Source organism: Patagioenas fasciata, chromosome 2, assembly GCF_037038585.1.
Source record: "Patagioenas fasciata isolate bPatFas1 chromosome 2, bPatFas1.hap1, whole genome shotgun sequence".
In the NCBI taxonomy this organism is placed as follows: Eukaryota; Metazoa; Chordata; class Aves; order Columbiformes; family Columbidae; genus Patagioenas; species Patagioenas fasciata.
The window spans coordinates 47947180-48091358 of record NC_092521.1 but is presented as its reverse complement, the minus strand read 5'-3'; positions in this window follow the sequence as shown (position 1 = coordinate 48091358).

The window sequence follows — 144179 nt, the reverse complement described above, 5'->3', positions numbered from 1 at the left end:
TTGGATTCTTCAGTGTTATAGATGCTCTTAGACCCAGTGGTCTAAAAGCTTATTAGTAAACAGATAAGGTACCTTCCATAGACAATGCTAATTTGAACAGATAGTAGGAGTTCCAAAAGGGTGATATTACAATTAGATAATCTGTGCATAGATAAGGTAAAAGTATAAGATATTTCTACCATGGTAACCTAATTTAGCAACTGGTAAGGTTTTAAAAGAGATATTAAGATTAAGCTATAGATCTTTTGAATAGGTTAATATAAGTTTTAAGATATTAATTCAATAATTAGCATATGAATAGGTTAATATAAGTTTTAAGATATTAAGTCAATAATTAGCATATGCTGATGGTATTAAGTATGTTACTCTATAAACTGCGCAGTTGTAGATCTTTTAAGAATTTAAGAGAATATATTGTTTTAAGTTGTCTCACTATTCTAAAATAGTGCGTTGGTAAGGTTGTCATAAGTAGAATTAAGGTTTTATATATGATATGAAGGTTTGAGTATAAGCAGATAGTTGTTTCATCTTATTAAGTAAGGTTTAGCTACATTATATGTAATTGTAATTATGTTGTTAATCACGTGTCCTATGTTGCAGTGTATTTCAAAGACGATTCAGCATGCTGTTTAAGGGGCCTGACTAGTTCAAGAACAAAAAGGGGGAATTGTGAAGGGGTTTCGTTAGAAGGAGATATGTTGTTGAATTAGTCAGGCCCAAAGGAATCTCAAGGCCACTTCGAGAAACTGAGAACAGAATCTGCTGTGAGAAAGAGGGGTGTTTCTTCATTAACAGGGCCTCAGCACGGCGTGAGTCGTCGGACCTATCATCAGTGGGGCTCCAGCGTGTGGACTGCCCATGATACTCATTTAGCGAATCCGTGCTTGGAGCGTGGATTCGTGATTAGAGAATAGTTGCGTATATAAGGAGACATGTTTCTGTAATAAATGGCTTTTGCGTGATTCACATTGAATCGGAGTGCTGAGTCCTTTATCGTTCCAACAAGGCTGGACAGGGCTCTGAGCAACCTGATGCGGTTGAAGATGTTCCTGCTCATTGCCAGGGAGTTGGACTAGATGACCTTTGAAGGTCCCTTCCAACCCAAGCTGTTCTATAATTCTATTATTTTTTTTTCCTATAGCAGGAAATGTGTATTTTAGCTGGAGCATTCCTTTGTCCTATATTCTTAAAATAATATTTATATGAATCTGTGATTCTTTCTTTGGATCAAATCCAGAAAGATAAAAAATTAGCTTTGGCATTACACTGGTTGAAACTTTTAAAGTAAGTAATAATCTGGTTCTGCTACTGAGAAATGAGAAGAGGAAAGCCAGATAGTTTCTCATGATGATCCTTTCCCTCATGGGACCTTACTGTCCCTTGGAACTGAATGCAATGAACAGATAAAATTTCTACCACAGAAGATCCACCTGGGAAACATGTGCTTCGTGCCACTTCTCCAAAACAGAATTAACATCAGAGAGGAGTAACAATGGAGTCCACTGGGAGTTCAAATCTGAAAACATAGACAATCTAACAGAGGAGTACATGGAATGTGCTGAGAGTATAAGGAGATATCTCAGATATACAACCACCCTCAGAGAGGTTTGGTTTTAATGTATAATAAACTCTGGTTTTGAGTTTTAGGACACCAGCTTTGCAAAACTGTTCACTCAGGGAACAAAAGCATAAATAACAGAATGTTGCTTCTGTAAATAACTATTTTTTCATAGAGAACAAATTGCATACTGTCTGCTTGTTTCATAAATGTGCATCTACAGCCCACTTTAAGGTGCAACTATCACAAAAAATCTGAGAGTACACCCATAAAGTAGCCATAAACAAGACCATAATCAGAACTTCCAACCAAAGTGTATCTCCCAAAACTTTCAGTGTAAAGTGGACTTTTTAGTGAGACCATTTAGATCTGCATTTAAAAGGTCCCACATTGTCTTAGTAGTTAAATATATTTGAATTTTTTTAAGCCCTAACAATAAAAAATCCATCAGTAGGAAAATGGGCTAGATTAATTTCTATTTGCAAGAGTGAGAAATGCAAAGTAATGGAAATGAAAAAGATACATTTTTCATTCAGATTTGAACATTTTTAGTATTTCATTAATTTATACCTTATCCGCTGGCCCACACTCCTCATCTGATCTAAAATATCTTATGTATTGCTATAATTTTAAGTTTATTGTAAGAGAAAGCTTCTCTTATAAAATACACTATTTTACATGTATTTTTTATTGCTATTAAGTAACATATATTACATTAATCGTTTTTTAAGTCCTCTAGTCCTCACCAGCATGCATATTTATGAACCAGTCAAATCCCCAGAGCATATTACTAATTGTCAAGAAGAAAGTGAGAAAACTCGGCAAAGAGTACAAACTGCATATGAAGACTGGAATTTAAGCTGAATTTAAGTTTTCTTGCAAGTTTCATTTAGAGTATTTAAGATTATTCCAATTGCATGATGTACAGAAAGCAAGATAACTATGCAGAAAAAAAAATATCCAATGTAAGAAAATATGAAAAAATAATTATTTTTCCCTTTGGAAAAAAACAGATCTTTCTGGCTGAAAGGAAACCCCTACTTAGTTGTACCTTGTTCTTCTGTACACAACTGTCTCAGCACAAGAGTTATACCAAGGTTTCCATGTCAACATTTTTAAAGGCTGTTCTGAATGTTACTGTCACTGGCTCCTTCCTTGTGCAAAATTAGTAATAGCAAAATTACAGTGAAATTAGGAGAAACAGTCTGGATCTCAGAATAAAAAATCACTCAGGTATAGAATAATATTTATATTAAAACTACTTCTCAAAAGAAGACTTTTCCATAGTGCTTTTGATTCTGATCCAGTTTGGAACTGTACTTTCTCCAGGCTCAGATTTGTTTTCCAAGTAGTGTTAATAGTGATTCCGAAAAGAGATGTAATGTGTCACTGGAGGTGTTACCTTCTCTTCCCTTATTTATGATTTCATCATTGTATTGCGAACATATCTATGTAGTTATTATGCACTGAATTTTGCACTATATTATTCATTTGTCATGTTTGCTATTTATTTGCCCACTCAGCCGGGTACAGATTGTGTGTGGGCATATGTTCTCGAATTGTGACTGCACAGCTTGTTTGTGGAGGATTGTAGCTATCCCAGGACAAGCTCGTGGAATCACAGGTACACAAGAACTGGTATTGTGCAAAAGAGCCAGTTATAGCCCCAGCTCTGGGGAAGGTGTGGGACAGCATTCTGTCAGTGTGCCTACCTTGTTCTGCAGTTAGCTTATTTGAGAGAAGTAATGGAAATCTAGACCATCCTGTTGGGTGACATAGCTCTATTTTTCTGGCTTGTTCTGGAAAAAGAAAAAAAGTGTTCTGAAGCACAACACTTTTGTATCTGGAAGCTTGTATGTGCATCATGTGCCTCTTACAGAATAGAGTCCTTCATAGATTAGCCATGTAGGAAAATCACGATTTAAACCACACAGCGAATTCTGAATGAGTTTTGCTGAGGAAGCCACTTCAACTAGCTAAGGCGGAGTGTACAGACAGTATTTTTTGTTCGTGATGTGGCATTCTGTTTTTTCTATTTTTCTGTTTATTTATAAAGTGAAAGGAAAAACCAGACATGTTAACCAAGTGAAGAGATAAGATTTCTGCACCTTGTTATCTTAACTTTATTGAGTGGCCCTTTGAGATTGAAACCACATACCTGAGGGAAAAGCCTTGGTTAAGATAATGGGAAACTTCAACCACTGGTCATAAACCCCTGAAGAAGCAAGCTCCAAGAAACTTGTGGATTAAAACTTGTTGAAAAGAGCAAGACAGTAATGCAGATACACACTAAAACACTTGAGAGATTTTAGAAAACAACCTGGGGAGTTGTTTTGCTTCCTGACAGATGAAGTCTGCTAAGACTGCGCTCTGACTTGAGAACTTGCCTTGCTGTATCTCAAAGAAGAGTGACAAGCTTGGTATACTAGGGGATAGAAATTTAATCCCTCCTAATAGATGATAGAACTTAAATCTTCTGACCTTCCAGGATAAAAATGAGAACAAATCTTAGATATTTTTGAACAATTCTGGTCCCTTCATATAAGAAAAAAGATATTACAACAGGAAAAGTTACACTAAGGGCAACAAGGATGATCAAAGGTATGACATGGCTTCTGTATGAAGGATGATTAAACAGAGTAGTCTGGCCTGGAAGAGAAATGATGTAAGGTAGATATGGCAGAATGTCATGAGTGTCAGGGAGGAGGTAAATAGGGAAAGATTATTTACTGTCTCTTCTAATACAAGATGTAGGGGATATCAAACAAGGCAAATATGTGTCAAGTTCTAAACAAATAAAAGGAGATACTTCTTCAGGTATAGCTACCCATGCAATTCTCTGCCACAGGACATTAGAGACACTGAGTGCAAAAAACTGAATGTCACATGCATGCATGGAAAAACTCACTGACAGTTACACAAGAGTAGTACCTTTCTACATGGAGCTCCTGACTGCTATGGATTTGACATCTATTTTAAGGATTACCTTTGCAGTGTTCACTAGAGATCTGCAATTGGCTATGTCAGATACACAAAACTGAGATAATTGCTTCTTTGGTCTCATACAATGTGACTTAGATTATTCCTGTAAAGGTTTATTGTTACAGAAAATTATATTGCTTAACTATAATTCCTACCAGTGGCCACAATACTCATTCAGGCTTATGTCTCACTTGGAAATGGATTTCTCTGGTCACAGAGTTAAATAAGAAGTCAGTGACTTCAGAGTACTGAAGTAGCTAGAGAAGCTTGCTTTTACACAGACACTATACCAGGAACAAGAGGAACTGCAGAAAATGCTAGGGGTTCAGGACAAGAAAAAAGCAACAAACCAACCCTTCAGCATAGTCTATGATATCAAGCAAAATTGAATAACTTTGTATAGGTACATAGATTTAATAATGATGGTACTATTTCAAGTCCAGAACATGTAAATTTGTGTGAAACCTGCTCAGACCTTGCATGCATGTTTATATATGATGAATTAAATTACCTCTGCAGAAGTATAAAGGGACAACTGTTCCTAGTCACTTTTCAGTGAAATTGTCCTCAATAATTTATATTTGCAGCATGTGTCACAAAATGGAGACATTTTCTCAGATGGGTCTATATAGCCACAGAAGGTTTTCAAAACATATTGGAAAGGAAATGGGACTATTTCTTCTGAAAATATCTCTCATAACGTTCACCACAATATCTCTCTTTAAGAAACAACTAGAAATAACACTTTTGCTTTGATGCACACTGTAGTGATTTAAAATAGGGGTCTTTCAATTTTCTGAAAGATCAGGAACAGTTTTGTATAAGGATGCGGTACCTCTACTTTTTAACATTAAGAAAACTATCAGTCTCTGTTACTGAATACACCTTTCTGAACAATGTCTGTAGCTCTCCATCGATGAAAAGCCATTTTTGCAGAAGAATTGATGACAGAGTAACAAACTGTCCTTGTTTGCTCTTTTAGATAGTTAAAGTGTGGTGTTGCACAATAACACCTTTTGGTTGGTCAACTTTCAATGGTATTTTGGTTACTAGGGACAAAAATCCATTTATATACAAGTTACTTAGCCTCTCTGAGCTTGCCTATGATTTCAGTCCGTCAGCAATCCACAAGAGCACTGAATAAGGAGGAGGGGGTGAGCAGGTAGAGGGAACTGTCATTATTTACATTTAAGACCTTTTCAGAAAGAAAACCTGTCCAGTTACTGTCTTAAATTAAATAATATGTCTTAAATAATATGTCTTATAATATATAAATAATATGTCTTAAATTAAATAATATTTGGTACTTTCTTCTAATGAACAAACACTAGAATAAGGGAAAATTTCAGTTATGGTAATATTCAATTCACCAGACCAACACAAAGTAATTAACTTCTATTGATTTTGTAAACTGGGATCATATTAGACTCCTACATAAACAGGTTTGTCCTTTATACTTTGAAGGTGGCATTATTCCTGAAACATTTCAAGCTATTATTACAGAAAAATATGAGACAGTGACTAATAGCATGCATTCTGGTTGCATTTATGTCCAAACTTAGGAAAAATAACACAAAACTAGTGAATATCAGTATTACATCCATATGTACTCTTAATCTTATAAGCATGAAAAATGGACAAGAAGATGGAGCTTTAGGAGAGGGTGTAAAATGTCATTTGAAAAAAAAATTGTTGGGTCATAGCCATGGCAGTCCTAAATTCTCATTTTTACTCGTAAATATTCCTCCCTATTTCTGGCTTCCAAACAATGTTTTAATAAACAAGGTGCATTACTTTGTTGGTCATCCCTTGATTTCTACTTCATTTTCTGCATCCTGTGACAGTTACAGATATAGTCAATGAGCATTTAATCAGCTGTCAGTAATAAATTTGTTACCGTTTTCAGATAATTGCATTTAGAGTGATCCTGTCTGGAATGTGAAGCAGGTATTATTAATACTATCCTTTACTTCAAGTAGCTAAGGTTTCTCAATGGCAGTTGAACACATCTGCTATTCTCTTGACATACATACATAGCTTCCAGCTTCTAGAGCATCCTGTCAGCTCTCACTCTTCACACTTTAAATCAAGTCATTTTGCCCTCACCATTTACCAACGAACAGCAATTAATTTTATGGTATATTTGGGAACAATTGTATGTTGATTCATTAATGAGTCTGGTATTTGTATTTTTATGTTGTTTTAAACTTTATTGCAATTAACAGAGCACATACTTCTGAAAGAGTGGTTCTCTGTGATTTTTTTTGCACAACTACTTGTCTGTTCTTAACTATACCATGATCCTTTAAAGATGGATAAATAATCCTGTCAAGTGCAAATATACTGATTTAAGTCCATCAGGATCTTGTACACAGAGCACAGTGCTGGATGGAATAAATTACAACTATACTGAGCTAATACAGAAAATTTTCCATTACCTATTTAAATTTTTCTTACTGGAATCAGATGTATTTACTGCTGATATTGCTTATTCTCCCATTATTTATGTGTATATATCACGGTATCATGAAATAAAATCAAGAATGAAAGAAAAAAAGTAAAACATGTTCCTCAATAAGCAGAAGGATGACTGGTTGGACTCCATTTGCACACAGAAAAGCCATACACACCTATTCTGATGCATAGTTTGTTCACTTTAAAATGGAATTTTGGACTCAACAAACTTCAGTGATGTAGTGAAAATTTTCAACTGCAGTAAAATAGAATTGACACAAATTCTTAAGTATGTAAACATCTAATTTCATAGGTTTTTGAAAATAACATATCGAGAATTACTAGGTATAACTACACTGTATAGTGCACTGCAACAGCAATATCACAGATCTTACAGTGGAAGTTATATCCACACAGATCAATTAGCTTTGCAGAGCATTGTACTGATATGGTTGGACTTTCTCTGAAGACTCATTCAGAGGCCTTCCTGGCATAGAATTGTCCTTTCTTCAAAAACCCTAATTTGGTTAGAAATCTCACTTTATAATTAAAAAGGGTAAAATCAACCGAAATTAGCAATTTTATTGTTTTGAACGTTTTTCCCATGTGTACAATTCAGAGAAGAAAAGGATAACATAAATCTATATTAACCTAAAATAACATATTTGGTTCAGTTTTGTCCCTAAAATGGTGGTGAAAAAAAAAAAAAAACAAAACACCAGTGATGTAAGTACTAGTCACTCAGCACTAATGCAAGTATTTTTCAGGGTAATCCATCCTTGTTCTTCAAGTACCTTTCAGTCCAGAAACATGGAGATTTGACATTCAGACTGATACTGGGTGTTCAATCTGAGAATTAGCTACTTAACATGGCCTAATTCACGCACAAAGTAGGTGTTTCTGGTGGCAGAAACAGACCTGAAATGTAGGCTGAAAACTAAATTTCCTCACAGAACCTTGAAGCAAAGACAAAAAATTGTGAGATGATTTGCTGAAGAGCCAGTGGAGGGTTTCAAGGAGGGAGTAAGCATAATCTATCTAATGGCCAGCTAAGCTAATTTTTAATGGGCCAGAAAGAACAGCAATGCTCATCACAAGTACTTCATAGACCTAAGCTGCATTCATATTTACTGGATAAACCCAGTATTTCATAACCATTTCCTGAAGCTTCTTTTATTATTCCCTGAATCTTCTCCTACCTATTCTCTTTGCACAAAGGGGCTATTCCTTTCACGCTTAAAGTCTGACAGTAATGCAGTGGAACACATTGGCATGAAATATGGGGTTTGATTTTTATACATTCTTGATCATATTTTTAAAGCATAGATACTGAAACTACTTTAGAGCATAACTGAAGAGCCCTTTAAAAATGTCCCTGCTGGCCGTGTTGTGCTGATGAGCTTGATAGTGAAACTGGCCTTGCTGATATAATAGTATCTTTGCTAGGCTGTAAACAATGGCTTTAATCAAGATCCTAAATACTTTACAACGGAAATGTTCTTTCAGGGTTTCCTGATTTTATGGAGTCAGAATGAGTGTTTTGCTTTTGCTCCCATTGTGTAATTCTCCCCACCCTCAATGACTTCTTATCCTTAAAAATCTTGACATCTAAAGGCAATTGCTTAAACTATTTTTAATGCAGTGACAGCTGTTAATATTATGGACTACTGTATGTTGTAAGTAATATCTTTGTTATATCTTGGTGAAAAGGAAAGATGATGTGGTAAGAAATTCCTCTTGGGAACATTTCATTCTGTTTCTGAATCATGCACATGAGTTGAACCCTTTGGTTCTCAAAACACTCTCGCCTTCTAAAATGATGAGCATTAGCATATCTACACAGGGGAGTTCATGATTACTAAACAGTGAACCCATGTCTCTACTATGAAATTGAGTAATTTGGGACCATAAATGCATACTTGGCAAGCACAAATGGCTTGCACATGAGTAGTGAGCTGGTCTCAGCTGACAGCCAAGCACATCCCTGTCTCTTCCAGCAACACGAGAAGGGGAAGAATGAGAAAGGGAGAGAGAAGACAAGTCGGTTGAAAGGGAAATTCTAATTGTAGCTGCTTAGCAGTGGTAATTTGTGACCAAGGAATGATCTGGTATGGAAGGTGAGGAGGCCCAACTGCAAGAATGGGTTAAACTGTATGGAAGCAGGTCTGCCAGAGACAGAACAAACTCCTTGCAAGGGAGTGAAGTTTCCTTCAGTGTTGTCTTGCAGACCACAATGGAACAGTAACACTCAAAGACTCAAGCCCACTCAGTGGCCACCTTTGGGCAGCAGAGCTGGACTGAGTGATGGACCCAGGGCTGGACTGAGGTGCTCCATGCAACCACTCTTGGGAGTGGTGCTGCTGCCACTGTATACAGGAGATCTGCTTGTGACACATATTTGCAGACTCCATGTAGAGCCATATATTGTAGTAGGACTCTGCCCAATTCAGTGTTCGTTAAATTTTTCTTTTATATTTAAGCACAAACTTGTGCTTAATTTGCTTTGAGGGTACCATAAAAATTCCCCAACAGGGTAAAAAAAAAAAAGACAGGGATATCACCAATTACTGCTGTGAACAAAACAGACTTGGCTTTGAGGTACTTAATTTCATTTGTCATAAAGTACTGTAAATCTTTGAGTATTTATTATAATATTGGGGTGCAAAAGCAAACAAGAAAAGAAACAAGCTTTATGCATACAGGGAAAATACCTTTCCTCCTTCGTTCAGCTTGTATGAGCTTCATCAACTTCACTACCAGGCTCAACTTTACTCCTCCACTGCCAACACCTCTCCTCCTGTTTTGTTATCACTGAGGGTTACGCTCAGTTCCTTCAGTGAGGTGATGAGTGGCATGGGGAGCAAGGGGCACAGTGTTTTGCCTCTACTGACTGTTCCATATCACCTTTTGCTATGCTTCAGCATGAGTCCTCCACAGGTCACTGTCCTTTTAGGGGTGTGCCATGGAGCACCTCCTCCTACAACCTTGGTGTCCCCGCTGCTCTTTTCTTCCCTGTCTCTCTCCCTTCTTAGCATTTTCCACTAAAACACAGTTTCCCAGAGGTGTCACCAACTTGGGTGAGGGGCTGCAGTGGGGCTGCAGCCAGAATCAGCTGTGTCTGGCATGGGGCAGCCCCAGCCTCTCCGCATGGAGGCCACCCCTGCAGCCCACCACCGCCAGCACCTGGGCACTGACACCCAACACAATTTGCATGCAAATGTATGTTAATTGTAAGTGTGCATTGCAGGAGTTCTTTGACAACAGGGCCAAGGGAAAAAACATTCTTCTGATCAAGGAGAAATTTAGTTTGCTATTCCTGCCTGAGTATGAGAGTTTTAAGTATGCCACAATGAATCACTTTAACTATTTTGGGAAAGATTTTGATATTTCAAAGTATAGCTTCAATACTTACCAGTGAAAAAACAGAAAAGTCAAAAATTGACAATTCTTTTGTTAGATTTATTTTATTTTGAATAGTATGTATATTTTTTTTTTTTTTACTTTATAACATGCTACAACATGCAAAAGAAGCAGCGAAATAAAAAGTAATTTAAGCCAAATATTACACACCTCATTTACAAAATGTAGAAACAGAGCATGTTCTTTTCTTCTGGAAGGCAGTTCTTCATATTTGAAGTGTTTGGATAGATTATGACTCCATAGAGTTTTCTGAAGGATTTCCCTTTACACATTCCCCCTTGAAGTGCAGTCTATTCCCAGTGACATGTAGAAATTAGATCTGTAGCTTCATCAGCTCGTTTTTTGTTTGTACTGAAACACAAAATTGCTACCTGCACAGCACACCTGCAGCCTGGATTTGAGTAAATTTTATGTAAGGATCCTGCCTTTCCCACTCAGACAAGTCGAAAGGGAGGCCAGGAACTAGCTCAGGCATGCCAGTGTATCAGTAACCTACTAAACCTATAAAAGCAACCCCAAACTTATTGTGGCTGCCAGGCAGTTCTGCTTATTGGGTTAATATATTGTAGAAGAAGCAACTATAGCCTTCAGTATCTTGTTCACTGATACTTCCCAAGACAAAAATATTTTTACTATATTGTACCAAGGGTTAGCCAGAGTACTTAAATATTTTAAAGAAGCACCATCCTCTAAATGGCATAGAGGTTTGCCTATCTTATCCAGACCAGAAACAGCTGCTTAGGGAAACAAAATGAAATGTGGGCATAAAGCAAGCAGTCATTTTGAGATTCTCAGGCTTGGTGTACAAGTCTGTTCAGGCTACTTCTTACCTCTCCAAAATAAATTCCAACTTGAAGGAAGATGTGTGAAGCCCAGCAAAATATTTATACACGTATGCCTATCTTCATGTATAGCCATATCTTGTGCATTGTTCATTTCAATGCTATGGACAAGTAGTAGATGGAATTGTTTCTTTTTTAGCTAAAGGAAGTCAAATTGAATAATCTGTGATTTTTCATCACACTTAACGGTTGCTTATCAGTCATAATATATTGAATACATTATTTTAGAAGACACTAAGCAAAAAGAACCCCAAACCAAACAAAAAAAACCCACAAAGAACAAAACCCAAACTCACCATATATTGCTTCATATGGTAGAACAGATGGGATATGAATTCCAAACCAAAGCTTTTATGTATGTAAAATGCAAACTTACAGTGTTTTTACTGGCAGATGCATTTGTATTCAGAAAGAAAAATGTAGAAATATTTAAGGTTCAAGAATATGGAATAATATTTTTAGCAAACCCAAAGAGGTTAGTTTACTGATTTCCATATAGAATATATGCAGGCTATTTTCAAACTGAGATTAGACACAGTTTACCTTTTGCTGACAGTCACTGTTTCCCACGAGCTAGAATAGACAGGAATGCCATTCCTATGCTAATTGGACAAGAAGACTCATTGTCACAGCAGTATATCGTGGAATATTTGTATTTTATATTTTACTGTACATTTTTCCCCAGTTACTAAAAGGTGCATCTAATTATACTCATAAATGCATCCATTAGTCCTGATAACATATACATATGCCATAGACTAGGGAAAAGATAATAATAATATGAAAAAAGGAAAACTTTTAATGTAACAAAATGTTGATGGAGCATTTCTGTATTTTGCAAATGTTTTATGTATTTGCCCATAGGAATCAGTAAGGTGCCCAGAAAATGAATCTTACTCGACAGCCTTGTTTTTCTTTCTGTCCTTTTTTTTTTTATTTTTTTTTTTTTTTTATTCGTTTAATAGTAAATGTAAACTCATAGGTTAATACTCAAAAATAATCAGACTGGATGAATTATTAAGACAGTGATGAAGGCCCTAAAATAATCATACTGAGTCAGAGACAGTCTAATGAGATGTTGACAGATTGTAACAACCAGCATCTACAACAAACAAAGTAAATGTAAAAGAAACAAAAGAGGAAGCTGCATTACTGAGTCTCAAAGATATTTTGATCTATAGGATATCTGGCCACATGCATAATAAATGCCTTCACAAGAGCAAGGTAGCACAGCACCATTGGAGCTACACTCTTTTACTTCAGTTAAAGATACAGACACAGACTTTAACTTTATAATGCTTCTACTTTTTCTCCCTACAGGAATGTCCCAGATCTGTTTTCTGAACTTCAGCATTAAAGGTAACCAATGAGAAGATGCATGGGAGAAAAAACAGCAATCCTGTCTTATTAGATGGTTCTTGCCTTTGATTGCTTTTATTTTTTTTTTCTACCATATAAACTTCAGAATACACAAACAATATAAAATAATGTCAATCCGGTAGCTTGAGTCAGAAGGCTCAGAACTGAGGAGACAACTCCGTAAACTAAACAAACTCAAGACATTTATCTGTGTTAAACACTCAAAGAGACAATCTTAATGTAATGAATTCATTTTTATGAACAGGGTATATATGCTGATTAATGGATGTCTGTTGCTCTCCACCTATTGTAAGTTGTTGGTGGGAATTTGCCCTTTTCGGAACTGTAGCTTTCACTAGCTAATACAATGGAGTGGCTCAAAGAAGAACTTAAGTTGTGTGTGGCCAGCATGTCTCTGACAGGACATATTATAATGCTGATTAACTGAAAAATAATTTAAAAAAGAAGTTCCACTTTTTCCTGCTAATTTCCTGATTCAGATTTGGTTTCAAAGGATATTGGTTCATGAAGGCCTCAGTCTTGCTGAGTGCCATAAAAGCAGGGCAGAACTGGATACCATTTGTTTCTTGCTGATGCATGATTGCACACTCTCCCTGCAAACAATTTTACAAAGATATTAAGATGAGAGGTAAGTGACATTTTGCAGAACTCTTTAAGAGTAAGCTTTGAGTTCAGATGGGGAAAAAAGTCTGTGTTTTTAGGTAGGTATCTGACACCTCATTATTATTTCAGAACATGAGTAAAACAGGGTAGTATTATTATGCATTGTGGTGGTGTGGGTTTCTGTGGTGGTTGGTTTTTTCATTTATTTTGGTTTGGTTTGGTTTGATTTTTTTTTTTTGGTGTTTTTTGTTTGTTTGCTTGTTTTGTGTGTTTGTTTTTTACTCTTGCCCTGATAATAAAAAGAAAACAGAAATAACATGACTTTCCCCAAAACTGAAACTTAACATTTTGCTGGAATGTGGGAATGTATAATTTAGAATTTTGAATTTCATACACCAAAAAAAATGAAAAACAAGAGTGCTTCACTGTTCCTCTTCCTATTTCAACCTACTTTGTAGAAGATCAAATACTGAACAGACACTGGCAGCCTGAAAAATAAGTTAGACCACATTCACCACTTTATTTCCAAGTATCTCATTTAAACCTCTTAAAAATCACAGATGTACTTCATGAACCAAAGAATGTCTTCTAACATCAAGTTTTCATCTAGAGAAATTTGGTGCTTCTGTCCTACAGTTTTCAAAAGCTAAGCCTCTTGCTTTGTCAAACAGACACATCCTTGTATATATATGTTCAAATGGAAACAAATCAATAAATCGTGGGATTGTAATATTAATTATATTAAACTTAACCATCTATAAAACTTAGTCATGAAGTAACTTAAAATGTTTGCTAGGGAGTGCAGGAAAAGGTAGCAGTGTTTCTAATTCAGTTCTTACATTTTCCAGAAGCACATGTAAAGCATTTTTAAAAGAGAAAATTCCCAATCCAAGGCAGGCATGGTAGTTACAGTCACAATTGATGCTGGCTAATTCTGCAACCAGCCACAAAAAAAACAGTGATGATCTGGACTTCTCCAAGCGTTTCAAGGACTCATTTACCTGAGAACTCATCATCTCTGGAGTCAGCAGCTAAAAGAGGAAGTTGGGAAAAACCAAGTAAGTGTCTGTGTCTGAGACTGTAAACCAAGGTATGTCCCTCCCAGATCACATTTCAAACAGTAACCTTGCCAATAACTTGTTTTTCCTCTTACCACTGTCTGTTGGTACCTGGTCCTCTGCTGACCTATGATCACATAGCATTTTACTCCTGTTTCACACAAATATGAATGACCACATAGGCTTATGGTGAACCACAGTCATGGCATTTCACGGAAACAGAGTTCTGATGCTCCACAGCTTCCAGTCTTTTGCAAATTCAATGCTGTCTATGGAAGTACCAAGTAACATTAATTTATTTGTCTATAGGAAAGCAATGAAATATTTGCCTGTTTTGTTACTTTAACCAATAAGTGTGTTTTTCAGAGTTGGTGTGATGCATCTTATTATTCATATTTTTGATTGCCTTCTTCATATATTTTCATATCAACTCCAAACTGTTATAATCTCTCCCCTTTTTCTCTAAATACTGTAATAATTTCTGGGACAAGTGACCATCCTAAATTTGCATGCCTTTCCAAATACAACCATATCCTGCAATCAGATATATTATGGGTCACTCAAGGTGAATCAACAAATAGAATTTGCCATGAAGCTGTTTACATATGTATGTATACAAATGACAAATACAGAACACAATGTCAAAAAGCTAGAAAATGTAATCAAGAATTTATATAGTGTCATTACCATTCAAGTGGAAAAAAGCCTCTGCAAAACAATGAAGTCACCCTGGATATGTCAGTTAAAAGCAAATGCCAGTGTAAGTGATTACCTCTAACGTTACATGTAGAAAAGTAGCATCTATACAAGCAACAATTTATTTTTTAGAGTAGCTATTTGTTGGTATTAAAAAGAACAATACTTTCCTGTTACTTTGCCTTTCTCCTTGAAGGTGCTTTCTTTTTATGAGGAAGTGCAATGTGAATTGGAATAGATACAAGCACTGGGTGTGAATTAAATTATTTCCTGATTTTCCTTCTAGGGCGTGACCTGTAATCCCATAAAGCTGTGCATGCCTACAAATTTAAGTTTTTGACCATAGCAACCATGAGATCTACTTTAGGTTCCTAGTGCTCTTTGATCATTTTTATTCATGCACTTTACGTTGCTGAGTACCCCACTGGGCACCAGCTGCATCCCAGTGTTTTGCTGCCGTGAAAACACAGAATAAACAAACAAATTGCCTATGGTTCAACAAATTCCCAATATATTGTTTAAAATTCTAGGGTTAAATGGTAGGGAAAATATCAATGTAGAAGAGATGTAGATGAAAGCAAGATACAGTTTTCTGCAACTATTATAACTCACTTGTGGTCCTGCTTCTCCTGTGTCCTTTTCGCTGTGCACACACAGATATACACACAGCCAAGCACAGCACCACCGTGATGGTAGTTCAGTAATGTTCACTTCAAAAGCATGTAAAATGGACAGAGCAGCACTATCTGCAAAGACAGAGCTTCAGAGGGACAGGATTGGGACCAAGGTGCAAGGTTAATCAAAGAGGTGCTGTCCATCCATGGCTGTTGCTATGAATGTGTTTCCACTGCACAAGACAATGCAGCAGTGAGACAACAAAGCTGAAGGTCAGCTCCCTGCTTCTAATCCAACTGCAGCAGTTCAGAGCTTTAAATGCTCTAATTTATCTTGTTTTTAATAACAAGAAAACATTTTCCAGCTCTGAACCAGAAAGGAGTTTGAAGAACAGTCCCATTCTTCTCAGCTAACCATTTAGGTAATATTTCAGGGTCAGCTCCTGTGGTCGCCATCATTTGGCATACACTGGGCTGACTGAGAGCAAAACCAGTAGCTGTGATAACTTAACTGCACTTGGAATGCAGAATCTTCCACACCAAAGGTCAAATGACTAAAAAACCAAAAAACAGAAAACAAAACAAGATACCCCAACAAAAAGCGAGAAAAATAAGTACTAATGTTACACTGATCCACTGATCACCAGGTTTTGGAGGAGATATTTGAAAGAATTCATAATATCAGATAAATACTTTTATGGATCTTTAGAAAGGAACTAGCTCTCTTATTTTGGATCAAGCAAAGACTGATTTTTTTCTAAATTCACATTCCATTCTTTTTCTTAGAATTATTTTATTTTTTAGGAGAGTAATGTTTATTTGAGGACTGTTTCTAGTGAATTACAGGTCTTGTGTAAGTTAAACAGTGGAGCATGCCATAAAGTGAAAAGGTCTTTTGAATAGTTCTATCTAAATAAATATTCACAGTAGTAAATAACACTGACCTATAGCACATCTGCAAAATCCAGTGATGCTTCCTCTCTCTCAGACTGTGTTTAGGTGTGTGCACAAATGTTTGCTGAGAACAGAACTTATATCAACACACTCATCTGACCTCTTAATCTAAACTGACCAGACCCCAGTAGTTTGATCTTAGACGTGTTTGAACTAGTGGGCTTTACAACAGAGTTCAGGAACTTCAACAATTTAAATCTTCAGAAACATTCCACCAATGTTTTATGACCGTAAATAAAAGCAGTTTAAACTCTTGATAGTATTGACAGGATTTTCAAGTATATCTGAAGGGAGCTAGGCTCCCATATCCCATCGGCACTCACCTTGATCTCTGTTTCCTAAAATCCTGGCTATATTATTCTGTCCATAACGCTAACTCGTGTGGCTTAAAATTTGTGAATTTGCAGGACCTTGATGGATTTCAAGTGCAGAAGGATACAACCGCATCTGCTGGGAACTTTGGCGTGACCCATGCCGTAGAACTTCATCCATTTATTCCCCTCTATCAAATTACTTATATTTAACTATTGTATGGCTATCTACTATGTGATAGAAGATATCAGATGATGGAAAGACTGCACCTTTCCTAGGCAATGCTTATGTAATGTATTTTAATTGCTTTATCACTGTTGGTTTGAAAACAAAAAGTGTTTCATTTAAATTTAAATTAGACTAGCTTTTATTTCCAGAAGAACATACACTATATGTGTGTGTATATATATATATATATATATACATTGTGAATAATGTGCTCTTCTTTTTGATGAAAAAGACCATCCTCTCACTCAGAGACATTTATTTCTTCTATTTCTACATCACTTTTGATACTCTTCTAGGTTTTTTCATACCTTTTTTTTCAAACTGTAATCATCAAAGCTGAAGGAACCCTTCTGATATCACTCTTGACAATGTCACATATAGAGAAACACCTCTGTACTGAGTGATGATTCTCTATTAAAATCCAATAATTGAGTATGAAGCCTTTGCCCCTTTACTATGCAAAGGAAATGGAATTCAGCCTGTAAGAAACAGGGGTTTTGTTAGCCGGCGTAAGTGCCATGAATTATAAGAGATAATAAATACTATGACTCACCTTTAACCTAAAAGAGAACATTTAGCTTGTGTCTTCTGAACTAATAAACATTGTCCTGCTGGTCTGTAATGTGTGTAGATAACATAACAAAGTTCTTGTGACAGTGGGTGTCTGGTTTCTTGTATGATTAACTTACAGAAGCATGACAAACATGGTTATGCTGTCAATCCTGCTGTAATGAGTACTTATCAGTGCTTAGGTTACCCCCAAAATACAGGAAGCTACATGACCATATATGGCTTTTGTCTGTCTATATTATTAGACTATGTAAAAGACAAAATTTTTGAGGGGTGTTTCTTTGGAGCTTTTTCTCTAAGACAAGATCTATGACAACTGTCACTTATCATGTTGCCACCAAACCATGAACATGTGAAAAAAATTTACTGGTAGGTTTTGGTCTAATGAAAGAATTTCTTCAGAGTTTAGCAGTATGCGACAGTTGATTCACATCTTGTCTGTTTTCTGCTGTGCAAATGTTCAACACCCCAGTAATAACTTCAAATATCAAGTGACCACTCATAAGGACAAGTTTAATAAAGGAACAGGTGTATGGCAGGCCATGCCTCTACCTGGCAGTCAACACCAAGGATTTCATTAGCCTGATTTATCTCAACCTCCCACAGGTAGCTCGTGTTGAATTGTTTTAGTTCTGCTATGAAATCTAGACTTTTCTAAAATCATAGTTTTCTAAGATACAATTGTGAATGCTAGAGATAAAGCCTCTAGTTCAGAGTCACTGTGACCTTGTTTCTTTGAATGCATTAGGACCCATTTAATGACAGAGTCTGATGTAGTCAACAGTTTCAGCTGCTTGGAATGAACACCTAGTCACAATTATTTGGTAGTCTACAAATCTATACACCATTGAAAAGCAATGATTTGATACTTATTTCCAGACTACTGAGAGGAATATTGAACAAGGTCAGGTAATACTAATGACTGTAAAACAGTACCAGCAACATCCCTGTTCAGAGAAGGTTCCCTTTTGACAACTACTCTGAAAACAGTTAGTTATCCAGTGCTTAATCCATTTGACATGTGCTTTATTGATACTATGGAGAGCACACTTTTACATTGGAAAATCCATGATAAAAAGTCAATTTCCTTATAGAAGTCTGAAGTATCTTACATACTTACATCAAGGAGGAAAATGTCTGTGAACTACTAAAACTCCAATGCTTTGGAAAACCAAATACCTCAGAACTACCACTTTTCACCAAAAGACAGAGTCCCTGCTTAGAGCCAAAGCTGTAGAAATAAACAATCATGGCTGGTCTAGGTTTACTTGAATGTAGTTTTTGGTTTTATTTGTGACAGAATTCCATAAGGGATCACTGTGATTCAGTTATCATTTCCTTCCTTCAGTTTTATCAGACTTCTCAGTTTGAACAAAGGGTCTGCCAGTGAAAAAATCATCATAACTTTTCCCTGACTGCAAGTGCTAGTTATGTGTGAAAATAGAATTTAAAAAAAAAAAAAAAAAGAAATCAAGACATTAGAAATAAACCTGAGAAACCTAAATCTTGGAAATTGTTAGGGACTTTACAAGGAAAATCTGACTTTCCCAGTGAAATCAGCTTTTAAAATCTACCTCATTAGAGGTTTTGGGTTGGCTTTTTTTTTTTTTTTCCTTCCTTTTTCTTCTCCCCACTGGTGGAGGTCAACCAGGATTAAAGACATTTATTTAGGATTGCTGTTCATTTTCTCTAGCCTTTACAGTGTGGCAATTAAGCATTTTGTTGATCTTTAAGATACCAGGGAAAGAGAAATCCTAAAATGAATAATCTTCTGAATTTCTCTCGTTAACTTACGAGAGGCATGTAAGTGATTAAGTGTCACAGTCTGAGGAGGTGACTCCCATCTGCTAACATTCATTATTAGCAGGGCTCCTCAAAGTGCTCCAGAGAGTTGCTTTAAAGCAGAGTTGTGTATTATTATTTCATGTTATGTTACAAAGTACAGTCCCAGGAATAGCTGTCAGGTATAAGCCAGATGACAAAGTGGAATAAATAATGAACCTGAGATGTTGTCACGTACATCCTAAGAAAGAACTTATCCAATTTGATTAAAAGATCATTCCTGTCCACTCAGACATTCAGTGCAGAAGTAGAGTTACAATTCAGTGTGTCAGCCAAAGTATGCATAGATTTAATATAAAAGAAAAAAAAAAGTTTCTCAAGTAAACATTTTGCATCTACAATGAATATCAGGCATGCCACTGAATATTACCAGAGATTTATCCAGGTAAAACATGTGCATTTGCTGATAGGTAGCATGATAATGAGTTTTATTTTCAGAAAGACCGAAGATCAAAGGAAGCCAGGCTGGGTTAGTAAGCTTGGATGGTGGAACTGTCAGTTGAAAGACATTTTCTGTTCACATCTATTACCACAGAAAGGCTGTGTTATTACAACTGCTGGAAAAGAAAAGTGGAAAGTTCATGCATTTCTGCATCACTGCTTTTCCACCCAGAGTCTGTTTTACCATCCTTAGGACACTCACTGATCTGGTTCTGTCCATGGATTAGCACTTTAATTGAGCAAAAATGGAGAAATGCATTTCACTGTGCTTCAGATTCCACTGTGGGGGGGGAAGATGAGCATTTGAACTGGGAGAAAGTGAGTGACTGACTACAAGCATAAGTAATTCCTGTGTCAAGGCTTTGACAAGTCGTTTGTTGGAAAACCTATTTTACTGATTGCAGTCTACACTTAATAGATGTGCCATCCAGGAATGTGTCAGCTCCTTTGCAGCATACCAATTAATGGCAGTCACTGGTGGTGAAAGTAGCTCTTTTAATCTTATTAAAAAAATGGCATACAGTATAATTTCCTTTGTGGGAATGTCTGAATGTGTTTTATCCACTGAAAAAAAGAAAAACCCCATATCTGAACAAACCAGACAAAAACCTGCCAGCCTCTCATGTCTTTTGACTGGCTATCTTTAAAAATCTGATCAATGACAAAGCAGTTTGGGTACTAGTGTCCCTCCTATTCACACTAATTCTACTGGTGGCTTTAAGTTAAGTGAATTTTGCCTTAAAATTTTTACATGGAAGTCAGAGATCCTTAACTAGGATGTTTCAGCCTGTTAGACCAAGGTTTTTTCTTACTGTTCTTGATTTTTAATTACATGCATGAAAACCCAGTATTATGTGTTAGCTTTGATCTAAAATTTAAACATCTACTTGCACTTGCACAGTTGCTACAAAAAACTATGTTTCAGTCCTATCTAACCCTCTCAATATGACCCTCTTAGTATATGGAGTTGCTTATATCTTGATTCTTCTCAGTTCCTTGGAGACCCCATCTACAGTAAGAGTCTCAGAACAGAAATTCTCCAACTCAACTCCGCTATGACCTTTTACAGAAAAGACAGGCTATTGTGCCGTTACTTCCAGTCAAAACTTCAACTAGTAGATCACACTCTTGGTCTGGATTGCAAGTATTCATTTTTCTTCAAGCTAATGTTCAAGAGACTAGATATCTCTGTTATTGGAGCTGTTCAAGATGTGAGCGGATCAGGGTCTGAGCAACCTGATCTGATTCAAAATACTCTGAACAGAGGATTGAGCTAGATGGCCTGGAACCCAGATGAGTCTATAATTACTAAATGTTTTGGAGCACACTTTGACCACTAAAAATGAGCAGTCAAAGAAATGTGGTGATCAATATAATGTTTCTCTGAGGTTCTGGGTTCTTTTTCTTTGGTGAAATTACCCTTTTATTGAGGTCAATTGACTTTTTAACCTGATTTCACCAGGAGCAGACAATGAGAAAAGCTTTTTTGAAAATGCTTCCTGTAGAGCTGAAATGTTTCTTCCACTAATATGGCTCCTAGCAAGACAGATGTGCAATAAATTATTATATTCCCCTAACAAATTGTTCCCTTTTCTTGGTCTTTAAACACTTAACATTTATAGACTGGCATTATGTAACTTTCCCTCAAAGTCTGGACTTAATAAAAATTTAGCAAGTGCTAAGGTTTGTAACCTTTCCTGATCAATCTATCCCTTAAACCCAGCAGTAACTTTTATTTGGCCTTGGTCATGCACTCTACAATTTCTCCAAAATTCTCTTCCACAAAGAACAATCCAAGAACATAGTGTTCTAGATGCAGTTATCCACCACATAGTGCACAGTGGCGATAACCAAACTTTCTTCCATTTTAACCCCCTTTTCCTTTATCAACTAGTAATGTCAAACAAGCCCAAATACAAGTATTGATTAAGCCCACATAGTAGCAGCAAGTTCTTTATGGCTGGGGTGAATAGCTGGGTTACACATGTCCTGATCTTACTATCAGTAAAAGACAGAGCTGCAAAATGCTTGATAGTACACTGACAAAGTTAGTAGGCTTTTTAGCTCTGATTAAATGGCATCAGGAGAAAGTTTTACTATGCCCACTTGCAATATTTCTCTGACTATGTGACTGAAAAAATATTATTGACTGCTTCTTTTTATTGCAAGTTAAAATGAGATGCACACTATCTATTGAGGTTTCTGACGACATTACTGTTTCCGTTACCTTTTGAGAACATGTGCTATGGACTATTCTTTTATAGTATAATCTTTGAAAGGGCTGTACAGGATGAGACCTGTGATCCATGCAATCTGTCAGAATCATCATTTCCATAGGGTACTAACAGGTGCCTCAGGAAAAGGAAAAGAAACTGGTATTGAGCAGGTATGGTATAAATTGTCCAGTGGGAACATTTCTTTCCAAATCCTTGCTTGTATTTTTTCCAAGGTGAGTCAGAATTTGTTAAATCACTAGTTTTTCCTAATCTCTACACATCCATTGGTATTTAGCTTCTGTGCACTTTTGTGTACACAATAAGAGCTATGTGAATCCTTCTGATCCTGTTTTAAACAGCTTTCAGACTCTCCTGATGGTGCACCTTGCAAAGAATTCAAGTCAAGCTTCATAAGCAGTTGGTTTGTTCTCAAGTGAAAAAAGGCACCCATTTAAAGACTATTTATAGCTCCTTGGAAACTGTCAGATTGCATGTAACGGAATTTATAGGCTATATCTATATGTGTCTATAAAATAAAACAGGTCACATCCTATTCTCTGGATCCGAGAACAAATAGCTTGCTTTAACGTGGATATATTATTTCCCTCCTAAAACAGGGTGGACTAACGGAAATAATCTCAGATCAGTTCTACCCACCAAGCTGTCCTTGGCATTGTTAGCTAAAGTGGTATTTGGAATTTGTCAGGACTAAGGCAAGTATTAAGAGTAGTAGGAGCTAAACAGTATGGACTATGACAATCATTGTTTAGTTTACTAATAAACAAACAAACAAATAAATAAAAGCCATGGAATCTCGTTAGAGTTTTGTTCCTACTAGGTAAAAATACCATGTCCACTGGTATTGTGGTACAGCAGCCATGTTCGGCATATAACATGCACTGTTACAAACCTGCAAGTGTTGTTACAGACCATGAAATAGGCACAGTGCTGGCTTTCAACCACACAGAAATATCTGCTCAGCTTCTGTCACTTCCATAATGTTGGATCTGACATCTGATCTAAAGCTTCCCAAGTGTTTCAAAATAACAGTGGAAGAATGTAAACATGTACTTATCCTGAGAGATATTCTAAACTCAGAGTATTTCCAACTATTTTTTTCGAGGTTAAAAAGAAGTAAAAATCAGTGATTTTCATTTGTCTGTAAAGAGTTTTTGTAATAATGGATTAATTGTAATCTACAGTTAAAGAGACAGAATCCAGTGTTTAGCAAATGTCTATTGAGTTTAACCAATGCTTGACATCTTCTGTTTTACAAAGCAGGCATACTGTTTGTAGAGTTTGTTCCATAATGAAGGATCTGAATGTTGATTCTTGTAATGAGAGATCTGTTTTTAATATTAGTGTTTAAACAACTATTTTGTTCAGTGCTGAATCACCATGCAACCTTGGATAATTTGAGTTGTGAGCTCTTTTTCTCTGCCAAGTGATAGCAACAATGCTACTTCATGGGAGAGCAAATTTGATGTCTACTATTCAGTGAGAAAAGGTAGCAGGTTTCCAGTTGAAGGATATTTATATTCTATTAAGGAGTCATAGTTTCACTGAAAGAAGATTAAGATATTCATAAACAAGTGTGAGAACAAGGAATGAACTTTTTTTATAGCACCATCTTCTTTCTCAAGCAGCTTAGAAACCTCAGTCCAGGATGAGTAGAAGTGAATGGATCACCTCAGTGCTTTTCTGTAAGGGGTCTTAAGAGACAGAGCGTGGGCTGTTGGCTTGGCTTTCTGTTTAACAATTCTGCATCGCAGAAACACAGCTGAAAATATCTAGGTCTTGCTAGGATCACTGATCCTCTAAGTGAGGAGCAGTTCTTTCTGGGGAAGCAATAATGACAGTGGAAATGAGGCTCCCAAACTAGCTGAAGGATGCATGGGACTTTGACATAATCTACAAAGAGAAATTATCCTGCCTAGGGAGATCCAGAACACCTTTCTGCATTTTCTAATGTACAAAATTCGTTGCCATTATGTTGGAGTTATACACTACTGAGTTTTTGAAGATAATTATTACCTAGTTTTCTGTTTTGATTGTAGACTAGTTTGGTTTTTTTTACATCAGTTACCAATTAATTTCCAGACACAGACATTTTTATCTAGGTTCATACATGAAGATCTGTTTTGCTAAAAGAGAAGGGGGAAAAAAAATAATAAAATGTGGATCAGCTAAAGCTTTTCGACCATACTCATTATTTTTGGGTTTGCAAGAACACGTATGCATCTCCCAGAACATTTTCCACTATGTCAGTGTATAATGGAAGTGACAGCATTTTCTAGAGTGAGCTTTTCAAAATTGTGATTCTTTTTATAGGTTTGAAAAACGGAATAACTCATGTTTTCCTTACACTTACTAGAAGTGTAATAATGTCTCGATAAATTAAACAGAAAGTAGATATGTTGATAATGATAATAAGTTACATGAGTTGCTGGGTACATGTTCCCAGAGGGTGGCATTCTCTTAAAGAAAAAGATGGGTGGAGAGGGAAGATAATATTCTTCGCTTTATAATACAATACATACAATGTGTGTATATAATGGACATATACATATTTATAAACACAAGCAATATAGGCATATATGCTTATTTATGTTTATATACACATAGATATTATCTACTCATACACATACAGATCTCTATATAATGACATATTATAATGTATTATAACAATATGCTATATATAATATATTTTTATTATATATGATAAAATATATAACAGTAATATATAACATATTTTATACATATGTAACACATACAGACACATATATAAAAATTTTGGAAGTCTGCAATTTGTTTTTATGATCCCCCAAAACAGAGGATATCATAGAAGGAAATTGCAGGTAAACAAAATCCCCAGCGCTCAAGGTCTGTAAGCTACAACCTCCTCATGAAAATCTGTTATTTCAGAGGGCTTACTTCCATGTTGTGTAAAGTGAGTTCACACTGAAGAATGTACCACATGTGGAAATAAACTGGAGAGCATAGGACTACAAATTTTCTCTGAAGAGCAGTGGTGTTTCAATCACCTCAAAATATCTTGAGAATGTCTGTAAGTAACAAGAAAAAGCAAGCCAGTGACAGCAAGATACTGGAAACGTTCTTTGGGTTTTTTTTTTTTAGAGATAGTAAAGTTTTTAGAGGAAATTGGAAATGTAGAGACAAGATTGTTTCTACTTATTTTTAATTTGTTCTTTTTTTTTTTTTTTTAGCTGCACTTTTAGTGACCTTGAATATACCTTCTCTGAACACGTGCACAACAAACCGTTGCACAGAACTGAAACAATTCAACAGTGAATTCTGAATGTGATCCTTCTAGATGTTTAGGGCAGGTGTGATATCATAAAAATACGCTCCATGCTGGATGCATCCTCCTAACGGCAGCAGAAGACATCTGTCCACTTCCATGGAGAGCCACTACAGTCATTTTCAAACACTCCAAACACACATTTACCTCCAAATACATAGAGAATTACAGATTTGCTCAACTTTACATGCTGAGAACATCCCGATTGACTTTGGCGGAACTGTTTCCAGTGTGTAAAGTGTGGCATGTGCACGAAATCTTGGCAGGATTTGGGCTTAAGACATCAAGTTTTCAATTGTGCTCTGTAGAAGACTGACGGAGGAGCTAATTTGACTGATGCCAGCATCCTTTTTACTAAAAGTATGTACCCTAATGACTGCAAAATGTGACGTGACTATTCCAGAAATCATGGAAATACACTGGAGGAGTGAGAACAGCAGATTTCTCATTTACATACAGTATGTGTTCTGCAGTGGGTAGTTACTGATGGCTTTTTGCTGCTCTACTAGCCTTTTCAATATGTAAAATGTTGAGTGTCGGTGAGCTGGCATTTCCTACTTTAATTGGCACATGGATAGACTGTTTCTCTCTAGCAGTTCCAGAAGCTTGTTATGGGTCTGAGCTGAGTAAAATAGGTGCAGGTATTTCAGTAAATGCAGGAATTGCTAGCACCACCTATTGGTAAAAAATATAAAAAAATAAAGCTAATTTCACAAAATATGCATGTACTCCAATTAGAATCTGATTGAATAAATGAGTGCTCTTGTTTTAATTATTTTAAATGCCATTAAAATATATGTAAATATATCTTTTTATAACCAGACGTTTCGTCTAGGGTTTGCATCTTATTGAAGACATTTGTGACTTTAAAAACATTCACTGTTTTGTTTAAAGCCCTGGTGAGCCTCTGAAAACAACATTCTTTCTCTTTCCTGTGGAAGGCTAACCAAACTGCGAAACGGGTGGAATCTTGGTTGTAATACAGATTCAAAAAAGTTAAATCACAGTGTTATGCTACAGAGAGCCTATTGAACCTGTCTAATATTTATATTTTGTTATTCAAATGTTTTCCTTTTCTGCAACAAAGACAATGACAGATACCATTAAAGAGTTTCACTACCTATATGAACTGAAAAGTGGACTTTGGAGGAATATTTGGCTTTAAGTTAAAGATAGCACTGTCACAACATAAACTTCTAGCCCATACATGAACAAGTCTTACTGTTTTCACACGTTGACTCAGCTGCTGCAGCAATAAAACTAAGTGAAGGACTTGACAGGTTTGAAAGGTAAGACATGTTGATCTGCTGTTGATGGTATATTGACTCTGTGTGATCCTTGAGAAAGGCGGAGACACAAAGTGCAATGTGTTTTGAATGAGATTTCCAACAGCTAAGACAGACTTTTGGAAGAATATCTGTAGGTCTCTAAAACTGTCGTATGTCAGGGCATTTCTTCAGGTACTGCTTCCTCTGGTTCATGACCTCAGAATCTTTTATTTTTAAATTAACTTAGACTGCTATATGAATTTGGTATTATGAAAACTGAATAAAAATTACTGTGAATATGGTGGAATATCCACAGCTAGATTTGTTTTATGCTTACATTTTACACAATAGCATACAGAGTATATACCCAAGGTACTGTGTAGCTGTAATACTATGGGGGATTTGATGGCAGTGACTTTTATTCTTTCTGGTCTATCCCAGCATGAGCTGTTCTGTGTTCTCCTGTTTTGGCTAGTCTTAAATTCAGCCTGGTAAAGTCACTTTCAGAAAGTGATTCTTCCCTTGTGGGATTGCCAAAATAACTGGTAGGGCCCCGAGCTGAGGCTAAAGATAATATTTGAATTATTTTTATGAAGCACTTAATTATGTCTGAAATTCTGATTGAAGGTCAGGATGCATGGGAGCACATAGGTACTCAGGCTACATTTTTAATATATTCCCAGTTATAGTAATCACCAGGGAAGCTGAGGCAAGAAGATATTCTGATTCCAAGTATAACAATGAGTAGGATGCATTAATTTCTTCACCTTGAACCTAATGTAGCTCAGCAGTTCTTTATGAAAATAATTCTAAAGTCTCTAACTTAGGAAGTGTTTCAGGTTTTACAAGAGGTACATTCCTTCATGGAAGATATCCAAGGCGACTTAAAGAATGTGTTGAGTAAAGGAAGAAGGGAGGCTCTGGACACTGTCTCAGTTCCTGTGCTCTTCCATGGAGGCGGAGGTGCTGCAACAACTTCCCCTACTGCTGCATGAGGTACAGCCTTTGGGGACCAAGTAATCTCCTTGCATCCTCATTCACTGCCTCTCACACACTAGTTCCTCCTTTGGCAATGCTGTGGTGGGGATTATTGAAATGAAGTATCCTTAAAAAGATCTTAGCAGAAAAGGCATTGCTTTCATCCCACCACTATTTGTAGGGTGCACTGGCTTACAAGGTGATCCTGGAAACAGCTGTAACAAATTGGGTGAAGAGGAACACGATCACAGTCAAAGGAAAGCTATCCTTATGGTTTTTCCAATGAAGTCTGCATCTTGTGGAGTCACATGAATGCTTGTTTTAAAGACAGAGGACTGGGAGCGTTGTAACGTGTTTCCAACATCTAAGAAAGATAATAGCTGAACTATGTACTGGTCATTTACTTTAATCATACATTTTCTACGTTCTTAGTGAACTGAAACATCCTTAAATGGGTATGTTTGTGGATGAAATCCCACCTGTTCTCTTCACATCAGAAAAATGGGCTTTAGATTCAAACATGTAGTTTATCTGCTGAACAACAGTTTGTCTCTGCTGGGGTGAGAATAATCACGATGGACACAGCAACACATGTAAGAATTCCCAAGCTAACTCTGTGAGAATTAGTACTAGGACAAGGAGAGACTCCTTATCACAGCCAAATGCTTTGCGTGAATACTGTGCTAACAGAACTAGCACATTTATTAATGCATAACTTTACATTGTACATAGCCCATGAGACAACCAAACTGCCACATGCCACAGCCTTGACAGGGAAAACCAATGTTGAGTCTGTCTGGTGGAATTTGAGCCAGTGCAAGTGGAAGGAGGGAAGAAATTGGCAGTTCCTGTGTGATTTCTAACTGGTACTGACTTCAGAAGTCCTGTGTCAAGGCACTTATGCCAAAAAGTCCTGTGCCAGCTCACAGAGGAGGATAGGAAGTTTTGTGTCAGCTGTTATGTACTTTCCCCTAAGGTCAGGAAAGGAAACCTGAATATAATAAAGCCTAGCATATGATAGTTTATATTCATTATGGAAATATTTGTATCATGTTTCCTTGCAAAAAGTATTATTTTTAATTTTTTATCACTAAGCTGGCTTCAGACGTGAAGAAAGCTGTACCTAGTGGGGGTAGTCTTTAGAAGACATTTCAAAAAATCCTGAAACAAAAATAAAATACAGAAAATAATGAGGTTTTGATCCTGGATCTCAGGAAAATCTTGTGGGGAAACATTTTAGCAACACTGTAATCAAATAAGAATCTTGCTTTCCCTTCTGATAATCAATGTCTCCTTGTTTATCACCGGATAAGGCTCAGCAGTTGGTTACATTGCTTATTGACCTTTTTTTTGCTACATCATCTTTCCCCTCAAAAATCTGTGCAGCTGCATCATTTGCTAGCAGAATTGTCAACCAAATAAGTAAGTTAGAAAAGCTCTTTGTTGCCTCTCATGTCTTCTTGCTGTGCACAAGCACTGTCATTGCCCTGCTCTACTTCCCATGTTGCAGGCAAAACAGGCTTTGTAACAAATCTTTTCAATCCCAACTAGCTGCTTCCTACTGCTACTGGAAGATCCAATTCTGTTTTCTGTTTTATTTTTGGACAGTCAACAATGTAAGACACATTTCATAAAATAAAATAAGTTGCGACTTCTTTATCAGCTATATGCATCCCAAAATCCACCTATAGGCAAAATTCAAGAAGTTCCATGTGAGAAATCACATGGGACTGCTTTGACCCAGCTTGAGTAAAACTAAATGGTTAGGCTTAAAATAAGAATTAATCTAAATTTGAGTCACAAAACCACAATTACATATATAGCAATAGATTTATTATTATTATATTTTTAATGGGAAGTCATAATTTCTCAAAGGACATTAATGGATTGTGTAGAAAACAGTCTTTCAAATCCCATGTAGGTGCTTAAATATTCCCCCTCCCTACACACACACCCTCTGGTCTGTCGCAAAAACGTTGTTTGGTTTATTCTGATACGGAACAGGGAAAAAAAATTCTCTAGCTTTTACAAAAAAATAAATTAGTATTGCACCTAATTCCACTTTTTTTTTTTTCTTGCTGAATGTCAGTGTAATAACTAGATATTGCCTTCCCAGTACAACAGAAAAATGAAATTGAACCATTTCATGGTTGCAAAATAATTTCACAATCACTTTGCTAAAACACTAGAAAAGATGGAATCACATCAGTCTTGCACAGCAAGAGAAAAAAAATATTAATACAATGTATATACTAGATTAATGAGATGAGCCGTGGCAGTAAAGCTTTTTGGTGGGGACTTTGATATGGTTGAGGAAAAGTCTTTCATTCAAACACCTATTTTCCAGCTCTTATCCATTTGCAGAGTATTGCCTTGTGGAGTGAAATTCATTAGGCTGACCCTGCATCCAAAAGGTAGTCTATTTTGCATAAGGAAAGCTTTGCAATATTCTCTTTTATTGTTTCTAAGAAGACAGATATTTCTTCATGGTGCTCACATATTTCAGTCCTTCTCTCCTCATGTGTGTACTCTCTCCCCCTCCTTTTTTCCCTTGTTGATAGCTCAGAAATTATTTTGTTTTTAACAGAACAGAAAATATACTGATTTCCCAGAACACAGGTTGTGCTTGGCTATGTTACATACAAACAAAAAATAAAATGAGGAATAAAGGATGTAAAGTACATTACTTTTCAGACCGATATAAGAGGCTGATTTTGGAGTGACTCTGCATGCAGAATATTCATCAAGAGCAAAGCAATACAGAATGTCTATACAAATGTCCACCCTGTTGGAATAAATATAGCTGGCATATAAACCTGAACGGACTGTTGATCTGGCTGTCATTTCTAGATGACCTTGATCTTAAATCTGCTCCCTTCTGTGGCCACTACTGTGCCTGACATTTTCTATAATGACACTAGGTAAAGATCTATTGTTGAGCAAGTAGGCTTTGTCGACAACAAGGAATAGCTCCACTGGAGATGACTTTCAAATACAGGGTAAACACCAGTCGTACAGCTTGCTTTGCACACCAAGTCTCCACCAAACTGGCAGGGAGACAAGAAAGGCATTTCTCTGACAAGCTTTCACCTTTCTCCTGCCTATCTCTGGGGGAGCTGTTATGATGACCCAACTGCCCTGCTGTGGGAGTCTGCCCTAGCCTAGAGGCTACCATGTTTCTACAGAACTTCCTAGAAGGACCACTAGAAAAACATGAGTGCCCAGAGGACAACTGTAAAGAAAGGTGTCATGAAAGCTCTGGGAAATACCTTACAGAGAGAGGGTTTTTGACCACATCTTAGTGAAAAGAATACTGAGAAGTCTTTTAATAAAACTGCAATTTTATGGGAATAAACCAAAGGGTAATAAAAGTCTCTAAAATCCATTGGGAAGGTCACAATAAGCTGCAAGTGCTTGGACAGCACTCATATATGAATATATTTTCCATCTCTCAATGTCATCAAATCAAAATAGAACACAATTTGAAGAAGTATGCTTTAAGCAAAAATTAGTTAGTGATTCACTAGGGAGAGCCTGACAGACATCCCAGATTATGTGGTTATTCTCAGACAATAAAGTCTCTTTCTACAGCCAGGTGTGTGCAGTCCTCAAACCCCAAACTGCAGCTCTTTGGGACATAAGTTCAGCCCATGCTTGGTTACTGTGGTTCACTGGGGGTGGTAGGTGCTGCCTCAGTGTCCAGATCACCTTATACAGTGGTCAGTCCTAAAGTTTTTCGTTGGTTGTTCAGTCTTCTTATCAGACAAGCTGGTAGAAAAAAAGTGTAAGAGTTAAAAGCAAAACTGAGTATTTAGCTGAAAAATTTGGAACAGATTAAAAGTAAAAAAGATAAAATAACACAGCATATTTAAAAATCAAGTTCCTCATTAGCTACTGCAATGTCTCAGTTAGCTTGGCCTTTCTTAACTTTGCTCTGTGTTACCCCAGGGAGTTTCTTTTGTTCCTTTCTCTAGTATGGCTGCTCTCTCTTCCTGTGCTCATTCTCCACTGGGGCTGTGTGGAGCCTTTTTTCCTTTGTCCAGGTTGGAATGTTAAATTTTTTTAAATCTGCCCTTCAGGAGAACTTTTTCCTTATTTTTTCACTTAGAAATCTTGTCCATGACTGACACCAATTATCATATCTGTTCTCTCTCCTATTAAGCTCTGTCAAGGGATTTAAGGTATCATATGCGAATAGAAATATAACACTGCAGTTTTTGGAAGGTGAATTTCTCTTCCCTCCTCTCCAGTTTTCCTTTATTTCCATTCCCATTACAATTCTTAATTAATGTGTTCTTTCTACCTCAGGTTAACTCCTCCTCTTTATACCATTTTCAAAAATGTGATAAGAATATATGATTCATGTGTGGTAAGAAATTATTTTTGTATTAACAGCTTATTAGTGCCAGACTAGTTATCTTGCAGGACTGTATATAAATTAGATGAAAGAAAGAAACCACAGAAATAAACATCTACGAATCACTTGTTAGCTATTCAAAGTATCTTTCCACTTGCCACACATATTAGCAATTTCAGGTACGACTTTGTCATGTATTTATTTTATGGAAAGCCAAATTAAATTATTGGATAGCTTTAAACTGTCACAGAAACAGTTGTTGAAAGCTATGGTTACCTGATGCCATAGAGTACAGACAAAGCTTACATTCTGTGTGCATTTGCTATTAACCAGCTACTGTACCGCAACTCTTTGATAAATGACTTAATTCTTCTGCCTCCTGCTTCTTCTAGTTTTGTAGGGGGTTTGGTCTTGTTTTCCCTATAATGTTGTATCACAGACCCTTCTCCCAGTTCAAAATTTAGCATTGGCTTTAGAATTTCCCTGAATGTATTTGATAAGGTAAATCATAACACATCTTGCAGAGCTATGCATTTTTTCATCAGTATGACTTTTTTATTATTATTATTTTTTAATTAGAAGGGTTGTGTGGCCTCTAATACATTGATTTTGGACCGCCTGCATTCTAATCTCTTTGTAAATATTTCTCCTTGATTGACAGTGGTGTGTCTCAAGAGACACTGGGAGCTGTAGTCTCTTACTTAAGAGTTTTCCTCCCCTGTCATCTCAAATGTCATTTCTGAAACATTTATCACCAGAGACTGTCATTGGACAAATAAAGGGGCTGCATGATAGTAGCTCAGATATACACAGCCTCTCTGCTTCAGTGACAGGTCCTGCTGTTGGCTACTTGAGATAATAGAAGAGTTCAGATCTGTCGATAGATGCAGAGGGAAGGACACAGGACAGTATCCAAAATGGCACTGCACAGACTCAGTGGACACAAGAGAGCTCTCAACGTGGAGTAAATGCAGATTGCAGCAGAGATAGCACTCTTTGGGAAATGCTAATATTTGTGGCAAGGGCAAGAGAGGGATCTGCTCGCAGAACTTGCACATAGATGTGCACTAGTGCATCTGGTCCATGTATTATAACAACTGTGTACTTGTTTTCAAGAGTTGTCTGCTTCCTTTACAGGCGTTGTAAAGCTCTTTACAGCATTTCTTTCAGTTGCAGCTCTCTTTTTTTTTTATTTTTTTTAAAGTGAAATTTGCTTGTCAAAGTAACTTTGAACTTTAAAGGGAAAAAATATTTTCTGCTTCAGTATTGCTCTTGGTTTTATCCAGTAGACCTTTCCTAAAAGAGTGCCTAGCAGAGTAAAAGGGGGAGGGAGTGGATTTTCCTTCCAAAGTAACTAAGAGAGTGAGTCAGTTTAAGGAGTTTTTCAAAGACATTGTGAGGTGTAAATAATTCTCCCATGCCTGGTTCCCACAGAAGTTCCTACACCTGAAGGTTCTCTCTTGGTTTTCATTGAAATCTGAGCTCCAAAGTCACACAGTCAGTGTCAATTTTTACAGCATTTAGGATTCTAAGCATGTCACAATATAAACAAGGGGAGACACTGACCTACCCTAAAACAGTACACAGGCTGGTTTTTCCCATGATACAACAAACAGTGAAAACTGGTAAAACAGAGATTATAGCATCAGGATATACCACAATCCAGGAAGACAACACATTTAAGTTAATTTGAGATATGATTCTCATTGTGAAGTCCCCAGGTGTTACTTCTGTTTGATACAAGCTGTGTTTTCAGTTATCTCAAAGAACTATATTTTTCCCTCCTTGCACACAAACATGTATGCTACATTCACATACAGTTTATTAATGGAAGAAAAGAAAGAGAACATGAAACACTGAGAACGTAGGAAATCTGAAGTGAATAGAGGTGATAATTAGGACTAACTCAGTCTTTTTGCCTAATGCTTTCTTGGTGTTGTTTTGGATTTGTTTGAATAAATTCTTATGCCAAAAAAAGGCTACATGGACGAACTCTAAACAAATACCTATAAAATCAGAGTGCTCTTCCCTCCCCTGTAACGTTTACAGGCTGCTTGTCTGCAGCTACATTAGAAATTACTGTACTATCTGTGATATCAACTGCAATTTGGTTAAAAATTTCAGGTCCTGCAACATTATTTAAGTGATCAAATTTCAAAGAGCTAATGGAATATTTCTCACAGATCAGATAGCAGATTTTAGGAACTTTCACCTCTAATTAGTAGTTTGTAAGCTGTGCTGACCTCCTTAGATGAAAAAAATGCTATAGGATGTTTTTGTACTAACTATTTCTGTAATATACCAAGCTAGAACAGAAACTTTTTTTTTTTCTTTTTTTCCTGTAAGATATTTTTTACCATTCTGGTCTGTCAATATGTCTTTATTTCTAAGTTCCTTTGGAATATTTTTTCTTCCTCTCCTGTGTGCTTTCTATTAAATTAAGAGTTTAAACTCTGGGTATAATAGAGCCCTTGTAAGCTCTGTCTATACTCACTATTCATTATTTACCCAGTGGTCAGGTACAGTGGAAGCAGGCAACAAAACTAAATGCTATTGGGCTAACTTTGATGCAGACAGTTCATTGTCTGAGAAGAAAGCGTTTAAGCCTCAGTGTTCTCAGTTCCACAATTTTCAATACTCTCTCTTCCCCCCTCCTCCTTTCTCTTTTATTAACCGCTTTACTACAATGTCCTTTTGACTGTGGTAACTGGCAGTGTCTGCAAAATCCAGTACAATGATACTATTCATCCTAGCTGTGCCATTTACAGATTCCATAGCATGTTCCATCCCTATGGTAAAGATCATTCCGCCTTGCCACTTTCCTGCTTTTGAGGCAGTGATTGCTGAAGCAAAGGCCAATATTTGGAATCTGATTAGTACATCCAAGCTAGAGCCCTATTTTTAAAAAGCCAAAATCAAGAGAGAAGAATTGGGAACTCGTGTGGGCGCATGCAGGCAGGTATAATGAAGCACAAAGTGTCTTGCAATGCTGACATGGTCACGCTTCAGCAGAGAGAAAACCAGATGCACTGTTCATTAGTAGGCCCTGCCTGACCATCCACGGAGCAGCATCAGCATCCTCGGCAGGGGGGCTGCTCTCCTGCCTTCCAGCCAGTGAAGTACCAGAAAGCAGACTGGAGAGGTAGCAAGAGTACTCTAAGGAAAATACTGGTACTGAGAAAGTGAACTCTAATGTGAATGTGTTATTAGTTAATCTCTCAACCAAAAATTTCTAGTTTCTAGTGTTCCTATGTCATGCAGTTATGCCTCTTGCAAGTTCGAACATTTTATGAAGTTATTAGAGGCACAAAAAGTATGCTATTGAACAAGTGTTCTCAGTTTTCTTTCTAATTGCTGCTTTACTGTGTAAAAGACAGATTTTGTTCTGGGCTTTCTTATAAGTCTGTTTTGTTTGTTTGTTTATTTATATTTACAGAAGTTATTATAAAATTTCAATTTTCATAAGAAGACCAAAGATGCATATTGGGGAACAAATATTGGTGTTAGTATGTGTAATACCCTATCCTTCTATGTGAATCTGGACTTCTCCCAAGAACTATTTCTCCCAAGATGAGAAAAGGGAAAAGAAGGGAGGGAAGGAAAGGGAAGGGAGAAGTAGAGAGGAGGGGAGAGGGAGAGGGAGAGGGAGAGGGAGAGGGAGAGGGAGAGGGAGAGGAGAGGAGGGGAGAGGAGAGGAGAGGAGAGGAGAGGAGAGGAGGGGAGGGGAGGGGAGAGGAGGGGAGGGGAGGGGAGGGGAGAGGAGGGGAGGGGAGGGGAGGGGAGGGGAGGGGAGGGGAGGGGAGGGGAGGGGAGGGGAGGGGAGAGGAGGGGAGGGGAGGGGAGGGGAGGGGAGGGGAGGGGAGGGGAGGGGAGGGGAGGGGAGGGGAGGGGAGGGGAGGGGAGGGGAGAGGAGGGGAGGGGAGGGGAGGGGAGGGGTGGTATATATTTCTGACCTCTGCTTACTATATTTTATCTATTCTTTTACTCATTCAATTAAAGTTAGTCATTGACTAACCACCTGTGTCTTCTTCATAAAAAGTCTCAGGGGTCTTTTTATTAGAGAAGTAATTTTGGAATGTACAGAGGGTCAGATTATGGACTGCTACCCATAGTGCTACCTCATGGTATCACAGAATCGCAGAATGTTAGGGATTGGAAGGGACCTCAAAAGATTACCTAGATCAATCCTCCTGCCAGAGTAGGAACACCCAGATGAGGTTACACAGGAAGGTGTCCAGGCGGGTTTTGAATGTCTCCAGAGAAGGAGACTCCACAATCTCCCTGGACAGCCTGTTCCAGTGTTCTGTCACCCTCACGGTGAAGAAGTTTCCTCTCATATTTAAGAGGAACCTCTTGTATTCCAGCTTGTACCCATTGCCTCTTGTCCTATCATTGGTTGTCACTGAGAAGAGCCTGGTTCCATCCTCGTGACACTCTTCACATATATATAAACATCAATAATACATCACGAACAATTTTTACTACAAAACATTATTGTTTCCTCTCTCTCAAAGGCATTATCTGAATTTTAGATCATGGTTTTTGAAAAAAGGAGCTAGGTTTTTGTAAGTTACTTTCTAGTCAGTTAACAAACCATGGTTTAAGAGCCTTCATGGGCTTTCCAGCTTCTACATTTGTTTTAAAACTGTCTTCCTGGAGACTTACTAGTTTATTTTTTTTTCACTCAATAATAGGTAAAAAAGTCCTTAGAGTTTAACCCATCAAATTAATTAACCCCAATGAAACCAAATCAAACCTCCAATCCCCTCAAAAAGGTCAGTTTAAAAAAACTCCATGGAACAGCTCATTCTTCATGTCCTAAAAGTGTCAGACCAATTATATGAAACTCCCAGGTAGACATGTTGAAAGTCTGCTTGATAAATATGGTAAAAGCTCCAGTGCACTGCATGATTTCCAGTTAAAAATGCCTTTGTCCTCAGTCCATAATCCAACTTGAATTCTTCTACATTGCAAACACAGCAAAGAAAATGAGCATCTGACATTTCTGAGGAAGCTTAGCAGGGCAGCTCCAAACACAGGACTCAACAGAAATTCAGTTTAAGGTTTCAACGGATAGATGAGCTTGGCATGACATAAGGAGATGATCTCAGTGATTTACAATAACAACTCCTTGAAAACAGAGTGACAAATACTGTGACTCTAATGCTGTGTGTGTATAAAAAACAACCTGAGTATCAGAAAAGACCCTATATCTGTGGAATGAAGTAAAAAAAGATGAGTAGACTACCAGTGCAAGAGAATACAGCTAAGCAATATTATTTACACAGAGACTCAGGTGGCCTGCAATGATCTGGATCTGCGTTAAAATAAATATTAATTTCATATTTATTTGCTAAAAGGCATTTCAGCCTCACCTTAAGAAAAAAAAACAACAGACTATTATGCAACCATTTTGGCAGCTAGCTAAGTGTACTATAATATTTTGCTTTGACATTTGTGCACATGTAACACATTTATGAAATAGAAGGTAGTACTTTCTTTTTTCTGTGAATAGTAGAGAAATCCTTGAAATGAAAAGTATTAAATAATTTGCCCATGAAAGATTCAGAAGTTTCAAAAAGAAGACTCACATTTTGGTTTAATAAAGATATAACATGTATTCCTTTAAATCTTGCCCCTTTTACTCAAAAATGATATTATCAATCAGAACTCTTATCCTTAAAAAAATGTAAACTGTGTACTGAAGATCTACCAGTTCAATTCAACAAAGGATTTGAAATATGAAAATACATTAAGCATCAAATTTACTCTCTTACTGTAACTGGAACATATTTTATGAACTACTTACATCTCGTTTAGATCACTGGTAAATATAAAGTATAAGAAGTTTTGGCATCTGTGTGGTGATGAACAGGTTGTACATTTGAAAGCACAAGCAAATAGCCTGATTAATCCAGAGCTAAATTTGTCACTGTTGAGATGGAGTTAAACAGTGTTTGCATCACCAGCTTTTTTATCATGACAGTTTTATTTCCAGCACTTAACTCATTATGTCAACCCATGTCTTCTATTTCTATTTTGAGATCTGAAGAGGTAATAAAACTCTCATTGCTCTGTGAAGGAGTAATTTTCAACCAAAGTTTGGCCTAAGTCATGATGTTTGGTTCGACAGCTATGCTATTATAATCCTGTTTTATCCACAAAGATAACTCCTTCTGAAATGACTCCTTTTGAAATGCAGATTGTCAGATTGAAACTCTGATGTGCTCCTTATTGTTAACTCTCTCAAAAAAAAAAAAAAAAAAAAAAAAATTGAATGATTAAGGTTATAAGTTGTTCAAAACCTTGGCTAGTCCTTTATTTAACTCTTGCTTGACTGATGGTACAGGAGATGGCCAGTGTGAAATACACACCTTCATTGTTCTTTTCATGCAAAAGCACCTTTACAATAAAGGATGCTGAATAAAAACACTCTGAAAGGCCAACAGTTCCTGCTATTTAAAAGCAAAACATCAGCGTGTCTCTCAGTTGTGCTCAGCAAGCTTGCTACTCCATTTTCCGGTTTCTTTAGGTAGGAATACTATCTTGCAGCAGTGCTGTTCAGCAGACCCAGGGGAGGCAAATGTCAGTTTTCCAGATGGCAAACTCCCAGCCTGGAGATGCTGCACTGAAAGGCACTGAGGGAATTCACTTCATTGCAGAAGCAAAAGAACATCACTTCCTAACACACCTCGTGTACATGCTCCCTTCGCAGCAGCTGATGAAGTAGCCAAAAAAAGTTTCGGCAACCCTCCTCAAATGCTTGTTTAGATAGTGTCAGGTTTCTACATGGCTCTGGAAGCTGTTTACAGTTTTTGCTAATTCACATCCCTTTAATGAGAAACAGGCATTCAAATCTAACACGTACCCCTATCAAGCTGGCTTTTTATAGCTTAAACTGAGGTACCTTTGATTTCTGGAAATGCTACCTAAAGTTGTTAGGTCAGATGTCTTTCTAATATTGTTATGCACCTTCTTCCCTTAGAGAGCAAAAGCTACTGTACAAACATAAAATGTTGAGTGGAAAATGACTTTACTATGATTACTACTGTATTCTGGTATGGTATCTTTGTTAAGATGAGAAGTTATTAACAACCTCCCATTGTAGAGAACCTAGTCTGGAAAAAACAAAACAAAACAAAACAACAAAAACACAAAACACACACACACACAAACCACGAAAAACCCCAACGAAACAAAAAAAAAACCCACAAACAAAACAAAGCAAAAAAACAAACAACAAACAAAAAAAAACAACCAAACAAAAACAACAACAGAAAACAACAACCAGCAAACCAAAAAACCTACCACTTTATTAGCTATTCTAATGAAAGTTCAAAATGATGGGATTAATCTGATCTGAGATGTTATTTCAGGTGTCAAATACAAATGTCTTGCAATTTAACGTACTAACACATGTTGGATGACTTTCTGGTGTAAGCACACATTTGTTTTAGAAACATACAAAAAATTATTTTACTTTAAAAAAATATTGAATTTGATTTTGACAAATTGTTCAAGTATAACTCAACACCTTCTGTGGGAGGTCCTCATGTTTCCAGATCTGTATGTGCTGTGCTGAAGTCTTTTGTCACAAGAGGTAAAAAAGTGGCCTTGTTCTGCTGGAGGGGAGTCTGTCAGAGGCTAACATACTTTAACAGGTAAAAAGTTAACAGGGATGATATAGCTGTTTCCTGTACTAGTTACCTGCCCTTCCAATTCTAAGTGGATGAAGGAGTGATGTAAAACAGCCTGAAATGTCTTTACATCTATCTTGCACTGTAATAGTGTCTTGTCCAAGAAGGACAGGATTCAGAGGGCAGGCAAATCTCATGGCGGTCTTTACTTTCCCACAAACAGTAGATGTTGAGCATGGAGCTGATTTCAACACTGCGATCTTCAAGGTTGTTTTGAATATATTTAGAGAGGTACAATGTGTTTTGACTTTCAGAAAAAAAAAAAATCAGAGAAAGGATAGAAACAACACTTAAAGAGATAGTACAACCCATTGATGGGTGCAAATGGGTAGTGCCAGACTACTGACCTGCTGGAAGACAGACTCCCTGGCAAGTTCCTATCAGATCTCTCTTAAGGTGTGTGCAAAGAGCTCTATATAAGATTTCTTTTCATAACAAAAAGCATTGTTCTACATCATATTCTCTAAACATATCACTTACTATTTTATTATAATTCATGTACAATCCAAAATATATGAATATGAGCAGTGCCCCTTGTAAACAAGTTTTAATGAAAAGCAATATGTAAACTTTTTTGCAGTAAGTAAAGTTTGTAAAAGTACATTCCATATGAAATTCATGAATCGCTTCGAAACTAAGTTATCTGAAAAGATATAGTAAGTACTTTTTCACTTCAGCTTACTTAATTTATTGTTTCTTATATACTTTGGTTTTAAATCAAAACTCAAAACAACAATTTATTACCTAGAAAATACACTTTGAGGTGGACAATTCATGTGCCAGCAAAAAATCATATTACCGTATTCAGATGCTCTATATGATATTGTGCTAATGTCTATTTGCACATGACTGCAATTATTGGTTTGTATTCAGAAAAGATCATTTACACATACATTTGTGCATGTTTGTTCATGCATAAGGTTCATTGCAGCTGTTCCAGCTGTAATTACAAATTTAATCTTCCTTTGTCATGTAGGGCCTATTCAAAACAAAGCTTCATATTATTATGACCCAGTAATGGTGATTTGGAACTTCTTTTGGCATCCAGCCAACACGTTAAAAACATACCAGAATCTTATTATCTAAAAATCAACTTTAACAATGTTTCTGCTCTAATCAAGTAAAAAAAAATAATTAAAAAAAAAAAAAAATCTTGCGAGGAATCCATGTCAACCTGGCAGAACAGAGTTTTGAATGGTTTTGAAAAGTGGTAACATTCTAAGGATACTTAAAAAGCTCTATTTTTTTTTTCTTTTCCTTGTTGAGCAAACTCTATACAGGTAGAATTACACTTCTGTTGCTTTGTTCTATAGATAATCAACTAGATTATGAAATGATAAAATTAACTAATTTTTACAATCAAGTGGTTAATTATGTATTTGTAGCATGTATGTGACCAGCTGGTCAGCCAACTCATCACTTAAATTCTAGAAAAGCTCTCGTTATCTAATCAAGGAGGTACTAAAATACATATTTAACTTATCTAGTTTGCTAGCTTGTTAACTTACTGCAGAGGCTCTGCTGTTCTGAGCTGTTTCCTGAGACGCAGAGATTCTCCTTTATTTCATGAACTAAAGGAGCATTTATGTATCCTCTGTAGTTTGTTATGGCATGCTCATCATTGTAATATCAGAAAGTTCTGTTTACTACTTTGATCAAGGTGAGCAGCATCTATCACACACTTGTTCCCTCCATCCACTGGAGAAGTGTGGGCAGTTGAGTGTTTTGTTTTGGGTACAGATACAAATATACACATGCATGCACACAGTGCTTGAATGTTGTTTTTGAAAACTGTTCTGTAACTTGACTATGTGGTACAATTTTAATGTCAGTTGGAGACGGAATGTCACAGATATGACCTTCTTGTCATATGGAGGACACAGTGACAGTCAGTCAACTGAGAAAGGTGACTAAAATGATTTAAAACATGAGGGACAGATCATCTGTTAATGAAACATGGGAAATAGCCCTGCACTGGTACTAGAACCACTTTGCCCTGTGAAAAAACCACTTTTTTTAACCAGAACTGTAATAGAGGTACAAATATTTTTCATAATTTGAAAAAAATTTATTTTTCCCAAGACTTTTCAGCCAACTGCATGTAGGATTAAGTAATCGCATACAAGTATTTAATATTCACTTTGCTTTTTCTTGATGTTTTATATTCAAAGGGCAAAAGGTCAACAAACTCCAAAACACCAAGAGTTCAGCAGTCCTGGACTGCTGCCAGCTCATAGCTTCCTTTCTGTATTATATTTTTAATGGTGATTATGTCATTCTTGTAAGATCTCCTTTTCTGATCTAATCTGTTTTTCACTAGAGCTGGAAAGGGCCCAGTTCACCTGTGAATGCTGCCCCAGCTGCATAGAATATCCTATTCTCTGCAGTAATCACTTCATGGATATTAAAATTCAAGACAGAGTTCAATGGCTCCCAAGAGTATTATGTTCCTCAGCACTTGTAAAACCCCAGAAAACTGTATTCTCATTGGAATGTAGGTTAAAATGTCAAACACAACTTTTCAAAATAGTGCCAAAAATATAGGGATGTACTGCACTCTAGGATAATAACCCTGGGTTCAAAATTCTGGCAAAGTTAGTCCTCAGTATTTTTCAGGGTTTCTAGAAAAGTCTACCAAATCTGGCACAACTAATGTTTCTTGTAAGACTTGACTGCAAATCCTCCTGATAACAGAGTTTTCTTGGGACCTCTATTAGATTCTCTCCCCAATGCTGTTATACAATATTTGAAGCCTTGCCTAAGTCTTCACACACTGCTTGAGCAAGGAGTACTGTGGGGCATATAGCCTTGGGCTTTGCCTGCCCTCTTCAAACCCTGCCAAGGGAAGGACCAGGGAAGGAAACTCCTTTGCACTTATTTGTCTGCTTTCCTGTGAGCTTGACACCCTTTCACATGACCAAAAGGGATGACTTGTGATACAAGTCCCACCTTCCCAAAAGATGTCATCCCAATAAGGTAAATAGAAATTAAGTGTTGGGAATAAACAGAGCCTGGATTTTGCCCCCTGTCTGTCAAACAGCTACTTAAATGGGCCAGCACTGAGGGAAATGAAGTCTCCTAGGGCTGGTGGTGAATATTTCCTTTTGTTGGTATTGGCTCTGACTCCACTCCACGCTGCAGGGTGAGACACCTCTGGGATGTGGCAGTTGTCTTTCTGCCAATTCTCACTCCTCTTGCTCCCAAAGGTGTGAACTACGGAAGCTTCCCTCAGCTTCCCTGCTTTTAGGAACACCTTTTACAGACACAGCATGGAGGTACAAGGTTCCACAGTTCCTCTGCTGAACATCAATTATACTCACAGGCATACATGTGCATATGTGCTCTACACACGGACACCCTCTCTCGCTCCCTCCCCTCCTCCCCCTGCCAAGTGTATAAGAACACATTCACAAGGGCATAATATACAAAAAAATATGCAACTTTTGCTTTCATTTTCATTATCTCCTCTTCTTTAGATAGGATAAATTCTGACTTCAGTGGGACATGCTGACATTTTTTTAAGTCCAGTCTATTTTTCTCTGACTATTTTGGAATTTTGAGCTTTCTTTTTTCAAATGTGTGTGTTATCAGTTTTCTCAGTAGGATGACAGCTACCTCTTTTCTAGCTATCTTTTAGTGCAGAAGTGCAGGACAGAGAATCTTTCACTTTATCCTGGGGTATGACTGTGGATGTTGTGCATGTATAATAACCCAATACTCCCTTTCTACCAGCAGTCCCTCCTCCCTGTCTTACACACTGAATTTCTTCACAGCAGCTGGTCTTGATAACATTTAAAAAGTGATTATATCTGTTGTCAATTTGGGTAAATTATTAACATTAAAGCTAGCAGCAGGCTCCCTGACATTACATTTCAGGATTTCCACTAGCAAAGAAAAACAAGCTGGGGGAGAAAAGAGTGGGTGGAAGGGAATGGGTGGAGTAGTGCTTGTTAGGGGGAATTATGAGTATATGAAAAGAAAATTAATTGATCAGAAAATGACTTCAAATTTTAGTTTGTGTTACAGATGCTTTTCTGTTTTCTGTCATGTTTCCAATATATGGATTATCAGTACAGTGAGAGGCACTGAGCATGGAAAGACTCATATTCAAACTTGTGCAGAGGTAGAGGGGTTAGGAAAACTAATACCTTTTCAATCTCTTTTTTTAACTTGTGCCTTAGCTGTGACAGTGAGCTAATACAGTCACCTCTTGCTTAACAACAACTTGCTGTTATTAGGAGTTATTTAGCAAGGAGTTTCTGAGTGGTTTCATAGAAGAAGAATTTACTGAATTTTAAAAGAAGAACAATGAAGATAAATTGGGATATGTCTAAATAAAATTAAAAATTATTACTTATACAAAATTTAGAGTGTGGCTGGCTGTACCACCAAATTTGCAGTTAACACTGTTAGGAATTAAAGGTATGTAACTGATAAAGATGGATGTCTCACTTTCTTGGTTCCAACCTGTGTCGTTTAAAATAAATATTATAATAATTGATCTCTGTGAATGATGTGCGTGTGCTAAATGGCGCTTGATGTATGACACTGACTTCCTGCTTCTGACACTGATGGATGAGCTTAGTCTTCCTATAATGAAAAGATGGTCAAACTTTAAGTTACACGTATCGCACCTCCACAGACTAAGCATGATGAAAATAAATTTGATCTAAATTTGAGCTACCACCGACCTAACATTAGCACAGACAAAAAAAAAAAAAAAAAAAAAGGCTTAATCGAAACTCTGGGAGAGCAAAATGAGTACAATCTTATATTAACTCCTGAATATATTACTCTTTGGCATTAAATGTGAAATGCATACCTCTTTTTATTTCAGAGCATTTGTTACTTACCTCCTCTGGGATCAATCGCACCATAAGTGGGATTCATGCAGAGTCATAAAGCACCCTGGGGAAACCCACAGAAAAAAAAAAAATCCTACTTTAGGAAAGAAAAATTCCTTGTTTCCTCATGCACACCTTGAGGAACAGCAACATAATATCTACAGTACATCATTATGCAGTACAAGGAAACACTACTAGTCAGAGACTCAACTATGTGTATCACCACAGGTTACTAATTATTCATACATTTTCAGGGTAAGCTTAGAAGATGATGCCATGTTTGTAGCAGTGGAATTTTTCCACAGGAAAAAGTGTAGTTTATCGAGGATCTTTTTATGAGTCTATCCTTCTCTTCCCCTTCAGCAAGTGTTGCAGAACAGCAAATTCAAGAAACACAACTGAGACATGCAATTGAGTAAGAGTTTTTCCCAAAGTAATACCTACAGAAATCAGCTTCTGCAGGACACTTCATGGGTATTCCAGATGTTACCCTTTTATATCTGATGTAGTTGTGGGACCATGCATTATCTTTATAAATGCCTAATTCTTTGGGGGATTTTTACAGGAGTTGTTCAAGTTCGTTTGTGATGTGAATAATTTCTTTTATTTTATCAATGTCATGTAGACACGAAGACAGACTATCAAGGTGGCATAAGATGCTGTAACTAGATATCTAAATTTTCATTGCGGTCTGTTCAAAGGAGGTTGATCTTGTCTTGAGAGCTATTTTACTGAAAAATATAAGCAAACAGATAAAATGCAGGTATTCTAATTGCCATTGCCTATATTAAAAAAGATAAATTTCATTTGCCAATACACAACTGTTTACTGCCACCTGAAATGAGAGACGAGGAGTTTTTTCTGGAACAGCAGGGGACACAATGCTATGGTGCTCAATACCTCAGCTGAGCTTGCCTTGCACAAATGGATAAATTCAGTCTCAGTGCCTTAAACCAAACTGAATCCTCTTCTGCCCTCAACTCATAGAGAAGTCCATCACAGATGAATAACCACTTCTTCCATTGAAATTGAAATTTTTCTTGCACTTAAATGTTCATCACCAAGAATCACGAGCAGATGAGAAAAATAGCATACCTATTTATAATTAGTTCCAAAGTGAGGGACTTTTTCTAAATCTCGTCTTTTCCACAGCCTCTTTAAATTTCACATGGCAATATTTTCAAACCCTCCTAATGGAAAAGTGTTTCTGTACTTTTATTTATTCACAATGCTTCTTTGAAGTCTTCCTTCTGTGCCCTTGTTGAGGCAGGACTCCACTAATGAATAAAGAATTTAGAGAGACAACTTGTAATTGATTTTGAAATAAGATTACATTAATTTCAGTTATTTTCTGTCCTATTCCTGACACAGCTGTAGACCATTACCAGATGTCTTTTTTCCAGATCCAGCTGTGTATGCTACCTTTGGGTATTAGTACTTCCAGCTGCTTACCATAGCTCACCAGCTGATGAAGGTAATTTGAGCGGGCCCTTCTCAAATGATGTGTTTTAAGGAGTACTCTGTCCAGGCCTTTCACAGAGCTGGGCAGGAAACACTATCTAGCAGAATAGTGGTAGGAAGAAAGTGAGTATCACTAACCATCTCACATGGCACAGTTATTCAGTAATAAATCTCAGTTCATGGTGTATCATTTTTATCATTAGTGCTTTTTGGGCAGACATTTTCATCAAGATGCCCACAAGAATTTCCCCTGATCAGTAAAGATTAATATTAAACTCAGTCATGTAATGGATATGAGGAATAAGAAGTGTGAAGAGATTGTTTTATAGGACTAGTTTCCTAGTTTCCTCTTCACCCTCTTTTAATATGTGAAATACAAAGTGGATACATTTGTTTGAAGGATTTAAAACACTTCCATGGTCTGTATGGTGTAGCAATATCCCTTCTCATACTTTTCTTTCTCTATACTGAATTCCTAATCCGGCTCAGGGAAATTAATAAGACCCCTCTGGACTTTTACTGAAGTTTCTGTTTACACATATCAAGTGAAGGCCTCTTAACAACCTGTATTGAAGAGTCAGTTAATTTGTAATTGATGCAAATACCTCTATGATTTTTATGAGTATTAAATCATTCAAGTTTAATTTCTGTATTTGGTTACACCCATAATAGTAAAAAAAAAAAAATTGGATAACGCTCAGAAATCACATCTGCTTCCTAGAGAGGCATTAGAATTCTTCATACAGAGAGAAGTTACAGAATTTATTTTCAGACATTACTCACCAGATTCTATATCTGACTTCCCTTTAGAACATGTGTACCATTTCAGTCAAACTGGTCTTCAAAATTAATAATAATTAAATTCTGGAGGTATGAGGATAAATTTGACTTGGAATTGAGTATATCCTTTTCTCCACAGGACTGTTCCTTTCTGCTTAATTTAATATATTTTGTATTTTCAATGTGCTGCAAATATTCTACTTTAAAGAATTTGTTAGTAGCTGCATCTCTCAAAAGACAAAATTTCCCGTAAGTAAAAACATAACATTTATTTGAAATACCCACACCTTGGGAACACTGTGTGATGCATCCAAATGTTTTGTTCAGCCAGATAATGGCTATACAGTGTACACATTCATGCTATATTTAGTAAACCTGTACTTAGAAGAATTGGTAAACAATCTCAATCTGTTTAGTATTTTCAGATTATTTACCAGAAAAAATTAGTTTGTTGCAAATATATTTAACATGTTTTCAATTAAAGTTTTTAAAACTGACTAATATTGATCTTGGTATGTAATGAAAAAATAAAACTGCAACAGATGTTAATACCCATAAAACAAGATCATATTATAAAGGTTTAGAGCTAAGGTCCATAGAAGTGAAATTCATATCAGATCCTACATTTAAAAACACAAGTAAATATCTGGAACAATCTATTTTTACAAAGACTGTGAAATCTGTCTTATAGAATCAGTAATTTCAGTTTTATGGTATTTGACATTTCTATAAAAATTTGAACCTCTCTACTGTAAATGAAATGTAGTATATTCAAGAAAGAGACCTCCTAAAATGTATTTGAGACTTTCACGAAGAGTAATATCTAATGGCAATCAACTCAACAGTGATACAACTGTCAAAATGAGCTGAAGGATGCATAGAATTACTCCTGTTAAGCAAGCATTTATCACTTCAAGAATATTTTAGCAAAGATAAATTCCAATATGAATGCACATTCGACCTTTTAATATACTAAATCATTCCTCAATAGTGTTATATTCCAGTGTAGTCCTATAACCACAGTGCAGCAGTAAAAAGTAGCTCTCTGGAACTCTCGCGCTGAGAATGAAGAGGCTGAATATTAGAAAATGTATTTGGTGAGAAGGTGTTTATGCATACTATGCAAGAAGATGAAAAAACTCATGGTTTGGCTGTGTATTTCTATAACTGCAGGCCCAGATGATAGCAAGATGCTTTACTCTTAAACCATATGGGATTTGGGGAGCATTGATCAAAGTGACAACATGCAGGAAACAAAGAACGTAGTCCTCCTGTGATAAAGAATGAATAAAACCCCCAACAACAACCAACAATAAAGAGCCCTAGCATAATCCCTGTTTCTAAATCTGATAACAATGGGATACAACTGCCAAAAATACCCACTCTCTTAAGCCATAAAGGCTTCCTACATGTGGTTTGACATGTAGAACAACAGAGTTGTTCAGAGAAAAAAGAGAACTTTGGTGAATTAATTAGTGCCTACCATGCAACGAGTCTTCCTATAGAGGAGCTGTTTGTCTTTCCCCGTGCAGGTACACAGGGGACATGTGTAGCCAGGCTTTTCAGCTTTAGAGAGTGTTAGACATTGTACTGTGAAAGAAGCTGTCAGCAGCTGAAATGTAACTTATAGGAGTATATAATTTATACTTACATTTGTCAAATAATATTCTATTATTGGATACTTGTTTGAGATGTGGAAATGCTGTTTTCACAATTTTAGAGACAAAGACCTGAGATATGAAAGTTACGTCTGAAAAATACAAGCTTAAATGGCTTAAATGCAAAATCCTGCAAGGAATTTGAAATCACGTCTGAGTCTGGTGTTCAAAGTACAGGACTTTAACTACAGGACCTGCTTTATAATTAGTACTAGAAGTAGCTTCTGCCCTGGGAAGGTGCTGGATGGAGCCTGTTATTATGGGACAACCATAGCATAGTGTAGCATAGTGTAGCGTACCGTACCATACCATGCCATACCATACAATACCATTTCTTACTTTCTAAGCTTTCCTCACCCCAATAATTTTTTTTTTTTACTCTCAGTCTGTCATGCTGAGGGAAAGAATTACGCAGAGTTGTTTCTTCTTTTTCACTGCAAGTCAAAGAAGGGGGCACATTTTTGTTTCTAGTGAGATGGTGGCAAACAACACAATAAGATCAGGAAATGGACATTCTCACCATACTCAAAAATATATATATACAGTTAATATATTTTAAATAAAAGAAGCTCGGATAGATTTAAATATTTATTGTCAATCTTTTCAAATAATTTAGCTGAAATTTCAAATTGTGTTTACTAACATTCTCATTAGCTTTTAAAGTGCAATAGGACAGATGACAACAAATTTTAAAATTAGAGGCTTTTAAACTTGGCAAAGGTGAAAACAAGAAAGTTACAGCATTTTTTAATCTTTACCTTCACATTTTTTTCCAAGCATGATATTTGTCACATTTAATATTTTTTATACTCTTTTCCACAAATCTGTTACTTTTCAGAATTGATTTTTTTTAAAAGGTCCTTCAAATAATTAACAAGTTCAAGGTGTTTTGTTTGTTTGTTTGTTTTAATTACCTGTTATTTTTTTCCCAAATCTTTTTCGAAAGTATTTTAAAAAATGAGGCCCTTTCAGGCTTCTTGGATGCAAATACTATTTAGACCAGGATAGGCAGACAGAAGAAGCAACTTAATCTGAGACACAGAATCAAAACATTTCACTCAACATCTTAACACATAGAGTAGAAACTTTTCAACAACTTCCAATAAAATAAAGTTGAATATTTTCCCCTGAAATTATCTGAGGACCTAACAGCAACTCAAAAAAAAAAAAAACCACCAACAACAAAAACTTCAAGCAAGTCCTCACATGCAATTTTTTTTTTTTTAATTTCAGAAGAAAAGTGTCAGAATAAAAAAAACCAACCCACAATGTTTTTCTTGCTAGTGATTTTCTTCAGGAAAGAAAAAAAATACAAATGAACTGGACTTTTTCAAGTTTAAAAAAATATTAAATAATAAATAATACATTGATTTTAAAACAATAATAATAAACTATAAATGTTAAAATTAATTTTACACCCAGGTAAATAAAACAAACAGATGAAAGGGTTTATTAAAAACTATAATTGAGTTAATAACTTTCCTATCTACATAAATAACCAAAAGGAAGGGTTAAAGAGAATAACCAGGAAAATTTCTCTAGCAAGAAATGAATAGTGGAAATTAACTTTAAAAATTATTCAGTGCCATGTGGAAACACTTCATCTTGTTGACTTATATTTTATCTAAAGCCTTAAGTTTGGAGACAAAAAAACCCAAACCCTTAATTTAGACAAAACAGTCAGGGACCAGTTCTGATCTTGGTGTACTCAGATGCATTGAAATAAGATTTTTTTTTTCCCTTTCTTCCTCTCTTCTTTCCCCCGCAAAAAAAAAAGAAAGAAAAAAAAAAAAAAGAAAAAAGAAAAAGACAATAACAACAAAAAAAGTCCCAAACAAACAAACAAAAAAACCCCAACACACTAAACTCCACAATACTCTGTCAGAAGAGAGACAGGTCAAGTCTCCCTCTTAGTAGAGGGCAGAGGGACGTTTACATTATAGGAAGGCAAAGAGGGTCACTTTCTGATAGATGTTCTCCTCGGTCATTTGCAGGGAAGCTTTGAAAGAGATGCAATGCAGTGAGGAAAAGGTCATAAGATCAAAACAGCATGCAGTGGGCAAATATTCGTTATATCATCGTTGATCTCATGGGGCACATACTACCCTCCTACCAGTTGCTTATTTTGTAACAGAAGACTCTGTTGAGATTTGCCAAATCAATGAGCTGAACTGCTGACACCTGAAAGCCATGGCACACAGAACCTCGGTCTGTTGTAATTTATAGGGTCATCATAAATCTCGCAGACACAGAAAGTGAACACTTCCTTGGATTTAAAAATCATGAAATATACAGGGGAAACTTAGTTCTTAGAAGTAATCTTTTTCATGGGAGTGATATGTCCCAAGACCTAACTTATTTAGACCCAAATGCAAGCCCTGATCATCATTTTCTCTCTAGTACTCACTGTATCATTGACAGTGTTATCTATTTTGATCTCATAACTATTTTCTTCTTCAAAGATAACTAAATAACCATGATTAACTATAACCATGATTAACTATAGCTTTTGAGAAATGTGGACTCTTGCATAACCACTCTATGACAATTTTTCAAGCAGCAAATTATGAGCCAAATTAGTCATACAGTCCCATAATGAACTGCATAGAAAATTCTTTCATGCGATCATGAAAGACCTAAACCTTCTAAACCTCTGCTCTTTGCAAGAGGGTTTCAGAAGGGTGTTTCTACATACCAAAAGGGTCTTGACTATCTTGATTGAAAATCTGACAATATAGAATGGAAAAAAAGGAGATTTGCAGAGATCCATCACTTAGAAGTTTTTATAGCTTTGGATACACTGACACTGAATTATAATGCAGGGTAATCCTTTCAAAATGACAGAACGTCTCACTGCCAGGAAAGATTGACTCAATGAATATGAGAAGTCTAAGGTGGCAACAGCCTCCCTAATCACTCCATGCTACCAGGTGGCAAATGTGACTTTTTAAGAAAAGAAAGGATCAATGTATTTTCAGAAATTTTATTCTGCCCCAAAATAGACTGGGCATAAGACTATAATTAATATCTTTTTGGGGCAAAATGAGGTTAAGACCTTTAGAGCCTTAAGTAAGAGATGGAAGCCATAATTATACAGAGAAAAAGAAATCTTACTTGCTTGGTCTCTCTGCCATTAAATATTGCCTATCAAACATACACTAAAGAGGACAAAACCATTTAAGTTTTTTACTGTGACTAAAATGAAGATGGAGAAAATGTTGATGCATCAAATGTGCAAAAGGCATTCAACACTTGCTGTAGGTTATGGCTGTCTTATGTGGAGTGATAACATAGGCCCAGGAGGTAGCCAGATTGCATCCTGTGGTTGTGGTATAGTGGCTGTGTGGCAGTTGCACATCCCCCTGATATTTGGAGCCTTCAATGGGGCAGTTGATGGCTCTTTTAGCACCTTTTGTGCCTCACTGTGCCTGTCCTCAGGTACATGCCTAAGGTGGTACCAAGGTGTTGATAGTCACATCCTCCCCTACCCCAGGGGCAGGGTGACTTCACCTCCACCCCCTGGTGGGGCAGGAGGGGTGGGATCCTCGGTCAATTAATTGGATCCTTAACGGGACCTTGAGTCAATTGACAGGGTCGTTAACAGAGGAGGTGCCCAGAGTAGCTGCAGAGCTTCTGGACCATGTTGTAATACTCACAGCCAGATCTGACCAGACTATAAAATGGAGTTCCTGCCAAAGGCTCCCTTTGGAGTGGTTGCCTCAGAGCAGTAGGTCTGTAAACTGGAGCCCTCCCTGGGATTTCCTGGAGACTTCCTGGGGATTGAGAGTGCCTTACCTCCTCGTTTGAGTGAGTGGATATATCCTTGAATGAGTTCTTGCCTAGCCAGCTTAGCTCAGGCAAAGTGATTATTTCTTGTGGGTACCCTGGAGTCAGAAGGCTCTGGTTTGTTTCTTGCAAGTGTGTGCATGCATGCCATGGATCTTCATTATTCTTATATTGTTGTACTCCAATAATCTTCTCAACTAATATCTGAAACTATTTTATGTTGTCAGAGGGGTAACTAGTTGTACAAACCCTGTTTCTGGTCGGTTTATTGGCTGCACTTTTCTGGCCAGAATAAAGTCTGTTTTGGAACTTGTTGTCCACCTAAAACTGACTTTGGGGTGTCTCTGTGACAGGCTGAAACCATACTTACAGCATATAATCTTTTTAAAGGAGAAAAAAAAGAAAGTAGGCTAGTTGTTCAGGACCTATCATGTGTATGCAGCTTGTTTTTCAGATTCCCTCCTACTTCAATGGTGTCAGTTTGAACTCTGTTCTATCTTTGTTTGATCTGATGAATGTTTAATAAACCCCATTATTAAACTGCAAGTTTAAAATCCCTTTTTATAGTCTTTTCTACTTTCTCCACATTTATTTAAGAAAAATCCCAGAAAACATCTGATTGCTCTACACTAGCCCACCTATTAGTTTAGGGATATTTTCATGAAAGATCACTAGAGTATACAATCGGTAGGAAGAAATACAGAATTTTGTTAATTAGACTATATCCTGTTTTCTACTTGTTTGAGTCTTTCAATTCTATGTGACTGTGCTGACTGTTGAGTACTCATTTCCTTAACAGATTATTTTTCCCTTAGTGCAGCTAAGTATTTGGTTTGTCAGTTTGTTCAGATAAGCCACTGTTGTTAACTATGTCATCCACCTCCTTCTGAATGTGACTGTGTATCCTTGCCCTTACCTACAACCTTTGCCTGGGAAACCATTCAAAAGATGCCATCCCTCTCAGTAAAGCTACCACCAGGCATTTTTTGAGCTGTGTGGTAGAAAGTATTGAATTCCAGAAATGCCTGGTAGGGACATAATAGCTATTAATAAAAACATATGCAAGCTTGACAGGAGTACTTTTGTACATCTTCGGCAAATATTTGCAGAAAATGGTATCACTTTTTTGTACACTACTCCCAACTGTGCCATGAGAGAAGTTTTATCTGTCAATTTAACTTAAACAAGCTTATTACAAATCTTGTAATGAAAGGGCTAGTAAAACAAACCTAGTTTACCCTATACCTCATTAAACAGTTAATCAAAATATCAACTTTAAATATGAATCCATACTGATCCCTCTACTATTACTCAATATAGACATCATTTGGGGTCTTTGCAGACTATCAAGGCCTCCAAAACACACACCTGCATACTCTATGTGAATGCCAAATGATATTGCTTTTGGTCAGGAACCACTCCTAGGCGACATCTTTAAGGGAACTGACAGCTAAGGGTTGAGTCTTCAGTCCACACCACTACTAACATCACCCGGGAACAGTCGGAGTTTATTCTAGGTACATTTTGCTTACACATTAGTACGTTTATTGCATTGGTAGATTGATTGTGGTGCTTGTTTGAATCTCAAGCTGTTAGGTTCTGCAGGCTCCCTTAATTAGCAGAATACCTTTGAAAATAGCAGAATCATTTAGTCTCATCATCTTTGTCCATTTTTAGGGGAGACCTTAAATTTCAAAAGGTCTTTCTTAACAGAACTTCAGAGCTGATCTAATCAGATTATGACAACCAGAGATTTATTTCAGGAATAACTTAGAAAGATGTTGTGGTACTGATAGTCTTTCCTTCTTCTTCTTTAATTCTCAGAGGAATTAATATGTTATTTGCAAAATAATATAAGCTACCCAAGTTAAGTTAAAAGAGTTTATGCACTTGAAGGGAAAGTCTGATATTTTAAATGTAGTTAAAATGAGCCTGTGTTTGAATAAAGGTCAAGAACTCAACTCCGAGGCAAATTTATTGCTGACCTTGGGAACAGCTTGAACTTCCAGGATGTAATATTCTGCAGGTTTAGAGTGAAATCAGAAATTATTCAGTAACTAGCCAGCAAAATCAAGAACAACAGTAACTCCAATTTTTTTCAGAAAATAAATCCTCTCACATACTATCCCCCCACTCACAGCCCAGTCTCAAATGATGTATTCCTGATTCAATTTAAAGACTATTTACTTTCAAAAAGTCCCTGAAAGTAATTTGTAACTGCATCTCATATTCTCAGTTGTCCCTTCTGTGGTGCCAAACTAATCCTAACTCTGACCAAGCAATAAATAACATGATTATTTTGTTGAAATCTGTTCAGTGATGAGGTAAGGCTAAAAAGAATGTGAAGCTTAAATTTCCCGTTTACAGTAACTACTTGCTAAATTCAGCAACAGATACGCTGATGGCCAAAGGTCTTTTAATATGTTCACAAAGCTTGTTGTGAAGAATTATTTTAAAGTCTCCCAACTGTACCAAATTGTGCTGAGCTGGTTCCAACTTGTTGTCATAACTTTCTCTTAAAGGCAAAAAGGCTAACTCAGAGAGCTCCCAAATATGTCATAAGAATCAGGAATCCCACACTACTAGCTTGGAATTTTCTGCTGGAGGATCATCACTGCCAAATGTCAAGTTCGGACTGAATTTAGAGAGCTGCTTCTTTTTTTCTTTTTTTTTTTTTTGAGAATGGCCTGCAGAAAAGCTTGGTGAAAGATTCTCTGAGAGAAATATTCGGAAGTGGTGATCCTTCTTGGGCAGTTTGGTAATATATCTGTGATCCAAGAGCTATTTACCACTCATCAGCACAAGAGTAACCATGTTGGTGTACTCCCTGCTCTGGAGGTCCTCTGTTCTCACACATGATGTGTCGCATCAGAAAGAAACCTCAGTTATTAGGCTGACCACGCTACATAGAAAGCCTTTTCTCATCTACAGAAGAGTTTCACTGTGGGAAGATTATGTATATAGCCAAAGAGAGATCCGGAGCTGACCTCTGCTCCAAACAGTAGTACTACACCACTTTGGCTTTCAGATGCAACATGGCATCTCTGCTTCACCTTCTCCACTTCTTTCTGACCGAGCAGACATCAGTAGCTAAGCAACTATCCACATCAGAGCTTGGGTCAATGCTCTCCAAACTCAGCATATCTGAGATGGCATAAAAAGCACTGCTCAACAGCACATCATGAATGGACTGCCAGGTAGATATTCTTGAGCTTGGGAAAGGTCAGAGACAGTCCTATAGGAGTTTGTAACCTCAGTTTTAGGAAAATATCGTCATTTGGCATAGTCAGTGTAGGTTTCTCAGAGTATGCTACCTGCTGATATCTTAAATTGCCTCCAACTCAGTTCAAATTACTATCTTAAAAACCTTATAAATTGGCTAACCTTTAATGATTTTCCACAGGGATAACAAAATGTGCATGCCTTACCCCAAATCACCTTCAAATCTTGTTTTCAAAAAGCCGTAAGGGGACAAAAAAGTACCTATGTTTTAAGATAGGCAGAAGATTGAATTGACATTGTTAATCCCCCTTTCGAAGCAATTAAAGCATTCAAGGAAATTTTTCACCAAATAGGGAAAAATGCTCTCATCTTGTGAGAAATAAATTTTAACCCAAATAGGCAAAATTTGTAAAGTTATGAGCAACTGGATATAAGCCCTTCTATTATAATATACCCGGCAGCTCTAAATAATAAGTAGTGTTATCTGTCCTACCTGCAGTAATGTAGATTATATGCAAGTAAAAAAGATATATTTACATACTCCAGTGAAAGTGGGAATTTTTTAATACGTTCCATTACCATAACAAATTGTTTGCTCAAAACTGTCATTTCATTAAAGTAGTAGGAGACAACTTAAAGGTTACTGTAATAGCACTCACTGTAATATGCATACTGGAACCATACAATAGATTATACATTGTTAACATCTATTCTAACTCTGTCCATCTGGACAGGAGTTGTTCATGTTGCAAGCGTAGCATTCATGCAGAACTGGTAGGAAGACTCTAATACTGTAGGAGGCGACCCAAAAAAGGTGACAAGTCTATTAAGAATATCTTTCCTTCTGTTGTTATCATGGTCTGTACATTTTCCAGGTGCTTTTTTTTTTTTTTGGCTGTGGCTGTGTCAACAACATTACTTAATAAAAGATTGTCTCAGAGAAAACTTTTGAAGTGGTGTACCCTGCTGGCTGCTTACAGGAATTCATAAAGATCACCCTGAGTCCACTCCACACTGAAAATGCATTTTTTTATATGAGCTAGGATAAAGAGACATAACAAGACCAACTATGAGTAAGAATTAGGAGAAAAAGAGGCATAACAAATGCATCAGCTTCAGAAGATAAAAATAATTCAGAATATTCCGTTGGAGTTTGCAGTTTTGTGTCAAACTGTGGATGAGGTAGCCATGTCTTTATAAATTATGGGTATTGCATGCAAACAATGGCTTCATTTATTGGTCTGCTGTATATGTGCTTACAGTGCTTGTAATTGAGGATGATTATGGTTAATGATTCTGGTAATGTGTACTTTCAAACCAGCAGGACAGTGTAATTTGTATCAAACCTATTCAGTATCTCTTCAGGCATTTTGCCTAGTTTAATCTTAACCCAGTACTAGCTGTAGAGGAAGTCTCTGGAATCTTCACAGCTGGCTTGAATAGGAGATTTCATGGTACTTTCGCAGGGCACTCAAAAGAAATGAAAGCTTTCGCAGCCTGGGCAGCTCCTAGCCTGTCATACTTTAATATGACAAGGCCAAGATCCCTAGAACATGAAAAAAGTTGTATGTAGGACGCAGAAAGAAAAACATCTGTCTATGAACAGTTGACAACAGATTCACAAGAAAAATGAAGTGTTCCTGGAAAAGTGATTCACATTTCTAATGTTTTTGGAATAAGGAAACAAAACACATAACTGTATATTCTCTACAAGAGGTAGAACTAACTTGCCAGGGTACTTTATTGCAAATATTTAAGCAAAATAACGTCTTCATCTTAAATACAGGCACAGTATATGGGCAACTCTAGAAGATCTTAGCTCAGCTCTGGGTTACAGAGGAGGAACAGAGAAATTAGAGATGTGTCTAAGAACATAAAAACAAAGGAAGGCTGAAAAAGGATTTGAACTTAACTGAGGTCTTAACTTTCTTTCCAGATCTTTAAGTGTAGGATTATATTACTATTATTTCTGACTTCAGTGAGTGTCATTATTGTGTCTGTTTCCTGTTGTTTTTTTTTTTCTTTTAAATTGTCTCTATTTTTTTTTTTTAAATTATTTTTTTAAACTTGGTGATGGCAGCCAAATATCTTCATGTACAATTAAGACAATTAACACGTCTCTGTCATCTTGCCCAATCTGACCTGACACACTATCTATTTTTATACAGATATCTATTTATTGAAATGTTGGCTTTTATTCTGGAAGGTTATCTGAGTATTTTCCCAGACTTATCAAATTGCTTATTGATTTCATAATTACCCAGTGATTACTTTGGTTTTATTGTCCTCTGTGTTTTGTTATGCTTGGTCAATGCCACTTGTGGTCTTTTGTGTTAGGCCTTGGAGATCAGCACATGGCTCAAGCGGTAGGATTTTTTAGAGTTTTAGGTACGAAGAAGCAAACGTGTAAATATTTTTTAGCATATACCACTTTAATAAATTTTCCAGGGATTCTAGGCTGCTGGCATCTCTAGACTGTAGGGTAGAATAGTACATATTCACCTGATACTTTCTCTCTGTATAAGAACTGCAATTTCTAATCCTTTCTGGCTCCCACTGTGAGACTGTGAGGGTAGACTTCAGGGAATGACCCTCATTCTCATGTCAACTGTGCCTCACTTCTACCGCTGAAACTACAATTCACTGTTTGCAATTTTCCTGTCATCCCATCCCTAGGGGAAAAGGCAAACAGCCCCCAAAAGTCCATTGTTTGTATTTCAAATTTCAGTGAGTAGAATATACACAGGAACCTTTTCCTTCTACTGAAACTTCAAGATGACTGTAAAAGGAAACAAAAACCTAAACCTTGAAATAAAATGAGAAACCTATTACCATGGGAGAGCATAGCATAAACATAAGCATCTGATGTAGGTCTTTCACAAACAACTTGCTGTCTTGTCAAAGGGAGATGAATGAAATCTCACAAAGACTCTAAACTCCTCATGCATTTTCATAGTTGCAGCTGTAGCTTTCAAGGGTTCCATTTCACAAAGGAAACAAGTCAGAACCGCTTACATACAAAAACATACAATGATCCTATATCCCAGGAGGAGCTCTGATTTTGAGCAATGTTATTGTGTTTCAATCCAGTATCAGGAAATCCTTTTCATTCACTAGATACTAATGCAAATAGCTGCATTTCTTACCTGGGAAAGAAACAGCACTTCTAGTCCAAGTAAAAGGTTATGCTGTTATTGAAAAATATTAGGAGGGTTTGAGGAAAAAGATGAACATTTGCTTTTGCAGGTCAGAGGTCATGGGTGGTGGGGACTGTTAGCTGTAAACCATCAGACTGAAACTAGAGGTGGAGTAAATTAATATATTTTCACTGATTTCAGCAAATCTAGGAAATTTCAATAAAGTTACATTAATGCATTTTTGGTGTATTTTGGATGCTGATATTATAAAAGAAGGTATCTATTAACTTATAAGCCACTAACAAAATGTAACTCACACTCCTTTATATAAACTCATGTTACAACAAGCAAAATGCAGAAGACTGATCAAGCAATTAGATAGATGAACTCAGTAAAATTCCAGAAGGTTGAGCAAACCTCATGTTGCAAGATTAGAAAATAAATCTGACCATCCTGGAATTTCTTCAAGAACTGGAACACACATAGATGTAATACCATATGACTACAAATATCTATCACCACTAAATTCCAGAATGAAAATATAGTTGATATCTCTAGGTTTCTTCTTCTTGTAAAATATTGCATCAAAAGCATACAAATTTTCTAAACGACAATCTGTTTCATCTGATTAACGCTCTTTTCAGCAGCTGATGAACTCAAGGCTAGTCATTGTGGTTGCACTTTGCCTTCCATAATGTGCCAAAACTTGTACTTTGAAAAAGAAGTTATGACTCATGAAAACTACTGGACAATTTGCATCACAGAAATTTAAATCCAGCCAGAGAGACCAGTTCACAGGTCATTCCATAACTAAACTGCATATCTTTCAGAACTTTTCCAAGTACAATCAAAGTCAATATATTTCTGCTCTTAGATGAAGTTTAAAACACTTCATTTTGGGGAACTTGAACAAGAAAACCTGAAAAAAAACCTATATCACAACATATTACATGGAAAACCGACAAAAAGATAAATAATTGTAAATATTTCCATCAAAAACAGTGTTTGTGAAAAATTCTAACACAGTACTGACAAAAAAGGTAATGCATGAAAAACATCCTAAAATATCCTTTAATGATTGAAGCCGCTTTCTTTAACTAAGTTTTGAGGCCACAAGTAATTTCAATCATTTACTTTTATGACTGAGCAATTTCATAGAACAAGCATTTAAATCTGTCTTCAAGTTATGAAAAGTATCTACTCAGCAACTGTCAAATTTTAAAGCATTGACACACTGCTGGCAGTAGGTACATTTGCTGGCTTTTTGTTTTATAAATGTGACATGTAAGAATGTATAAACTTCTTTAAGAAGCAAAGGTTCTACCTACAACTTCTTACTATTTTTTGAATTTCAGAAAAAAAAATGAAGACTGAAAGTTACGTTATTGTTTTCATAATTTTCTATATGTCAACAGATGAGATGCAATACAAAAAGAGTGGAGCAATATTTTATGCTTCAACATAAACAACCTTTGATTTACCTCTGTATAGCAGCTTCTGTTACTGAAATCAGCTGTAATAAATTGTGGTTCACAAAGTAATTAATGCAAAACAAGCTTTATGCAGGTGTACAGATGAGCCCTTTTTAGCAAGAAAAATCGATGATTTATTAAGGTACGTGGGATATGCAGAACTTTAGGCAATGCCTTTTAGGAGTTATTGTTTATTAAGGTATGTATTGAGATAGATACTGTTTACTATCTAAAGTCTTCCTTTTCTGTTCATGACATTGCAGTTTGAAAGTTTATTGACTAGGTTTTATTCTTGCAAGGCAGTACTTACCTTCCCGTAGTGGCCTCCAAACTTCTCAACACACTGGCTTCACACACACTGGCTTCACTCTTGGAATTTAATTTAAATTTGCTTCTTTATGGGCCAGCCCTTTTCAATTTTGTGCAATGTTAGCAGAGTTAGCATTTTATAACTGCACGAACCAAACTGACTATATGAAAAGCAATTTCAGGCCATTAGAAAGGATAATGATTTCTGTAAAGGAACTAAGAGCAGGCTGAGCCTTTGGGTTTTGCAGCTTTAAAAATGCAAGATCATCCGCTTGTGGTTGTTTTGAATAGGATTTAATTTAGCAGTGTTTGAATTCCAAGGATATTCATCTAATGCACTTCAGCTGTTAGCCTTTAACTAGGGTTTATCATGGCCATGTGTACAGCACAAGTACATAAGGGATCTTGAAATAATTGAAGTAAGTCAGAAAACAGATCTAAGAATGAATTAAATAAAATTTCTGTGATTTAGAGAGGTTATCTCTAATTTCTACATATTTAAGAAACAAACAAACAAACAAGCTTGTTTCACATTTTTAACCATTTATTTGAAGCTATAAACCTTCAAAGCTTTGTTACTTGGGTTCCTTCTCTCTCATGTCAGGGTGGTGTTTCTACAGCACAATATAAAGCTAATCTCGCACCACAGCAGAATATCAAATTCTAATAACTTTTATCAGGATGACACTGAAACTTGTGTTATTGTTACAGAAGGTACATGGTGTTTTGTGGAGAGTCAGCATTTCTTCTTCCATGAAAATAAAAGCTCCTAAGAAGAAGTTATTCCTTAGATATTCTGCGTTCTTATGAGCCTGACATAGCAACCATATTACAATAATCTCATTAAATATAGAATAAGACTAAACAGCAGATACATTTCCCTATTAGCATATTATTCTCTTTTCTTCCAAAGCCAGCTGGTAACCTTTCATTGACTGACATCTACTACAGGGGCAAACTGTAGAGAGTTGCTCTCTAATTGACACTGAATCCTGAGCTCTGTGTATACTGTGTATTCTTTCAATAGGTCGGGATCAGAAGAGAAGACGCTTTACTGATACCACAAGCTGTTTTATGAAAGTGACTCTTAGTAGAGGTTCTGATTTTAATCTGTACTGAAGGCAGTCACATCATAAATGCAAATTACAATAATTTCTGCACTTTTTTTTTTTTTCCATTCTCATATCCATAACCCTTTCTCTCATCCTAAGAAGCACTCTTTGTGGTTGTTATATCAAATCTTTTGTGGGTTAGATGTTCTTTTTTTTTTTAAGAACTCCACTTAACTGGAATTGCAGATTAAATTTCTAGTTTACACAGGACTTGTCTCTGATGAAATGTGTAGCACACTATAAAATTATCTAAATGCATGTATATGCACGTGGTTGTGTGCATACATGTATTTGAAAGCACTACAGTTTCCTGGGCTACAGAGTATTTCAGGGGACTAGGTCTTCAGCATTATATAAACTTTTTTCCAAACATTTGCAAAACATACCATGAGTTGATACAATAATTAAAGCCATGAAGAAACTGACGTGGAAATAATTTGAAGTATTTATTGCTTCCATGCCTGGAATTTATTCTTTTTTTGTCATTTGTACCTATTCTTTGTTTGAGTAACAAAATTATCAGAATACTGGGAAAATTCCTTTTACATAGCAGAAACATAACAGAAACAATATAGTAACAGTTATTGTTTGGTATATATTGATACAGATTTCTTAAGCAGAAAATAACAGATGAATGATTGGGAGACGTTTGGTCTCTGCCAATTCACTATTGATGCAGAAGTCTTGTGATGTCACTTGATGATCCCCAGCTCCTCACAAATCCCAAGAGCAAAGATAACACAAGGCTGGGCACAGCAGGGCTGACCTTCAATCCACTGGTCTTTGCACTATACAAGTTATTAGATAATAAGCCTAAAAAAAACGCTTTACAAAAGCTAGCCTCTATTCTTCCATCTGTAAGGTGAGAATCAGGAGATGAAGACATAAGGCTTTTTATATCAGAGTATATCAGAATATCAGGGAGGAGGCAGCTTTGTTTTGTCGCTTCCTAAGGAGGATGGGACAAGGAAAGAAATAGAACCTCACGTCATTCTTTCATCTCTCAATTTCTGTACTGTCAGACGAAGGCCACACAGAGTCTGGGACAGTGTAACCACCAAACCAAAAGAGCCATCTGAGTTTGTAGAAGTATCCTACATCAGCCTTCCACATGTTGCTGGCCTCCTTATAGCTCTGAAATGGCACATGAAATAAGCACTGACAGAATGGGCTAGATGGTGTGACTTATCCACACTGATGGGGTTAGGGCTTCCATCAATCATTGCTTTCCATCTCCTGTACCCCAGCCAACACACCGATGTCCCTGGAATCACCTCAAGGCTACTTATTTTCTAAGGAGGCCAACACAAGTTGGACGTGTTGACCAGTCTTCTGATGCTGCCATTTGCATGTAGTAGGACATGCAAGTACAGTGCATCCATTGAGGTGGAATAGTGCTAAAGCTAATTTTCCTTTTTTTCCACCTATTAATAAAATATCATTTTTTGTGTTGTTGTCTTCCAAAAAAATAAAGGTCCTTTTAAGACTTTTTTTTCTTTGTAAAATAGTAGCTTCAGGGATGATTTTTCTTTTTAAGAACTACTTCTTGATTAAATATTATCAAATAATCACTGCACACATTTTTTTTTTTCCTGTAGGAACCCTGGATTTCACTAAATGACACTCTTTTCCTCAATAAAATAGTGTGAGTGACATCGGAGGGGGTAATTAAATTAATTTATTGGCTGAAAATATATCAGTTGCAAGACATTTGAAACAAAATCTAGTATTATTAATTATTTGTGAAAACTGAGTTTTCACTTTTAGGTTAATTCCACTAGTGTCTGATTTTGCAGGTGGCTTTGGTGAACATATGCAAGGGAGTGGGATGACATATTAAAAAACAATAAATAAATATATATATATATATATGTAGTCTCTTCTGCAGAAAAAAAAAAAATAAGTGATCAAGATGACAAAATTATCGCTACTTCTCAAAATAATTAGGGGGAAAACCTACAGATAAAAGTTATGAACTAGGTACAGGAATTAATAACCAGCATCACTTACTATGTAGAAATTCTGCAATTTTACTTACGGTGAAAAACAGTCAATATTCTTGCTCTTCAGTTGTCTGCAGACTTTTGTATACAATTGTTGTATAATTCTTTCATAATATATTTTTAATGAACAATTTTATCATTAGAAGATTTTATTTGTCCATTCATCTTTCGATGTCTCTATGATTCCTTGTTACTACCAGAAAGCATAATGGCAATGTAATCTATGCAAATTTATCTGCATGTAAAGAAGAGGAGACATACCTACAGTAATTTGATGGTCTGCTGTAATATGCTTTTATGAATCCCATATAATTCTTCCTTCTGTTTCACATTTAATCCTTTAATATTATGTATTATTGATGTTATCAGTTCCTTGAGATGAAGGCTGTATTTTGTTGTGTCTTTATACAGTGTTTAGCACAATACACTATTTGTCTAGACTCCTCGACACAATACTTGGGGTAAATAATAGTTGCCATTGTCAGCTGTTCCTTTGAAATATAAGAAAATTTATACATATGATTTTATTTTATGTGTTTCTTCCCAATGAAAACTTCAATACCATTGTAAGGTTATAGTAAATTCCATATGCCTGGTAAACAGCCAAAATTTACAATAGTATTAGTCATAACAACAAAATTATCAAGAGCATTTATGTCAATGATATTTAAAGATCATTTTTCAGAAGCAGTAATGTAGAATGAGATGCAACAGACTGTATGGGTTGCAAATGCTATTGTATATAAATGTTTAATATCATGCATAGACATAGTTATTTGATGAATGAATACCTGCCATTAAAACTGAAGTATATTTATTGACACTGATGTCAGCCTGGTTGTTATGTAGATTAGACATTCTGCCATCATTTTGGTAATAACTTGATACTTAATTGGTAGTTTTTTTTGTTTATGACTTTTCTTTTTATCAATATATTATTATAAGAATAGATATTCAAAATAAATGAGTTTCAAGCAAGTGGTGGTATTGGCTGTCAACAGTTCTTTCCAAAAGTGAAAAGTATAGCCTCAATAGTTTATGCAGAACTTAAAAACTATAATTTCTGATTAAAATTTTCTGATTTTTTAAAGAAAACCTGATATCCTCTGTTTTCTATATGACCATTATTTCAGTATAATCACTGACACATATGCAAATCTTTGCAAAAACTGTGTTTACATAAATATTATGGATTGATTTCACTTATAATTTAATGTCTAATTTTTAAAGCTATTTCATCAAGCATAGCCATTTGTACTTTATTGTGAAAACAACAAACTGCAGCCAGTACTTTCAGAAAACAAATTTCAAGTAGGAAACATGCACTTAAGAGATAAAAAATACAACATAAAAATGAAAATCATATGGCTGGATGTGTAGATCACATGAGTTGGGCAATCATAACAAATCAAGTTTTGATGCTTAATACCCTGTTTCCCTGAAAATAAGACAGAGTCTTATACTAATTTTTGCTCCAAAACTTATTACTTTTTTACATGTATAGCTGCCTGGACACTATTTAAGTTGACTTTTTTAATGAACTGTAACTAGGGCTTATCTTTGGAGTAGGGTTTATCTTTCAAGCATCCTCAAAAGTCCTGAAAAATCATGCTAGGGCTTATTTTCAGGGAAGGTCTTATTTTTTGGGAAACAGTGTATCACTCAACAGTTCATTAGTTTGCCAGACTTTCAGGTTGAATATGAATGGGCATTCTTAGGGCTATTCACCTTAAATTATTTTTCAGTATGTCTATTGTGCTTACCTTCATGTAAAAAAAATTTTGCTTTGCAGGTCTTTCTACCTCAAGCATTTTTTTGACAGGATGTCTTGAGATGCGTTTCCCAGAAGAATTTTTCCTCCAGCTGACTTTCTCTGAAGAGGTATTTCTCAAAAGGGCTTGCTTTCTCTTTTTTTTTTTTTTCCCTGTGATTCAGTGGTAAGTCGAACATCATCACAGGAATTTTTTCCCCCTGCTTCTACAATCCTGTAACAACCCCCTGTTGATAAATCCATTCTCATACTGACTCAGGGTCTTGTGATACAGCTAGTACTTGCTTAACTAATAGTAGCTGGAAGATAGATTGTGCACATGTTGCAAGTGGATTTAACCTTCAAGAAAACAACAATTCAGTTTTCACTTGGCAAAGATCTTGTTCCAGATCTTCCTTTACTTCATCCAAAAGTTAGTGCCAGAAACAAACTGCACTTTTGAGGTACAAACCAAATGGTTCATTGAAGCTGCACACTACGTTGCATCCAGAAGACTCTTAACAGTTTGAGCCTTTCTACATAGCTTTTGGGGACTATCATGTTCTTTCTGAGTTCTCTGCCATACAGTCCTAATATAGGGGCTTTATTTTCTTTGCAGGATATTTTTCATATGAATTTCTAGCATATGCTCATACATTGACAGATTTTTTTAGTTGATATTGATGTCAACCTTCACTGTACACAGACCCATTGTTTCCATTGAGAAACAGAAATATCCACTCATATTGACTCTGTAGTCTCTCTTCCAGGAATTTTTCCTCCACAAAAAATACATATGAACCAGGCAGGATGTGCTGCCTTCTGCTGAACACCTGCTGTCAGCTTGACACTACACACAGCAGCTCACCCACCAGCTCAGGACGGCCATCTTACCACAGCAACCACACCTTGGCGTCAGAGTCAAACGCTCATGGCTCCAACTGTGAAATCTCCGGTGTCTCCCTGTGAATTATGCTAGAGATCCTTGAAGGAATTGTGGTATCTACACATGAGATTGCAGCATCACGTGAAAGTTGTCACTCTGTCCCAAGAGCCAGACGGCTGCTGGTAGCAGGATATGGTGACTGAGAATCTTGCCGCCACAGGTTTGTGCCACACATCTGCTATATGGTAGAAAAAATAACTCTCTGTCTTTTTGCTCTTGACATATTATTACCTTCCCTCTCCCCATACTCAAAACTCCCTCTTTCATCATTCCCCAAACTTAGGGTGGATTCTTCTTTCTACATGGCTGCAAAGTGTATGACTGCATCTGAACTTTTTGTTCAACCTTTATTTTGTAGCTGGGGAGAAAAGCAGACATTTCTAGAGAAAAAATTGTTTTACCCAAAGGCTGGTGTCTAGAATGGGTCAGATGAACCATGTTTACAAGAACTTTTCTCTCTATTGATTATAAACATATTTAGACAGCACATGTTAAGCAAAGTTGTCTCCATTGTAGATAAATGTAAATTTCCACAAAATCAATTTGCTATATAACCCTAGTTTCCTTACTTAACTTTGAAACATGGATATTTCCTAATGTCTTGCTTTTTGTACTTCCCAGTCCCTACAAACACTCCTCAAATAGTAAGAATATGCTCATGCTCGCTTCATGAAGTATTGCATTCATAAAAACCTTTAAAAGTCATCTTTGAGAAGGAGATACATGATACTGAAAATACACAGTCCATTCTCACTGTGCACATAGAGCTTATGTTTAGTAGCAGTTATTTGTCACCTGTAGGAACAATAAATCTCAAAGACAGAAAACTGATAGCTTTGTTAAAATATTTGAATTTAGGAATAAGACCAGATTTCAACTTGATTTGAATAATCTGGTATCTGACATACTTTGTTTCCACATAAAGTATTTGTGTTGCAGAAGAAATATCTGTTTTACTAGGTAACACACTTAGTCACTGATTCTAGCAAGACTTGACTCATTAAATAACTTACATGTTCAGTTTCTAAATATTGTGTTTTCTGCTATCACTGCCTATTTATATTTGTATTTCTGCCTCTTCGAAAGTATTCTCAGTAGTGTAATGGGCACATATTTTTTACTTTCCAAAACAGAATGTCAGGGGAAATCACTATGGTTTGCATAATCTCAAATGAAACTTGGATTTTAATGAAATAAATTATAAATAAGACTCTTTGAATGAGTACCTAATTGTTTAGTGTTTCGTACCACCTGGTATGATGATCTGCCACTGTAGTGTTCATGAGAAATTTTCAGCCTTTGCTGGTGGAAGAAGTGTTAAAAACAGAAGTCAGTGGATGAATCAGCTACCAAAATATCAGTTTGACAGCCTTTCGAAACTTTTTAAAAAGTTGTTACTTCTCTAAGAAAAAAAGAAATCATGACACTTTCCTGATCTTTGCTTCCCATTATTTTGTTTTGCATATATATTCAGTTACTGAATTATTGTGTGTTACTTAAGTGAGAAGAATTAGAACAGACCCTAGGTTGTGTAAACAGAAAATATTAATTGCAGTGTTGGGGAAATAAATTTTTTTAGTCTTCTGTTAAAACAGCAGTACTGGAAACCATTTATCTGTTTGTATATTCTACATAAACAAATAATTCAGGAGTAGGATTTTCAAAAAACATGGGTATTGTAGAAAGCTAGTCTGAATTTGTGTCATTTTGAAGTTCCAGATTATGGGTATTCTCCTTGAAAAATGTCAATGCCATTTCAAAATAGATTGCAGATTCTTAGGCTCAGATTCTTAAGAGATAAATGATACTTCTGTAGGTAAATCTAGTACCAAGAAATTATCAAAATTTCTAATTAGCTTCCTTCTGTCTCCATAGGGCACTACATCTTTATGGGTCAGCATAAATAATATTGTGTAATGGCTCATACAGCCTGACAGGTAGCCAACTGTTCATACGAATAACATTCAAGTAAAATTTTTATTTCTTGCTTCTGGTGTCTTTTATTTGCACAAAAATCATTTGTGTTGCGCAAGAAATGTCCATTTTACTCCTTAATTCATTTTATTGCTATACCTGTTTATTGAGTGAGACCAGATATTGGTGAGGTGCTCTGAGTACAGCTCTGTCATGATTTGAGACATTCCAAGGCAATAGAGTATGTTTTGAAGGTAAAAAAAGGGGCTGAAATCTACATTTTGTGTCAAGAGCTGGAATCTGCCTAACATCCAGAGTCCCTAGCTTTTCACGTTTTTGGCAATCCTAGTTCTGAGATTTAATGTCTTCAAAACCATCATATATGACAGCATGAGGCCCACTGAATGAGAAATTTATGTTTCAGCAAGATCCACCTTGTAAAACTCCGAACAAAATAACATAAACTGGAAATAGTGTACTAATGATGCAGGGAGGTTAGCTTCTAGGAGAGACTAGTTTAATGACCTACCATGCTGCAAAGGTACATTACTACCTTTTCATCCTTCAGCAGAGGCTTTCTTGAAAATATGAGATTATACAGTGACAAATAAAACTATTACAATAAAGAATATATCTGTTGTTTCTAACTAGCTTTCCTTTTTAGAGGTTGAGTCTACTGATGTAAATTTAGCTTTTAAAAACATAATTACCAAAATTCACAGTCTTAACTTTTGATGAAAAGATGGATTTTTTTTTTTTCAATATGTTTTCCCTTTTTGAATGAATTTGCTTTACTTTTGCACTATACCCATTTCGTCATGCTGAAACAGTACCCTAGCTATAAGATGCCCTCTTACTTTTATAATTTCGTTTATTGGACTGCAAAGCTGTCTTCACTGCTTTTAATGCAAGACTTGCAGCTTTAATGAAGATTGAGCTTAGCAGGATGTCAATGCCAAGTCATTCATGAGGATTTTTCAGCTGTCCATACTTTACCTTACTATGAATTTTTTTGTTTAATTGAGTGCTCTAAGTATGAATATAAAAACAGCTAAATCATAAAATAGCTAAATCTGATTAAGTTCTATTTTTCTAATTATGTGATAATATGTTAAATACAAACTTAGTGTGGAAGAAAAAGCAGTAAAATACAGGAAAACCTTACTATGCTAGCAGAATCATCACATTATCAAGTGCACGAGCAAACAACAAATAATCAAGTTAAAGACTCACAGAAATGGTAAATGCTCATCCAAGTTTTTGAAAAGTCAAAGTACCTTTATAGTGCAAGACCTCATAACTACATTCCCTTTGAAGTGAAGATAATATAGATTTTAGATACTTTACTACCTATTGATAATGCACATGTTGCCACAGAATACCTTATCCATGGAAAAATATTAAGTGTATAAATCGCGTTAGCCTATTCCTTTCTGTCTCTTGGTTTCTCTGACAGCACTGGGCTCAAGCACTCTCTTTTGCCTGCTTGTTCTACTTTCTACCTTATTTTCTTCCTTTATTTTTTTATTCTGCTCTAGGAAACTTAAGCCAAATGTCAAGTTTCACGCAGCTTCCCACTGAGAAGGATCTGAATGTTTTTTCTTTATTTTTTTGTTTGTCTTTTATTCTGAACAACTTGTGTTTATTTTTTACTGGCAGTTTCAGTCTTTCAGGAGACTGCAGATGTGGTAGACAGTGTTGATTTAAAAGCATGAGAGTGTCTAAGTAAAACTTCTAATGATTTTTTTTGCCCTTTCCAAGGATAATCAAATTTTAAGTATGTGTCAGTATTCCATAAGAATTCTGTTCCAGAGCACCCAGACATGATGATGAATATATAATAAAATCATATTGCAGCAACCCTCCTTCTTAATATTCTCCCTCCTCTGGCATGAGAATGAAAGTTGCTACATTATGTCTGAGATTATAAAAGTTAAGAGCAACTGCCTAATTCACAAGAGCATCCATCATTCTAAGGAGAGTATAAGGGCTAAAGTTTTCAATTCATAGCACTTTTTTTGGTAGCAAGAAGCAGTTTTCCCACCTGTTATTGCATGGTTTTCAAGGAGATGAGCAATCAAAGTAGGATTGCAAGGCTACAGAAGTGTCAAGTGACATCTATGCTACCTGGACAGCAAAGGAAAAATAGATTGAGGTATCCTTACTAGAGTGTATGACTAGTATTTATCTTGAAATTCTTTTCAGTGATGAAAGAGCTAAGTCAAAGATTTCTGAAAAGCAGTGTTTCTTTTTTCTCTATTACTAGTTTGAACTAAGTTCTGCCTTCTAGTTTTTTGTAGTTTATGGAACGATTGCTGCAGATATGAATATTGAATAGGAAAATATTGGTATGTATTCACAGTTATTACCTCACATAATGATTTTTAGCACTACAAAACTTCCCATTCATCATATGAATTAGGATTTCACGTAGAATAAAAGAATATTATGAAAATTACTGTGTTTGTTTAACGTTCATTTTTCAAATGTGCTGTTTATCTCACAGAAAGGATTGTCAGAAACACTTAAATGAAGGCTGCATACCTAAATAATTAATAGAAGATTAACAGAAATTGCTTCCATTCCTTATGAATTATTGAACTTTATTTATTTTGAAATATTTAAAATACAGCTATCCAGAAATCCAGGCACATTCAAGGGTCATTTCAATGGCAAAATTTATGTACAGGATATCTTGCACCACTTCCTAAATCACCCTGGATGGAAACATTTCTGATTTCCCTCTTATGTCCAGATTAAATTCCTTTTTCCATTTCCTCCATTTCCATTTCCTTTCATTGGCGCTTCATTACATGGGAAGAAATCAGAAATCTGAATGAAAGGACACAAAAATCTGAACCTAGCAGAGCAAGTTCAAAGAGAAAACTGAAAATTATTTGCTTCATTTCTACATTTATGCTACACTTCAAAGACTCTTATCCCAAACGTTTTAGGTGGTATATATTGAGAGATAAAATACCCAACTTACAGAAGATACCTTTCCTGTAGAGCTATATACAGTACTGTATGATATATTACTGAAAGCATTACTTCTGCAGATGGTTTTATCTTTGGTGTTGGTGACCCTGAGTTTTCTATACCTTACTCCCCACTCTGCATTAACTACTGGAGAAGACATTCTTGCTGAAAGACGCAGATCTTTTTGTGTCCATGGAAGATACTCCATATAGGCTGCTCTATACACAGGGCACATGACACACTCTCGTGGATTATTATAGGAGTGGACAGACCATGAATCAACAGGAATTAACCTAGCAGGTATTTCTTAGACATGAACATGATTTGTACAAGCTGCTTGGAAACAGCTGAGAGACAAAGCCATGGAAACAAACAAAAATTCAGCATTTCTTCTTCTCCCAGTCTTCATTAAATTTTATTGTGTCCTTATCAGAAGAAGAGGTGATACAGTCAGTGTCCAGGTTCTGGCCTAGAATGTAGGACAGATGGGATTTATTTCCTCCTCTGTCCCTCTCTGATCTTGAGCAAGTTGATCTTTGGGTATGTGCCTTCATTTCCCCTTCTACTTTGTATAAGTTATGCTCATTTAGAGACAATATATTACCTTAGAGAAATACAGTGCCTAACACAAAGGAAAACATGAGTAATGATATATCTGTGGAATGATAAATTTCTAGCTTGTCTGACCTAGAATTAATAACAGGAGAAGACACTAAAAATCAAACAAAAATCACAGCAGTTTTAATCCATTCAGAAGGACATTGGATTGTGATAATATTTTAGGCATTAAAGGAATACAAGCAGCCTTATCGCATTTTTGTCCAGTTAAAACCTTTCTTTCCTACCCTCTTTTGCACACACACAAAAATTTGTACATGAAACCAAGATATAAAAACATCCAGTTTCTGTCTTTGATTGGGGGTGAAAGACACAAGCCAGATTTATTGGCTGTCTGGAGACCTTATGTTCGGTTTTCTCATGTCATATTCGCACCAATTAAATGTGAGAGTTTATATGTTGTCCTATCTGTAAAGATGACAGCCAGATCCTTGTCTGGCTCATTTAATTGTCTTTGTGGGATAAGTTCCCCCACCCTTGTACAGCAAACAGTATTTCATATACCTACTGTAAAACCCTTCTTGCCAGAATATTTTCAAGAAAAAAAGAATAAATCAGAAAAAGTGATACATAAGAGAAAATTGTATTCCTTTCTCTCAAGTTAGCACAAGTTTTTAATATGGGATTTAGAAACACGTTATTAGGTTGAAGGTGAAATGCCATATACAATACCTGCTGTACCTATAAAGACATATATCACAAACAATTGTTCAGGCCAGCTGTTGTTGCCAGCATGCACTGTTGCTACCAGGAATGCACAATCAGAAGCTGAAGGACTAGTGAAGTTATCATGCTCCAAACCAAAAGTGTAAAAAAGCAGACAAAATCTTCCAGATGAAGCAGCTGATCCACCCTCCTATGTTTTTTTTCCCAGTCTTTTCTGTTGCACCTTCTTTCACAGAATAATAGAATATTTTGGGTTGGAAGGGACCTTCAAAGGCCAGCTAGTCCAACCCCCCTGCAATGAGCAAGGACTTCTTCAGCTAGATCAGGTTGCTCAGAGCCCCATCCAGCCTGGCCTTGAATGTCTCCAGGGATGGGGCATCTACCACCTCTCCTGACAACGTGCTCCAGTGTTTCGCCACCCTCATTGTAAAAAAATTCTTCCTTATATCCACTCAAAATCTACCCTCTTTTAGTTTAAAACCATTATACATCTTGTCCTGTCACAACAGAGCCAACTAAAATATGTGTCCCCATCTTTCATATAAGGTTGCAATAAGGTGTCCCTGGAGTCTTCTCTTCTCCAGACTGAACAACTCCAACTCTCTCAGCCTTTAAATATCTCTTTTATTCTGTTCTAGGGTATTAGTAAACTACACCACAAAACTCAGTCAAGACTGGTACTTAATATATTTCCATATCCATGAAAGCCCACAGTGGCTTTTGCATCTTTTTAAACAGGATTTAGGCAATACTGGATAGCAGCTGATAAATTTGAAGCACGCACATTGCTGAGTAATTTGACAGATTTTTTGACCAACAAAATTGTTGAAGTTCAGCAACTGTTCTTTGTTGTAGAACTGGATTCACAGGAATCAAAGGAATCTGAGAACTAGAATATTCTCTCAAAGTTAGAGAGTAAATATAAAAATATTTGGCAAAATATATAAAACATGTAATCTTCACACAAAGTATTTCCTAAACAATCATACGATTTTACCTGTTTACAGAATGTCGCATCAGTAAAAAAAAATCATCTTTTCGTTATAGAGTACTCATGATTAAACTCAATGTTGAACTTCAAGTATTGTGTATTTCAATTTTTTCTAATGAGTCCATCTTTGTTGTTGATTTTTCTCCTTCATAATTGTATATCCACTCCTTTGATATTTTGTGACTTGTACTGTGAACAAAACTGACCTAACAGCCTGTTACTTGGTTACAAGCTACTATAAAATGGAAAGATTGAGATTTGATAGTATTCCAGATGGAGATTTTTAAAAACCACTCATACTACGTCCTAATGGTGTCAATGAAATGAGATTGTATTTCCAATATTATTGGACTCATATACACTACCTGTTGAAAATTATATATTTTTGCTAGGATGTGTGTTTTATGAGATACATGATGATGTCTTTACTTAGATTAACTAGTAGTATAATACATTCTATTATTGTTTCCACTAGCTTCATAAGTACTCTTGAAAACAAGTAAAGGTAGCAGAATCTATTTTAAAACTAAAGCATAACGTGGCTATTTTATTATTATCCTTTAAATGAGAAAATGTCTGCAGTTCATCTTTTTTGTTGTTGTTTCAATAGAAGATCAATGATATTCTGTGCTTTCAAATCACAAATTCTGTGTTTAAGAATTTTTTTTTTGCATTAACCAGCAATTTTTTGTTGCAAGTCATTCTTCTTAGCACTTCCTCTATATTAAAACTTTCCCCATTACTTCTGTTTACATGTCTGACACAGAGTAAGGTCTGCTTCTACTTTCTAAATCCTTTCTGCTTTACTGAAGCAGAGAAGGAAGATGTCATCTCCAACTGCTAAGAATCATCTTTTTGCCCATTGCAGCCAATTGAGATCTGCTTGAAGTTAAAATAGATCTGTTCTTTTTTCTGGCTATCACTCAGTATAGTTCAGTGAACTGTCATGCTGAAAAACAAATAGAGGGCTCCTGGAGCAATGCATTACATTTGCATCTTAGATTACTCTGAACATATTCATTTTAGCTCATGCTTTGAAGCAATTTTCCACCAAACCAGCAGTACTCCAGCAGACAACTTATACCTTCCTGGCACTTTACACTTGTCTTTCTAAAGTAAGTTTTCATTCAGATCACAAACCATTTTGGGAGGTAAATTTTACCTTACAGTTTTATCTCAAGTTTTATTAGCAGCTGTGATATAGCATAATGATACAATAAATATTATTTATAACTGGAAGCATCCTGTTACCAGCAACTTCTCCCACTTACAGGTGGAGTGAGTTGAGAGTAAACAGTATTCAATTTCTTGCTTTTTCAGTGGTCTCCCTAGATTATTGACATTTATCCTCAGGTTCTTTGGAGAACAATGGTTCCGTGTTAGGCTTCTGTGATTTCACTGATGGAAAAACAAAACAAAACAAAATAGTTCCTGCAACAAAGCCACAATGTTTTCTAATGGTCATTAACTGGTTACATATGCTTATTTAAAAGCCAAGTGACCCAAACACCACCTATAATCTTTGCCTTTAGGTCATGAAAAGCCTTCTCTGAGTTTTGTAGAGATTTTTTTTTTTTTTTTTCCTGCAGTAGGAATACACAGGACTCTACTAGCAAGACAAAATATATTGTGATAACTATCTTTGTTAGTGACTGTATTGTCAGAATCAAAGATGCATTCCTGATTTATTACCTTACTGCAGTGAATAGTCATCTCCCTCTTGAAATTGGTGACTACAGATGTACAAAACTTAATAAAACATAAAATTTAGGAGAAATTGATAAATTTTCAGTTTCTGGGACCAAAGTAAAACTGTCTCTTACTAAATGTAAAATACTTTGAAAGTGAAAGGTTTGTCATAATTACAGATGTCTTAGGTCAATATTCTAAATTGCACAAGGTAAAAAATTCAAATTCAGTCTTTCTCATCATGTTATTTTTGAAAGACAAAAATTGTTGTAGTCCCTAAAATAATTAATTAATCTAATGGCTCATAGTTTCATACATAATTTATACTGGTTAATATTAGTTAAAAAAATAAGGAGACCAGAAAACAATAGACAAAGTCAGACAGTCTAGAGTTTAGATTTTCTTGGTAAACAAAGTAATGTAGGAGATTTGGTGATTCTTTAAACCCTTTGATAGCTCTCAAGTTTGGCTGATGGGGAGGGAATTAATGCGCAGGAAGAGGTTTAGCTCTGCCAGCTACATGACAGTAACTTCCCGCTGTCCCCTCCCATCATCACAATGGTTATCCTCAAAAACCATAAGCCTCCTCCACCTCAATATTTAGAACTAAAATTAAAGGGAATCAAAGAATTGTGATACTTCTACTTGCCTTGGTTGTATCCTCAGTGTTACCCTGGACATCGTGTTTGAAATTATTACTTCATTCTTTTTCAGTATTTTTCTAATTTACACCCATTCTAATGTATCTTCTTTCCTTCTCCATTCAGTTGTTCCTTTCCTATCTGTTTCCTGCTTTCAGTTTGAAAACAGTCTGACTTTTTGTCAGCCAAGACAGAGATTTTGTAGTACTACTGTGAGCCTGTGACCAAAAAAGGAGTTGAAAGCAATGCCTTATATGCTGTGCTGCAGAGACAAGTTTGCCATATCTTAGAGTAGTTGACAAAACCACGTTATGCCTTTTTGTTTTTTGAGGTAAGAATCAAGAAACAAAGCTGAAGCTGTTTCTCTTTTTTTTTTTTTTCTTGTTATTTTATTTTTTTCTCTTTTGTCCTTGGTTTCTTTCTTTGTTTTCAGGAAACAGGATTGAATTCCAGCAATTGCTCAAGCCATTCTCAATAAATTCCTCTGTCTTTCCAAGAAAAGATAGTGATTACTGACATTCATAAGATCTATAAGAATGTCAAACAGGGTAAGGTTTTTTTTGATGAAAGTATATCAGTGAATAGAAAAAAGAACGGACTGAAATTTCTGCTCAATTCTTTACTTTTCAGTGTAAACACCTTGAATAATTTTTTGCTGTATTCTTTAGAAGTGGTTCAAACATTCATGTGTTCATTGTTTTTCATGGAGTGAAGCAGACAGGTTTCTGTGTAAAAGACATCAGAGTTAACTGCTTAATATTGTACAGCGATATTATCATACTATGAACCCTGTCTTTCCCAGATTACTTAGTCCAAGAGATTTCATATATTACAGTCCCAATTTAGAGAAGAAATTTTTCTGATTTTGTTTTGACTTTAATATTTTTAAGTTTGAGGCAGTGATGTGAAATTTGGGTGAACACCTGAGAAATGAAATAGCAGAGATGGCTCATTTGAACCTCTGTAAACCAAAAACATTGTTTTTCATTTTTTCGTTCTAGCTTCTCACCAAAAGTGTGAAAAAGCCCTGAAATTATATTATGTCATTTTTACATATGACTTTAAAGCTATCTAGATATGAATTCAACACAGGTCCTCAAATTAAACAGTAGTAAATGAAACTAAAAGGCTGGAAATCTATTCAGAATTCATATTAATATCTGGAAGCATTCAGAGTCAAGAACAGGTTTAGTTTTCTATGAAAGACAAGACTCCAATGCATCTGATGAATGCTTTATAAACATACATTCTTAGTCTGATGTCCAACCCAATGTACAGGTATGAATTCAATCAAAACCACAAAAATAATTCTATGTCATAAAATATTCTCTATAGAGATTTCTATTTCCTAGGCATATATCAAGTACTTATTTTCATAACAAAGAATGTTTTCAAATGTTTTTTTAGACATTAAACAGAAGTGGATACTAAACATTAATTTGAAAAAATATCTGAGTTGCTATTTTAGCGTATGAGAAAGTGGATTAGATTTTCAAATGTGATATCAGATTGTTGTTGAAATTCAGAGGTGGCTGGAGAAAAATCTAAAGATGACTGGTAAAAAGCTTTTTTCTGAATAAATTTTCTGGCACAAGATTTAGCATTCTGAAGGATATTAAAACTCACATTTTTTCAGGCATCAGGTTTGAGTGAGAAGAGAAGGATGTGCTACTCATAATTCCTTACTCAGGCCATACCTGGGCACTGTGTTTGAGAACACTGGCTGGCATGGACCAAAACTTTTTTGGGAGGTTTTTCTAATGCTTTACTGGTAATGATGATCACTTGCCACTGCTTGTACCTGTGGCATGGCCCTGTCTTTTCAATTCAGTATGAGTCTATCCAGACTGACAACAAAACAAAGTGGCTTGTAAAATGACCAAGCAAGAAACAAACCTAACTTTTTAATATCTTCAAACTGAATATAAATAATTATTTTAATCAGATATTAGAAAATAAAATTTACAATGTTAAGAAAAGCTAGAGAAAGTACTAAAAATGTTGATATTATAAGAAGCAATATATAAGTGTTGAGGGCAGAAGCAACCATCTGACAACCTGAGCACTGTGCAGCCACTGAACAAGGTTCCTCTTCTAAAGGAAAACTTGATAGAAAAGTCTGGGTCAAATAAGGATGTTGTCATGGATAGCAGCTAACAAAGAGCTATTATTCTTTCTTCTGTCTTAGACTATAAAAGTACCACTAGGATTACGCAGAGAATCTAACCTAGATGAATGAATTTGTTTTGTCCTGCAGACATTTTTCTGCTAATAATCCCATAATATTGCCAGCCAATCCACCATAACATTCAAATTTTTTTGAGGAGGATGGGTGAACATTTACAATATATGGCATTCCCTCGTGTATACGGCAATTTTTATTCTGTGGTTAGGTGAATATAACATTCTGTATCAACAAGGAAAAAAAAAAAAGATGGGTTTTGAAATTAATGGCCATAATCCTTACATAAAAAGCTGAAGCAGTCACATGAATAAAAAAATTGAATTTCTCGGATGCTTAATACAGGAAACAAAAAATAAACATAATAGATATAAAATGACATAGAATTAATGAAAAATATTAGCCTGGATTTAATATCTAATAATAGGACTTAAAGTAGGACTTTGTACATTTTTTAATAGGGCTTTCATGCCTAGTTTAACTACTTTTTTTTTTTTTTTTTAGCAGAAGCTGAATAAGTTCCATGTATTTTTGGCAATGTTCTTTTATAATGTTCTACCATAACAGGATTATTTTATAGATACGTATGCTTTAGTTCCCCATGTAATCCACTCACTCTTCTTAATTCTCAAATAAAGGTTCTAATCTGTTGTTCTGGGAACAATTATTGTGCTGCCAGTGGAATTTTCTAGTGACAACAATAAGGGGACTGATTAAGAAACTCTCTGAAAAAGCTGCAGTTTTTAGAAAATTATTTTTACATGGTGCATCATGTTTGATTTCAGTGTCTGGTAGCCTAAGAATAAAAGATATTTAATAAGCTTGATTATATGTTTATTGGCAGGTCCCTACTACATATAAACAGCCAATGACTTGTCCTTTATGAACTCTAGTGGGGATATTATTATTGTAATTGCAATTTGTATCGTAACAGTACTTCTGTTACTATAACTACATACTGTAGTAATATATATATAAATTTGCAAATCCTATTTTGTTCTAGTTGGTAGATAAAATACGTAACAAAGAGAAGGATGTCATATAATCAAAGCCACACAAAATACAGAGGAAAAGCAGGAAAAGAATCCTTTTCCTAGAGGCAGGGTACTGTAGGTAAAGAAAGTTCTCAGGTGCATGAGACAGTGTAAGTTTCATGCCTGTACAAATGTCAGCTGTGGATAAAGAAAGGATTATTTTATCAGACTCTGGAGTGTAACTTGGCTATAGCTTGACAGCAATTCTCTCAAAGTTTTGAGTGAGAGTTTACATTCTAAAACAGGAAAAACAAACCCAAACACTTCTCACATTTCACTTCTAAAAGCAAAGGAAACAAAACACTCAAAGAGAAACGCTTGGAATTGATAACAGACCAATGTCAGAATCAAAGCAGGCAGTAGTCTTGCATCTTCTACATTTCAGGTATTCCATAAGGATAAGCATTTGTTGAAATGCAGCAGTTGTGGTTGGAATTCAGAAATGCTCCTCAGATGTATAGGTGAGAGGCCAATCCTTGGTACGAATTTGAATATCATCAAACAACCTCAGAATCCAGCAGCTCACTCCAGCACAAAGGAAGGAAGAGAGCAGAAATTTTACCCTTAGCTCCCTTTTAGCATTTATGCTTTCTTTGCACATGTTGGGTAAGTGTTGTAAAAGTCATTTTAGCAATCAAATGTCTCTGAAGGAATCACCAAATGAATCAGGTAGGATCAAAAGGTCAAGTCCTTAGGAAATTCTTGGAATAAAGAGGTAAAGATTTTATTTTCTTTATCTTTCCCAAAGCTTCCCTGCTGTCTTTAGAGAAGTTTTAAAAGGGAAAGCAAATATGGAGAGGCCGTACCTATACAGAGTTTGTGGCTCCTGCACATGTCATGTCAAAGTTACTGCTGTAATTTATGATCCCACCACCTACTTTTAGTCTCCCCTCATCTCCCTTTTGAGTACTTATTCTCAAATTAGCAATATATCTCATAAAAACTTTATGAAGGCACATGCAATAAAATTCAGCAGAAAGCAAAAAAACCTCTTACAAGTTTCTTCCCAGATCACTGGGGGTATTTTTGGTGAGGACTACATCAGATAACCTTAACTCAAGGGCTACAAATGATCACTTCCAAATGACACAAGGAAGACAAATGCAATATCACTTCCTCACCTCAAGAGAGCTTTACAGCAGGAGGCCAGTACACAATAACCCGTTGTGTTTACCATCTAAAGGTGACCCAGGTAACTACATTGTCCCCTTGCACCACAGGCAGTACAAAGAAGAAAGTTGCCCCTCCTGAAGTTGTCATGAACCTGTCATGCAGGTTCTCTTGTTTAGGGCATCTTATGCCATGGCAAACACAGCTTGAGAGAGTTCCCTGTGCCAAAGTTGTTCTGAGGTTTATTTCCCTGGAGGTTATGGACATCCCAGGGACACACTGGAGTTCAAGTCAATACACCTGCAATTACTCCAGGACTATCAAAGCTCAGTCTATATATAATGTCAGGAGAAATTTAAAAGTATGTTGAATTCATGCATCAGACAGATGTTCATAAAATCAATCTACCACAAGAGCTTAAATCAGAATATCTGAGGGAAAGGATGCAGGAAAGCTCCCTAGAAGCACTTTATCGTCTATAATGCTAAATTGGCAATATGCAGCATGTTTTAAAGAGGACGTTTTAGTTTCCATGTTTAATTGAATAAAAGTAAATATAGTAATTTAGCACCTGTAGAAGAAAATAATACATAATTTAAATGATTTTGTATGGCTGTGCATGGTGCTTCCATTAGTTAAGCCCTGAAAGCTAGCGCAAAACAGGAACAAAACAGCCACTCAGACAATAGCACAGTAAGGCAAGGATTTGTGATATATGATTGAAATATGTGGTCCTATAGAAGTTAACAGCAAACTCATACTGGTTTCCAACAGACTAAATATTCATGTAGCCCTAAAATATCCCAAACCAGTCCTACAATTCTTTCATATGCAATTTCCATAATATGTTCTCTGACTATCAGATATAATACCTTACACTTCAGAGATGACCTAGATTCACAAAATTTGCTTCTGAAGCATCTGAATTTAGATTAATATTTGTTTTTGTAAAAAAAAAAAAAAAAGTTCTTATCAGGAATCATAAAGCACCATTGTCAGGATTTAAATTTCATTTATCTTGGTTTCTATAAATATAATTAAAATTCTCCCACTTCTTCTCTGGCAGAACTCCTGACCTTCTACATCTGTTCTATAGGATCTTAGTCTCCAGTCTGAATTTTTAACTGAAAAATAACATTCTAGCTTTTGCTGGCCATCTAGTAATTATGATAGAGAATTTTTAATCATCTAAGAACATTTCAGTTCCAAATTTAAATACGTTGGTTCAACTCATCCTAAAATGGAGAGATAAGACATTCAGAATTGAATATAGCTCCCAAAGCCATTGACAAAGCAAGTGTCAAGAGATAAATGTCACATCTAGGATTTTGACTTTGCCCACCGCCTGTTCCTCTAACATTTGGTCAGAAGAAATAGAATTCAGATTTTCATAATCTTTCAGGGACTTCTCAGCCTTCTGGAAAGGGCAATATATTTTAAACCACTTAGAAGCGTGTTGACAGTGAAATCAGATTGTACCAAGTAAGGTGCCTGCCTTGAAAATTCACACTTTGAAGAAGCTGTTTAAACACGTTCATTTCAATTTCTTTCTTTAGATATGTGACATTCTCCTAATTCTCTTTATTCATTTTCAGAAAATCTCTATTGAATGATAGTTTGGGGCAGTCTTCTCTTGGTATTCGCTCTCCAGCAGCTTGTAAATTTGAAATACACCAGAGAAGGATGATCATGTTTCAATCTCTGCAGAAGAACAAATTCCAACACTCTTCAGGATTTGCTATATCCTAACAGAACAGTATAAGTAATTGAACCCATATTGGTTTTGGTATTTTATTTTATTTTATTTTATTTTATTTTATTTTATTTTATTTTATTTTATTTTATTTTATTTTATTTTATTTTTTGCTCAAAACTGCAGGGTAGTTTGTGATTGCAAAATGATATCTACACTGTTTTCTTTCTCAATAATCCTTTTGTTCATCTTCCTCTCATGACTGCAGCATGCCTGTTTCTGGGGAAGGACAAATTTCTTATATAACAGAATCTGCATTTTTCTTTTAAGCCACCTCATTGTGGTAATAACAGACTGATGATGAAATGCAGTCACCCTTTCTATCACAGGGAGTGAAAACACTAACCACTTTATATTCACCAGGGAATGTATATGATATATTTACAAATGCTGGTATCAGTGAAAGACAAGCCCTCAAGCAGCTTTTTGTCACCATTTGGTTTAATGCACAGTACTGTGAAAAATGTGTGGTTAATATTTTATTCATTTAATTTAATTTAATTTAACTTTATTTTATTTTATTTTATTTTATTTTATTTTATTTTATTTTATTTTATTTTATTTTATTTTATTTTATTTATTTTTTTTTTATGTCTTTATTGATCCATTTTTTTAGATGCTACCTAATGCCAGATATTCATCCGTCTTCCATAAACTGTATATCTGCTGGAGTTCTGATCACAGATATGTTTCTACATAAACAATACATACAGCTGCACTGTGGCTGGAAGGGGAAAAAAAGGGAAAGGTACTTCATCTCATAAAAGCAATTAGAAGCCAAAGGGCTGTACCCAGGAGGGGATCACTCTGTTCTCACCTTGTTTGCTCTATCACTTCCCCAAGCCTCTGATAGTGTTCATGAATGAAAATTGCATGCTGTGGAAGAAATAATATATATGGCTTGGCTCGGTAAGAGCTCATTCTGTATTAATATTTCAGATTGGGTACAGATTTAGTTCCTAAATATGTGTATTTATGTGTGTGAACAAAATCGATATTGTTACTACTTGTGTACTTCATCCAATTATGTAAGTTAAATACAGTAGCAAATTATGTTAAACCATTTTGCACTTATTTTATCCCTTTGGAAAAGTATGATAAGTAAGTTTTAAACATGTCTGCAAGGTAGTTAAGCATGAGTTTCATACATGGGATTCAAAATACCACGAGAAACACAAATTTTCATCTAATGTATGGTAGATGACCCATCCATTAAAAAAGGTCTTCTACAAAGTCTCAACACTGCTCTCTAAGAAAACAAACAAACAAACAACTGTTTCATGACAGGTGTTTCTCAAAGCAGCTGTAATTTTAAAATCATTTTAGTTTACATTTATATCATCCATATAAACAAATGAATTTATAGATCTTTTCAATAACGATGATGATTTCCCTCAACAAACTATAACCCACTGCTTGAGGATACAGGCAGTAACAGGGCCTGACTTCGTAATCCTGGCAAACTCTCCTCAGCCTCATCTCACCTGCACCACTAGGTCTTCTTTCACTGTATCCTAACCAGCAACTTTGATTTTAAGATGTTATCTATATAACATTCTTCCTGCATCCATATCATGCCTGCATTGCCTTTGAAGCATATGATTTCAGAGATGATGCATTCAGTATAATTACGGCAAATAAAGAAAAGATTTAAAAAAAAAAAATTCAAAATAAAGCAGTGATAGCGATCAGGTAAATTAAAAAACCCTCATAATATCCTACCTTTATTTCTCCCATTTTTCTTGTGTTTATGAGTGGTTTGTGGTTTTGTTTGTTTGTTTGTTTTCATTGGTTTTGGTTTGGTTTGTTCGGTTGGTTTTGTTTTTCTTGGTTTCTTTTTCCACTCATGTCATTGTAGGGTTTTTTATTTCCTCAAAGGTACCTTTTATTTCCAATAACAGTGATAAAAAGATGTTTCAGCTTGCCTCTCAGATATTCGGAGTGCACACATATTAAATACCTGTTCATGTAATGTTTCACCGTTTTATATTTGCTTGCCAAGTGGTGATTTGATTTGTAGCTTTACTGGTGGCTCTATTCCTTACACTGTAAAAGTCTTTGTTCCAATCTTTTAATTATCTCCTCAAGAATCAGCAGTACATTATTTGCAGCATTATGAGCTTCATCAAATGCTTACTTTGTGATTAATGACAAAAAAATGCATACAGGAAACAACAGATGATCTAATATGGCTATGACCTCTAACATCAAGAACCTGGCATGAACTGATGGGAAAGTGAAAAATTAAAAAAAAAAAGGTTATCAACTGCGGTCTTTATAGCTCAGGTGCTTTTAAGTGATTTACACTGTTTATGAGCACATCCACTGAAGTCATCTTGAAGTCAGTGAACTTGGAGTGTAAGCTCAGTTATGAAATGTTCAAGTTCGCTTTTGTGTTTGCAGGTGTTTCTGGGTCCTCAGTAACAATCACTGTGAAAGCTGCATAATCTAGCATAATTAGCAACAAATGTGGGCACATTTTCTTCAGTGTTACTACAACACCTTTTTTCGTGCCACTTTCACACTTACAAGGACATACAGCTGACAACTGAGCTCTGGAAACAGAAAAAAAATCTACAGCACAATCTATGTGAACAGGTGGTGTAATCTGATTTACCTCCAGCAGAGATCAGGGATGTATCTAAAGGGATACTTATGACTATATTTCAGTTGGATCTATTTGGTGTTATTTTCTCCTACGTGGTGCTTAGAATTTCTATTCCTCTGCTAGAAAGCAGTAGAGTACCCCAGCCATAGCTGCTCCAATCAGAATTCAGGTTACTTTGTATCTTGGATTTGTGCCTATGATTGACATAGTAATTAAATTTTCTGTCAAAGAGGTGCTGAAAGCAACTTTTGGGCCAGATTTTTCAGAGAGGTTTAATTAGAAAATAGGTACGAAGCTTGTGTTTCTGTATCACAGGTAGCTGCTCCCTGAAATTGTGTGAACAGACAAACAGTGGGACAAGTTCTGACACAAAAAGCTAGTCACAGGGAGGAAAAAAACCCCACAGCTATCAAGAGCTGCCCTGTTTTCAGCTTGGTTAAGTTTTAACCCCTACTCTTTGGCAGTCAAGAATCACCTTGTCTCTTAGGTTTAATTCTCTAGGCACAAGCTAAGTGGTGGTATGAAATAACTACAATATGCCTGGAGTGGTTTGAGCCATATCCCAGCTGAAAGAAAATAGATGTTGAAAAATCATAGCTCTTCTGGCCCTCTGAGTAAGAGGGAATTGTGCAGATTTAATTCTCTAATATTTCTGGAAGGTGCCACTGCATAAGGACATCTTTTTCCTGAGTTCAAATGCAGTGTGCAATATGAAACTTCAAATTCTGCAAGAAAACCCAAACCCTACAGCGATCATCATTTACCACTGTTTACACATAACACTGAAATCAATCTTATCCCCACAGATAGAAACTGTTTCCAAGTTCTGTGAAAATACAAACAGTAGAACAACAGTGAAGACGGTCCCAGATTTCAAGATAGGATTGACAAGGAATTTATAGACAAGATTACTATGACTAAAGCAGATTAAAGGTACTACTTCATTCAGGGTTGGGTCAAAAAAATGCTGATTTCCAGTGCAGTGAAGCCCAGCAAGTTATCATATACTCTCTAAAACTGTAAACCAAATTTCTTTGTCATTCCCTAACACAGTATTTTGTTTGACCTCTTCAGTAGTAATAGATACCTTTTATTAATCTCTGAGTCTTCACAGAGGATTTTTTTTCAGGCCTCATAGCAGTCTGTTCTGGGTCCTACCACCAGGTGTAGTTCCATTTCTCAGCCTTGCTACTCACTTGACTGTTGCTAAGGCAAATGTAGTACTCATTATGTTTGCTTTTTTATCCCTTGAGAGCCTTCCAGTGACTAATCTCAGCTTCTCTTTCATCAGCTATTCGCTACATGACTGTACTTTTCCCATCTCCTTTAGTATCTTTCTTGGAACAAACATTCAGCTCTGTTTCTTGGTTATACTACTTCCTGGAAGCTCAGGTTTAAAGCTGAGCCTGTTGGTCTTGACAAGAAAACAATAATTGGAAATATGCTGTAAACCTGTGAGTCTTGCACATAAAAGAAAAAAAAAAAAAAAGGAAAATAAACCAATTAAAAACAAAAACAACAAAAACAACAACAACAAAAAAAATCAAAAAACCCCAACAAACAGACAGTCAATATATTCTTAATCAAGTATCACAGACATCTCTAGTTCAAATTACATGGAAAACTACAGTGATTTTGTACATTGCTGAAAGATAACTGTGTGGCAAATGTTATCTTTTAAAGCCTATCACTCTGCTTGTTATTTTCTCATATGTTTGTAGAGAGCCAACATAGAAGAAAACAGCTGTGTACAGGGTTGAAATGAGCAATTGTTTTCTACTGCCTAAAACAGAAGTGGAAGAGTCAATTGCAAGTGACTCCAGCCTATCCAGGACCAACAAAAGTAACAGTTTTGTGTTCTTTCAGAGAATTATGCTCATGTGAAAGTTTACTTGGCTTACACTAAAACATCTTTCCAGTCCAAAATCTTTCAAAAACTGGTTTATTTGTGGTTCTCCCATACTTCCTTTTCCACTGAAACTGGAGGTTTCCTGACAGGTGGATCTCATACTGTGATTCCTTGGACCAGCTCAGGAGTCCCAGGTCTGTGAGTGGGGTTTCCTGCAGCTCAAAGTACTGGCTGCTCACAGTTCTAGCAGTCTGTGAAATCCATTTAATTAAACTCTGCAACTTGTATTGCAGCAACACTTAGTGAGTGGTTGCTCTGGTGTTAGGAAGAACAGTTTGTGTCCTAAATAAGACTATTTCTGGATTTCATAGTTTTCTCAGGGTCTGCAAGACAAGGACACCTGTCTCCTGATTTGCTTCACAAATGGCAGTGTTCTACATTTACATCTTTCTCTCCAAAATAAACACCCTTTTGAGGATATTACTCAAAAAGGTAAGAACTATAGTTAAGTTTTATCTGCTGTAAAACTACATAGGACAGTAACTAAACATTCAATGTGGGCAGTGCACAGAGCTCAGAGAATCTCTTGCTGTAATGAAACTCTAGGCTTTCCTTGCTTCAAATGTGTCAGTTTTTCAGAGAGGAATGAAATGCCCCTTTGTTTTGCTGATGCTCAGACTATATCTGTTATTGATTTTTCTCCATTGCTGATAACACAAATGCTCCTCCTGCTGCATCTGCTTCTTTGTTTCCAAGGGACCCTGCTAATCACATGTGTGATGTGTTCCAACAGAGATTAGATCACTTGCTTGCTCATTTGTTCTCGCTTTTGGCTTCTAAGCTTCTAAGTTGCTTTTACAATTTACACATTCAGCAGTTAATGTGCTTACCTCAGACAGCCAGACACACTGCAATTTCTCCCTTGCTCCAATGTCACAGCCCTGTAAGCTAATGGTAATTTCATCATCTTTTCCATTTTTCTTTTATAAACATAGCAAAGAAGATTTACATAACTGCCTAGTATATTTTTTTTTTTGTGAAATACGGTTTCAGTAACTAAACCCCACAATGTCAATATATAAAAATTTTATTATTAAAAATAGTGTTAAAATAGTATTATTTTCTATTCTATTTTGATTATCTTAAACTAGCATTCTCTGAGCACTCTTCAAATACAGCTTAATGTAATAATACCACAGTGGGTTCCAAATTTCAAATCATTTAGCTTTGTTGTAATTCTTCACAAAGGCCCATTGCTATTTTTGTCAAAGGTTTATCCATGTCTGAAGTTTACACAATAAACCAGAAGCCATGCAGGTGGCTGGAATCTCAAAGCTGCCAAACATTAACGTGTTTTCTGTTACTACTGAGTTTTCCAGGAACACATGATCAAGACTTACCTCTCCTGCAGAACAGAGAGCCACCTATTGTTAATGAAAGTATGTGGGCAACAGGCAAAGCCAAGACTCTGGAAATAGCATCTGCAATTTAGTTTCCCTCTGCAATACATTGAAGATGGCTATTTCTCACAGTGGTTGTGAGGATCCCCAAAGAATGGCAATGCATTGCTGTAGCTGGGGCTCATCCCCCCTATCCTCCTCTTACTATCCATGCTGACAAAGTGCATTTTGGCTATGACAAGGAATGAAAGGAGCTGCAATGAAATAATAGCTTAAAAAGGCTATTGTGAAAACAGACCTTTCTATTAAATGTTTAAACTTCTGATTCCAATTAAGTTTATCACAATAGGATTTTAAATCTGGCCTGGTGCCTCCTTATAAGAACATCTACCTCTGCTGCTATTTGCAACAGCCCCTTATGTATGCCCACACCATGGCTGGGACTGTCAGAAGATCCAAACCACTGGCACAGATCAGCTGAATGAAGCCGTATTTATCTTATGGCTTCAGGTTTGCCTTTTTCCATATTTTTGGTGTGGAGCAGTAAATGGAAATTGCCATGTCTATCTAAAAAGACTCTTAGAAGTCACATGAGTAAATATAAAGTGTTGATAGACCACAATGAGTGAGAGGGTGGCCTCACATCACCACATATTTCTGTGACACAAGAAGAGTTACAGTGAAGTTATTAATTCCATCACCAAGACAAGGCTTCCAAAACCTGGCTTATAGCCTCTGCTGCCAAAGTAATTGATGTAAATGGAAAACAGAGAGTATGTCTTATTGTTCATGTCTGAGACTTCCCAAAAGAAAAAAAAAGTAATCTTGAGCAGAGCTGTGGCAGAGAACCAGTCTAATCAGATGCCCTGTTATTCACATCTACAGTTACTCAGTGAAATCAGGGCAAAATATTTTTTTTTTTTGAAACAGCTTCTAATAATGATCTAAAACAGTCTAATTTCTACTGTGAGACAGGTTTGTTGAAAGCGTCAGAGAATGAATGTATAAGCTATCAGCAAAATGCCTTGTTTTTCAGTTATGCTTCTTTTAACTCTGCAAGCTACCTAGGAAGATCAAAATAACGTGGTTCTGCATGATTTTTGTCTTTGTTATGGTCAAAGTTAGTCAGCCATCAGAGGAATAATTTATGTCTCCTGTACCCTGAGTTTACACTGTTTTATACCAGGGTGACTCCAGAGCTTTCAGAAGAACCAGCCTTTATTCATAACAACATAACCCAGAAAATACTAACTTATAGGGTGAAAAGGTGGTTGGGTTCTAGATATACAACAATTCCAAAGAAGGCTGTTTTGACACACATAGACTGAAATTTATTTTCAAAAAACCAGAAAAGATGGCTAGGGACTAAAATGGTAGTGTAAATCTATGCAATTTCTAAGACAAAAGAAGGTCAGCATTCATTACAATTCTCATTTTTACTCAGAAAAAGCTCTTCCGAATACAGTCTCAGCAGATTAAACTGGAGCATAGCAGTGTGTTGGATGGTGGCAGTGCTTCAGGGTATCCATTTTGGCTTCTCAATACCTGTCAGATTCTGCATGTTCCAGACCTTGCAGCTACTCCTCCCCACTGTGCCCACAGTCCTTCATAAACCAGGGAGCCATCCCATTTATTACTCATACTTCCTCTGTTTTATTTTGTTTAACTTACTACTGGTATTTTCTTTTTATTTCTTTGTAATCTGTTTCTGAAGAAAAACTTTACACCTCAATTTAGTTAACTCCTGAAGTCTTCATTACTATTATTTTTATAAATACTATTTGGACCTCTTATTTTTCTATACGATCTTGTCAAGCTTGAATACACAGAGTTAAATCAAAGCCTTTTAAAAAAGGAAACACTAGGAGATAAAACAATGACAAGAGATAATGCACTTTGTATAGATCATCCATGGTCCTTGAGGCACAAAGGGGAGCTTTTAAGTGGAAAATACAACAGGCTTTGCTCTCACTAGGATATTGGACTTTATTGTTTACAAACAGATCTTGGTTCAAAAGCTATACTAAGGATTTTGAGATGCCAGTTTAAGCAGGAAGGAAAGAAATCAGGGCAGCTGACTGGATGTGAAAAAGTAACAAATGAATTACAGTAAGTGGTATGCACCTCCAGCATCAGAGACAGATAGAACTACATTTTATGACATCTACTAAAGCTTCAAAGATGTGAAAATTGGCATTTGCCAGATATTGGTTTTTGTTTTTTGTATGTGAAGAGACAATGACTCAGGAGTTACATTTTATTCAGTTGGCAGGGGGGCGGGGGGAGGGAGCAGGAAGGATATGAAAAAATTGTTTAATTCTGAGAACGATGAATTTAATGATTGCTGCATGTTGCTGATGTTGTGTAATATCGCAACAATAGTACAGGAAGTATTAATTTTGTTTAAGTGCCAGTATCTAGTCCAGTTGCAGATTCTGTAATGTATAGTGGTGTAGTTATCTGTATAGGACTTGTAGATTTGTAGAAGCTCATGAATTATTTTCTGAGAAACAAGAACTGGTTTTACCTCTACATATCAGTGCACACAGACCAACTCTTATTGGCTCTTCCCATAACATTAATCTGCAACCTGTGTTAGTCTGTTCAAAATCAATAGATTGCTTGTAATGAGTTCTGCTGATGTGGAATAATGAGTATGAACATTTACTGTCACATTGCTTGGTGGGTCTAGAGCTTTCTAGAATTCAGTTTATCATGAATATGTGGCCTCTACTGCCATCAGTAAGTCCTAGTTAACATAAAAGTCCTTCAAAGGATTGATCTTGTGCTGACCACCATGCTTTACTGTGAGGTTTACTTCTATCCCTTGCTTTTCATGGAGATTTCATTCTATGTTGTTGTTTCTTCTGATCTTCGTAAAACCAAGCAATGGCTCAAACTTTTTAAAAATACCTCTAGTTCCTTTTACTTTGCTGTCTTTAGTTTCTTGCCGTCAGCCATTTTATTTCTGTCACTAAAAGTACCTTATATTTCGACTGTGCATAATGTGAACTTGGATTTTCAAAATGAAATATGCTTACCTATGTACATTATTCTTTGGTACTTGCTTCATTTGGTTTCTTTGGCTTTTTTTTTTTTTTTTCCCTTCTCCAAATGTAGTAGCATATCTTATATTTCCTTCCCTCTAGAGTGCCAGTAAATCTGGGTTGTCCAACATATCTAGCCCTATACTGGATGCTCTGTAATCCCTGGGGGAGACCATGGGAGCAACCAGTCTTAGATCACTGCAAGAATTTCTCTTTCATATGTGGACTGTGACACTGATTATTCTTTTCAGCTTCTGTTACCTGACAATGTGGAATTTTTTAGGTTTCAGAGTATTTCCTGGTTAGAATAAACTCTGGTTTGACCTTATCACCTGCCTAAACAGATTTTGGGGTGCTTTCATGGCAGTTTGGAGTGTTGTTTTTTAACAAGGATAGCATTCACATAGTAAGGTAAAAAAGAACGTTTTCTACTTGACACAAAAGTAATACAGAATATGTATAGTTTGCATGTTTTGTTGACAGTTTAGTCTCTGTGGTTTCTCACTTCTTTCAGAAACTGATATAACTCTTCCTGAATATATGAGATATAATACTTGTATAATGGGAAAAAATAATATGAACAGATCAAGGCTATAGAGGTGGAAGAGCGGGCATGCATAACAATAGTATGAAATTTGGCAGGAAAAAAAATATTTTAATTCATCAGAGTGCTTTTGAGTATAAACAGAAAAAGAGTACTATATTATATTTCATATGTACAATGTGAAATGCATTGTTTTTATTGTGCTTGTAATAAATTTCAAGCAGTGAGCATTAAAAATTTCCATTGATACATCATCATAGGTATTAGAACCATGTACCTTTGCATACTATAAGCAAAATTATGAAAACTATTATAAATTCTTTGGTGTTATGATGATAAGTAATATATATGTAAGTAAATAATGTACTGGGATATTATACCTATTTGGTAAAACTTCTATTTCTGTTTAATGTGTGCTATATGTAATTTAATAGGAACATGAAGAATGCAATCTTAACAAGCAATGGTATAACAGAAAAGAATACAACAAGCAGATTTGGAAAGTCAGTATAATTGCATTATTTAATTAGATAAAAATAATGTCAGCATGTCAGTTGTTTTTTTTTTTAATTGGTGTCGCATGCTAGAAATATTCTCATTTTGTCACACTGAAGATCTGTTAACATTTTATAATCTCTTAAAAATGATAAATTTCTTGTTCTATTTTATTGTATTTTTCTTAATGGAAGGTGGATTTTGAATTTGTAAGACAATATATTGATAAACTACTTCACAATGATAAAATACTAAGTAAGCATTCAAGATGTAACACAAGTAAACAGCCAGGTGCTTATTGGGCAGTTATCTCAGAAATTAAGCCAACTGAAGATGAATTTAAAGCTGATATACCCAGGTTGTTATCAAATTAGATCGTTTTATAATGGAGGGCTTGAAGGCTCTAGTCTGAATTCAGTGTTCGTTGCTGTGCTAGATGCTGTACAAACGACAATAAAAGAATGGCTAAACTTCATAGGATTCCCTCTTTATTGTGAGACACAGTAGCTGGGTAAGAACTTCTAGAAGGGCCTTTAGGAAGTCATGTGCACCTGTCAATTAATACATGGATGAAATAGTAGCCATTAAATCATTGCCAGATACAGGCTGAAACCTGGATCAAAGTAAATGGAGGCTTAAGCCAACCTAAATTCCTGTCTCTAATTCTGCTTCTTGGACAAGCACAGCAAAGGTAAGGTGGAGCGTCACGTTCAGAAACCCAAGGGATTTGTTCAGACTAAAAAGTTGAAGCTGTTTCCTTCTGTGTTGACCCACTCCACTCCGTTCACTGGAGGACCATGAATGACCACAACAGCTTTTCCCTTTCTGAGGAAGCCAAGAGAGAAGGTATACCATTCACTGCAATGTTTGAGGGTTAATGCAGGTATATACTCTTTTTTTTTTCTACGCAACTTCCTTTTGACTGTATAAAAATTAAGCTTAAGTTCAGATTCCATACTGGTAGCAGACCGAACTGTGCTTTGCAACAGATCCCTGCAGCAAGATAATGGACTGGGGACAGTTACTTTTTTTCCAGGACATTTTTAGAAAAAAGTATTTTCAACTTCTTAAAAGTGCATACCTGTGAAATGTAATTATCTCAGTCATGCTTCTCATTTTGTTCAAAATAATCAAATTCCAATGTTTTTTCTGAGCACCTTTTTTTTTTTTTTAAATGAAAGGGTATGATTTAGAGCATGTTCTTTCACATCATTTCAGAACTGGCTTTTTGTTTTAATTTTTAATGGCTATCTGCAAGGAAATATGAATACTATCATGTTTTGTCTTATTACGTGAATCTGTGAATTCCAAATCAATCATTAGGATTTTCCTCATTTTTAAGGGTATGAGTGACGCTACTTGAATAGAAAAATATTATCGGCTTTTGCTTTATTATTAAGCTATTGTATTCATATCATGCAAAATGTATTAAAATGGAGGTAAAGAAAACGAAACTCCCTTGAAGAAGTAGCTTGATATTTTTGTCAAAGCAGATCACACTTCTTCAAACCTCTTGAGGTTCAGAAAGGCATATTGGGATTAAAGTGAGGATAAGGAAAAGCCTTCCTAAACTAGTTTCAAATAATAAAATAAGTTATAATAGAAAATATTAATATCTCACCACATGTCACTTTCCTTTCCTATAGACCAACTCATATAAGCCAACAGGCTGCTCAGAGAAGTGGCTGATTCACCATCCCTGGAGGTTTTTAGAAGATGCATAGATGAGGTTCTTAGGATATGTTTTTTTCTTAGTTTAACAGTTGGACTCAATGATCTTAGAGGTCTTTTCCAACCAAAACTATTCTATGACTCTGTTTTTGCACTTTTAAGTGAACTTTTCAATCTGCTTGGAAACTGATTCTCTAATGTAGAATTTCCTACATATCAAACTTAAAAAATCTTGCATTCACATCTTCTTGCACTGTTGTACATCACTCTAACTCTTGTGTGTGTATAAACGTATATACAGGCAAGAACACAATGTATGGGATGATGAGATGTTCATTTCTCCTGGTTTCTTTGCAGTGTTTTACCAGATATATATTACAAGAAGCCAGCGGGTATGGCTATGAGCTTGTCCTCAAGCAAAGAATAATTGCATTCTGACTACCAGTAAATTGCTTTGAACCTGAATGTCACCTGTCTTTTTCTGGAAAGTGTGTGATTTCCTACTTCTTCCAAATTCTGCATTTTTAGGCTGCTAACTATGAACTTAAGTAAGCAAAATTTTTGTTCTCACTGCTGTTTTGAAGCTTTGTACGTGACGTGAATTGCATTCAATGATACTTTATTAACATGACAAGATGTACAGAAGACTTGCTGAACCGTAAAAGAGATGGACTGCTCAGGTATCAACAGGAAGATAACATCTCCCCACACAGAGTTTCACATAGTGTCTAAGGCTTTATCTTCCATGTCTGTCTATCATAACTATCCACTGTTGTTCCTGTGGCAGGTTTTGGAAAATGAATAGGAAACCTCCAAAGTGTATATTAGATATGCAACCTATAAGGACATCTGCTCAGAAAGATGATGCACCCAACTCTTAGCTCTTAAACAAAAACTGAAATGTTATGTTACATTGCATATCAAGTACAGAATTTCTGAGGTATAACACAGTATAGATAGATCATGAGCTGATGTAGTACAAAAAGATTGGTAAAAGAAGCCTCTAAAAACTCTAGATGAAAATTTTGAAAAGAGGTGTAACTGTTATCCATTCTTAGGTAGCAGTTCTAACCACCTTTTAGATATATTTAAACATTGAGTATCTGGAGTGTCACAAATGGACATGGTAAGCTGAGACATTTTTATGGTCTATATATATATTTTATATATATATATATATATATATATATACACACATATATATACATACACACACTTTTTTTTTTTTTTTTTTTTAAGGAGACGGATTTTCCTCATGGCTTTAATGAAACTTCGATTTTTGCAAATGTAACCATTTGCAATTCTTATGCAGGTTCTCAAGCACAGTTCCAGATGGCAGCAATAAGCACAAGTGCCAAAATTGAGTCCTCTGCTTGTCTGTTCCAATACCAAAAATACGGTGATTAAAACTTCTTGTTGTAAATTTTATCCAACATATGCAAGGTATAATCTCTCTTAATAGATACAAAATATGGTAATTTAAGTTCAGATATTCTTCCTGTATGCTTTTAGTCAACGAACCTTTCAAACATTTAATGTAAAAAGTAAAAGAGGAAGCTTTACATTTTCTTTCAGTCTGACACTTCACCTTTTTCCAGTTTTACTCCTTTAAAAGAAAAAAGAAAAGTCCTTCTAACATTTACAGTTGAACATTTTTGGATCTGCTGCTTTCTTTTTCTGCATCTCAGTTAGGTGGTTTGTCCTGACTGTGACAGCTCTGTAGCACATTACTGAAATATTACAGCAATAATTCGGTACCATTATACCTAATGTTACAGCAACATCCTGCAGTTTTGCACTCTGAATATGGGAGGAATTCAGGTTTATTTACTTTAATGACTAGATAATGAGTCTGAGCTACACAGATCAAAGTAAACTACTAAGAGAGGCTGTTATGAGCCAAGACTAATAACAGGCTCTAGTTCGAGAAGAGGGATCTATTCACTTTAGTACAGTGAGAGAGGGGATAAGTGTTGGGAAGAGGAAAAAAAAATGTTCCCTGCTAATGTTTTATATAATGTAGGCCAAATGCTACATCTTTTTCTGTCCACTCTTTTGCAGCCCTTTGGACTTTGCAAGAAAACACTTGCCTTCCTTATTAAAGCAGTTAGAATCTCACTGTGTTCGCACTGGTTGTATGGAGTTGGATCATCATTTGGAGACTTAGGCTCAAATTATCTCTCTGCATGTTGGCAGAGATGAGTCTTTGCTCATAAATGAAGAACCTCCCACTGGAACTGCTATGTAGTGACAAAACAGGCATACTTTAGACTTCAGAGACTGATTCCCTTCTGTTAATGGTGGAGAGACTGATATAATATTAAACGAGACATCAGGGATCTTTCAAGGCAAATGTGTCCTTTTGGACAGCATGGAAAGAAGCCTGGGGATTTAATATTTCACACTAAAAGGTTTCTTTCCTTCCCATTTGTTCACCTACGTATTGTTAACCATGCTGTCCTAGACCCATCCATTACTGCATGGGACCACAATTAACCTTTCAGTTATGTGACGTTCCTGCCTGTTGTGGTTTACCCCGAGCTAGCAATATAACCATGATAGCTGCTCATTCACTGCCCCCACCCCTAAATAGGGGAGGGGATTGAAAAGGAAGGGAGAGACTTGTGGATTGAGATAAACACAGTTTAATAAAATAACACTAATATACTACTAACAATATATATAAAATGGAAATAGAATATAAAATAAAAGATACTCAGTGTAATTCCTCATGAACTCTGTCTGCACTGAGCAGCCACTCCCAAGTAGCAGCACCTGGTCCTGAACCGCTGATCCTAGAGAGAAAAGGCAGGAAGGCCCAGAGGACTCTGCAAAATACCAGGATGGCAAAAAGTCAAACTGAAGAAAGTCACCTAAACAGGCTCTCTGTCCTGGCACAAAAAAAACCAAAACAAAACAAAACCAAAACCAAAAACTGGAACTGGAAGATTCCAACTCTTCTTAAATATGAACCATGAGGCTAATGGGATGGAATATTCTTATTGATCAATCTGAATGTCAGTCAAGGTCTGCCCCATCTATGTCCCCCTCCAGCTATCTCGCACATAGGCAGAGCTCAGAGGTCTTGGCTCTCAGACCAGAGCAATTAAAAACATGAACTCTGTTCTGGGGTGTTATCTTCTTGTTCTCAAACGAAATCCAAACAATGACCATGCTAGCTATGAAAAATATTTTTTTTTAACTGTATGAAGAAAAATAACTCATTTTCAGTCAAACCTACACACTCCCAATGAGGCCAAGTAACATCACTGGTCAGGTGACTCTGAAGAAGTAATGGGTGTGTGAAGTTTTTTTAAGTTGTTCTCATCTTTTTGAAATGGTGTTTCCCATGGAAATGGACTGGAAGAAAATTAATACAAAACCTTGCTCTCAGTTCACACCAGACTGCTTATGCAGTTGAAGGTATCTTATGTTTGAGATTGCATATTATTAGGAACTTCCATGTGATAAGCAGCTCCACAAGTGACTGCAAACAACACTTGCATTAAAGTTCCTATGGCATTTCATGCTGTCCATGCATCCAATATTACAATGGATATCTAAAGTAATCATTTTTGTTTGTATTCCAAACTTATTGGTGGCAGAGGGGAAATTACAATCAGGTGTGTTTACTGTCATGCTTTTTTTCATGCTACATTTTACATGGAAAATTTCCAGGTCAAATTCACAAAGCCATCATTTTTTCCTCTTTCTAACCAATTTTTTTTTTGCGTGTGTGTGCATGTGCATTCCATAATCCAGGTAATAATGAACAGATAAATAACATGTGAATATACAGCTCTCCCAGAATCATTAAGATCATGCAGATTAAGAATTACACAGAATAATTTGTGACAAAAGTTCAGAGTAATCTATAGAAACAATACGGAAGGTATGTAGGAGTAAGATATGAAAATATGTTCTTTGAATGCATATGATCTTTCTTTTTTCTATTTTCTACAATTAATATGAAATTGCATCTTCATCTGAATGTAATATCTTCTAAAGAAGATTGGTTTGAACATTCCTGTGTCTACTTGGCAGTAAGCTGTACATAGGGTGGGCAGTAAGAATTTATTCTTCTCCTGAATTATTCTTTATTTCTTTTTGTTAATCTTCTGAATGTTTTTAGTCTAATTTTTATATAAGCTAAATAGGAAAACCCTTCTCTCCTTCTGCATTCTAATTTTACCCTCATTTATAGTTTCCAATAAGCTTTAGGCAAATTAATTACCAATGTATCAAAACATAAAATACAGCTTAATGGAAACGTCAAAAGTACAGGCCACTGATATTTTTTATGAGGTACTTGGAGATTAAAATTCTATTGCAGTCTCAATCCTCAGCATAAAAGTTGTAGTAAGAACAGGAAATGGCATAAAATCTATTCTGCATGGTACCAATTTTCGTGAAAAAAGGAAATTATGAAAACTTAATTTTTGGTCCTCTCTCAAGATAACAAACTCACAGTCATTTCTAGATGAAATTAAATAAAGGGGCTCCTTAGCTTTTATTTGCAGTACTGATCTGCAACTGTCTCTTTTTCCAAGCAGTTTTAGTGTAGGCAGATTTATTATTTAAGGAAAATCCACAAGGAACATTTTTATAGCACCAGAATAGAAATAATACCGTAACAATAAAGATCAAAGATTGATGCAATTGCGAATACAAGTAATAGCTGCCTTGCGTGGCTGTTATCTCCTCGAGGGAATTCTTTAGAATGGCTTTCATTTTATAAAATGTGTTTGTTTCAGTGCTATAGTATACAAGTAGGGAACTGTATTCTGGTCTTTCTTTTTTTGTTGTTTTTTTATGCCCCGAGAAAAAAAAAAAAAAAAAACTCATTTAAAATTGGTATAACTGTTTTCATGAACTTTGAGACTGCTCTGAACTTCAAAGAAATGAAAAAAACACACAGACACAATTGGTATGTGTATGTAGTTTAAAGGTATTTTGCCTGTCTAGCCTGTTTTTAAACCAGCAGATGCCAGTAGCTCTGATGTTGTTCATGGAGGGTAATCCTTCTCTTGAAGAACAGTCAGGGAATACATCGGAGTCACACAATACCTGCTGACCTGTTCAGTCACTCTGCCTCTTTTCTGGAGGCATCAGATCATAGATGAAGCCAAACCAATTTACATAAAATGAGTATCCTGCCCAAAGGCTCACAATGACAGAAAGATTCTCCTCAAGACGAGGAAGATTTATTCCATACATGATGTGTGTGTGTGTATGTATACATCTGTAATGCACATTATTTAGTAAATATAAATCCATGTATTAATGGATTAATATGATAATATATTTGTACACGGTGAAAGCATGATACCTGAGGAAATGGTGGAACACTCTCCTGTTTTCATGAGCATGACTTGACCCAAGTTCTGGTGGATGAAAGATTGGACATGAGCTGGCAATGTGCATTTGCAGCCCAGAAAGCCAGTTGTATCTTGGGCTGCATCAAAAACAACATGACTGGCAGGCTGAGAGAAGTGACTCTGCCCCTATGTTCTGCTCTGGTGAGACCGCACCTGAAGTTCTGTGTCCAGCTCTGGAGCCCTCAGTACAGGAAAGACATGGACCTGTTGGAGAAGGTCCAGAGGAGGGCCACTAAGATTGTCAGAGGGCTGAAAGAGGACAGGCTGAGAGAGTCAAGTTTGTTCAGCCTGGAAAAAAGAAGGCTGTGAGGAGACCTTATTAAAGCCATTTGGTACCTGAAAGGGGACTATAAGAAGGAACGGGACTTTTTTAGAAGGGTGTGTTACAACAGCACAAGGGGTGAAGATTTTAAAGTAGAGAAGGGGAGATTCAGGCTCAACATGAGAAAGAAATTTTTTACACTGAGGCTGGTGAAACACTGGCACAGGTTGCCCAGAGAGGTGGTAGATGCCCCATCCCTGGAGACATTCCAGGCCAGGCTGGACGGGGCTCTGAGCAACCTGATCTAGTTGAAGATGTCCCTGCTCATTGCAGGGGTGTTGGACTAGATGACCTTTGAAGGTCTCTTCCAACCCAAACTATTCTATGTTCTATGATTCTATTGGTTTAATATCCATAAGGACAACATTTATATTTCATTTGTCATCAGAGGTATAACAAAAGTGAAAAAATGAGTTTTTAATGAGAATTCCAAAGACATCTGGGACACCGCCGTATTTTTTTCCTTTTTCCTTCCCCACTGTTAAGTCCTTAGTTTTGTGCTACCAATACCAAAGAAAACCAAAAAGCCTGCAAGTTTTTCCTAATTCAATATTGCCAACAGAAAAAAAAAGGCAGGGGGTGGGGGGAGGAAGTTGGATTTATATTACTGAATGAAAAATGTTTGGTTTAGTAAGGCAGAAAGGAGAGCAGATGTGATGACTTTACTGATACTTAGGTGAAAGATGCTCAAAAATAGAATAATTTATTGTGACACTGATATTTTAGGTTGATGATGATAAAGGGACATTCATAATGGTGATAAAAGAAATTTGATATTGCTATGGTGGATACTGAGATGCAGATACTGAGAAGTCTAGAAGTAGTAGCACTTCATGGACATCCAGGTTTCTCCAAGCTGCCAAATAATACCACTTTTACTTTGTACTACCATCCTGACACTACTGCAAGGCTTCCAAGAAACTACTATAAATATTTCACGTTTGCACTCTTCACTACTTTTGTTACTGCAGCTCACATTTCTGTGAGATGAAAGAGGTTATAGTATATGACATCGCTCTAAATCTGATTTATATTACCAGTAGGTCTTGCATTTTTTGTTTGTTTCTTTATTCTGTATACAAAGAAACAAAGGTTCATAGTGTCTTTTGGCAAGGAACTTACTTTACTTTTCTGAGCTAAAATGTATTCTTGCTGTGTAGTCATTTTCCTGAGCTCCAGTACTCCACATTAATACTGAAATATGTTTGCCCTTTGTCAAAGAATAGTCTTACTATCTTAATCATCATTTTTTATTACTGAATTGGATGAAGCAGTAAACAGCACATTAATTAAAATGTTCAGGTCCTATTTAATGTGAGGTGTTACAAACGACAAGGAGGCCAAAGAGATAAATCTAAAAAGGTCAGAGGCAGGAAGTTCAGTTTGAAAAAGATGACTTCATACATTACAGGGAAGAAAAAAATTAAAATACAGATTTCTAATGGATAGGGAAGTATTTGAAAGGACTTAATCCTCAAATTCACAGAAGACTGGGGATAAAAATGCAATGTGATAAGGTGGGGAAAAAAAGACTAAAGCAATCAAACTACATAATATAAAAAGTGGGAAGGTAAAGTTTTCAGTGCCAGTAAAACTGCACCTGGTTCTGAGAAGGATTTGGGATATGAGCAATAAAAATGATTAGGGTAATGGGAAAGGTGACTTCTGAAGAAATATTAAAAAAAACTAAATAACTCTATCAGTTGACATCAGAAGGGGGACACAGTATCCTTCTATAAGAATTTAAAAGGTATATATACAGTAGGCTGAAAGGATTTTTCCCTACATTGCACCAGGGTGCACTACATAAAACAGAGGCATATAATAAAGCACAGTAATATCAAAAGAAATATTAGAATTTATTTATTTAAAGCTCCAAGAAAATTGTTTTGTTAGGAGAAATCTACCAGGACAGTGTAGTACAGGTAGAAAGAAATCTCAGAAAATAACAATGTAAATTAACAGCAAAACTGGAGAGAGCATCAGGCACCCAATAGAAATAAACATATGTCAACTACAATGTAAATTAGTACATCATGAGCATAAAGAGAACACAGGTACATCAGCTTCAGATTAATGCAGACAAGCAGTAAGAAACAACAGAAATAAATAAATACATAAAATTCTATCACAGAAGCCACTGGAAGCAGACAAACAAACACAGCTAGTAACTAGTTGTCCTCAACCATAGAATCACAGCTCATCCTTACCCTTTTAGCAACATGAATCTCCCTACCTACCGGGAGGAGAGACCCCCATTTTTAAAGTAGACTAAGTACATGTGACTACAGCTACTTTCTTCCATATGTAGAACAGGGTTGTCAAACTCATTTTCACCGGGGGCCACATCAGCCTCATGGTTCCCTTCAAAGGGACGGATGTAATCTTAGGACTGTATAAATGTAACTATTCCTACATTTACACAGTCCTAAAAATACATTCGGCCTTTGAAGGCAACCACAAGGCTGATGTGGCCCCCAGTGAAAATGACTTTGACACCCCTAGTCTAGAAGGTATTATTGGCTGCATCATCTGTGTATTTTTTGTGCTGCTGTCCCACAGACTTTACAAGATGATAGACCAATGGAACCAGAGGGCATTGCTAGAGAGTCATGTTTATTATACGAGAAATAAACAAATTAAAAAAGCTTCCCAATTTAGAAATGAGATATGCCCAAATTCTTTTTTGTTGCCATATTAATTGGCTGATAAATTAATGCAACCTCTTTCCACTCTTTATGTCACTTGTAGCCAGAGTGATTTAAACAAGAATACCCAATCATTTCATGGAGTCTGAACAGCAACCTCTTTTGTTACTGCACACTTAACTTCCAGTGGTGTGAAGTGATTGATACTCATAGGAATTCATCAAGACTGTTCTAAAATCCCTGAGAACAGAGCTGTCGTGGTGCCCTGGACTTATTAGCACTAAATTCTTTCTCAGGAGCAAGCCACAATCCACACACTTTGACATTCCATATAGCTAGTGTCCATGTAAAAGAAAAATGTATTTATGATAGTTAGTCCCTATTTCATACTAAGTTATGATTCAGAGTCTACAGCCACCTCACAATCAACTGGAAATTGACATTTCCCCAAACTATTTTTAAATAAATTTACATTTTTAGTTAAAATTACCTTATTCTCTCAAGTATATTCAAGACAAGCTATTTTCTAGCTGAGTCCTGTGACATCTGACATGTCATCATATCAGTCAGACAGTGTTGCCATGTCAGATACATCTCTCCTTTGTTTTCAGTGGAGACATGCCCATTTACAGCATTTAATGCTGTAGTTCAATGTGCATTAAGTTCAGCCTCTAGAACTGTCAGAACTGAAGGTCTCTGATTTGTGCAGCTATTGGTGTGAATATGCCCTTCTAATTTCTCACTCAGAAGAAACTGGTGTAGAAGCAATAACAATGACAAAAAGCAACAAAAGTGGCTGAGCTTGTAATTTTCTTTCTGTGCCAGAAATCATGTGTGAAAAAAAGATCTCTGAATAAAAGACCAAGACTATTGGAAGTGTTTATCTTGAAAGGAGATAATGCAATTATAATTTGTAAAGAAAAGCTGTTCTAGAGAAAGAATATTAAGATAGAGCTCTCATTCTTCCATCACACCCTACCTAGAGGATGTCTAGGAAGACAGAACATATAACATTAACAAACTGATTTTTTTGAAAAGGTATAGAACAACAGTTCTAATAATTAACCCAGGGTTCACTGAAGCACCATTGGAAACATATTTATGCAATATCTTTTTTGTGTAAGGCTCAAGTCAGGTTCTGGCTTTTGAGATCAAGGTGACATGAACAATGACTGAGGTTATTGGTAATAACCTTTCAGGGCACTAAAAACTGGAAATGATTGTCAAGCATTTTGTTGCACTAAACAGAACACCTGGGTGATAAAAAGACTGATGAAGTTCAATTTGAATATATATAAAACTTCCCTATGTAGAAAAACAATTTTAACCTTACAGATATAATAAGAGGATGTGAAACAATTTCTAGTATTCAGTAAGAAAGTTCAGGGCTCATAACAGGTCCATGAAATCATTGGCTGAATGAGTAGTTGCAGTCAAATAAGCATATCAAATGTTAGGAATTCCTACAGAATGAGTAGAGGACAACTAGAAAACATAAATTTCCACACATCTTCAGTGTTTTGTTCAGGTCTGATCACCTTAATTCAAGGATACAGAGCAAAAAAAGGGTTTAGAGAAGAATGTCAAAGGTAAATCACTGTTATGGATTGACTTCCATACAAGAAGAGGCTGCTGAACATGTTAGGGTTTCTAAATTTGAAAGATAGACAGCTAAAAGGGAACATGATAGGGACCTATAAAACCATGAGAAGGCATGTAAAAATGGTTGTTGGCTGTTTCTTATCCAGGAAGTTTCAGATGAAATTATCACTGCATGGCAAGTTTAAAATGAAAAAAAAGATATTTTTATTTCACTCAACACTCCTGCTCTGGAATTCAGGGCCACAGACTGTTGTGAATATTGAGAGTTTACAGCAGTCTAGGAAAAAAATAGAGACATTTAGGGTGCAAATGTCTGTGGAGGGGTTTCATTAGAAGGAGATATGTTGTTGAATTAGTCAGGCCCAAAGGAATCTCAAGGCCACTTCAAGAAGCTGAGAACAGAATCTGCTGTTAGAAAGAGGGGCGTTTCTTCATTAACAGGGCCTCAGCATGGCGTGAGTCGTCGTACCTAGCATTGGTGTGGCTCCAGCGTGTGGACTGCCCATGATGTTCATTTAGTGAATCCATGCTTGGAGCGTGGATTCGTGATTAGAGAATAGTTGCGTATATAAGGAGACATGTTTCTGTAATAAATGGCTTTGAGTGATTCACATTGAATCAGAGTGCTGAGTCCTTTATCGCTCCAACAAATGTCCATTGCAGGCAGAGAAATACAAGGTTTTCTGTCACCTATGAAAGAGTGTATCAAGCGAGCATGATTGTTGTGGGCATTTTCAGAGATATAATGCTTGGTTAACTGAACCTTTTATGTCACCCCCTCTGAACACCTGTATCCTGTCCCAATGACAGGAACATTATCCCACAAGGTTCATCAGCTTCCCTCACGGCACCAGACACTGTTAATGGACATCAGAGTTTTTATGTGGAGCAGCACTGTGTATGTGAAAACAGTCTCCCACTTGGTTTGTTTCACATTCCATGGAGATATCTAAGTGCAGAAGCTGCATTCCCTTCTGCTTCAACTAACTGGAAGCTGAGCTCCAGAAGCTCATGTGACACTCTGCAGTTGCTGATGGGTGTCCAGTGCATGAGACGGGGCCAGAGCCTCTCCCAGGTAACCCTCCCAAGCCTGCAGGTCCTGGGTCCTCAGTGCCACTGTTTGAATCTACAAATGTGCCATGCTGCTTGCTGATGAAAATAGCACTGATGTATATTGGACAGCTTAGAGCCTGCAGATGCTCTATCATGTTCCTATGTTTTTCACAAGCACTTATTGTCATATCGACTACAATGATATTTTTCCTATGGATCCTCAAGAGGGATGTCTAGTATCCCACATCTTGAATAATAGTGGGAAGAAGAAAGACAGCATGTTTTCAATATATTTGGAAATGTATATTTTCACTTTGTTCTTTGACTTCCTTATGTTTCCTTCTGTCTTCTGTGTTCTTCCATTGGTTCTGTAGTGCTAGTACAAAAACAGGAGAGGTAGTTTGTGGTATAACCTTATAGATCTTATGGTTATGGGTGATGTAAAACCTGTACAATTAATCTTTATAGAAAAAATAATAAATTTGTTTACTGTCAGATATAAAGCAACACCAAAAGACCAAACCTAAATAGAGTATCTGTGTTGTTGCTACGTTTTCTTGGATGTACTGAATCTCACAGAGTTATGCAGAACTTTCTTCACAGAAAAACAATCATATTTAAGAAAAAAGAATATTCTTATATTGCAGACTGGTTCATTGTGTACTTCAGATGTACAATTAATACATAAAAAGACTATTCAACTTCTTCCTATACTGACAGCTTCAGATCTTTGTTTAATTGAATCAGCTTGTCTGAGCTTTGAATGCATTGTCAAAGAAAATCACAGCCACAGAGATTCAAAATACCTTTATAGTGTTATCAACAGTGGCAAATTATATGAGCTTGGAAAAACAAAGAAATGAAAACTGACCTTTTCTCTAGAGATATCATATACATTTACAGTTTAAACTGACAAAGTATTTTTCCTTAATGCTATTGTCATATTTTGCATCAGTGTTAAAAACAGAATATGACTTCAACTAGCCTCTTTGGGCTGAAGGTATAACATCTTCATAACCACAGTTAGCAACACAGATCTGCTTGCAAATTTTTAAGGATTGCCTTTAGCAACCTGAGTGAAAATGTTTACTTACATTATATTTTTGAGACAGACACTGGAGAAGAGAATTATGAGACAAAACAGATGAGAAAAAAGGCCTGTATTTTAAAGTTACAGGCAAACTCATAAAGATGTGAAATAAATTTGAGTCTTCCACACAGAATGCAAAGTAAATTCTAATATATTAACGTACATTTGCATTTTGGATTTAAACTAAAGAGTTTATTTTGAAAAATATATGTGAAGATTAATCCGTTCACTGACAAAAATATATATTTACTTTTACTCCATGATAAAGCACCTTGTTAGATTGTACCCAGTATTTCTCTCTGGTTGAGATTTAAGAGATAATGCAAGCACATGAAATTTGAGAGTTCTCTTGATACAAATTATATTTACAATAGATCAGATTGCGTGGATTGTAGGACTTTTAAGCAGCACAGGGAATAAGTACATCACTCGTTTAGACTATGTGTAGAGGCATAGTTTCAAACCTATCTCAAATCCAAACTGAAAATAAGTGAAACGCTGTAGTCTCATTCTACTCTCCCACCAAGAAGTTAATTTAAAAACTACATTTCTGCTCTCCACTCATCACCCATTGCACATAGAATTGTATACTTCCAACAGCAAAAATACACAGCCTGGCTATGATCTGAAGACTCTCACCCATGCTCAGTAAAGCAGATTGCTGTAGCTACTTAAGATATTACCTCTGCTCTGCTGCCTGCCTTGTGCATTTGCTGAAGGTTAAACCCTCGTAACAGAGCTGGCAAACGGGAATCTGTGAGCACGTTTCATCTGCTTCATTCTGGCGTACCAGCGCAAACTACCATTGCTGGCAGCTTAAGCAATTAGTCTAGACTCTGACTGGAGTGCTTCAAGTATGCTTTCCTTCTCCTCTCCTGCATGACTCATAAGTTAGTGTCTTAAATCACCACAGCAAGATTCACCACAGTGTGTCTGTATGCTAGAATTTGTGGTATTTTCTCTAAGTATTTCTGTCTTAGAGAATGTCATGCTGTAAAAACCAAACTAGCCTGTGGACACTAATTTTGACAAAGATATTATCAAAAGCTAGTAACTTAACAGTCAGAGCTACCGCATTTTCTTCCACTTCACCTGTGCTGCTTTTAAACAGACCAGTCTTCCAATATCCTCACGGAGGGTTTTCAGTCAAGTGGATTTGGGGTCCAGTTGTGAAACCTGATGGTCTGTTTTCCTCGAAGAATTTTGCAGTCCTAAGGACAAATAAAATGCAAAAAATCCCCATAAGCCAAAATTACTTTTCTGTGAAACATCTCTAGTAAGTTTGAACTATAAAATTAGCTAGACTCAATAAAGAGTAATGTACTTCAAAAATTGCCTGACTATGGAGAAGTTAATGTCAACACCTCAGTCTCCTGCATGGCTTTTTTTTATGTTCCATATGCAGATCCCATAAATGAAAAATTTTCTCTTTCCTAGACAAAAAAGTTCACAAATATCTGGTTATTAAGGAGCTTGAGTTTTGCTCCACTAACATAAAAATTTCTACAGTAGATATCTTGTAAAGATGTTACTGTATTTCTAAAATAAAATAAAAGGAAAAAAAAAAAAAAAAATCCTGGGTCTGTCAGTCTGTCTGTGCCATCTGATCCCAACTGAGTGCCTGAAAAATTATTCTGGGTTTCAGATTATCTCTCTTTCAAATTAGAGATAGTGAAGAACAATATTCTGAAATTTAGTACTTCGAAAGCAGGAAAGAACTATACACACAGAAAAAAAGGTGTTCAGCAAGGAAGACAGGAGATGCAATGGTCTAATCCCTGCAACTGCTAGAACTCAACACAGAAGAAAGAAAAGGTCATTTACAATTCAGAAATTAATCTCAAATCATGCAGACCCTTGCCATACGGTTATGTCTGATCATGTACCACTGGTCTGTATGGCTAAAGTAGGTGATGGAAAAGATTATACGTGATCTGACGATCTAAAAGAGCGATCCTGGCTCCCAGTTAGCTTCAGCCTAAGGACCGACCTCTTGTATAACCCTCAGCACTTCAGGATATCCCACTTCCCCTTGGTTATTTAGGAAACATTGATTTTAGTACTAATGGCCACAGCTTATCCTTTGTGAAGGCATTTCAAGGTTTAACAAGTTTTTTCTTCAATACACTTTATGGGTAAGCACTGAGTAGTGTAGCTTATAGAAGCCCAAACATTGTTAGGAAGTATGTAATCAAGCTATTAAAAAAAACCCCAAACCACAGTTTTATTTTTTAAAGCAAGTCATTAAAATGATTGTTGGTACAAAATATTCTTTAAGCACTAATATTTTAAACCTCAAATGTTTCCAATTCTTCTTGTTTAATGAAGCATATTTATGCTTTTAGACATTTTCAGGAAAGATTGCTAGGCAATATTATAGAGCAAATGTATTTAGTCTAGAAACTCTGATACATTGAATTTTTGTTAACAGCCCTGTTTTTATCTCCCAAAAGACAGTTGGAAAGGTAATTATAACATGCAAATTAGTTTCAATTGGGATGCAAACTAAAAATTATATACTGACGTAGAATGTCTAGTATTTCAACCTATGGCTAGTATTTCTTCAGGAAGACTAATTTCTAACAGAGACTTTACTCTCTGATTTATGTGGTTTAGGTTAATTTCTCCAAAGGATGTTTTTTATGCTTTACGTTTCACTTCTGTGTGGTTTTCCTTTTTCAGACCCATGGTTTCAAAAGTTTCCTGGTTCACATATTGAAGATGTTTTCATTAAGAAGGAATCTCTCAGACTTGGGCCACTCTTTAAGCCTTTGTCTTTGATGAAATGGTTGTCACAGCCTTTATAGTCTCTCTAATTAATGTAAAAACCCCAAATCAAAACACAAGTCAGTCAGATTAAAACACTTGTGGTACATTTTAATTAGAGTCTTTGTAGGGCTTTTCCTTATGGCTATTTTCAATCCTTCTTTTACGAAAGATTAGGAAACAAGGACACAGAGAGAGAAAAGGATACCTGACCCAATAAGCCATTCCCTTTAAGTTTATCTCACACCCATTTTCTTGCTTAGTAACTATATCCTTTGATTCCCTCCCTGCTCAGACATGCAGAGTTTTTTCTTAAACTCATTTGAGCTATTTGCTTTGATGGCTTTACTTGGCAACTGCACTAAGTGAAATTCTCTGCTTGAACTCTTTGCGTGCTATATCTCTCTGCATTTAAATTTTGGTCTCTAAAGTCTGCATTATTCATACTGTGAATGTTTTGTCTTTGCTGTCATTCTCCTCTCACAGTTCTAGATGTCATTTAGGTGGTCTCAAGAGTTTGCCATTTGTTTTCATTAAAAAAAAAATAGTTTTATTAAAATAGTTTGAAAATCTAATTGCATTCCAATTGTTTATAACAGATGCTCTAAGCTGAGGAAAACCTTTTAACCTAAAACTCAAAATAACGTGGTAGAAAACCTTAAAGAATGCTGTTTACTGATGAAAATATTTATATTTCAACTCAGTTTTAGAATCAAATTCTTTACTGTGACTTATAGGCTCATAGCATCTTCTATGTACTCATATATTCTACAGCTGTTTATCCTGAAATATTTATCATTCTATTATTTTCAATCTCTGATGTTCTTGGTCTTGTTTGCCTATACAGTTAAGCAATTGTTAAATTGAACCTTAGCACTGGGTTGCCTCACTGTAGAAGGGCGAAAGAGAAAATCAGATTAAAAAAGAAAAAAAGACAAAAGTTAATCACACTTTGACAAAGTTTTTACAGGCTAAAGGACAGAGTTCAAGTCAAATTTGGGTTCTAAGCTCTCAGTTTTATGTAACATAGGAAAAACAAACTTCTGCTCATCTTACCAAAACTGTTTCAAAGAGAGCAAACAGGAGTCTGAACCTCAGGATATTCACCAGGTTGTAGGAAAGGCTTTTGTTGTGGTCCTGGTTTCCAGGACAGTACCAAAGTTTGACCCAAGGGATTTTGCAAGTAAAATTGGCATGTTGCAAGACAAAAAGGCAAGAGATTAACTGCTTTATCTCATGCTGTAACAGAATATTGCAGTAAATAGGAGATGATGTAGAAAAGGAACAGTTGTGTTTTCAGAGACAGAAATTCCTACTGTGCTCAGACCTAAGGACAGCTCACGCTACTACCTGCCTTCAGTTCAGGATCTGTGGACTAACGATCCCAGGTGGATTTCCTACAACTCCAGGGAACACTCAAGGGGCTGGATTACTAGACTGATCATGTCTTTGTTGTCTCCCTGTAGGTCAGCACTTCCCAGTAACCTGCTTGTGCCTAATTTTAATCACCTGAAGTGTGCAAGCTAGCAGCATAGTCATCCTAGGTATTCTACATTTTCAGTGGAGAAAACCAGCCAGCTCCTGTGGAAGATTCAAATTTTCAAACACATGATTTAACACCATTCACCGTTCAGGTGCCTATAGCTATAACTAAACTCCAGAACCTATCAATTCCTGCATCCACTTGCCTTGTTCGTGTTTGCCTCTATAACCAGAAAAAGCACATAAACATCATCTTCCTTGTAACGCCTTCCCCACTTTTGCTTTCATGGAAAGAAACCATGAATGTGCAAAAGCAGCAGCTTGCTGTCTGGAATGCTGAGCAATTCCCATACACTGAACTTGGTGGCTCAGGAATGTTTAAAAAAAGTGTGTGTTTGTGGTGGCTTGGCCCTGGCCAGCAAACAAGCATCCACACAGCTGCACGCTCACTCCTTTTCCACAGTGGGACAGGGAAGAAAATAGGACTAAGAAGAGCAAGAAAACCTGTGAGTTGAAATTAAGACAGGAATATCACTCATCAGTCAGGGCTGCAGACAAGACACACTCGATTTGGGGAATTTATCTTAATGTAAAAGATTTAGTTACTGACTTGATTATTGGGAAACAAAGAAGAAAAAACATCTAAACAATTAGGGAAATCTCCTTTGTTCCCCCTTTCCAAGCTTAACCCAATGCAGTGTTGTTTGCATTCAGTTATCTATAAGAACCACTACCTAGATGACCAGGCTTTTACATGCTGTACCTGGCAATAAGTGCTGCAGTCTATAATTCTTGCAGTTTAAGAGGTAGGTTGGATCTGCCCCTCAGAGGTTCAGTAGTGGGCTGTGGCATACTGTTGATTTACTGTATCAAATGAAAAATCATACCCTAAAAGCAAAATTGGTAGAACCTTTCAAAACCAAATACACTGACCTTCTACTGGATACATTAGGCTGAAATATTTGCTTCAATTTGACTTTTTGCATTTGCTTTCTCCTATAATCATGATTTTAATTTGCCTCCGTTTTGTTGCTTTGAATAATTTTTAAAGTGTTATGTGTATTAGTTAAATACTAACCTTTGCATTGTTATTCTACCACACTGACCTCTAATACAATTTTCACCCTTTTAGATTGATAGTAACTAGAAAAATATGCAAATATCCTGTAATGTCTTTACTCAACACTGGGGTTTGTTTTGCCTTATTTTATATATTTTTTATTTTTTAATTGGTTTTGTTGGTTCTTATGATCAATCTTGATCAACAATCATGATTTTAATCAACATTTGTATGGGACATGTAAAGTTCCTTAAAGATGAGAATGTTTCTTATCAACTCAGACTGGTTTAATAAAAATAGCTTGTAATTCTTCTCTGTAGTGGAATCGAAGTGTGGTACTTGATACAGACAGAAAATAATGGGAAAGTATTTGGCTATCATAAGAGACCACATAATGACACATTGGTGATTTCCCAAAACCAGACATAAGACTGGTGAGGGGAAAGATTGATCCTCTCAAAATCCAGTTTCATCATTAGATAATCTGCTCTGCTGGGAGCAAAGGAAGACACAGGCAGAGCTGATTCCTGTGTTAGGGAAGGAGCTTGCCCTGGTTTCATCTGAGATAGTTCATTTTCTTCCCAGTAGCTGATGTAGTGCTGTGTTCTGGATTCAGTGTGAGAAGAATGTTGATAACACACTGATATTTTAGTTGTTGCTAAGCAGTCAAGGACTTTTCGGCTTTTCACACTGCCCCGCCAATGAGAAGGCAGGGAGTGCACAGAAGTCTGGGAGGGAACATATCTGGGATAGATATCCCCAAATGACCAAAGGGATATTCCATATTATATGACATCATGCCCAGTATATAAAGCTGAGGGAATAAGAAGGAAGTGGGGGACGTTCAGAGTTATGGTGTCTGTCTCCCCAGGTAGCCATTACATGTGCTGGAGCCCTGCTGTCCTGGAGATGCCTGAACACCTGCCTGCACATGGGAAGTAGTGAATTAATTCCTTGTTTTGCTTTGCTTGTGTGTGTGGCTTTTGCTTTACCTATTAAACTGTCTATGTCTCAACCCACAAATTTTGTTGCTTTTACTCTTCTGATTCTCTTCCCCATTCCACTGAGGAGTGAGCTAGAGGCTGGGTGGTTGTCAGTTGACAGCTGGGATTAAACAGCAACAGAGCTGTTCACTCCAGCATTTTAGGAAATATGGACACTCTGAGGAGGCCAATGCTCGCCCCATCTCTCATCGCAATGTCTGCTCATATTCATGAAGAATATTCTTCATGATCATGACTGATGGCAGAGTTTTACCTCTTAATTTTTTCTTTCTGCCTGGCTGCCATCTCTCAGCAAGGAAACTTGTCCTTTTCATAGTTAACTTGCTTTGCTGAAATCTGGGTTAGATGGACATAAACAGATAATAGAGTTTACTCAGCAGTCACCAAACTATAGTAAAAGATTCACCTTTGAAAGAACTTACAGGAACTTACCTAAGGCAATTAAATAGTGAAAAAAAAAATGATCCAGCTCCTTTAGCACTTAGTTCAAAGCCTGATTTCAAAAACAAATAATGAGATCTAAGGAAAAGCCTGGATGGTTGTGCTTGTCAGAATCCTGAGTTCACTGTCAGGTTTTAAATGCCCCGATCTGCCTGTAACCATCGTGGTCAATGACAAACTTAGCTATGCAGCATCTGTGTAACCTTGTATCAGGCCTCTGAGAAAGCAGCTGAGTTGTGGTAAAAAGCTGTGAGGAGCTCATCTGAGACTTGTGCTCATGTATCCTCTGCTCTTTCACTCAGGCACCACATTTAAACTCTTGTCCTGAGTCTGTCACCTGTTGCAGCTTACTGGATACTGTCATCAAACCTGCTCCGCTCCTCTTGTTTGGTCACTATGGGACTTCACCCCTCACCACTGAGGGGACTGAGCTGCTGTCCTTGCTGGCTCCCAGTGCGCATCTCTTTGTAGAGCAGCCTCCTTGTGCTACTGCCTTCTCTTGCACCCAAGGTGATTTCAATAACGCACATCCCTGCAACACACTGTGTTTCTTCCCTGTTTCATTGTTTCTTTTTGTTAGAAAAAGAATCAAATGAACACTTGATGGTGTTTTTGTTGTTGTTGTTGTTGTTGTTGTTGTTGTTTTGTTAAAAGTGAGAGGTTTTGTTCTTTTTATTATTTAAAGAAATCCCAAAGAAATGGGCTTTTTGCACTTTCAACGGTATTTAAGTGCCAGGCAGATGTGGGATTCCAACCAAGTACATTGCTTCCCATTTCTTTTTTTTATCCAACCCCTACTGTGTCGTGCAGTTGAGCTGGAGGGCCCAGATGCCACTGCTGCTCTAAATATTTCTTTAAAATGCAAGTCTAAGGGAAATGCTACAGCTGTGTCACCTCCTCTCATTGTTTCAGGGACATTGCTATCCCCAGGACCAGTGGTTTGTGGATTGCACCCTGCTATTCTGTGCACTGCTTGTTACTGCTCATCGGTTAGGCAACACTGAAAAGAAAACTGTAATTTGAAGGTTTTGCTGCTATGTGATGTTTAACTCCCTCTCCCCCACACCCGCACAATAATTTTTGTCCCTCTCCTCTCCTCTCCTCTCCTCTCCTCTCCTCTCCTCTCCTCTCCTCTCCTCTCCTCTCCTCTCCTCTCCTCTCCTCTCCTCTCCTCTCCTCTCCTCTCCTCTCCTCTCCTCTCCTCTCCTCTCCTCTCCTCTCCTCTCCTCTCCTCTCCTCTCCTCTCCTCTCCTCTCCTCTCCTCTCCTCTCCTCTCCTCTCCTCTCCTCTCCTCTCCTTTCCCTTTCCCTTTCCTTGTAAAATGTTTCACGCTGTAAAACAGAAGTGTCTTCTTTCTCAAAATAAACCAAGAGGAGAAATATGTCTGCTCCTGTAAACACAATAATAGCCCTGAATATCTTCAGCTTATTTTAAATTACCCTATATTTCTCCCCTGTAATGTTTTCACATAACTCAGTACAAGAATCACATTATTGCTTCTGTAAAAATAGAACTCTAAATACCTCAGACTTTTGTTTGTAATTTCTCCCATTCAGTAATTTACCTGTATTTCAACACATAAATGCTTATTTTCAACATTACCAAATAAAAAATCAGCAACAAAGGCACCATCCATTTTGTTGGAATTGTGGGGACCAGTGGTGCAATTTGCAGGTTGTTATTATTTGGGTGATAGAGTTGACCAACTAGGAAAGTTTGCAGTTAATCTTATAAAGAAAAATACAGTTTATTTTATTTATAAGACTATTTATAAATCACCTATTCAGGGAACACAAATAATGCCATGAAATTTAGAGGACAAATTATATAATATAAATAATGAATATTCTCAATGATCAGCTCATGAGCGAATCATGAGTTGAAATTTATTGACACAAGCTATTTACTGAAGAACTGTAAATAGAAAAATAAATTTGTAAAATTCATAACCTGTACCTAGATAATTTCTGAAGAAAGTTAAATTGTACAGTTTCTATTATTCTGAACATATGAATAACTTATATACATGGCCATTCAGCTGATTGACCCTACCTCAGATCAGTTCAGTCTTATTTGTGCCCTGAATCTCCCCAGTTATCTCAAACATCTGCCTTTCTTAATACCCAAATACATCGAACTGTCAGAAAATAGTGGCCCAAGAAACTCAATTAATGTGTTTTTAATTTATTTGGTAAAACCAAAATGAATTAGTAGTGTTTTGAATGTTTACATTGTCTTGCAATACTTGTTTTGAAGTATGTAATGGTTGATGGACAAAGCGGAGTCTGTATTGTGCTAGGTGATTTATGAAAAACAGACAGAAGAGAGTCTCAGCCTATTGTAATTTATAATCTAAATTATTTAAGTAAAAATACCTGTAATTCTAGTTTGTATAATGACAGGGTTAATGTCATGTAAAACAAACTGTCTGAGATTTCATACCTTTTCTCATATTTATTTTTAAAAGTCTACTTACCTTTGTAGCAGTAACATTTCCAGCACAGCCTCTTTTTCAGAAATACTCAAAAAAATGCAAGACAAGCCTTGTTCCAGGCAACACCATATTTCTTATTCATGGGGCTGGCCAAGAAAAAAGTGTGAAGTTGAGCTGCACAACAGGCTTTTGGTTTGCAAAGTTCACACAAATATTTACTCAAAACAAGTTGTTACAGCTGAGAGGGTACACGCCAAGTCACATTGAAATCCAAACAAATATTTACAAAAACTGCATGGCACACAGCTATTAAGCAAATATTTACATAACCTCCCTGACACAATACACTAAATTCTGCTCAACTCGGCTTTCAACTTCCTGGAGTGTAGGAAGATAATTCAAGGCTACGCTATGAAGAAGTCTTTTGTTTCACTACTTTGGTCTATCCAAAGCCGTAATGAACATCTGATGAAATGTATTCTCAAGAGCATTATTGACTGAAAAAAGACCTGGATGACTTGAGCTGAATGTTTCATTACAGAAGCAGATAGCCATCACTGTTCTGATTTGAACTGCTGCATCACATATTTTGAGGATGAACAATTCTGCCTTTTTTTGTTCATTTGTTTTCAGACAAATAAAATAGGTCTAAATATTAAAAAGGTAGTTTTTACATCACAGATATATTTATTTATGCAATGTATAGGCTTTCATCTCCAAAATGAAATGAACACACTAAACTGCATTCTCTGGACTCTCTCTCAAGACTGAGATTGGGCAAGCTGTAGACTGTTACAGATAGTGGAGTTTATCTTTTACTTTGCAACACAAATTGTATTTTCCTATAGTCAATAAATGTTTTCTTATCAAGCACAGAGCTGTATTTCCAGCCAAAAGATAAAAAAATAAGAAAGAATTGCTTGTGTCCTATGGGAAAACCAGGCAAAATTACTCTGATTAAGGATGATTATTTCTTTCCTGCCATTTTTGAACTGGTAAAAAGCTAAAATATAAGCACTGAAGTTAAGATTGAATATGAACTCACTTGACGACAACCCCATAGGAAATTATGAGAAATTGCCTCAATGGCATCAGCATCCTTCAGAGACATCACTTGACCTGCTCCAGTCATGAATTTTGAATCCAGTTTAAGTATATATCAGAAAGATCTATCTCAAGCTGTGGCTGTAGTATATTATTTTCTGAAATTCCAATATACTGATAAAATAAAAGTGATGAGAAAAGTAAGCAATGGCTTTTAATATACGGTTTTTCTTAGGCCAGTGTCAAAGCTTATAGTTTAATAGTGTAGATAAAGTAACTGCAGAACACGGGTTTGCAGTGAGGTGATTGGGTTTTATTACTGCAAAACTAAAAGGCCTTTTTGCAATACCTTTTTAAAAGTAGAAAGAAACAGTAGGTTTTTGATTCAAAATCTTTCGTTATTCAGAGATCTAATCTGACGACAATGTGGAAATTAAACATAAGAGGATATAGTTGGAGTTTGATGTCATAGACACTTCTAATCCCCCTGATTCTCAGAACAATATCAACATGTTCAAAATCATGACAGGTAGTTAATCCCACTTAATGATACAGCACTATTTGCTTTTCATATGCCAAACATATGTACAGCATCAGTTAAGATAAATTCTGTTCCATTTTGCAGACCTGAAGTCCAGTTTACCCTAAACATTTAACTTAGAATTTCCCTGATTAATGCCCCCCCACCCCTCCCCTCCCCTTTTGAATTTCTGGAGAGAATCTGCTGTGATTGTTTGGTGGCTGCAGTTGCCACAATCCATTTTTCTTTAAGTTACTGATAGTGCTTTCCTCAAATGAATTCTTCCCTTATCCTCTCTTGTTACTTAAAAGCTCCAAACAATAAATGCTTAATAAGATGGCATCCTGATTTAGCTGATCTTTAATTTTAATTTCTTACTTATACTAAGTAGGAGTTTCTCTGATTTTCATATAAATTAATCTTCTCTTAATTGCTAGCATCCTCTGTGAATGTAGAAGAATTATTTTGTCATCTTCATAATTATTTTTAGATGTCTTCTTTATCAAATTTAGTCCACATACAGATAGTAGTATTATAATTCACAGACAACAGTTTGGAAGCTGTGATTTGACTTCTTATATCATCATGTAAAATAGGGTTGATCTTAGTTCCAGCAATTTAAGACACTAAACCAAAATTCTAGTGAAGATTCTTTGATTTAATTTTCAGTGCATTTTTACTTTACAAATTATTGACTTTTCAGTACTGCAAAATTGTGATCTTGTTTATTCAGAAGATCTGAGTAGAAGTTTTATGAAAAAGCTGGTTTCTGTTAGGAAAAATGGAGTATAAATGCTGCAAAATCATTCAAAGAACATGGTCAAGAAATATTTTTTTTCAGAATTTCAAAAATAAAATAATCTGATTTTTTATTTTAAAACATTTTTCATCAGCTTTTATTCATACTATATATAAAAGTAAATAAAGGAATAGAGGTGCGTTTTTCAGAGTTTTTGTTTTCCATTCTAAATCAGAACTTAAAAAAACAACAAAAAAAAATTGACTCTCTAAATTCTGTGTGGTACGAAATTTCCACTGTCTTCCCAGCTCCAGATATGTCTTTCTAGAAAAAAGACACGTACTTTCATTCATTAGCTTTTCGTTCAAAACTATATATTCATATTAAGTCCATACTTACATGAATTTCAGAAAATATGGAAGCTGCTTTACTCTCTGCCTTCCTGCAGCCATTTCACTTACAAACATCAAGTTTGATTATATACCAAAATGTCTGTCTAAAGTCATTTTTTCAAAATACCAACTCTACATTTGTAAGAGTATAAAATTGAGTTCACCAAATCTAAAAGCTAATATCAAAAATTTAGCCTTCTGTTTTTAAAGATGAAATGGATTTTAGTCAACAGCAAAAGTATTTGGTTTTAGTGAACATGCAAATATTGGTGTCTCATGTTTCTTTTCAAGGCTCTAGACTTTGAGATACACCTAGTCATAATGGAGCATAAGTAGTAGGAACTGTAGTACCAACTAGGCTGTCAGAATTGGCCCTAGTTGCTCTTTTTCAAAAGAGTTGGAGGGCAACAAAGGAACCATGGATTTGCAGAACAGATTGACCTTAATTTATATGAATTTATATGAAAACAAAGCAAAGTAAAACAAAGCAAAACAATCCAATCTCCTAAAAATCTTGACTGGTCATAGGTTAGTTATCAGTATTCTATGACATACACTGTGCCACATCCCAGTCATGCTCTGAAGGTAGTGGGACTTGCCACTATGTTTGTTAAAATCTGTAATAGATATGGTACTTGCAAAGTTTAGCATTGATACCAAGCTGAGTGGGCTATTAAGTAACCCAGAGGGAAAAAGTAGATTTATACAGGGCTCCAAGAATTTGGAAAAATTAACTAAAACCATGATCATTCAGGATGTGCTGAGTAGTAAAGAGTAATGAGCTGCAGCGGTAGAGTGGTGAATGGTGGTCTGTGCAGCAGGTCTCCAGGGGAGGATTTGTGCATAACAGCAGACCATAGACTGGATAGGAGTTAGCAATGACATGCAGTGGTGGAAGCATCAGCCTTGAGTGCATAAACATGAGCGTCATTTGTGAAATAATTTTTTGCCTCTGTTTTTAGTTGCTTGTGCTAGAACAATATGAGCTTTTAGGCACACTGTATTTCAGGAAAAAAATAATGATCAGAAGGCTAGAAAGTGATTTGTAAGGAAAGAGTGAAAGAAATGGGATTATTTACTTGGGAAGGTTATATGAAAAAGGTACTTAGATATGTAAAAATGAAGGGGATAAATTGTTCTCCAGGTCTGCTCTGTACAGGATAATAAGATACAGTGTCACAGCATGAGAAGTGAGATTCCAGTTGCAGACTGGACAGGGGAGGGGGGGCGTGGAAGGGACAAAAATAACCAATTACTGAGACAGAAAGTCTAGGAGTAATGCATAACATCCATTACGCAATTTAGCCAAATGTCTGTCTGAAATAACATAGCTATAGCTGACCCTGCCATGATGCAGAGACAGTCTCTACAACATTGCTCCTCTCTTTCCTCACATACTGTAAATCTCACTGTGGATGGACACTTTAAAAAAATATTCTACCTCCTGTCTTTCTTATCAGACATCTCTGATCTCCACAGGGACAGGTTTCTCTAGTCTCTTTCTGTGCACTCTTTCTTTCAGTAAATCACCTAAATAATGTCCACCTGTCATCACACATAGGTTCTGTTTCTTTTGAAAACAAATATCATAGCAAAACACATGCCAAGTTTACCTCTCTATTTCAGTCCATAACACATGGGTTAGAATATTCACAGTCGTAAAACACCATTGCTAGCAACATTAGTTTCAGAAGCATCAGAAACAGGTCATTAGCTGATGTGAAATTCGAGCAATCTTTTTAGAAACTGAGTTTATAGCCAGCAACATATATTACAAGTGGATCTACAAAGCAATATCTTGCTGCTATCTTTTGGTACACCTAAATGACTATGATCTGTTGTGCTTATGCTGAAATCAGTAGACTTACTAGAGATAACCCTGAGTGTCAATCAAGGACAAAATTTGGTTATGTAGTTTGCTGAGTGAAAGTGTTACTAAAAGGGTTGCAGATATCTGTAGGGATGTCTGCCTAAGGAAATTATGAAAACACATTGGAGTTTGTCCCATTTCTCATTTACCTGGTGCAGAATGAACAACAACAGGATCCCTTAAGATTACTCTGTTGGTTTGGCCAAATTGAGGTAATTTTTCATGCAGTTAATCAGTTTTCTTCTGAGTAGCTAGCACAGTCTGTTGGTTTGGATTTAGTTCGAGAATAATAAGATAGCAACCTGGGACAAAGTTAATGTTGTATTTTTTCAAGTAGTTTTCCAGTATTTGAGATTCGACATGAAAGAATGTGAGAATTTACTGATATCCTAGATTTTACCAAGGGAATGAAAGACTTTACAACTGCCCAGCTGCAGGTGCAAGGTAGCACTGGGGAGGAGCAGATGCAGGACAGCTGACCCAAACTGGGCAACAGGAGAATTCCATGCCATGAACATCATGCTCCATATTTAAGCAGGAAGTTCCTGGGGACTGCCCTCTTTCCTCAATGGCCACCATCCAGGAAGACTCCTGTTTCTTTCCCATCTTCTGTTCATGCTCCTATTCTGAGCAAAACTCCATTTCCACGTTTTGCTGGATTCTCTGTGCTCAGTGTCCACCATCTGATGTTCATTGCTGAGAGTGCGAGTTCCAGCAGTATTGTTTTGTGTGTCTGTATAGCTTGGTATATTTTAGGATATCCACTCTTCTTTTATTATCATTTTATTAAATATGTTTCTATTTCAACCCACCAGTCTTTCTTCCTTTTCCCTTCCTTTCCCCCCAGGGAAGGAAAAGTGAGAGAGATGGCGGCTGTTTTGCTGTTTAGCTACCAGCTTAGTGCTAAATGGCAACAATCAAACTTTTATTTTAGCTCAGATATTTCCTCAGTTTGAAGGATTCACTCCTTTTTCCAGTCAGTTCTCCTTTTAGCAGATAAGAATAGCTCTTTCAAATGAATGACAATGCCCACAAAGTGATGTTTCCCTTTTGTATTGGAAATGAATTTTGACCAAAACATTCTAAAAGGTAAGGATATTTTAAAGCTATGAATGATGCTAATAGGCCACTTTCACCCTTTAATTTCAATCTAGTTTTACTTTCCTCTCTTAATGACTTCTTAACTATTAGTAATGAATAGTTTAAGATTACTTTTTATGAATTTTTTTCCCTTTGATAATACCATCCACCCCTGAACAAACAAATGACTAATGCAAGCTAGGTAAGCTTTTCTGCTATACCCTAAAATAAGTATTTTTGTGATCATAATACTATTTACAGTATCCTAATTGTCTGTCTCCTAATTTGCATTATGTTAATTACTGATATATTACACTACAATGCTCTAACACAGTTATTTGAAATAGCTGAATAGGTTTACTTGTAGTAATTAGGAATAGCAGCAAATAATGATTGCATAGGTTAATGTAAAATTCTTATCTTTCTTCCAAAAATAAATAAAGCACTGACATTCTGTCACTATGCTCCCCAAAAAAAAAAAAAAAAAAAAAAAAAAGAGAGAGAGAGAGATGCCATTCTATTTGGCCTAGAAATATAAGCAAAATCTAAATGTACTATTAGCCTTTAAGACACTTTTTTTCAAATGTCATTCTTTGAGGATGAAAACATGTTTTCTTTGTAAAGCTTTTAACATTTCAAGCTGAAAGGCTTGAACAAGCTTTGAATTCCAGAGTTTGTGATGCCTATAAATTAAAGGGAAAAATAACATTAAATGGTACTGTAGCTTGTGAGGCTGCCTTCTTTAAGTCTCTGAGTATTTCAAAGTTCTCAAATGTACAATTTTCTTGGAACAGCCTGTAAGCCAAAGAACTCCATGTATCCCTTGGAATGTTATTGCTTTATTTCAAAATATTCTTATATGAGGCATAAAATGAAAGTGAATTTTTCTGTAATGTGTCTATAAACAGCTGGCTATCTGAACAATTTGTTGTCCATAGATACTGAAGTATGCCGGTGGAAACAGTGCAGCGCTGACTCAAAACACCTTTGTTGCTGGCCTATATGTCTGCCACCTTTGACTAGGGCCTTCCAGCTCTTTGAGATGCTGGGAGCTACAGTCAACATTTAGCTGCTTGTAATAAAAACTATGTGCTTGATTTTCTGCTCTTTGAAAAGTCTATTTCTTTTTGGTCTTGGTATTTAACCCTCTCACCCGAACCCTCCTTCCCTCTTGAACTCTACCCTTTTCCCAGAATTGACAACATTTTTTATTCCTTTAATTGACACAAAATGAAGATAATAAAATTACTTCTAATTAATCATACATACATATGACTTCTCAGCAAAGCTGAAAGGAGGCCTATGGGTACAATTTCTAAGGGAATGATGGCAAAACAATCTGGATTACAATTTCTGGATGGTAAAATTGTTTACTACTGAGAAAACAAAAGAGACAAGAAAGGACTGCTTTCCTTAGAGACTATTTTCCAAGTAAGGGGCTACTTCATAGTCATAGCACAGGTATTTCACAAGATTGTGTGGATTTTCCTATTAGACCTTCCACCACAAAAAAAAAACACCAAAAAAACCAACAAACCAAACTGTCTTTTGTGTCCTTCCATCACAAGGCAAAGTAATAAAATACTAATAATAGCTCAGAGAGGCTGTAAAGAAACCCTAAATCCTTTAAACAAATGGTTACAGTCTAATTGTCTCATCTAGTCATTGGTATTATAGCCTTCCATCAACAGTGTGCTGTTGAACTTGTAGACTCTCCAAATCACAGATTGGCTTTAAAGAGGGGAGCTAACTTTGGTTATGGGCAATAAAACTAGAGTCTCTACTGACTGTCTGACAAGAAGGCGTCTGATACTGTGGACCTAGTCAGGCAGAACACAAATCAAAATAGTGTCTAAAGGGCAAGGTAATGGAGGAGTGAGAAGTATAAATCCTATACAATAAAATTATATTGCAATGAGAGAAAATTAGAAAATGAGGAGTAGAACCTAAAAATAGAACAAACCTGTCCCTTGAAGTACAGTAGGCATAGCTGCTGCTGAAATAGTATCACAGTGGTTTGACTTTAGTTTAGGCTCAGCGGAAGGGATATATTGGAGGCTGGGTTGAAAGAACATATGTGTGCATGTGCACAATTACACATTTATACACCAAAATGCACACTTTGTTTCCCTAGCTCACTGTGCCATTAATATGCTTTTATTTACTGTAGAAAATGTGTGTCAACAAGGAATTGTTTTGGTTTAATTCTGCATCTTTTAGCATGGATTTAAGAACAACAACATCAAAACCAACAAAACAGAAACAAACAAACAAAAACACACGCACACAAAAAACCAAAACAAAAAACAACAAAACCAACCAACCAACCAAACAAACAAAACCCAGATGTCCTGGAAATGCACCTCAAGTTATTTCCTGATTGGAAGAAGAAATTACATAAAAAAAAAGGTTAGTTGTTAAATCAGCACATAAAACAAAGATATTACATACACATGGACACACATGCATACATCCCTTATGTAGTTTTTGCAATTTTTCCTTCAACCTGTCTCAGCTTATTTGATGCCACTATCTTACAATGACACCTGCCTGAAAAGCTCACTGGAGCCACTGACAGCTCCCCTGGAGTTGCTGCCTGTCAGTGCCTAGTTCTCAGTCAGCACTATAATACCAACTCTAATGTACGTGATATTTCTAATTTCCCTTTCTTTCTCCTTGGGGCAACCTATGCTTATTATCACTGTGGACAATACTCCTAGGCCTGTTTTCCTGCCAGCCTTCCTTCTCCTAAAGAGAAAGTGCAAATGAGATGTGGAAACTACCACATTCGAAATGCAAGCTTAGATTTTAGAAGTTGTTTAAAGAACAACAAATTGTCTCCCATTCCTTTCATATCTACAGGTAATCCATTCAATATTTCAACAGCAGTGTTTTTCCTTTGTTTCAGGTTGTCTTTTAAAATGAACTTTTTGCTAGTTTTAATAGATGAAGGCCCAGGTGGTAATGGTCGTTTTAACTTCGGCTCTCTGAGAACAACAGATAAATATCTCAGAGTGATAAAGGATTTTTTTTCTTCATTTTCTCTTCCAAGGTATTTTTCTCCCCCCTGGGGTGAATGAAAACATACTTTTACATGTATGTGTCAAGTTAAAGCTTGCACTGACAAAATAAGTGAAGTCCTCATTTGATTTTCATCCACTAAAATTAATAGTGATATGTCAGTACAAAATTGGTAAGACCATAATGGGATTCAGTCCTTCAACTTTTAGTTTCACTCGCTTTTGGATAAGGCCCTTAGTAGTCTCCATGAACAGTTCCACAGATAATGCAAGGGAGAGCTTGGGATCACATTTATTCCAAGTGCTCCAGGCAAACCCAGCAAGACGATGCAAGATAATGGTAAATAAAATACTCTTGGAAAGCCATATTTTAAATGATGAATCCAGAATTTCAGTTTACTATGAATATTGTTATTTGCCTTACATTAATGATTTTCTTTTTCTGTAACTAATAATGTTGCTAGAAAGAAAAGAAGCTTAGCATACATTGAGGATTCCATCTGTTTCCATTGATCCAAGAGATTATTTGAAACAACCTCCCTAAGCATTTGCTTGAACTATGCTCACAAGAAGCTTCACATCTAGGTGGAAATGCCTTTATTTTTTCCTCCAATCATGCATGCACATCCAACACTTACAATTCACTGTTTAAAAGATTGTTTGCATGGGTCATTTTACAGAGTTTTGCAAAAATAAAAGTTTTAAGCTTACAATGAAAAAAAAAAATAGTATTCACATTTTTATGTAAAAGGGTTTCTGATCCTCTTACCTGTAGTAAATTAAGATGTAATTGGCTTTTAGAAAAATTTCATTAAAAAAAAAAAAAACAAAAGAAAAAGTAACACATTAAACTTCTGACAATTCATTTTCATAGCAGATTTCTGCTTCTATTCTGAAGGACTGATCATGTATGTATGAAGCTGCATCCTTAACTTCAGATGGAGCCGTGACCATACCAAGAGACTTGTCCTACATAGAGTGAGCATTTTGACAACCAGGGAAACAAAAGAAAGCTGCCTGATTTAAAGAATCAGTCATAAGTTGATTGGTAAGTTATAATTTCAGAATCTATGTTGCAACCTACAGAGTAAACAAATCCACACACAAAAAAAGACCTGTCAAGTATTTTAGAATAACAAATATATGCAAGAAAACTGTGATACATCCATAGACATTCAGCAGACAGAAAAAGAGGCTAAACTCATTTAATAAATTATTCATAGTGAATCATCCTCTCAGTATGATAGCAAAATAAAATGTATTTTTTTACATTAATTCCGTGGGAACTTGTAGACTTGGGAAAAATTCTTTAGGAAGAAAGTTAAGTTTTCTTACAAAGCTGTCTGTAAAGATATCCAGCAAGAAGGATTTCAGCTTCTGCAATTTAATTTCACCACACATTTTTCTCTTCGTAAGCAAAGCCATTACAATAATAATGAAAGCTTTCTTTTGTTAATTTGCTAACCTCACATAGAAATGATTCATCAGGAAATCCCATCTACAGTGTGTCGTGTAAACTGCTGTCAATAGTAATGGTGAAACCAAGCGTTGTACTCAACTGGTAGGGGAGAGCCACCAGAGACTTGTTTTTCAGTCATTCCACTTTCATGAGCTGTCCTTTTTCGACAGACCAGGTTTAAGAGCAGCAAATTTTGTGTCCCTCAGGAGAAAGTTTGGCACCTTGAGCCTTTCTCTTTGACACCCTGCAAGCTAGATCCTTGCAGCTTGCTAAGGTACTTTTATTTATTTCTTTTCCCCTCTTTTCCTTCTAATAGGGTGATACATATGCAGTTCAGAAAGCATGCCCACAGAGAACCCAAAAGCACAGACAGCCTGTGTATCTGATTGCAAATCAGCCAACTATCTGATTCCTAGAACAGTGGAGTAATTGAATGGGAATTTTATCTGTTTCTCTGGCTGATGTCAATAAGCAGACTTTTTTATTAACAATTTATTTACAGAACACAGATTGATTTCAGGAGACAAATATCAGCAGCTTCTGCAAAGTACAAGCAAACAATTTATTCCAGGTCCTCAAATAATCTATTACTGTCAAGGTATCTGTCTTCATTTGTCTTTATCTCAGGGTGTTAGACCTAAATACTCAACATACACATGAGACACAACATGAGTTGAAAAGGTGCTTCCTGTTTCCTGAAGAAAACTTGCAGAATAAGAGCCTCATAAGTAACACAATCGGCTGAATAAACACACCCCACACCTCCTCAGGCTTCTTGAACAAAATTAGGCAACTCCATCTTGCTCACTAATTCACATAGTTCCTCCCTCAGAGGTCATCAGGAAGCAGATGCGTATAACCAAGAATACATCAAGATGTCTTTTATGCTATGAAATATTATTTTGTGTTAGTCTTAGAAATCACCAGCTCACCAAATTATAATGATGAACAATGAAGCACATTTGTTTTCAAATCAGCTTTTATTACTTTTTTCTTTCTTTCTTTTTTTTTTTTTGTTCCCTTCACTAGAAATTATACTTTTTTCTCTTCCTTCACTTAAAATAGCCAAGAGGCAGTAAAAGACTTTGTGGTATTCTGTTTAGAAGTTAAACTGATTTTCCCAATAAGATTACCTTAGCCAAGAACATTTCTTTTCATGATTAAGTGAATAATTATACTAATATTAATATTACTTGTTTATGCTCAGGATCTGGTTTAGGATTAGGTATTCTTATCTGAACAAAGTCAATTTTATTTTTGGTGGTTTGACTGAAGATCATACTAAGAAACTTCAGCATATTCTGTCATACATAACTTGTTATCCATATATAATTCGTTAGACTTGTTAGCTGTTTAAGAGAGTTCAACAGTGAAAAGCACTAGCTAAATAATGATGATAACTGCATTTTAAGGTCAATAGTTTTCTTAAAAAATTGATGAGATGCATGCAAAAAGGAATTGCTCCAGGAAGTGGTTCATTGTTGTTCCTCTCAATGTGATTATCACAGATGTAGTATTAAATTACAATGCACAGCACAATTTACCTCCAGAGAAAAATATGAACAATAGTAAAAATAAATAACTGAGTAGGGTCTCCATCAAAAAAAAAAAAATCCTGTGTAAATCTGTTTCCATGAATAAATGATGTCTAATAAGTTTATAATTACCTCATTGTGATAAATAGTGAATTAATGGAGTAAATGACTTTGTGTATAACTTTCGATAAATCACAAAATAGAATCATGTTGTCAGTTTACTTGAATGCAACCCAAACAAAATCTGCATTCAGTACATAGTCTTATGTCTGCAATCTTGTGCCTGATGCCAATCAAAATTCAAATTTAGTGACATTTCTCACTGAGATACTAGTTTATTGGAAAAGAAAGAAACACCATATGCATTTAGGCTTTTTTCTTTCTTGCAGTACCTTCTGTTGAAAGGTTTTTCTCTGAGTCAGATTCTAATTCAGAAACAGACTCTGATGTAAGACATGTCCTTTTCTTAATGGGCCAAGAAACTCTCTTGTTTACCACATTAAAAAAGTAAACTTTGTTCCACTCAGGTGACAAAATTTTACCTTACCAGTACAAATGTATGGAATTTTTCATACTGCCCTATTAGTTGAAGATGCATAAATTGCTCATTGCAGACAGAACAGGCAGCTTGCTGTCTCTAGTAAATGTGTTTTCTCACATCCTCAGAGAAATGTAAATGTAATTTCAGCCCATTCTTGTGCAGACCGGCCACCTCATTAGTTGGTCACAATTCCACTGCATCTCAATGTTTACATTTCATTCTTTTTTTTTTTTTTTTTTCTGGAGGGTAGTGTTCACATACACAGAGAACTATTCACAACATATAGACTAAGCATTGTCTTTCTCCATCCAGTCTGTTTTGCAATCCTACTGACATAAAGTCCTTACAACTTGCATCTCACAAGAGGGTCATTGCTGGCAAGTAAACCTAATTATGAGGTAAGAATTAGTAAGTTAAGTAAGTATGAGTCCTTAGAACTCAGAAGTTCTGGAATACCGAATTTCAGGCCATAAGGAGACAGTCTGGATTGTGCCCGTATTGATACTACACCATGACTTTGAGATTCTATATGTTTGGTGCAAAAAAAAAATCACTTAGAAGTGTTTGCAATAGTATTTGAAGAGGTAAAGGTATCTGAAAGAGCTGTGTTAAAGAGGTAAAATGACCAGAAGTTCGAAGAAGATGAGGAAGAGAAGGAAACATTTGCAAGAAAAAAATGATGCAGATAGGCAGCTAATGAAAAAAGGAATGAGGAACACAGTTACCGTTGCCATCCAGAGTACAGATATCTGTACATACAGACATGAAAACACTTTTATGTATACTTTATAGTTCTTTCATATTTTTATTTCAAGACATGGACCTTTCATTAATTTTATTGAAAATGAATGAGTGTTCTTAATAAAAGGTGTGGCATGTGGACACACATGCAATGAACCTCTGCAATCTAGTGCCAACAGACAAAATGACTATTATTAGAAAATGATTATTATTAGGAAAAAAAAATGACGCTGCCCATGGGGACATGACACCTGAAGTCTAAATAAAGAAGAGCTTTTGGCTGTGATAATATCCCTGTGATAGCCCTGTGTGCCTGCAATTCTTGCAGAATCCAGTGAAGACATCTCAACACATGAGGAAATTAACTTAAAGCAAGTCAAATTTATTTACTGTTTCCTCAATAAATGCTCTTGACAGGGCTTAAATGTTCCCTTTCCTTTTTTTGAATTTGTCATATGTCATTGCATTATTTTCTTCCAATTACATTATTTTATTCCCATTTTTTCCCTTCTAGGTCCTTCCACATTTTCATTCTCTCATTTTTCTTGTGTTCCTCTTCTTGCCTAGAGCTTACTGTTTGTTATGCACTAAACTGACGCCAGAGGCACAAAAACCAAAAGAATGGAAATTCACTTCAGAAAAAAGACATCTGTCTCCCCAGGTCCTTTATTACAACCAGCAGTAGAGCCATGTTTAACATAAATGTCTGAGAAAACATTAAGCAAGGCTGCAGAGTCATAGTTTGGACACAAATCTTACACTGTATCAATATGTCTGCATTTTTACATTGCACAAAGCAAATTGGAAAGTAATAGGAGAAATGGTTAGACATTGTTTAATATGTTTTAAACCTAGCTAGAGTCAGGTAGAGCTGTCTTCTGTGTGAGTAATTGGACATGGTACAGTAGGATAGCAAGACAGTCAGTTGGCCTTGGAAAAAAAGGCATTTATTTGGTGGTATTTAAAGAATGGTCAAATTACAGTTATTAATCTTTGATCTTGACACAAAAATAGTTTTAATCCTGTACAATAATCAGGATAATTAAGCAAGGAGTCTGCAATGACTGACAATAGAAGGGATGCTGATTTGTTCCCACTGATACACTGATTTAAAACTTGAAGAATCTGAGCTGGGGTTTGAATAATTCACAGAAGTGGCTACCAGGGCTAAAATTTGGAAAAGATCATGAATGTAGAGAGTGTTACTGCTTGGCATTTCCACAAATCACCCCTCTCAAAGTTTCATTCTCTGGCTGACTCTTCATGCAATAAAGCTGCAATGCCTTGTATTTGTTTGCTCAATAACTTACATCTCCACGATCGTAATTCTAGGCTTTTTTCTCTTTCTTCTGGCTCTGCCTTACTGTGAAAAGCTGGAAATCTCTCCCTAAATAACACCTGGGAAAAGTAATTGAAAATATGTGCTTAAAGAAAGAACCAAGTTTTTATTTATTCTGAAAAACAAAGCCAAGGCACTCATGCCAGATATTCTTGACGGTGAGAATGATAGAGGAAGGATGATATTTTATTGGGCATTTTCTTGCTTGTGCTCTGGCTCTTGCTCCAACACAATGACTACAATCAAGAAAGGGAAATTGCATGTGTCAGTGTCCTAAAGAGAAAAAACAAACAGGGTTTATACAGCAATGTTTTGAAATTCACTTATTACGGGGAGTTTATACGCAACTTTTCAAGCCCAGAGGGACTGATTGAGGGTGGGAAGTGTGACTATTTATATATTGATACAGTGTTTCTTGAAATGCCCAGCTGTGCGAACATAAGAAGGATTTCTTACAGAATGGTAGAAAGTAAATGGACTCAATAAATACACTAGTCTGAAGCACTTCTACATTTCTGTCACTTAGGAAGAAGAAAAAGTATTGGTCTTTAGTCTCATTCAGACATTGGTGGATTAAAAATTAGTAAGAGTGGTAAAATCAGAGGAATAATGAATAAACAAAGATCATGATATGACATGACATTCAGGACAAAGAATTATTTGGCCTATGTGAGGAAGCAAATTTCTCTTCAAGGATCTCATCTGCTGAAAGAAATTGTAATGCAGAACAGGACTGATCATAAAACTAAGATTTCAAGTTGACAAACCTAGATTAAATATTAAGTATGTTGAACTGTCGCGTGTTATTTCATCTGCCTGAAACCTTATTTTCTATTCTGAAGATAATGGTGGAAATTGAAGGGTCCCCTACCTCCTCTCAGACTTCATTGACAGATTGTAGCTTTAATTTTTTTCCCATACTAAAATGTATGAGCTATTTTCTGGGGAACTTAAGAAATAATCATTTGTCGTAATGGAAGTTATAGCCTCTACTGGATAAAGGCTCCCACAGTTGGACAGAGAAGACATAATTTCTTTGGATTTGATTTAGTAAAAGAATACAGTATACCTAGTCTGTTTTTCCTTGCAATGAGAATATTTGTCTGGACAATTGGGGAGATAAGTAAAAAGTGAGGCTTAATACTCTCAACCTGCTTTATTGTGTATGTAAAATCATTTGGTAACAAAACATCAAATCCTAAAGGTAGCACTAAATTGATCTGTTGGGTTTTTTTAGGCCTTCAAAAAAGGCATAAAGGCTCATTTTAGAAGGAGATTGGAAATGTAATGGCAGGAAATTGCTACAGTGAAATCTGAACTCTTAAAGTAGCCTGGTTCAGCTTGTAAATTACACCAAATTATATACCTTCTACTGAATGAGACCTTTTTTTTTTCTTTTTTTTAAATTGTTGTTGTTGGTTTTTATTTTTGGTGGGTTTTTTTGTCGTTGTTGGTGGGTTTTTTGTTGTTGGTGGTGGTTTTTTCATTGTTGTTGGTGGTTTTTCGTTGTTGGTGGTGGTTTTTGTTGTTACACCAAAAGTGCCCAAAACTTAGGAATAGCTTTCTTCCTTAATGCTAGTATACTCCTCCTTTTATTTTTTTTCTTTGCCCATTGCTTTCTTATACTATCCACCTGCATGTCCTTATTTACTTTCTATCATTTTGAGAAGCATTTGGATAATTTCTCAGAAATCAATGTTTTAATTTCTCAGATTCTCTTATTTGCCTCACATAAAACTGGACTTCTTCTGAAAAAAAAAAATAGTATTTGATATATCCGTATTGGTAATCCCAAAATAAACAAAACTGCATAACAAAATGTAATGTTGCTTCTGTAATTGTTTGTAACAGAAAGTCTTCTGCAGTGAAACACCTCTGTGATGGTAACAAGGAACTTGATTTGAATAATTTTAATAAAAGAACCATATGTAGTTTCCCTTGTCCTGTAGAAGTCAAGAGTTCTGTAAGAAAACTGACAAAAAAGAAAAGATTAAGAGCCCAGAAAAAACAAAAACAAAAACAAAAACAAAAAACAAACAGACAACAAAAAACCCAAACATCAAATGTAGAATTAAGGGTGAAAACGGGAAATCAGAAACTGTTAAAGAGAAATGCTCCAAATGGAAGAAGGTAACTGCATTAGCATTTGAGGCTCAGGTCCTTGTGGACAAATAGACAGCAATCTCTGCAGAAATGAATGTCTAAAGTTAAGTTCACTGAAGCAGAAGGACAGTTCTTAGTAAGAAAAGTTTTCTGTTCAGGGAGCCCAAGCCTAATGTGACACTTGATAAGGGGACTTCTGACTCCATAGACTTCATAGATTACTATGATAAAGTACACCAAATTAATTAGATCAAACTCAAAAGGTGTTAAAGAAAAAATATTGTGGACAATCGTTTTTTTTTTTTTTTTCCTAAACAGAAGTGTATATAAGATATCTGAAGAACAGATAAGATTTTTTGCTAATGCAAATAATAACATCCATGTAGTGGTATAAGAAAACAAGCACAGAAGACAGAAGGAAGTGAAAGGTTCAGTATAATATGCTTCATATAATTCCAAGCAAAAATACAGCAAAGAGACTTACATGAGTATTAGTTTCATCTTACTTCCCAAGTGCAAAACTTGGGAAGATGGTCATGATATGCCACAGCACAAACTTCCTGGCATGAATGTTGCACACATCACCAGAGTAGTATAAGGCATGCAGTGGGATGTAACTGTGGGATGCATCGCAGAAGAGGAACTCAACAGCAGTCATGTTATGTCCTTTTTGAGTGCAAGGCATACTAAGAAATATAGAATGATGATGTTATGTGTTACTATCTTAAAATAAGTCTAAAGTAAAACCTCAGAATTTTCAATACATCAAAGTAGTTGCATTCCTGAAAAAAGGAAGATCACAAAACACCACTGCTAGCATTTTTATTTATATGATTTGGCATATCCATTGAATATTCAGTCCACGTATAACATTAATAGTATATGCAAGTAAAATGTCAATAACAAGATATCTATGTAATAAGTACCTAGCAAAAATAACCCTGAAATGAAATCAATAAATAAAACCAGATCTGTTCATAGAGTCTACATAGGGTATCCATAAACATAAGTAAATGAAGATAAACAAAGTAATACTTTGACATGGCATTAGGTTGTATCGGATATCTACCAGAACAATAAGTCAACCTTTCTACATCTCTCACGCCAGTATTTCCCGTAATTGCTACAGATAGCTAAGGCTAAAGAGAATAATAAATTCTGATATTAAATGTATCTGGCTATTTATTACTAGGAAAATGGGAGAGCCATCTAGGCAAGTAAGCTTGATATCTGCAGATCAGCAAGTACTAGACAGAGCAGACCTCTGAAACAAAATAACAATGAGAAAACTTGACAGCCCTCCTTTATTACATTGCAACCACTCACAAATGAACAGGTTAATCAGACCCAAAGTGTAAAGATAAACTAGGAATAAGAAAGTAGCAATGTAACCACTTTTACCACTCTGAAGATGGCACTTCAAAAGAGTATTTAGCATACAGTACTCAACTGCACAAGAGATATTCCAAAAGAATTACATGCTAGAAGGTCTGATGGAATTCAATTTAACTTTTATGACATTTTAGTACACTGCAGCACAAGAGAAGTGCACAACAAAAACTTAATCACGGTGTTCACAAATGCAGGAAATGTCACCTCAAACTGAATCACAACAAAATGCAAATCAGAGTAGCACATATGAGTTACTTTGATCATTCCTTAAAAAAAGGAAGCATTTGATCTGATTCAAAATATTTTAAACAATAAAGCATGTAATAGTTCTCACACCATCTAAGAGAGCTAGAAGTTTTATTTGAGAAGATGACCAGTTAAAATCCACACTGAGGCTAATGAAGTTCAAAGAACATCTCTGAAAAATGAAAAGACAGGTGATATAAGAGAGAAGGGAAAGCAAGAAATAAGCTGTTTCACTACAATGATCTGCGTCGAGTCTGAAGGACATAATTGCTTCTGAAACAAAATCCCATTATGAAATTCAGTGAAAACAGAATACCACGATAACTAGAGTACAGATAGACACTTCCTGTGCATCTATAAGACAAGCATAGCTGCACAAAGACTTCAAGAGATGTCGATGCAGTAACACAGAAATATGCATTTTGCTACCATTAATAAGCATCATTAGCTATTAGTGGTAAGCATTTTTATAGGTCCAGCTGCATACAAAAAGCAGAAAACGTTACCATTTTCTGAACAAAACCTCAGCATTTGGAACACAAAGCACTCAGATTTTAATCTTAAAACCTTAGAAGTATAACTCCAAACTGAATGACAGGAGTGAAAGATAAACCTTGATGGCAGATCTTCACTTGCATACTTTTGCAGAAGGAGGTAATACGAAAGAGGTGGAGCAAATACATATAAAATACTATAGTGTTTATCAGTGTCTGCCAATAAGTCAGGACATAGGATAAGATAAAAAGGAGCGACAGAGCAACAAAATTATGCTTCTCAAAGGCAAAAATAAGGTCAGAATACCTTGCTCCATGACAAAGTCTCAGAGGTTTTCAGAATGGAAAAAGCAGATTTGCCTAAAGACCATGACTCTGTGTGATTTTAACAACATTATCAGTGGAATCAGTCTGAAAAGTATGTGAAGGAAGGTCTAATGCTAAAAGTGATCAAGAGACATATTTTATTAACTTATTATGGACATGCAAGTGGAGATGTTGCATTTGTGTAAACTAGCTGAGGCAGGATTGCAAAGCACCTGTGGCAGTCGATGCTGCACTTCAGAGAGTTCTAACAAGAACTGGCAGCTGCTCTATTTGAGCATGGAGGAAACTGCTATTTGCTGATAGCTTGTTACAGTCATGCTTTTAAATACCTGAACAAAACAGTATGTTTGTTAACTCCGCAGTGAGTCAAATTATGACAATTTCCACAGACATGATATTTGCATTTTGGATCATGGACTGCACTATGCTTTGGCATACATTTGAAAAATTTGGAGTGACTGGATTTGCACATCTGCCACCTAGAGTCTGTGCTATGAACTGTGCTATCAGTGGCCTAGTTGAATATTATATTAAAATAACTAAGCTTTAACTTCTGTTTACTAAACTCCTTAAGCACATTCAAAGACCTTCACCGTTGTGAGAGGGATCTAATCAGTGATTTTATTTTGCAAGTCTTTTAATAAACAGGAGCTGTAAATCATTACATAGTACAATGGAGCTGAGTGATTCACAGGATGAGAAAAAAACATCAGACTCACACTTTTCAGAAGAATCATAGAATAGTTTTGGTTGGAAAAGACCCTTAGGTTCATTGAGTCCAACCATAATCTAACTCTAGCACTAAATCGTGTCCCTAAGAACCTTGTCTAAATGCCTTTTAAATGCCTCCAGGGATGGTGTCTCCATCACTTCCCTGGGCTGCTGTAACAGTTTTAGTGAAGGGCTGGAAGAAATATCCTCTGATGAGCAGCTACAGACTTCAGGTTTGTCTAGTTTGAAGAAAAAGAGGTTGAGGAGCAATTTCATTACACTCTACAGCTTCCTGAGAAGGGGACATGGGGATGGTGATGCTGAGCTCTTCTACCTGGTATCCAGTGACGGGATGAATGGGAATGGCTCAAAGCTGTGCCAGGAGAGGTTCAGACTGGACATCAGGAAGCATTTCTTTATCAAGAGGGTGGTCAAACACTGAAACAGACTTCCTAGAGAGGTGGTCAATGCCCCAAACCTGTCAGTGTTTAAGAAGCATTTGGATAATGCCCTTAACAACAGGTTTTAAATTTTGATCAGTGCCGGAGTGGTCAGGCAGTTGCACTAAATGATCATTATAGATGCTTTCCAGCTGAAATATTCTAATCAATTTGAAAGTGTGAGTGATCAGTGGCAACCTTGTGCTGTAATTATGCTGGTAGAGCACAACAGATCTTATGGAAGCTATTAGACAATGGTATTTTCTAACACTTGTTATGCTGTATACAGCACTCTTACTCATGCAGCCATGTGTAGTCAATGGAAGCAGAATCTGTGGTCTGAAATGTCATGCAAAGAGAGGACAGACCCCGTAATGACTACAGCTTTGATGCCAGCAGCACAAGTAGAATCATAGGATCATAGAGTCATTTAGGTTGGAAAAGACCCCTCAAGGTTATCTCCAAAAGCAAATAGCAATATTCATTTCAGCTACCACAGAATTTTAGCTGAAGGGAAAGACAGAATATGGTATGCACTGATGAAGTTATTAACTAGACCATTAGTAATGTCAACTCCAAAGCTCTTGTACTTAGGAAGGACATGCCTTACACACACCTGGATAACCTCCATTATTCCATTACAAGGAGAACAGGAAGTTCTTCTGCTTCTGGTTCTCAGTGGGAGTCTTCTAAACTAAATTTCTAAGGATACATCTCTGGGAATTTAAAAATGTCCTATGTCACTTCCTTGACCTTGTGGGTAGTTCAAGCAGGCAGAGTTAGGCAGGCCAACAAAGCATAAGGCAAAGGCCTGGATGTGATCTCCTTGGTCACCAAGTTCAGCCCCTACTACTGCAGCAACTACAGCATATAATCCCACTGACAGACATATACAGCTTCATTGTGAACGTAATTTTGATTTCTTTTCCTTGCATTCGAGAAGTACAATATTTCTCAAGGACAACAGAAAGAACTTTTTCAAATACATGGCAGATAAAACTAACATCAGAGGCAATTTAGGCCCACTGATGAATGGGGTGGGTGCCCTGGTGACAGAAGATACAGAGAAGGCAGAGTTACTGAATGCTTTCTTTGTCTCTGTCTACTCTGCAAAAGGCTGTCCTGAGGAGCCCTATACCCCTGAGGCCCCAGAGGAACACAGGACGATGGAGGAGTCTGCCTTGGTTGATGAGGACCGGGTTAGGGAGCAATTAAGCAATCTGGACATCCATGGGTCCAGATGGGATGCAGAGCTGGCTGAAGTTATTGCTGGGCCACTCTCCACCATCTTTATTAAGTCATGGGAAACAAGAGAGACACCTGAGGACTGGAGGAAAGCAAATGTCACTCCAGCCTTCAAAAAGGGCAAGAAGGAGGCCCTGGGTAACTATAGATCAGTCAACCTCACCTCCATCCCTAGGAAAGTGATGGAACAACTTATCCTTGGTGTCATCTCAAGGCATATCAAGGATAAGAGGGTCATTAGGGACAGTCAGCATGGCTTCACCAAGGGGAAGTCATACTTGACCAACCTCATAGACTTTTATGAGGACATAACAAGGTGGAGAGATGATGGCAGAGCAGTGGATGTGGTCTATCTTGACTTCAGTAAAGCATTTGACACAGTCTCCCACAGCATCCTCACTGCTAAAATGAGGAAGTGTGGTCTAGACAGCTGGATAGTGAGATGGACTGTGAACTGGCTGAAAGAAAGAAGCCAGAGAGTTGTGGTCAATGGGGCAGAGTCCAGTTGGAGGCCTGTATCTAGTGGAGTGCCTCAAGGGTTGGTATTGGGACCAGTACTATTCAATATATTCATCAGTGACTTGGATGAGGGAATAGAGTGCACTGTCAGCAAGTTTGCTGATGACACCAAGCTGGAAGGAGTGGCTGACACACCAGAAGGCTGTGCTGCCATCCAGCGGGACCTGGACAGGCGGGAGAATTGGGTGGGGAAAAATTTAATGAAATATAACAAGGGCAAATGTAGAGTCTTACATCTGGGTAGGAACAACCCCAGGTTCCAGTGTAAGTTGGGGTTAGAGAACAGTGTAGGGGAAAGGGACCTGGGGGTCCTGGTGGACAGCAGGATGATCATGAGCCAGAACTGTGTCCTTGTGGCCAGGAAGGCCAATGGTATCCTGGGTGTATTAGAAGGGGGTTGGTTAGTAGGTCGAGAGAGGTTCTGCTTCCCCTCTACCCTGCCCTGGTGAGACCACATCTGGAATATTGTGTCCAGTTCTGGGCCCCTCAGTTCAAGAAGGACAGGAAACTGCTGGAGAGAGTCCAGCGTAGGGCAACAAAGATGATTAAGGCAGTGGAGTATCTCCCTTATGAGGAAAGGCTGAGGGAGCTGGGGCTCTTTAGCTTGGAGAAGAGGAGACTGAGGGGTGACTTCATTAATGTTTACAAATATATAAAGGGTGACTGTCACGAGGATGGATCCAGGCTCCTCTGAATGACAACCAATGGTGAGACAAGGGGTAAGGGGTGCAAACTGGAGCACAGGAGATTCCGCTTATATATGAGAAGAAATTTCTTCTTAGTGAGGGTAACAGAACACTGGAGCAGGCTGCCCAGGGAGGCTGTGGAGTCTCCTACTCTGGAGACATTCAAATCCCACATGGACACATTCCTGTGTAGCCTCATCTAGGTGTTCCTGCTCCAGAAGGGGGATTGGGTTAGATGATCTTTTGATATCCCTTCCAACCCCTAACGTTCTGTGATTCTGTGATTCTCCTACAGAGGAAAGTACTGGTAGCAAGTGCGGCCCTGGCATTCAGCAAAAGTGTCAGTGCCGCTCCAAATCACAGAGCCATGGCAGGAGCATCAGGACTATGGCAGAGAAAAGTGATTACCATCACCTACTTGATAAGAGGTGTACTACTTTAAAACTTCCTTGGGCTCAGTCCAAGTACAATTCCAGCAGTGCAGAATAAACAATGACAAGTTAGAACATGTTTTAAAAGTACAGAAAAATATAGCTGTTTTGTGGTTGAATTTAGTGTATCAGCATAGCCCAGCTGTTCTTCCTTGTTTTCATTCTCTGATTTGTACTTTGAAATTTTAGTTGCTCCCTGCACCACACAGGCAGAAAACTGGTTTGCACTGTAAAAGAACCAATGAGACTACTTTTTTTTTTTTTTTTTTTCACCTGACAGTTAAGCTATCTCTAAAAAAAATCCAGAAAGGCTGAAGAAAATGTACCAAAAGGTGATGGCAGTTCTTTAATTTGGTTTTATATTATTTTGAATCTATTCAGTATTCTTTGTAATACTGCCACTCATAATGACTGTATTTGGAATTAACATAGGTTTCACGTGTAATTCAATGGGTATTCAGCGTAACTTAGCAACGGCTAAAGCATTTTTTTCTTCTGGAAACTAGAGCATGGCTGATGATGATTTCAGTTGGTAGACTGGGAGGCACACACTCCTCTGAATTTCTGATTTTCCCAATTAAAGCTGTAAGGTGCTATTTATTTGTGATGTAAATTTGTGTTGATAATCAGAAGTTACATAAAGAATAAATAAATCTAAAATCAAACCTCTGCAGGATTTTAGAACTGTCTGGATCCTAGCACAGGAATAATATGTGAACCACAAAGGCTAAGTTCATAGGCAATTAGATCTACTACAATGGAAAAATCTTTTAAAACATTTTAAATCATTACATTTCCAGGCTTTTGTATGTGTGTGGATATATTTTGTATAGCAAATGTAGTAGAGGAAGCTTTTATTCTATAAATACATTTCTCTCAGGGCACATGCTGTGTGTGACAGTATGTTCTCACTAAAGATGTAGTCAGACGAATCCTTACTGTATTAACCCAGTTTACATAATTAATTAGTCCAAGTAAACATACAAAAAAATCCCTTAAAAAGTAAAAATGTGTGTTGCAGAATCAATATGCAGCAGAATACTCAATTTGTATATTCAGACTTTATAAAGATTCATAAAAGGCTACAGAATTGCAGGATGAAGTAATTTGTCTATAGGTCATTGATTTACAATGTTTAAAAGGCAGTATCCAGGTTTAGCAAAGAATATTGGGCAACAGGTTGACCATGAGCCAGCAATGTGCCCTTGTGGCCAAGAAGGCCTACGGTGTCCTGGGGTGTGTTAGGAAGAGTGTGACCAGCAGGTCAAGGGACGTTCTCGCTCTCTACTCTGCCCTGGTGAGGCCACATCTGGAGTACTGCATCCAGTTCTGGGCTCCCCAGTTTAAGAAGGACAAGGAAATACTGGAGAGAGTCCAGCCAAGAACTACAAAGATGCTGAGGGCTCTGGAGCATCTTTCTTAAGAAGAAAGAGTGGGAGAGCCGGGTCTGTTCAGCCTCGAGAAGAGAAGGCTTAGAAGGGATCTTATCAATGCTTATAAATATCTCAAGGGTGGGTGTCAAGAGGATGGGACCAGATTATTTTCAGTGGTGCCCAATGATAGCATGAGGAGCAACAGGCACAGACTGGAACACAGGAGGTTCCATCTGAAAATGAGGAGAAACTGCTTTACTTTGAGGGTGACAGAGCACTGGAACAGGCTGCCCAGAGAGGTTGTGGAGTCTCCTCTGAGGATATTCAAACCCTTCTAGACACGATCCGATGGACCCTGCTCTAAGTAGCTTAGACTAGACGATTGCTAGAGGTCCCTTCCAACTCCATCTATTCTGTGGTTCTGTGCTTGTTTTCACATTTATTAGTATGAGAACAGATTAAATGAGAGCAAAAAGGAAAAAAAAAGTTCTTGACATGTTAAAAACACAAAAAAGGTGTGAACAACTTTTTCCTTCTGCTGTCAAATGGATACAGTCACATTTTCTCATGTCCAATTACCTTTCTTTTAGAATTCTCAAGACATTTTGAACTTTATTTGTTGAACATTGTTTTATGAATGCACAATACTGGTCAGAGAAGCGGTCAATACATTGTTTCAGTGTTTTACACTTACTATTCTAAGTGCATCCCAAAAACTCAGTATTAGAAAAAGTAAAACAAGAGAAACTGCTAAATTTTTCTACACTGTCTCAGTCAATTGAGAACGGACTTCAAAAGTAGAAATGGAACAACCTCACCTCAGAACATTTGTCAGACTTGTTGAACTTGGCAAGTTAATTGTCATAGGAAGAAGAGCAACAAGATAAACTGATAGTCACAAACATGTGGAAAGTCAAGAGTAGCCATATTTTTATGTCCTGAAAGGAACAGTCAGTCATTGGGTCTTTTGGTCTTTTGAGATCTGAGCATATAGCTGAAGTGAAGAATGAAAACACATATGCCAGTCCAACACCAAAAATGGGGGAAATCCAAGTACCAATCTGTTTTCTATTGTGTTCATGCAATCATGTCAAGAAAGAGATCACTTATAATATTATTACTGAAGTAATTTAGAAAGCATATTCAATATTTTTGCTCTTGAGCAAACATACAGAGACAATCTCATAAGCATTCTGTCTTGTGCTGGATTTCATGAGGCATCAAAATGATCTAGAAAATTTTTGTTTCATTTTTCTTAATAATTTAATTATTGTCCAAGAAAAGAAAGAAAATAAAGGAAAAAATGTTTCTACAGAGAGATAAATGATGTGTCTATGTGCTGCTGGTAAAAATTGCCTCAATATACAGGCTGCAATTTGACAAATGACTGATACATTTTTCATACACTTGAGATATTGCAGAGAATGTTCTAGCATCACCATTTGAACTGGAAGTAAGAGTCACTATCAAAAGGACTGAGTACAATTTATATATGTGGAGTAACGCACAGACTCTAATAAATACAAGGGGAGAAGGAGGTGGGTGGAAAGGACAAGAGACAAGGCTATAATCGATTAGTTTGTACTTTTAGGGTAACACTTCTGCTGTGAGGAGACAATAACCGAGAACTTCTGAACAGCCCCAAGCAAATGGTGCAGTATGAAATGAACATGACATTGTTGAGGCAACCAACAACAGCTCTGCCAATTAAGTTGGTGGATTATGTAGTAAAAAAATCACACAACATTGATGAGACACAGAGACCTGTACATGGCCATTCATTTTTAGTCCTTCATTGAGTTATGCTGAATTCAGATCTGGATAGAAAGATGAGTCTCCAAAGATCATTATCTTTTTTTTTTTTTTAATTATTATTATTATCCACATAGGCCTCTGCATCTCATTCACTTTTAACACCTTTCCTACCCAACTTTAACAAAACAGTCTTTTTGACATGTGTGAGTCTGTGATGTCCTTTTACAAAAGCTTCATATTTTGAATGTGAAAATCATTCAGAAGAAACAGGCAATTTTATTGCGTGACAGAGCAAAAGCTTATATATAGGGGAAGAGTACTTCCATCATCCTGCAGATAGTTATTGCAGGTTGATGAGTCCTTTGTACTACTAGATCCTAGTAAAACAGCCTTTTTTAATGAACAAATGATCAAATCTCATGAACAAATGCCATTTAAACAAACTGCTATGATCATAAACACTGTCAAAAATGCATCTAGATGATTTAAATGCATTGACTGTAATTGCTGAAATAAAATATTAAAGTCTCACTTGTCTTCCAAATTTTTATTTAAACAGATCTGTGATTTACAAAAATAATTCCACATTAATTATTTTTCCCTTTCTCCAGTTTTCTCCTATTCCATGTAAATGATCATCCACTTCGATGTACATCTTGTACCTTCACCAAATTCTCTAGACTATAGAATTGAAAGACAAAGTACCTTTCATCTTTTACGCATTTTTCTGAGCATTTGAATTCCTTGATTCCCAAGAGGTATTGGGTTGTCTATTTTGCTGAATATTACATGACATATGCTTTATAATATCTGTATTCGACTCATCTAACCTGTATCAAGGCCAATAAATAATACTTTGTTTAATGTATATTATCCAGTATATTCCTTTTGGGTGTGTTGCGATAGAGGTGGCTCTTAAAAAAAATAAAATTTTCATAGTCATTTAGAAATAATTTCCTGAGCTTAAGTGCCTTTCTTTGTAGGACTTTTGTCATATCTGTCTTCTTTAAGTGATTTGTATTCTTTCAAATGAAAAATCTGGAAGCTAATGAATATCAGCTCATCCTTTACTCTTGTTAAACAGTTCAAAATATTCCCTCTGAAATGATTCTACTTCCATTAGTAGAAATTTTCAATCCTCAAGAGGGAAAGGAAAGAGTTTAAAAATTGCTGCTCTCTCACTTCATGTAGTGACACGATACTTGAAGACAAATCTTAAGAAAAATAATAAAATAGGCAAACTGAACCCACAGGAAAATATAAATGATTGAGCCAAATGATGTGAGCAGGATAAAGCCTGTGAATTCACTAGATGCTAGTTGTGAAGAGTAGCTACTGGTGCAGGGATTATATTTCACACTTCAGATATTTTCTTCTGTACATTAGCACACAAATGTCCTGTTAAAAGAAAGCCTTTTTTGGTCTTTTAGGCTTTGTGATCCTCCTCAAGTCCCTAGTCTCCTCATCTTTTAAAAGAGTCATCCTTCACTTTGCTTGGGAGATCTCAGTGTTTTCTAGTAAACAACTTTATTCTTTAATATCCACTGACCAGTGCACTTGTATGTTTTGTCTGAGTGGCATAAATCTATGAATACTGCTTTTTGTGGACAGAGAAAAAATACATGATTGTCACAGCTGAGAAAGTGTCTGAGTAGAAAATATTCAAATTTTATAAAACTGCAGTGCTACAGTGGCACTGAAAACCAGAAATATCACTAACAAAGTACTGTATAAGCAGATTTCTCTGGACCACATTTATACTTGATGTCTCTAATGCCAATAGTTCTCAGGTAAAAAGTCAGTTATTGTAGAGTGAAATCCAGGAAACAGCTCATATTCAGCTGCAGACATCATGACCCCTGAGGCATTGTTCATTCAGTAAATTTTCTCATGGTATAAGTACCAAAGGTAAAAGAAATCATCACAGTATTTCTGTAATGTAGTGTAGAGTCAAATATTACATTACTGAAGTCCTCCTCCCAGGGTATTATCCTGAGGTCTAATACAAGAAGGTTTTAATCCTGAAGAAAAATGTGAATACTTTCTTAATTCAAACTGGTCAATAGCAATGTGGGAATTCCTATAACGTTCCTACAATTAGTTAATTTCAAAAAATTAATTATATGAATTATTTGGTGATAAATGCAACAAGGAGTGTTCTGAGACACAACAGTGTAGCATGAAAAAACAAGAAAGTAGAAAAACTAATAAATCTTAAAACCCCATGAAAGTGTTAGTAATATTTTTAGGAATGTCTGGATTATGATAAATCTTCTCAAGATGTAGCCATTTAAGGACATTCTTAACAAGAGATACAGTCTTGTCGTTAAAACTATGTCTCCAGTACTTCAGTGAGCTTCAAAATTATAGCCTTACATAAGATTAGTCTTTGCTTTATAAAAAAAGAAAAAAAAAACAAGCCTGGGTTAGGTTCATAGCTGAAAAAAAATTGTTGCAGTTCCAGCCTGGGCATTATGCACACCAGTTCTGGATCTCAGCAATCACATCAGACCCCATAATTCCAATCATCTTCAAATCTGTTTCCTCAAAGCTTCCACAGATCCTTTCACCAGGCTTTTTTGAAGCAGTTGCTTCAGGTATTTCTTCTTCTTTCCCTGACACAGGAGCAGAAGAAGGAACTGGAGAATAGGAAGAAGAACAGGAAAAAGTCGCTACCATTTTACTAGCAGAATGCAGAAATGAAACAAAATTGTTCTAATATTTGTCAATGTTTTCTGCTTTTCTTCCTTTGTTAATAATATTTGATTGCCGGAGGGAACTGGAAGTGCTTTGTTAGAGGGGAAAGGCTCAGCCTGCTTTTCCATCAGCAATTGTTGATTGTTACTCACAAAAATGTGGGACGGAAAATCAGACAAATGGTCCCTCCAACCAGGACTAAAACATGGTATGACATCAGGAGTATCTTTTTATAGGTCCCTATTAATTTACATCTGATTCTAAAATAATTCCAGGGTTACAGAGAACCAAGAGATTCTCTAACATAATTATAACTGTAGCACAATTTTCCAGAAAAAAAAAAAAAATCTCAATTTTTAATTTTATTTCCAATCTGAATCCAGAGATTGATGGAAGAAAATGTGCATTCAGGTTACTTGAAATGTAGTTATGGAAATGAATCAGAAATTAATGAAGCTAAACAGGTTGTGTATATTTTTTATTCAGGCTTAGCATTTGTCACTTTTGTGAAGAGGTAGACCCTGTCTTCCTTTTTCTCCAAAGTGAGAATAAGGGTTCCTCCGTGCTTAAGTTTAGTCCCTTTTGTTCATAATTTCTGAGACAGAAGAACCATAGGTAACAACGTCACAATCACTCTAGATGCAAATTCAATATTTTCATTTCAGTAATGTTCCTAGTTTCACTAGCATGTACATTTATGAAAGAGCTTCACATGGAACTTTCCCTTTCCCACAGTC